The 144,179-nt window shown below is 27.2% G+C and overlaps 1 protein-coding gene across 1 annotated transcript; it reads left to right on the top strand.

Annotated features, from left to right (window-relative positions):
* Window positions 1-31,075: 31,075 nt before the first annotated feature.
* Window positions 31,076-104,250, top strand: AstA (allatostatin A). Its single transcript, XM_016075629.4, has 2 exons — window positions 31,076-31,258; window positions 102,024-104,250. The coding sequence occupies exons 1-2, from the start codon at window positions 31,248-31,250 to the stop codon at window positions 103,180-103,182; spliced, it is 1,170 nt and encodes a 389-aa protein (XP_015931115.1). The 5' UTR covers window positions 31,076-31,247; the 3' UTR covers window positions 103,183-104,250.
* Window positions 104,251-144,179: the final 39,929 nt, after the last annotated feature.

Genomic DNA, 144,179 nt, shown 5'->3' with positions numbered 1-144,179 from the left:
AATTTGTCCCTTTAAAACACATTATTTTTTTTCCAAAAAGTTCATTATATGCCATGAATTTTAAGAAACAAAAGAATAATTAGTTGATTGTGGTCATCAAAATCATTTAATCAATTAAGAAATAAAATAAATATGAAACTCTGAAGAGAGATTTTAATTTAATTTTATTTAAATACATTTATTTAAAACTGAGGCAAAAGGTCTCTTTCCTACTTGCTGCTGCTCGCCACCCCTTAAACTAACACTGCGACTTTATCAGAACTATATCATCATCACCTATTAAGTTTCCTTCATACCCTTCACTTTCATCTTGTTCTTTAGGAATCAAGTAAGACGTTTTCATATCATTGAAAAACCTGCTTGTTTAAATCAACGGGAACTTCACCTAATTTATGTTAAATCACATTTGCTGTCACTGAGGTTCGTTTACTTTTCAATTTCAAGTTTCTCGATTGGAAAGGGAGTCATATAAAATATAAATAAATTAGATCCTTAAAACAACTTTACTTTTACAAAAAAAAAATTATATGCTATGGATTTTAAGAAATAAGAGAATAATTAGTTTATCTTTCAATTTTGAAGTAAGGAAGAAATATATCTGGAAAATAAGTTATTGTAACAAGTCAACGAGAGTTATTGTAACCAATAACTCTGTAACTTATATTTAGAGAGTAAATAAGCAATATATGTTACATAGAGCCTTTAGTAGATACATATTATAATATGTAATTTCACTCAACCAATCCAAAAAAGTAACACAATGGTTGTAGACATCGAAATTTAAAAACTGAAATTGGGTTATTGGAAAATATTTGTGTAGGGCAAAACTAGTAGCTTACAAAAAAATATCTATTAAAAAATGAGCGATTTTCAGAAAAAAACACTATTATTCTTCCACATTAAAAAATTTCATTTAATGCACAAAATTTTTATAATGTTTGTTTAAGGGATTTATTGCACAAATTTTTTTCAAAAGATACATTGGTTAGTAACTAAAGGTTACAAGGTTAGTAACTAAAATTTTATAGATCAAATTTTTCTTCTTTATTCTTTTCTTTAAAGTTATTTATGTTACAGTTCTTTCCCTCGTAATCTTGAAAGAAGTTTTAAAGGAAAAATGTGTGTCTAATGCTCTTTGAAACTACCATTTTTTCATTTATGTAACTAGGCTTATACCTTAATACTTGTTTTGCATCAATACTTTTTCGACCTCTATGCTCGCCTCATTTAATTAATAAACATTTACCTAACATATATAACTATTTCTACGTTACAATTTCTAATCTGTTAAGCTAATAGTACTTACTAATCATGCTTTTATAGAGTTAATTGGTTGATTATTATTTTAATGAGTTTTAATAATTTAGATCCTTAAAATTGCTTACTAAAATTTTATTTCTATACCTGAAATAAAAAATAATGTTATTATTCGGAATAATTCAAGTAGCCCTTTTTTTAACGAAAGGGTACAAGAGATTTTTTTTTAATTTAGGAGAAAAGAAATTCAAAGTTTTGTTGAAAAAATTTGGGAACTAATAAACTTCTATCATAAAATTTCTTCCGAATCCAAAAAACTATCTTTTATAATGGATTTTTTGAGTTTATTAAATAAAAGAGAATAACAGTGGATTTCTTTCTAGAAACATTCTTATAATTTAAAACGATTAAATAAAATTTATGTTCAATGTCAAATAATTATATATAAATAAATAACTAAATAAAATAAAAAAATGAAAAAAAATTAAAAAAATAAAATTCTAGTTATCTTCTTATAGCTATAATTATTGCAGTGTTTTGTGTTTATTAGATAAATACTTCTATAAATATTGTTTTAATTTAACACTGTTAAAATTTGGTGTTCTTTCTATAAAGGTGTATATGTCATAAAAAATTTGACGCAAAAATGACTTTTACAATGGGCATAATAAGATTTAATAAATTAAAAATGATTCCTTAATTTAACACGTTTCTCAAATGTATATTCTTGGTTCAAAAAATAAATCATCCCATCTTCAAAGCTATAATAACGGTTTTCCATATTGCCTTTGCACCGTTTGCTATTTTCATAAAATTGTTTACGTAAAAAATAAGCATGAACTAGAAGGTTAAACATGAAACACTTTCACGATTTTCTTAATTATTTCTGTAATCATTGCATGCACGGAAGTTATTTTTAATCAAAATGATGTTGTAAGGGAACTTAGGTATCTGAATATGAAAGTTCTTAAGATAATGTAATATATAAAAAAACAAAATAAATAAATAAAATTAAGGTGAAAAATAAATAATTAAAATAAGTTTCCGAGAAAAATATTTATCTATTTTCTTATAAACTTGATTGTAGGTCAGTTGCTATTATTATTATAACATGTAGCAGTGATTTTAATATAATATAACATTTGTCATAAATAGTTACCTATTTTTAAAAACACAATTATATTTTTTTCAAAATTCAGTGAACTGCTTGCGGTGCGAAATACTTTAAGTGATAATTCGGAATACGGATCAAATTATTGATTGTTTAAAACGAAAGGAGGAATTATACTAATGGCCTGTTTAGAACAATTATTTTACTCTTCCTTAAGAATTTGAGTTTCTGCTATTGTGAAATGCATTTGTCTTTTTAGTAGTTTTTTCACTTGCATAAAAGACACGCAAATAAAAGACACTCTAAATTAATTTTTATTTGTGTGAAAAAAATAAATCAATAAGAATTTTGAATTGAAGTTGTTACATTTAAAAAAATACATGTACAGAGTTTAAGAAATACTCAACCAATGTTTTTTCTTAACCATTTTAGAATCTGAAATTATACTGTGTGAAAGTCATGTGCGTTGTCCTCCGAAAAGATACGAGTCACGAACCTCCGGGCTTGGGGTAGGATGCTTTAATTTCAGTAGTTGTAAAACTCAGGCAAAGGGGAGATCGAAATAAGCAAAAAGTTAAATTAAAATTACCGATCTCTATTGGGACTATAATTTCTAAATTGCAATTCTTTGTACCATTGAAATTGGAAATTGGCATACTGCAATGTGTCATAGGGATGGTCATCATATAAAGCTTAATAAATCTCTCTTCATTTGAATGCACAATTATAGTGGGTTAGAGCATCCTACTTTGAACCTGGAGGTCTTTTGTTCTAATCCTTCCGGCAGCCTACAAACATCTCTTTCACTCTACTCTACCTTTACTTCACTTTTGAGAATACACAATTTATTTAAAAATTAATGTGTGATGTTTTAATTTTGAACACATAGTGTTAAAATTCGACTTTTACTTGCTTTCAAGCTCTTTTGGCACATTTTTTCTCAATTTTCAGAAACACTTTTTTTACTGTGTAGAAAATTGTTTATTCAAGGAAATTAAGCAATATATTTATATATTGCAATATATAATTATATATATATATATATAATTATATATATATATATATATATATATATATATATATATATATATATATATATATATATATATATATATATATATATATATATATATATTCTCTCTCGATATTTTCAGATGCTTTGAAAGAATATTTTAAAAAAAAATTTTTTTTAAATTTTTTTTATGAATTCTCTCGTCACTATTAATAAAGAAGTGTTTAAAAGTTTCAACATTAAGAAAAATTTATTTCTGATGAAAGAAGAAGTGAGTAACTGTTATTTAATTAAATAAATTAATAATCATAATGTTAATCATAGAATTATATAAATAGCAAAGACGTACGTCTGGACCATCAAGCCTGATCTTTACAAAAACATTACACCGACCACCCAACAATTTTTGGAAATCGTACTCCATATTTACAACAGCTTTTCTGAAAGTGAACTCCATGCCAATCATGTATGATTCTGAAATTAATCCTCCTTTTTTAACCTAAAAATCTAGGATGGGATTCTTGTAGGCCTAAGACATAGACTTTCGCTCCCATTTTTTGTCACTGTATTTTTGCTTCGTTTGGTTTGGTTGCTAATATCACAATATAATCAATATCCTTAATGATCATCCACTGATAATACTAACAGTTCGTTTGGTTTGGTTGCTAATATCACAATATAATCAATATCCTTAATGATCATCCACTGATAATACTAACAGTTTAGTTGGTTGGTCACATCGTAGAAGTAATCACCCAGTCTCCGCACCACGGTGCACAACCATCAAGCAATATGCTGATTTTCTGGCACTGAAGCAACTGGGGATAGTACAACAGAGGGAACAACTACGGCACTATCATAGAATAAGCAAACAAACAGTATGCAGAAGGGGGTGGCTGATGACTTTTCCACCACACTAATTAGGTGTGTTGTATTTTTCTATTGTTCTCTGTTGCAAATATCGATGGGCTTTTTATTCTTCAATTTATTAATGTGGTATTAATAAAATTTTGTACATTATTGTTGTTGCGGAAAAAGAAATGTTAGAATTATCTGAAACTAATATTGACTCAAAAATCATTTCAAAAATGCCTTCAAATGTTTAAGCATTTATATTATAACAAAGCTATAAAGTCAAACTCTATTATCTATAAAGTTCATTATAAGTATATCATAATCCATAAAGTTTCCAATTATACAGAATACACATTTTTGCTACACATTCATTATAAAAAAATACATATTATTTTAAATCACAATATAGAATTATACAATTATTTTTATGATAGAGAAATGTTTATTCTTTAGTGTTAATTTATAACCCTGCATTTCTAAAATAATAAAATTGACTTATAATAATCAATAGTTGTTTACTTTCTAAATTGTAATTGCTTACTTATGTAAAGCTATATGAAAATTGGTATATAAAATTTACAAGTTGTTCTTACAAGTTTCTCTGCATTGACTTTTAGATCAATATGTCTATGTAATTAATATTAATCTCCAAGTGCAGAACTCAAAAAACTATAAAGCTAATATATTTCTTACTTCGTCAATTAAAGATAAAGAAATTACATTATCAGGAATTTGCTTAAATATTTTTGGTGAAATCGGGGCAAGCAGTAAGAGCAGGTGTACTGACTGCACAAAGCATTTCATTGGAAGCAATATTTGAGAAATATCAAATACACAAATAAATACATAAATAAAGTATCAATCAAGCAAAAACATTGATAAAAAAATAATTATTTTATCTTCAACAAAAAACAAATATTTATTTCTTCAAGACTAAGTTATTGATATATGTTAAGATCGTGTATAAATTAGAAGTTTTTTTTAAAAAAAAAAAATTGATTTATAAGGAGTTTCACCCATTTACCCTGCATCTGGTATTAACAAATACTATAAAACATCTCCCGCAAAAAATCGCAAATTCCATTTTCTTAAAACATTTATTGCTATGAATATCAACACCTACATTCTACTTTCATTAAAGAAAAAAAACGTTTTTTTAACAAGAATAAACAATTATTAAATAGCAATGGAAAATTTAAGTTTGCACAGTTTTATAGACTAAATTTATAATTTTTTCTTACTTTATTAGTCATATTTACTCATCAAATGCAAAAGAAAAGCTTCTAATATGAAAAAACCGATCATTTTATTATTTATTGTTTCCCTGAAATCGTGATACCAGAAAAGTACTGTAATAAGGAAATGATAGGATGAAAAATGACATTGCAGGTGAAGTATGAATAATAAACTAAGTTTCGATATCGAGATTTGTGATTGGTACTCCAACTTGTGCAACCTAATTCGGCGCTTAGAGTATATAGAATAAAGAGAAAACCGTACACAGAGAGAATTCACTTTATTTTCTCTTTGCCTTTCTATATTTGTTGTGCTTAGACAAAGGGTCAGAATCACAGAATAAGGAACTGAATTGAATTTCCTCAATAAAGGTGTATTCTATGGTATAGATTTACTGATTTGTAAATAAAAGTGGTTTCAATGAATTATTCATTTTACGTTTGTTTTTATAGCTGTATTATTTGAACTTATAAAAGTTGAAGAATTTAATAAATGATATTTTATAAATTTTATCAATTGTTTTAAAGTGCTGTAATTATCTATCTTTAAGTTCAGACCTATAAAATTCGCTATTGTTAAGGTTCTGACAAAGGAAACAAAATCCTTCTAAAGGTAATGTGGCCACATTTTTTTAAAGTCTTTGTTTACAAAATGGTTTCACAAGTTTTATTTGAAAGTTATTTTGCATTAATGCATGAGAAATAAATATATTAAACAAAACTTTAATTAGGAAAAAAAAATTTAAAAAAAAGTTATACTTCAGCTCTAATAGTATAGAAAGAAAAATTCGTACCCTCTTCTTATAAGAAAAATTTTGTCCAAAAATGTAAGCACAGAAAAAATTTGCATTTCCACTTAAAGACTTAAATACAAGAATAAGACAATCAAATAAAAAGTCACAGCTCAAATATAAATTGCACAGCACTATTTTAAATAAAATCTCCTGCAAAAAATTTATCACAATGTTATAATCTTTCAATATAAATCTGTAAAATTTTTCTTTTCCAAATGCTTCTTTTAAAATGCTAAAATTTAGTTAACTTTTCTGTCCAAAATACGCTCTACTCCAAAAAAGTCTGTTCAAAATTCGTTCTAGGTTTTCAGATGAAAATTTGCAATATTAGATATAACTTGATATTTTGACTAACATTTTAAAACCTAGTACTTTGCTAAATAATAAATTTTTAAATAACCTGGAGGGTTAGGCTACTGGTCCAAGCCACACAAGACCCTTCCGTCTTTGAACAAATTACAAATGCGAGTGACAAGTATATGTTGGAATAGTTTCAGCCAAGTAAAGCTAAGGAAGACATGAATTGGCTATTAATTGCTTTAATGTATTGCCATGGCACTCTTTTCTTAGCCTTACTCATTCTGGAAAAGAAAGGTGCTTGCAGAAAAGAAAGGGTGAGGAAAAAATCAAAACATTTAGCAAACATGTAACATTTTCGAATTCTATGTTAAACTAGGGCATATGTGGAGGGAAACTCTAAAAATAGATTTTATTCTGCACTCAATTCAAGATTGTGGTATAAAAAGATTATTGATTATTTAATGATTTTTACTTATTTAGAAAAGATGAGATGAGATAATAATTTAGTTTTTAAATATTAGGGAATATGTTACACATACTTTTGCAAAACAATTTCCAAAAACAGATTCTTAAATACGAGGATTGTTCTTTAAGTAAGAGCCGTTTGAAAATAAAAACGAAACGGAAAAAAATTTTATGAAGCAAATTTATTTTTTGATTCTACATACGTTTCTCTTTTTAAAAAAATAGTTACCAAGTTTTCTTAAACACTTATCATACCTTACAAATAGATTTAAAATACCCTCTTCATAGTAACTTTCCGCCAGCTCGGATAACCGCGACCATTTTCTCATCAAAAATTGCAAATTTCCAAATAAATAGTGATATAAATTTTTCAATAGTATTTTCAAAAATCGATAGACGAATAATTTCTTTTTACATCTGCAATAATATTTTAAATATTAGTCGAAAATGAAAATAGTTTAGTACATTTAATAAAATTCTGTCATAAAGATATTCGCATACTTTTTTTATTCCAAAATGATGCAATCTAAAATATAATTTAACTGAAGTACGGAACAATTTTTCAAAGATATTAGTTTTTCATCTCAAAAATAAGGTAACTATGAAATGTCCTAAAATATTTATTTACGTAATTTAATATTGAGATTTTTCTATTTGTTATTAGCTACGAAATTTGTAAACAACTGTATTGGCTCTAGGTACGGTTATTAGATACGATAAACTAATTTAACACAATTTATCATAAATATGAATATTTTAGGCAAGCATGTACCTTAATCACTCCTATTTTTAAGTGATATCGAATAGTAAAAATATATACGCTTGAAATTAAATTATACTTAGAAGTTATTTATATTCAACAGTAATTAATTGATGTAAAATTAATTTTAAAATTCATGGAATTGTTTTTTTTTCAAATGGAATTACATTTTACATACATAAATTTGTATTTTCATTCATAGGAACTTGCATTTTTTCTTATGGATTTGTATTTTATTCAATAAAAATTTAATTTAATTCACATGAGATTGTATTTACTCATATGAGCATGCATTTTAATTACATAAAAACTGTATTTTATACCGATAAAAAAGGCATTTAATTTCACGTAAACTCATATTTAATTCGTGTGTAATTGTATTTTAATCATATGAACATTTATTTTATTCATACGATCATGCATTTTATTCATACGAATTCGAGTTTTATTTATATAGATTAGTATTTTATTAGTATGAAATTGTATTTAATTCACGTTAAATTGATTTTATTTTATTTACATTAAATAATTTTTTCTACAAGAATTTTTTTGAAATACAGTTTTTGTAACTGTAGTTTTTAATCTGTAAGTTTGAATAATTTAATTAATGCGAAAAGATATGATCACCCTAGGACTAATTTAAATGTTTTTCTTCTAATTCAGACCTCTTCTATTCACGTGAAATTATAATTTAATGATATAAACTTTCATTTTGAGAGCTCGTTTTATGAACATCTGAACGTGCATTCCATTTATATGAATTTGTATTTTATTTAGATGAAATTATATTTAATGAACTTGAAGTTATTTTATTTTCATATGAGCCTGCATTTTATTCATATAAAAATTGCATTGAGATTGATTGTATCTTATTTACATGAAATTACTTTTTTTTTCAAGAATTTCCTTGAAATACAGTTTTCGTAAGTGTAGTTTTTATCCTGTACGTTTGAATAATTAATGTACAAAAATTATGACCGCACAAGGAACAATTTAAATGCTTTACTTCTAAAACCGTACTTTTATACCCAGTACCTTCCTTGCTACTAACTGATAAGAAAGTTATAAAACATATCTGATCAACTTATCACTACATGGAATCAGCCAACAATTGGAAGTGACACGTGCTCCCTAACAATTACCATCAGGAGTTGTAATTTCATTTATTTCCGTTTCTAAATCACGATATTTTGAGAACACGAAAGAGGTCGAGAAGCCGGAAGGTGGAACCTTCTATTGCTGAGGAGGGACTTCAGGCCTCCCATGGTATATCGTCACGAAGAACATAGCTGTCACGAAGACATATAGTAATCAAATGTTTGTTAGAGATTGTGCTAAGCTTGAATGGGAATATCGTCAGGTGTCGTCTTGGGTGGGACTTATTGTATATTTGATTTTCCTTTTAAACATGCTCATTTGTAAATTGAAACGTTCTTCCATGGTTAGGAAGTAATTGATGAAGAATTCCAAATGAATAAAGTGTTCCTATTTTATATCATGCTCTAAACTATTAAAAATAGAACTAAAATTATTTACAATGTTTAAAATAGAATATAATATTGCTTAGTGTTTTTTTTCAATTATTAGGCTTTTTTGTACATTGCAAAATATATTTTTATTTTCCATCTAAGTATGATACGTAATGACACGTAAATTAAAACTTAATGCAGTAGTTGAGATGTAAATGTTTCAGAACAACAGTGGAGTGAATTACTTTAAGGGCATATACCACTCTAATGTAGTAAAATAGAACTGAAAAATGGGTGCAATATTTGAAATAAAATATATAATACATGATTATCTAAAGAACTTATAGCACAATTTCCATACTTTCCGGTTTTAAATTTTTAACAAAACCATGGAACGTAATTAAAAGTTCAAAATTTTAACTTATATTGTTTTTTGTTGCTGACAGTTTTAATATTTGGTCCAAACATCAAGAGTTTTAGTTCCAAAAACGAACAAACAAATAAAACTAGTTCTTGTTTGCTAAAAGTTTTAATTTAGTTTAAACTAATCCTAAAAAATTGCATTTATAGAATTAAAAATATTTCCAATATCTAAAATAGAATAAAATATAATATACTAATTAAAATTTAATTAAAACAGTTAAATGCTAATTAATGCTTAATGCTAATTGAAACAGCTATTTATTGAATAGTTTATATTTGACTAAGCACGTCAAAAGAAGCAAATGTATTTAACTCTATGAAAAATATTCAATGTCTATAAATCAATGAATGATAATAAAGTTAAATAAAATTAAAGTTATAAATATAAATTAAATAAAAATAATTAAATAAGAATGTGTTGAATGAAAGAAAGGAAGATTCATTTCATAAATATTAATAAAATAAATTATTATTTTTTAAAATTTATTATAAATGTTCCTTAATATAGCGTTCATTATTTTATTATGTCCTTGTTCATTTAGCTTACCACTTTTAATATTAAAATATGTACAATGTAAATAATTTACCATGAATAAACATTTAGTCGCTTTTTGTAGATCGTAACCACTATTCAGCTATTAGGTTCCACAGAAGTTTAACTCTCTGTCAACTAAAAGTAACATATAATGACAATTATGATGTAATATATATATATGACAATTAATATCTAATGATAATTATGATGTAATATATATATTATGTAATATATAATGACAATTCCTAAACATCTGAACTAAAATCAGTTTTCTTATAATTATTGTCTGATTGGAAGTGTGATATGAAATGAAATGAAACTTATAAATCGTGAAAAAAATTATATATATTTAGAAGTTATATATCTAAAGAAATATTGAAAATGAATATCACAACATGTAATCAAAGTTTTCCAAGGTAGTTTAAACGTTTTAAGAAAATTACTTAGGCATATGAATTCTATTATGGCATTAAAATATAGTTACAGAAATTTTTTTCCTAATGTATCCATTTATATCTCTTCGTTTATCTAAAGAATCAATGAAATAACTGTTAATGTAATGGAAAATAAAATCGCTTTCTTTGAAAACTCACTAGTTTATTACTTTTAAACTTTATTTCTTTTAGTGACTTTCATTTTGCAATAAAAAAACACTCTAAAATCTTCAACAAAAATCGATCAATCAATCAATGAAATATGCATTACTTTCGATCGATAAATCAACTTATGAGCAATAGACAATATTTTAATTTTAGAACTTGCTTCGTCCAAAAATAGCTTTTGAAACATTAATGCCTGGAGTAAAAAGCTCACCGAATTTTTTTTTCAATAAGTTACATAAAGCAATTCTTAATACTACTTTATTTCAAATTTAATAAATGCAAGAACTTACCAGGCTTTCAACTGACAATATAGCTTTTGCAATATTTAATCGAAACATTATTTTTCCTATTGCAATGTTTGCACACTGTAAGAAATTCCTGATTAAATTTAGATAAAAAGTACCGGTACTTAAGGTGCTGCTACTTCTTACCACAAAATTCATTTCAACGATACATGCTACGGAACAAAAAAAATATGATTTACCGTAATTTTTACAGTAATAATTGCCGTAAGTCACTGAACCACTCTAATTAAATAAATATTACCGAAAGAATTACGGTATAATACATTACAATAAAATGGACTTCACGGTAATTTCAATTTTAAGGATGATGCAACTAAAGTGATGATATTTCATACCAAAATTTGATCCGGAAATTTTTGACAGTGTAGAAAGAGTTTTTATTTTAGAGTTTTTGTTTGGGATTTTCATAAAAATCTAAGGTTTTTCTTGTCTTTTGTTACTTTGTATTCCTTTTATATTTTTTTCTTTACATTTTTGGAATTATAATATTTTTTTATATTTCATTAAATAATTTCAAGTAATTGAACTAAGGCGACATGAGAATTTTTGTTTTAAAAATTATACATATTTGTTAAAGAATGACACTTCAACAAGTTTAAAAATCTGCTTGGTTTAGCAAATTTTTTGTAGTAAAAATTAAAATACGCTTTGCAAAAAAATAGTTTTAGAGCCTGAATTTAGCTGGTTTAAAATGAAACCTGTGGAATTAAATTTCTAATCTGTAAAGAAATCCAAAACTGAGAAAAAAATTATTTTACAAATCATTTATATCTGAGACAATTAATAGTTTGGGTCTTATTTCTGCTCCAATTTATTTAATTATATGTTTTATTTAAAAAATATGGAATTATGAGTTAAGGGCAAGTTAAAAAAAAGAACTTGAAAAAAAACCAAATATCACAATTTTACAGTTTCATTTTTTTCATTTTCATTTTTTTATTAAACAGCGCAATGTTTACACTTCTCTATTAGTTAACTAACCATATAATGCCTTTTTTAAAAGATAATCTTAATAGTTTAATCACAAAGATCATAGTCTTAAAAAAGGAAGGTTTGTTATAATTATTCCTTCTGATATGCCAAATATTATAATTTTTAATGCAAGATATCATATTTTTAATGCCAGATATTATATTTTTTTTATTCTAAATTGAAAGTTATTGAAATTATAATAATTTAAATGAATTAATAATTATACTAAACTATTTGAATATAGTGATATAGTTTGACTAAGGGAATTTTAATTCCTTCAACTGGCAGGAAATAAAAAGATAAGAAAATATTTATCGATGGCAAAATAAAAAGCAGAGCAATAATAAGTTTCTAAATAGTTTTTGTGATTTTTCTAAGTAATTTTTTGTTATTAAAATTATTCTATGCATACATTAAATAGTGGGTACGGAAACAAAATTTCTGGTACAATTACTTGAACGGTAATGATTTTTCTTGGAAAAAACAACGAAAATTTTAGTAATAAAAATTCAAATATACGGTATTTAAGCCATTCACTTGGTAATTTTTCCACACTTAGGGCAACGGATTACCTTAAATTCTGGTTTTTAAAATTTATAGTTCTTATTACTAGATAATAACTAAAATAAGAAAAATCTGAAAGTCAATTGAACGGTTTATATAATGCCATGCTCTAAGATATAATGATAAAATTACTATGTCTCACAACTTTTATTAAATTTTAACGCACATTATAACACCATATTTTATTGTTAATTTCAGTCTTTACCAAATTGCTTTGGTAAAATTTACTAAGAGTTATAATGTTTCCAAAGAACAAAAAACACAGTAAATTTTACCATATCCTGGTAGATTTGGCCATATTTTTTTTCACCATGTGTTAGTTAATTTTAGAGAGGTGAATGTTGAATTCAGAAAGCAATTTCTCATTTTAAAACGAATGATATTACATGCATCTTTAATATTTCTAATATTTTTTCAAACGAAAAATATGCATTCGCGGATAGGAATTTTATCAATTTTTGTCAAAGCATACACCGTGCACGTGTTTCAAGCTCGCAAAATCAGACGCTCATTCTCTAGACTGAGCAGATGTGCATGATAAAAACAAAAGTGATTTAAAGCAGAAAAAGTGAAACTTCCAACAAAGAATAGGAAATAAAACTGAAAAACAAAATTGAACTAACTTCAACAGCCAAGAGTGAGGGAAAATAATAAAGAATACATGAGAATACGATACATAATTTTATGGCTAATACAGTCAAAATCTTGGGCATAAATTCAATTTATATTACACCAAAATTTTTTCTACCCCTTGCACATCACCTTTTCTTAATGCTCTGAAATCTTATTTTATTCTCATTAATGAGTTCTTCACCACTTTCTCATAGTACAGGGAAATGCATTTAGCTCAGATTTGCTCCTTTCGGACATTGCTGTCTATTTCGCTTTTTTATCCTCCCACAATGGACTGATTGTAAGGATACGGCTCCCAGTATAACACCAAACTTACGCAAAAGAATGACCATTTTGAGTAACCTGGGAAGGGACTGATGGTGCACGGTATCAGTCCTCTTTAAACTGTTCGAACGTGAAGGCTACCAAGGCAGAGGAACCAAATCTTCTGCAAAGAATCAAAATTGTAATTGAATCCTCAGGAATGCTTACCAGACCGATTGTATACCTTTAGTGTGACGCTAATAAAATGGTATTACTACTACCGATTTATTTTTCATTCTCTATTTCACTCCCGACTATTGCGATTTCTCCAGTTTTGTTTCCTTTTTTTATTTTCCACTACTTTCTCTGGCACTTATATGTCTCCTGTTTAAATCACGTCTGTCTTACTCATTCACATAGCTACTTTATTTACGTCACCCTAGAGCTGCACAATGGGCTATTGGCGACGGTCTGGGCAACATCCCTGTGTATGATCCGAAGACAGGCTATAGCGAATTTGATCCTCTGCAGAGGGGATGGCTCCCCTGCTTTTGGTAACCTGATAACTTGCGCGTGGAGTCGAGAACTTTACGGTAGAATAGTTTAACGAGGACCGATACCGTACACCTTCGTTCCCTAAGCAGGCTGATCAAAGTACTCTCCTACCAAAGCGGTCATTTTACTGACAGCAACCAGTTATGCTTCGGTGTTCTACTGAAAACCGTGTCTTCACAATCCGCAACTGCGGGAGCATTAACATTTGGACAGTCTTGAGAATGGACGCTTATTCTTTAAAGTTGGAAATATGTTGACTTTCCATACCATCTTCCTATTTTTTGAAAATTTTATATCATCTCATCAAGTATATTTTTCTGTTAAGGTTTCTTGCACGGAGAGAAAAAAACGTGTAAAATTACCACTGTTATTCACTTTGTATTCTTTACGTTCACACGGTAACGGTCATACATGGCAACGTTACTTTTAAAAAGTAACGAGTAAAAGTACAAGTTATTTTAAAAAAAGTACCGAGTAAAAAGTAAAAAGTTCTTATTTTAAAAAGTAACGAGTAAAGAGTACAAGCAAAAGTACTAGTACTAAACAAAAAAGTAACGATTTGAAAGTGCATTTCTAGGAAATCGAAATTTCAAAGTAACCTATAATTTTATTGAATATTATTCTTATGCTCTTTAATGTTTTTGCAAAATTGTTGTTATTTATTTAATTATTTTTAATTTTGAAAGTTGTGGACATTAATTTATTTTTAAATTCGGACGAATATTATAATATAATTTTATAATATAATCGTATAGTATAATTTTAAAATCAAATATAATTTTAATATCAAATATTTTTGGATTTGCACGAAAAAGAAATTTTAACTATTGATTTTAATTTTTAGTTTATTATTTTTATTTATTCAAATTACCATTGATTTAAAATTGTTTTACTCTATAGAAACGCGTTTTAAAAGCACAAACATAAACAAAGCAAACACGGGGTTTCATATAGCTTTGTGATCCTTGAGCTAGTAAAAAATAATTGCATGTGCAGTATAAGTTGAAACAGAACAGTCTACAATTTTATTTGTAACAATGGCTAATGCTGAAGTTATGCGAGAAAATCATTTTCCGAAAATTTCTGAACGGAATAATTAAAATTTGTAAACGAATTTTAGTATCAGCGACTAAATTAATACCTTCGAGTTTTCAAGAGTTAAAATAGTAATTATAATAGTTTTCAATAGCACAAATAGTTCTGAAGTTCTTAGAGATTTGACTGGGCTTTGTTTGACAAGGTCGGGCATAAACATAATTTTAGTAAAAAATGTACTAGGTAAAAACGTATTTAGTAAAAAATACATTAAGACAAAAATGTATCATTAGTGAATTCAAACGAAAATTGAAAAACGTAATATCAAAATCCAACATTTTTTATTTAAAATGTATTAAATAAATGCATAAAACTCGAAAATGAATGAAAATGACTTGCTAATTAATATTTTTATTCATATTGCAAAATAATTGCATTTCGAAAGTGGTGTCACTGAGTCTACTGCGAGATTTTCTCAGAACGTGCTTAGCCACGTTGAATAAGCGCTCCACGGGAGCACTAGAAGGTACTGTAGTATTATATTTCACATGTAATTTTTTGCGATTGGATATTGATTCAAAATTGATATGCTTTCCGTTTCGACATTTGAGCTCATGTATGCCATAAATTCTTCTGTCGCTAGTGATTGGCATGATGTTTTCAGCTTTAGAAAATTTAAATTCCCTGGGTTTTTTTCTGTTACGTTATTAGTTATAGCAGGGTGTTCAGCTTGGACAATTCTTTCCAATTTTTTGTAGCCTCCTCCCTAGCTTATTCTTCCGACCAATTAAATTTGATGCGAGGTACCAGACCTGCAGCAAACACAAAATCGTACTGCGATTTCACATCGCGAAACCTTTCACAGTTCAAAAGAGCCGTCTTTTCCCTTTCAGGAGTGACAATTTTCAAAGGTCAAGGTATTTAAACAATAAGTTAGCAGTGAATACATATATATTGCACATTAATTTTATAAATTAAAAAAAAACATAAGCATTTTTTTTTTAATTTAATCTTTTTTTTTAGAAAGCTAACCGAGTTTTAGGAAAAAGTAACGATTTCATTTGACATTTCCGTTACATATACTTGTACTTATTCCCTAAAAAAGTACCGAAAGTACAAGTAAAAGTACTAAATTTAAAAAGTAACGAAGTACAAGTAAAAGTACGTACTTTTTAGTTGCACCGGCGGTACAAGTAACGAAAGTAAAAGTACTGCCATGTATGGTAACGGTTTACCGGAAATTCTGGTTTTGAAAGTTATAGTTCGCCACACATTTTGTAAAATAACAAAACTGAAGAGTAAATTTCTCCAAAAAATGGTTTTTATGCTATGTTCTAAGGTATCATGATAAAACTACCAAATTTTACCTCCTTTATCAAATTTTATCAAGTATTATAAAACCATAGTTTATGGTTAAGTTTATCAAAATCGTTACCAAAACAATTCGGTAAAAAATATCGAACTTTTCGGTGTTCCTTCAGATCCAGAGACACTATAAATTTTGTCATATTTTGGTAGTTTTGACAGTACTTTTTTCACGGAGTGGTACATTCATTTAAAATAAGTATTTATAGGAAGTAAATATTTGTGATGATACAACTTTTAAACAAATAAAATTAGAAAAAATAAATTTTAGTTCAATGGCTGTTGATATTAGGTACAACGTTTTTTAAAACAATTTTATTACAGGCATGAATTTTTTAACTGCATTAAAAAATAACGAAGGAAATCCTTTCGTTTAATTGTGTTCTGTGATCCTTTATAAAGGTTTAGTTTTTCTGTGTTTTAAATAAATATAAATTTTTATTTATTTTAGGGTTCTCAAGAGGTTACCATCAATTAGGAGTGATATATGTTAATATTAAATATGAAAAACTATGTTTCCACTATTGGAATTTTTTATTGCTCTAACTGCATTATTTAATAGTGCTTTTTAGACAAACAAAACTTTCTTACTTATTTCGAAATTTTAATTCATTATGTCTGTCCCAAGAGATTGTAGTGAAAGCCAGAGAATAAAATATATTTAATTGTTTGTGTCAAAAAACACTTTTTTTATCTTTATAATTAGTGTTGCTTTTATTTTGTACTTCTAAACTTTCCTGAAACAAACTATACTTTTTGTTAAATATACTTTGGCTGTGTATAAAATAATAAGTCTTTGCACGTAAAGATTATTTCTAATTTTCTATCGTAGTAGTTACTGATAAGATAGAGCTAATATTTACATTTTGGAAAAATAAAACATTTTTATAAGAATAAACAGAAGAAATTTTTTCTCTGATATTTATCCGAACAAAAAACTCCGAATAAATATTAATACATATAAGATAAATATATAATTTTCTTTTAATGAAAGCAATGGTGTTTTAGATAATCATTTATGTTTTTGATAATTCAAATATATTTAACAAAACAAAATGTAAATTGTTTGATATAACACATATGCATGATACAAGAGCATGATACACTTACAAAAAGTAAATGTATATCATTAAATATTTTGCTTATTCTGCATATAAAATTGACATAATATATTTTGAATACGCAATACTTTTTAATTACCATTATATAAAGTAATGCAAAAGAGTTTTTAAAAAAAATTGTTTTTGTTAAAAAATGCAACAATTCTAATAATTTCTGCATCATATCTTTAAAAAAGATTTCTTATTTTGCAACATAAAACAGTTTCAAATCATGTTTATTGCACGTTTGTAAACTAGTAAATTTAAAGACTATAAATTGTCCCCTTAATTTGAGTAGGTCGTGCATTCATTTGCTACATGTCACCTTACCTACTTTGTTTTGAGGTTACGCTATTATAAATATATTATCTATCATTTAATGTACATCAATTTTACAAACAATCGTTATTTTTCAGATTTGGTTCAATCAGTTATAGTGGAACATTTATTTAGGGCCTTAATTACGATTTAAGTATATTCCTCAGTTGGTGCAACATACCTAAAATCAGAAGTGTTAAAAGTGTCAATTTGCTTCTCATTCATTGCAATCCGGTCTTTAAAACTATGATATCGCTCCTTTAGAAAAAACGAAAAAATAAACCTTTTGCACAATTACTTAAAAAAGCTCCTGAAAGTTGTTTGGGTAGCTAGTTAATGCGCAACTTTTAAAAATATCAGATCTTGTCTATATTAAACGCTGCTATTAAAAAGTGTTGTTTTAATATTTCCTTTGAATCTCATCATTGCGTAACGTCTCAACTAGTTTCATTGACTGTATTTTCCTGAAAAAAATATTTATGTTTTAAAAACCAATTTTTAGTGCATTATCCTCCCTCAAAATATTAAACTGATACATGTTAAAGTTAGAAACAAGACTCCAGCACCAGCGTTGCTTTGTTTAAAATTATTTTTACTTTAAATTTCAAGAAAATGAAGAACCAGATCATTTTTTTCCACATTTTCATTTTATTCTTCATGAAAATGCAACACCTTTACAAATAAATATATAGCACCCATTTTTTATACATAAATACCTCTTATCAGTGAAATGCAAGGATAAAAAGCTAGTTAAAAATATTATTTTAGTCAAAAAAATGGAAAGAAAACTTTACATTTGCAACACTTTCTCAAGTCCTTAACAGATACGCGTTTTAATCTGCTCAGTAAGTTATCATCAAAAGCGAATTTTGAAGACGAAAAATGTCGACGAATAAAACAATATATCAAAAGTCGAAGTAGAAAACTTTTGCTTTCCCGTTATTTCGTACCATAAAAGATAAAAAACTCAAGTAGCTATTTTGTTCGAATTTCTTTTAGACATACAAATAGATGCATCAGTTAAGGAATTTAAGACTTTTTCAGAATATCTCATTATCTTATATCTTATATAAATAGTTAAAGCATTCTAATAAGCAAATGAACATAAATTTGACTTCTTTTAATTAATTGTGTATAGTAAGGATTTTACTTAAAAATTATACATAAATCTAAGTTATAAAGTGCAAGTTTTTCCATATCAAATCTAAGATTACATTTTTGGCACTTCATTTGAGGAAAAATATTAGCTTGCATCTTCCTTTGAGAATGTGGAAAATAAATTTGACACTTTTCCACAGCTTTATACATGAGGGCCATTTATTTTCCACCTTTCAATCGGAAACCTATTTTTATGCTTATAATGAAATTTTCAAGGTGAAGAGTATGATGACTATAAAAATACCGGTTGATAGTTCGGTTGGGAAAATAGACTTTTTCAGAATTTTTATACCTAAATTCAAATTTAATAAATTACGGAATTTTTTTGTTGCTACTCTAACAGTTTTAAATTCTATTGTAATGCAAAAATTTTATTGTAATATACACTTTTTACAAATGAAAATATTTGTATAGATTTAAACAAAAATGTAAAGTTAAGCATATTACAATTACGAAAGAATGGAATAAAAGTTTTAATTTAACATATTGAACAGTTTTTGTTGATATTTTTGATTAAAAAAACATAAATTTTTTGAATTTTAATTATCTCACAACACTTAAATTTAATGAACGTTCTAAATGAAAATTAAATTTGTAGTGAATTTTATTCTCTACAAGCTTTTTCAACAATTATTGGTATTTATTATTATTAGTATTTATTATTATTAGTATTTATTATTAGTAGTATTTATAATTATAATTGTTTATTATTATTAGGATTTTTTATTATTAGTACTTATTGTTACAATTATTTATTATTATCAGTATTTATTATTCCAATTGTTATAAGAGAGAGAATGCATATTTGTACCTTACATATTTATTTCAAAATTACTAAAAATGATCTATATATTTATTTGTTTTACGTCGCACTTAAGACCTGGGTATCTATCTCTCTAAATTAACAACACTATAATCATCTATTACAACTCATTTTGTTAAGTTGCCTTAAGTATTAACTTGAGTAGTACTGAATAATTAGTTATACTCTAAGTATTTATTTAGAATAATTTTATATTTTATTAGAAATAAAGACATAGTTATCAAATAATCATTTAGATTTATTTATGATTTGCTTCCGAAAATGACAGTATATATATATATATATATATATATATATATATATATATATATATATATAGCTAAGATAATTGTTAAGTTACGTATTCGTTGAGGGAATATTATCATATTGTTATTGATATCAATTATTAATTGGTAACATGTATTAATTGAAATAAAAAATAAGCTGCTAAAAAGCAAAGTTTGAGGTTTCAAAGGTTAATAGAAACTGTAGAAATTCGTCGTACGCAGATTGCGTTTTATTAAATTTGGTAGTATGCACTACTGGTACAATGGTAATTGGTGCAGTTTTAATAAGATACATGGGATTTTCCGTAGTTTAAATAAATATTCTTCCCGTAGTTGCGAAGATAGTGCGTTAGTATTTTACAATTAAAAAACATTTTCCATCACTACGTATAAGTATTTAAACAGTAAATATAGGTAAGATGAATGTATCATACTCCAAAGTCCTGATCAAAGTCTTCAAATAGTTATATTTGTTTTTAAAATTTCGGCTATTGCTTGCTGCCACTGCCTTGCTATATTTCGAATAAAACTCAAATGTTGAAGGGTTATGCAATAAACACCAAATATAATAATATAAAATACTATATTGATATATTTTGTGATTATAAAAGCAGCACCTATACTAAGCAGATTTAATACCGATACTGTTGAAACCAGTGTTTTATTTTCCCTTGGAAGGAATATGAACCGGAGAAAATTCTTTGATGGGATAAATTTTGACTATCACAAGTCTTCCGTGAGCGATATCATCACACCAAGTGATATTAAATGCAGTTAATCTCCATTCTGATGGGATAAAACACGAAATACATGTCTTGTTTAATATAATAACGCAAAGCCACAGAGAAGGGAAACAAATTATAATAAATAAATGATGAAAATGAATTTATATTAGCAATATTTATTGACGATTTTAGTGAAGAGACCAGGTAAGTGACATTTTCAGAGAGGGTGTAATCTGGTAAGAGAAAGAGGAAAAGAGAATGGTCTCCGAACTATTGATTACCCATTTCTTTAATAAACGGATTAATTCTTTTCATCTTATTTTAGTTACCACTACCACTGTCTAATTCGATAATAAAATCAGGCACATAGGTACATACTAAAAACTTACGTGTATTAGTTACATCAAAACTAAAGTGAAAGCAAAAACTATTTTGTTGCATTAAATGTACCTATAGTTATGCTACCATTTTCTGTGATTTTCACTAATTCATAAATAGCCCTTAAATCTCACTTACCTGGTTCTTCCACTAAACTCTTCAATTGCGTCGGCATCTGCTTTTCAGTTTTGTGTATAATTTTGTAGTGTTTGTCAGTATTGATTAATTGATTTTTTTTATTCACCCCGTATGAAGAATGGGTTATATATATTAGTTATGGCTTGATTGAGAGGTGCGCTAGGAGGCAGTAAAGTGCATAATGGATCATCGTTATGAGTTTCTACCTCATCTTGCGACAGACATGAAAATAATTTTGATACTTCTGCTGCCTACTATGCTGAATTGTCTCGAAATCTAACTTACGGTGGTTTGTGTAATTTAATGACTGCTGTAAAGACTTTATTACTAACTTATTACTAAGATTTAAAGCATAAAGAGCTTCGACAGAATCGCGAACATATCTTGAAAATAGTTAAAATTGAATTACTTTTGCCCAACCAATGCTTAGGGTAACAACTATTATCTCCTACTTAGAAACATAATTTGGCAGAACCTGCGTATGTTGATTTAATACGAATATTTATTTAGATAAACGCAAGCAACACTTAAATAAATTAAACTAATTTTAATGTTATTGTTCTTCTTCTTTTAAAATTACTAGAATTGGTATTCCTAGTAAGAATTCAACTGACCGACAAGATTCGATCATTTTGTTTATTTATTTAATCCTTTATTGCTACTACTAAGCCCATCCTTTATTGCGTTCTTTAAATTTTTATCAACTTAACTATAGAATTTTTTATTCCTCTACAACTTTTTTCTAAATTTTCTTAGAATTTTTGTCAACGTTTCCAATTTTTAAAAAAATAATGTATAGTCTTTCAAAAGCAACGAAGAGGGATAAATTGCTTTTACTCAAAGATATATCAAATAAATTGCGCTATCAGTTTTATTCTCAATTTGAAGTATTCCGTCGTTTAATGTTATAAGATTTGAAGATGCAAAATCATCGAAGCTTAGATTTCTTTCTTAAAGACTAGATTGAAGTTTTGGAAAGAAATCCATGCATTGTGGGTGGTGGTAAGAAAATGCTTTTAAAGAAGCTGTAATCCCACAAAACGATTTAGTAAGGAAAATGCATTTCTTTAAGAACAAATATTGATTTCATAAATCTAACATTTTGACAAATTGATAAATTTCAGCTGCTCATATTACTTAATGGTAAACATATTTTTAGCTTACTATTCCTTATTATGTCTCACTGTTTTTCGAAATTTTTTAAGTTTATATGTGACTTAAAAATATTTATTTATTAATTTTATAAAACATACGAAAATAACTTTGAATTAAATTCTTTTTTTTTTTGAATTTCCCATTTTTTATTATTTATTTTTTTCTCTAAAGAGAACATAATTTGAATATTCATTCGATTGTCAACATGTTTTCATTCGATTGTCAACATGTTCATGTTTTTCATTTTCTTTTTTTTATATTCTTGATTTATTTATATTTTAGCTTATTACTCTCCTTGTTAGTTATCAGTGCTAAAAAAATATTAAATCAACTCTGATTAAAAATATATATAATTTATTTCTGTAAAATCCACGCATATAGTATTTAAATTAATTTAAATGCTTTTCAAATTTAAAAATTACCTATATTCATGTTTTGTTCTAAAACCTTTATTCTCATTATAAACCATTGTGATTCTTGCTTTTTATTCTTATTTAAACATAATTATTCTATAAGTCTTTTGTTAATCATGTATGATAATAAGATGATTTTCGGTGTTAAAAATTAAATGTGACTTCTAGCTGTTTAAATGTTAGTTAAAATCGGTTTTCTATTTGAATAATAGCATTTTAATAAATTCACTGTAAATGTCTCCTAATAATAATTTGAATATTTCATTGTTGTTTACCTAAAATCTTATCTCTTTAAAATGCGGAATATTTTATTTTAATATGGACAAAATAAAACTTTAAAAAATGCATTTATTAAATTGATTTTACTTTGTTTTTTGTTTAAAACAAAATTACATAATTAATCGCTGTAAATTACTTAAATTGCTTTTTGTTAAATTACATGGTGAAATAAATTCTGATTTCTAGTAAAGGAAAAAGAGCAAACGAGCTCAATTTAAAATTTTCTTGCTTTGTAAATTACTGAATTTTAGTCATACAAATATTGATCCATACATATATATTTTTAATAAGCAAGAATTTAACAAGTATTGAAATACTAAAGTAAAAAATCAATAAATTAAAGTTAAGGGAAATCTCCCTCCCATTACTTTCAAATATTAAGTTTCAAATGAGAAGCCTATGTTTCTATTTATCATTTTAAATAAACTTGGTCTTCGTTAAATAAAAACTAATAAAAAAATATGTTTCTTGTAACCAAACTAAAATACTCTGTATTTAAATCCTTTATTTAGTTCATATTGTAATGGTTATTCAGAAATTCTGGTTTTAAAATTTTTAAATTCCTGATCTTATCACCACACATTTTGTAAGAAACGCAAAACTGAAAAGTAAATTAAACTAAGTTTTTTATGCCATGAGCTATGGTATCATGATACAAACACCAAATTTTACTACATTTACGAACTTTTATCACAAACTGTAAAATAATATTTTATTGCTGAATTTTCCAAATCTCTTACTTAAGTTCCTGAACAAAAACTACCGAAGAATTTTGTGTTCCATTAGCGTCGGAAACGCGACACAGTTTACCATATTCTCGTAGTTTTGACCATACATTTTTTTCTCAGTCTGAAAAAGGTAAAAGATATTTCATTTGGTAAATATCATTACTATTTCTATTATTATTGTGTATATTTAAAGTTATACTACGTGTAATCTCTCTATAACTGTATTTTAGAAAAAAAATAGTGGAAACCTTTGTCTCTCAAAGCATATTTTTTTCATTCGCCTACAAATGGACTTGCGTTTATTTACAGAAATACCCTTCAACCTAACAAAACAATGTGTTATAGTTAGATGTCAATAAAAAATCTGTTATTTTATTTTCAGTTAACCACAGTGTTGTAAATAAGTTAGTTAAATACTTAATTTAATTCCGAACTCTTACGTATTTGTTCAGAGAGAGCCAGAATTATATCGAATTGCATAAAATTAGCGTTAAAAATAAAATCTACCCTAATTTTAAGTTCAGTGTTTTAGTAAAATTCACACTAATCTTAAGCACATGAAAGTGCTGATGAATATATGGGATGGTAATTTAATATTTAACTAATAATGTTTAATACTCAAATTTAAACTTTAGACATAAGTTAAAACACATAAAAGAAGACAATTTTAAGAGACAGCGTAAAAAGTTTAGTACTTTTTTAACCCAAAAATAAGGGACAAAATAATATATATTCATTATTTAAGATTATTTTTTTTGAATTTTTAATTCTTTGTTATAATTATTTTCTGATTATGCGATGAAACCAACTTACCCACTTAAAAATTAATTTAAAAACTCTGAACTAAAAGAGTAATTTGAAAAACTATATTGACCTATAATAATTCATAAGTTGCCCATCAAGTGAAATGATTTTTTTGAGTAAAGTGTTACTTACATAAACATGAAATTTATATTTTTATCTGCTCATATCTTCAATGAGACATATATTTTAATGCTATATCTATTATTACATCTTAGAATTAAATTTAATTACCATTACCATCTTGGAATTCAATTACCATTAAATTAAATGCCTTTTGAGTTATCAACTCTTCACACGACTTATGCTTCATTCAAGAAGAAATAAAAAAATTCTGCTAAAAGTTTTTTCCGAAGAATTAACAAAAGTGAAAATGAATTAACAGTATTAAGACAGAAATAAACCGTAGCGAAAATTTTCTCAGCACTAAATTAAATCTCTATTTTGGTCTTGAGTTATTAATTAATTATTTATCTTCAAATAAAGACAATAATTTTAAATGTTGTTTGTAAGTCAATCTTCATTTGGTATAAGAGAATGAATTTAGTTAATAATTTATTCTTATTATGTAATTTTAAATAGCATTTGATCATGCATTAGAAATAAAAACTGTTTTATGTATTTTTAATCAAGCTTTTAGATTATGCTTGAAATTTACACTTACTCTATCAGAAAAAGAGGAAGTCCAGATTTATTTTTGTAATCACGTTTGAAGTAAAATATTATATATATTTGAGCATATAATAATACATATTCATTGTAATATTTAGTAATATATATTTGAATACGTAGTGTAATATGTGAATGCACATGAGTAACGAATATCAAACGATGCTAAATAGTTTTTTAATGGAACTGTTAAGGAAAACTGTGTTTGGGAGATTCAGTACAATTATGAATTAAACAGACAAAATTAAACATAATCTCAGTTATTAAATCCTATAAAACAAGATGTTTGAGTCATATCTATAAAAGGGATGATGGTGACCCAGTTAAGAAGCTGACTTTTGGAAAGTTTACAGGGAACCTAAAAAGGGGAAGATCAAATAACATATGGATTGATCCTGCGGAAAAAATATCTTAAAACCATGAGAATCAATAAATGGAGAAACATAGTGTCTGTTCGTGCCAGATGACACGACTAATCGGGCCAGCTCTGGCCTATACTAGGCCGTTATACTGATGAAAGAAGAAGAAATGTTTTTCAGAATAAGACTCTAAACATTTATAAAATACAACAGAAAACCATACAATTAAGAGTATTAACTATATTTAGTAACTTTTTGATTATTAAAGTTGTTGGTGGAAAAAATTATGTACTTATAGAACAACTGAGCAAGTATTGACACGATAATTAAATAGCTAAGATAACTAGAATTTTTATTTAATTTGTATTTAAGTTTCTTCTTCTTTTCAGTAATCACATCAAAATTTGTTGAAAACATATTTCAAGATGTTAAACAATTAAATAGAATATTTTAAATTTCATAAAATACTTAACATCTTGTTATTATATCAAACTTTGGTAAAGTAAATTGTTTCGAAAACTCGTGTTCTTACCCACAATTGTTTTTTTTTTTAATATTAAAAGTATTATTGGAAAAACCTGTTTATATGTTTACTGTATACAACAATTACTTAAAAGCTTTATAAGCTCAAACTCTTGAATTGGATAAAAAATCTTGTCGGCCCTAATAGCAATTCATTATAGCTTTAGAGAAATACTATAAATATTTTTTTTTTTATATTTTAGTCTATACATAGGATACAAAAAAGAATTGCTCAATGTGTTTGGTTCAGAAAATAATTATTTTTTCTGACAAAATATATTTATTCGAGGAAATTTTCACTTTCAAAAAAATTAATTACAGGGCTGCATTAGACATTTATAATTTTCTTTTCAGTCAAAAGACAACAAAAAAACTGGTCTCGAGTTTTGTTTTGACTAGGATTGTCGTTTTCACTGTTCCCATCTTTCACATTATATCTCCTTAAATTAAGATAAGATAGAAAGGTTAAACAAATTGTCTCTCCAATCGTATTTTGTTTATTTTTTTCTTTTTCTGCATAAAGAAGCAGGAGTAACACTCAGATTGATTCGATAATCTTCCCCATCAGATTTTCAATCTCAAACCGGAAAAAGGAACCTTTCTTATTACGTAAGCATTCTTTCAAAGTGTTGATGCGAGTTGGTTTGTGAAGCACTCCCATCAGCGAGAAGCTAAGTACGGAAAATATTTGTGCACCTTTATTATTATTTTTTTTATCTAGAGTAGGAAACGCTTTTAAATGAAGAGATTCGTGCATTATTTTTACAAAAACAACTTAGAGCCGTTAAATTGAGAAATCAAATGTGATTCTGTTTACGAAAATTGAATTTGTATGACGAGTTTAAAGTAACGTATAATGTCCTTAATTTGAAGGAAGGGACAGAAATTTATTTTAACTAAAGATAGACTTTAAAGTAGAGTATTTCTTAATCATTAGAATATAAAATACCTTAACAGAATAAAAAATGTGTTTAATAAAAATTGCGGTTATATAACATATAATAAAATGCTATTGATATGAAACACAATTTTTGAAATTAAAATTAGAACTTCACTATAATTATGATGTTAAATGCTACATGATAATTAAGGAAAGAAAAATATTATTGGTAATTAAGAAAAGCATTATTATATGAAAAAAATTAGAAAATATGCTTTTAAAAAAATGATCAAGGATAAGATAATTATAGTCATTAAAAAAAGCACTGTACTTGTAAAGTAAGTAACTATACACAGTAAGGTATATCTAAAAATTTTTTGCTCATTCATTTTATTTTATATTTATAAACTTGTTCATGGTATTTTTCATCCAGGCTTATATTTGATATTAATTTATAAAAACTGTGAGTTTAAAATGCAACAAAAAATATGTATAAAACTAATCTGACGAAGCTGTGACTATATATATATATGATAATATTCTTTATCCGAAATCCCAGAAGCTTAAGAGGAAACTTTATTTTTCAGTTTCGATTAATTTATGGCAAAAACAAGCCATAATCCCTTCTCTTATTTGGAAAAGTTGTGTTTCAATATTCTACTTTTGTTATATATTTTTTGAAGAAAATTTAGGAAAGTAAATGATCATATTCTCGCAAAGAAAGAACGGAGAGCAATAGTTTTGTTAAATAACCCAATAGCATGATAATGACTTTTCGGAAGAAAAAAAACATAATTTTGGTTAATAAAATCAAAATGTAAAGTATTTAAACCATTCATTTGGTAATTTTTCGGTTCCTTTGGTAACGGTTTATCGGAAATTCCAGTTCGCAAAATTGCAGCTTTCCTTACCACAGATTTGGTAAACAAATAATTAAATTTTGCCACATTTACTGAATTTTATCACATGTTATAAAATCAAATTTTACTATTTATTTTACCAAAATCATTACAATGATTCTAAAAGCTTACAGAGATTTTCGTTGCTCCCATACAAGCAGAAACGCTGCAAATTTTTCCCTAATCTGGTAGGTTTGACCATACTCTTTTTCTCAGTGAGTAAATTTATTAAAAGAAATTTTACCCACAGTGACTTAATCTGTTTAACAACTAAATTATTATTTTTACCTTGTAGTCTAGACAAATGTACTAAAAAAATTTATGATTTCCGTGAATGTAAATAGAAGTAAAATCTGTTCATTTCAGAATAAGTAAAAATTACTTGTTATATCGGTTTGCTAATAATACTTTTTACATAAATTCAATATTAGCTTAAAGAAGAGATTCAGTGAGTTTTTTTCTTGATGTTTTCGTCTATTTTAGTAACTAAGCCGCATTTTTGTTAATGTATTTAAGATTAAATAATAGTAATTAAGATTAATAATAGTAAGATTAAATAATCTAAAAAAAATCTAACAGAATGCTTAGTTTTAATTTTTTTTCCTAATTTTAGGGTAAAAAATATAATAATATTACCAAGAAATCAATGTAAATCTACAACCATTATTTATTTCTCTAATTGAATATATTAAGCTAATGTACGACTCTTTATTAATTATACAAAAAAGGACACTTCAATTATACATTATTCTCAATTTTACTGAAAAGCAAAAAGGAAAAATATGTATTTTTTTTTCCTTATTTTTTTGCATAATCTACCAGAAACTTTATTCTTCAACAGGCAAAATGTATTATATTTAATTTTTAAAAGCTTTCCTTTTTAATCAAATTAGTAAACGCCCTGTTCTAGATTTATAAGATTTATCAAAGAATTTAATAATATTTAAATTGCAAGTTACTTTTTTAGTTCATAATACTGTTATCTATGAAATATACGTAACTGGAATCAAGTTTATTGTTTTTTTTTTTTAAATAAATCTTAACGATCGAGACAGTGTTAGTTGCCAGGCCGGTAGCTGTTAATTTTTTTGTTTTTGTCTTGTTTTAATCATAAGTTGAAAATTTAATTTAATTAAAATGATAAACATTTGAAGAAGTAATGAAAATGCTTTGAGAAAGAGCATTTTATTACAGTTGCTGTTTAGATTATGTATTTTTAAGTAAATTACTATTTTAATCATTGAATCATACATGTTTTTAATCTTTAAATAGGATTTTCGTGGTACAATATGCAGGTGTAATAATTATTGTTCCATGTGTTTGAAATGTTATAATTTAAAAAAAAAACAAACATTTTATTTAGGTATTTTCAATCAGGCGTGACAATATTTCAAGAATATTTTAAAATAAAAAAAGAATTTATCAAAAATTATCACACTGTAAATAATTTTAAAACTCCGAAACAAAAAATATAAATGGTTTAATTACTTCTTAGCAATTCTATAATATTTCTATGTTCCTTTATTAAGGAATTTTCGTTTTTTTTTCAGTTAAAAAAAACTTGAATAAGTTAAAATTAAACCAGTGAAGTTATTTAGAAACGGAAAACAAATTTCTGAGTGAGTAAAAAAAAGATCATGATTCAAAATAGTGAGAGTTCCGCAGTGGACTGATCGTAACGACTCGGTTTTCAGGGGAACACCGATGTCAAGCATCACTGTCTGCTGTCAGTAAGCGGGTGGGTGATCAATTTGATCAGCCTGCATAGTGACTGAGTGTGTGTGGTATCGGTCCTTGTTAAACTGTTCTACCGTAAAATGCTAGACTTCGAGATCAGTTCGTCGGGCGGCCATGGCAGGGGAGCTATTCCCTCTGCAGAGAATCATAATTGTTATGACATGTCTTCGGATCATCCTCAGGGATGTTTCCTAGACCGTCGCCAATAGCCCATTGTGCAGCTCTAGTGCGACGTAAATAAAGTACCTAACAACCTACCTCAAAATAGTGAAAGAGTCAGAATGGGCAAAGAAAACTGTTACATAACCAAGTACTTCATTATTCTTTTCATTCACCTAAATTGTCAATGAGTCTAACAATCACTAAAGAATCAGATGTAGAAAAATAGCTCAATTAGAATAGAAATAGTAAATAATTAAAATATATATATATACTTAAAACAGCTAAGCCTGATTATTTTTATTGAATTTTACTTTTGTACAATAATTTAAGAAATATTTTGAAAAATGTGATGAATATTCAATGAAAATATTAACTATATGAAAGGTAATAGACATTTCAGAAAAATATTAAATATATGGAATCTAACGGACATTTCATAAAAATATCAAATATAGGAATGGTAATACACTTTTCTTAAAAATATTTAAAGCTATTGATATGTTTTGGATCATAGTTGCTATTACATAATTAATAGCTCAGTAGGGTAAATTTATTTCATTTAAATTTCATTTTCTGAAAATAAAAATTGTATGTTTTTATGCAATTTAGAAATATTTTGTTACTTTTTTGGGTGAAATCTAGATAGTTTGCATTAACGAGAAAAACAATTTGGAAACGAAACACTCTCGAAACAATAAAAAAAAATTATCTTGTCTTAAATGACAAATACATAAATTGTGAAAGCATAATAAATGTTCATCAATTTAAAATCCATTACTCTCCTAAAAAATCAACAAAAGCACGTAAAAGAAGAAGTGTAATCTAAGCTATCTGATTAACGATTTCTCGTACATTTCTGAAAACGCAAAACAAATAACATTGATAACGTTATATGATGGTTCGATCATACTCAAAAATGCTGTAGTAAAATGTTAGTCAATAAAAACACGAAAACGAATATTCTAAAAAATAAAAGAAACGTCACCCACGATGAGATTCTCAAATGGAAAACTTTCTCTCAATTGGTGGAAAAAGCCTTCTACGTCAGAGCCCAGCCACCTGATTCTGTCCAATCATTATAGGAAGTTAGGTTAAAAGTTGAGGCTTCTAGCTTTGGCGCTCACAACTCGTAATTTTCGAGCTTGGTCTAACACCGATCCCGTTTCTGAAGCAGAAATCTGACAAATTTATTTTTTTCTTGTTTTGAGCTCCAATTTAGCTTTTGGTGAAATATCTGCTTTTCAAGCATGGCCAACAGGTTGGATATTTTATCAGATATTCATTAATATAATACTTATAAAAATATCATTTATATTGCAATCTAAAAGAAAATGTTTTTTAAATTTGAGTTAAGTATAACAATTAAATAATTTTGGTGGAATTTTTAAAAAAAAATTAAAAATATGAAATACATTAATTATATGTCGTTTAAAATTATTGCCAATGAAACATTCTATTAAACTAAAAATATAAATCAAATACAAGATTTACTGTATTTACCATATGGAAGTATTTGTAACCAATTAATATTGTGGATTTTTAATGTTAGAAAAATGTTTTGTAGATTATTAATTTTAGAAAGAACATGAAAAAAGACTTTCTTAAGAATATTTATTTTTGCACTTGTTTTAGATATAAAATCGAATTTGATGGGAAAAATTATTGTTTATGAAGTAAAAATAGGCAAAAGTAATGCATGTCATTTGAGTAAATTAAATATTTGAAGATGAAAAGAAAAAAAAAAACCTTTTTCAAACTGCATATAAGATTCTGAAACAACTTCTTTTTTTGAGAATTCTCAAAACTTTGAAAAACTAATAGAAGGTTTTCGAAAAATGTGATGCTTTGTATAGTTTGTAATTTGAAACTAATGTCCTATTTATTTTTGGTCGAAAATCCGCGGACTTTGAAATGGTGCTATATACATTATAAATTATAGATTTAGATATAATTTACCATTTTAAATTACCATAAATTATTAAGATATTATATATTTGAAGATTAATAAGAACATTACTTAATTTTAAAAACGAGTTAGTTATATAACAAAGTAAATATGCATATAAAAACACTGGCATTTTCTTATGCCTCAAGTATTTTCTTCGATATGAAATAACTTTTATTTCTTTGTGGATACATTAGGATTTTAGGCATATTTCAAAGGTTTTGATGTACTTTAATTTATACAATACATATGATGCATCAGTTTCTTTAGAATTTTAAATAAAAAGGATAAAAATTAAGACTATTTGCGCTAGCTAGAAGAAATTTTACTTAAAATTAATTAGAAGCATGCAGCATTTTTATCAATATATTTAAAAGCAGAATAACATTCATCTTTATTAATCGCAAAGTTTATTAAATAAAATCTATCTGCATACTAATTTGATAATTTCGCGCTCTTATTATTTTAAATTCGCTAACGCAGTATTTTTTTCATTGAGTAAATGCTATAAATAAAATTAAATTTAAAAATAAAAATAAATTTAAAAATAAATGTTAAAAATAAATTTAAATTGAATAAATTATTGTTCAGTTCATTAGAGAAAAAATTTTGAGTTTACAGGATCAAGAAATTATCAGTTCTTAAATATGAAAATTGCTAGTTTTTAAAATAACTACAATTCCATAGAAGCGACAGGAGATTTGAATATTATAAAACCAAACAAAATTACTTTTTTCTGTTTTAATTATATAAAATAAATGGAAGTAATAAATTCGATAAAAATAATTCAATAATCATTTGATTCAAAAGCAACCTGTTTTCTAAATCGAACTATCTAATATCCAATTATTTCGAGTAGTAATCTAAGGAATAATTTAATATAATAAAATTATTCGAGTACTTTAATATAATTAGTGCCGTCAAATTTTAATAAGGTAATTGAAATTTCAAGTTCTTAGTAATCTTCAAGAACTTCATCGGAAAAACATAAACCTATAACTGTTTTGAATTTGATTAGGTGTTGTTTAGAAAATGATAAAAGTCATACTTTACTTAATATGTGATCCTTATTTTCAACGATAGAAAAAATTTGCAAGAGAGTAATCATGCATCCAATAAAGTAAGGTCAGTTAAATAAAATTATTAATAATTTCGCTGTACTTTTTCCAAAAAATTTTCTAAAAAGTAGAAACTAAAAAACTTTTCAATAAACTTAATTTAATAAACTTTTATTATAAAAATATTATTAATTATTCCATTTGATATCTTTATATATTTTAATTAATATTACATTTTTGTTCAAATTTAGAACTGTGTTTTATTATGAAAAAATATTAGTTTTTTCATATTAGAACAGAACCACTATTAGTTTACAATGATTAGTTAATATGCTTATAACTTTTTTTCTTGAAATACAAAAATAAAATCATTAATATGTACAATTATTGGTGATTGGATACTTCGCGCAAAATTTCCAAACATTGAAGTATTGAATGTGAAATTCAGTAAAAGAATTTGCCTATAACGTCATAAACCCTTTTCTAAATTAATGACAAGATCTTAAATTTTAGCGTAGAGATTTTTTTTCTTCAAATATTTAGAGATGACTGTTTAATAAAAAAAACTCAAACTTTAATTACACATCCAGAACAAGGAACAGTTAAAAACGCAAGGAAAAAGCGTTTCGTATGCTCAAAGAGTTAATAAAAAAATTTAATTAAAAATATTCTTAGTTTTTAATTAATTAATAATAATTATGACAACACTCCTGCGATTATTTTAACTAGGGGTAAAAGTAATCACCTTTATTTGTCGAGTATTAGTAGACATAAGAGTAATTATTAATTTATGTTAACAACTGTGTCAATGTGCTCTGAGAGAAAAAAGAGCTTAATCAAAATTATACGACTATGGCATAATTTAACTTTTGTCTCTCTCTATGGGAACACCAAAAAGATCCGTAATTTTTACCGAAATGATTTTTTAATGCTTTTCGTAAAATTAACAATAAAATACTGTTTTATAATGTGTGTTAAAATTTGGTAATTTTATCATGATATCTTAAAGCATGACATGAAAACCGTTTATTTTACTTTTCGATTTTGTATTTATCCCTTATTTTGTAGTGAATTTTAAAACCAGAATTTCCGGTAATCCATTAACATGCGAGGAAAAAAATTACCAAGTAAGTGGTTTAAATTTTGGTAAAATTAACAATAAAATAGGATTTTATAATATGTATTAAGATTAGGTTAACTTGGTAAAATTTGAAAATATAAGTTCTTAGTTAGTTTTCTTTCATAAAATTGAGAACTCGTAGCTTTTTTAACAGCTTTGTGCAACTTATTTAAAAATTCGAAATAAATAAATAATAATAATAATAATTTGAGCAGACGATTTCGATTTTCTAATCCTGAAATGATTCAGCCTATAATAGTTTTGAGCAATGTGTTAATAGCTGACAATTAAATGAATATCTAATATCAGTGAAACAGAGACAATGCAATTAGTTAAAAACCTAACAAAAAACATTACCAATGGATCTGTTCTGGTCATAGCGTAGGATGAAGAGTAGGCGATGTTAAAATACTTTTGACTTTTCCTTGGAAAAGAAAACACTTTAGTCAATTTTCAAAAAAAAAGTCCGAACGTTAAATCGATTAACTGAAATTAAAAAAATGGAACTTTAAAACAACAACACCCTCTTAAGATATTTACCGCTTAAGTTTTGCGCAGAAGCTGTATATCATACACTTTTTTAAAATTTCTCGGAAAAAATAGTCGAATAACAATATATTTAATTGTTACTTCCCTATAGTGAAAGAAAACTCATGAATAATACGGTAATCGAACTGTTAACTGTGAGAAAATCTTTTATAAGCTGCCTTCTCATAATACGGTTTAAAAACAAAACAAAATTTTATCTCACTAACTAAGCCCACCTAATGAATCCGCTTAGTTCCTTGCAACTGCGTTCATATTATATTCGCGAGGGCAAATCTGTCAGTCTGATGACAGACGGAACTGAAGTTCGAGTCACAGCGTTGACACCGCAATATATTCTCCATTTCCTACAACGCATGAAGAGTTTCCAGTATCCAGGACTCCTCAATTTGTGTTCCTCACTCTGCGATTCCTATTATCTAACGAACAGCCGTGATTCTACATCTAGTTAAATTTCTCTTTTACGGTTTTGAAACCATTCTAGTTCCAAATTGTTAAAAAAGCGTATAGTTTTCCATTCAAGGTCTTATAACCATATTAGTTGTGAAAAGTTTCACAACCATAAAAATAAAAAAGGTTCTCACCGTAAACTGTAAGGTTAATTGGATGGACATACTGCTCATGGTTATTTTACCATAATCTTGTGTATCTAATATTTTACTGTTATAAAATGTCAATGCGAAAAGCATTCCATCTCAGTCCAATCTAATGTATCAATATTTTCTGCCATTCTAACCTAATTAGGTCTATTTCGTGGATACCATGTATGGTACCCGCCCGTGGATACCATCATTTGAGATTTTTAAACCGAAACTCTGGTGATCAGTGCAATAACGCTTTATTTTACTCTAATGTCTTCCGAAAATAACACATGAAAATTTACAATTATTTTAGTCCAACATTTTGTAAAAATTTCTTTATAACTAAAATATATATGCACGAATATGAATGTACGAGTACGATTACGAATAAAAAGTATGTATAATACGAGTATAAAGTAGTTTTAGCCATTGTCATCTATTCACCTTAAGCTGTGTTACAAAATATAACAATTGATTGCCTCACCTGTAATGTGGAATTGTTCTACTTACAAATAACCTTAGCCTTCATAAGCACATTTATTTTGAAGAATTGTTAATAGAAAATTTTATGATTAAATGCAAAGATCACTGTATGTCTAAAACATATTTGAAAGATATATGAAAAGAAAATCATTTTATTTGCATTCACCTACAAACCTTAAGGTCTATTACGAAATATAATAATTAGTTGACCCGCATGTGATGTAGAATTGTTCTAGTTACAAATAACCTTAGCCTTCATTAGTCTTGAATAAGCATATTTTCTTTGTAGAATTGATCATAAATTTTTTTTACGAACCAATGCAAAGCCTATTTGCCTAAAATACATTTGTACAAATTACGAAAAGAAAATATTTTTAATTGTATTCATCTATAAATCTTATTCTGTGTTACAAAATATTAAAATTGATTGTCCTGCACGTGATGTGAAGTTATTTTACATACAAATAACCTTAGTCTTCGTAAGAATAGAATATTTTGTGTGAATAATTAATCACAGAAAATGTTTATGATAAAATAAATTTTAAATGCATTCATCAATATTTTACTCAATTTCTGTCTAAAAAAACTGCCCCGATTCTCGTGTTAAATTTTACAAATACTGTTAAAAAAAAACTTATAGTTAATTCTCCACCAAGGATATATCTTCAGCCAATTTAAGGAACTTTACCACTTTTATTAGATGCATTCTTTCAAGCGTTACGACTCTCGGCATAGTCTTTCTAATAAGCTCTATTTTCTCATGGAGTAATATAAGGAGAAAGCTGTTTAGTGTTCAAGAAAAGACGAAGTAAATTCTCTAACTGGCAGAAATACTACTTTCCAAAATCAATCAAATGGTTTTCATGTTTGAAGAAAATCATATTTTAATCTTTTTATTGTTTTGGCTAAACAATTTTATGTTCAAAATTGTTTTAGAAGTAACTATTGAAGGCCCCATACGTATGAGCTACAGTGAGCTAAATAAATGTTACATTTAGTCGGAGAGTTATAATTATTGATTTATAATACGAATTGAAAAAAATATGTTATGCTATGCAATTCTTTAAAATTTATTCCTTTCAATAAAAGAAAAATATTTGTTTAAATTAATTTACTATACACGATTGCTGCGAAATTAAAAGGATAAATCTAAAACGATTGTAAATGTAAATATGTCCCAGTTCCAAAATATGAGCATGTTTAAGTAATTTCTAGTTTTTTCATTATAAAAATACAGTTGGCTTACTGCATTTAAGAATAATGCTGTTTATTCAGAGTTTTGAAATGTGTTTTATATCCATTCTCTAAATATTACAATTAATAGAGATTTGATTTAAATTTATTTCAAAGAAGAGTAAAAGTGAGAAGTATTATTTAAAAGTTATTGTAAACTTGTCTTCATAGGAAAAATTTAAATTTCGAATTAAAAATCAGTTTAAGATTTCAAAATAAACATTTTACATCTAATATAGGAATAAAAACGTAAATTACATTAAGACGTAAAAATAGAAAAAGCTTAATAGTGTCATTTTAATGCAATTTACTCATGTTGTCTTAATAGCTCTTTTTAAAAATTTATCGTACATCTTTTACAAATTAAGCTTAAAGGTGATTCTTTCTTGTTTACTTTAATTAGCAGTCTATTTATTTAAATATTTATTAGCGTTATTTAAAGTATTATTTAGTTTTATATTTAGTTAATTAATGCGAATTACTTTAAAATTTGCTAAAGTTTGCGAGTTTAAAAAAATAGTTCTTTGAAATGTGATCTCATATAACCATTGCTAAATCTTCCAATTTGAGAAACGAAAATAATTTACACATGCAAGTGAACGGCATATTGTTGTTAGTTAACCTAGCACACGAAAATAATATAAGTTTAAATTAAAATAAAGCTATACTTTCCTCCAAAACTACTTGAATGCATATTATCTTCGACAATTGTTAGGTATCTCTTTTGCAGATTTCTGTTTATCAGATAATGTTACATGTTATATTATACATGAAATAAGAGAAATTATTAACATGAAAAATTATTGTGTTGTCTTAGATGAATAAATAATTCAAATGTAAATGTCTCTTTCATAAATTGAATTATAGAATTGCAGTTACATATATATACTTACATATTTTTTTTTAGCTTAGTTAGATTTTCTAGTTAATTTAAGTTTCAAAAATATTATATTTATAAAATTTCAGAGACAGTTAAATATGTATGCAATAAAAAAGTCACATTTATAGTCAATAAAGATTTTTAAATTCACAAAAAGGCAGTCTTGTGAAAGGTTGCAGGCGCGTGATTGTTTCTGTTTTTTTTTGTTAAAAATATAACGCAAAAAAAATATATAAAAGCACCGATAGCAAATATTTATATATATATATATATATATATACGATATATATATTCGTATATATATATAATTATATATATATATATATATATATATATATATATATATATATATATTCGTATATATATATAATTATATATATATATATATATATATATATATATATATATATATACACGAAAAGACATAGTCTCGTCTCCAGCTCACTTGGATATAGTCGCGTGAGCTGACAACGAGATTATATCTCTTCCTTATTTTGTTTCCCGGCTTTTTAATATATTTTTAAATTCTTAATATTCTTAAAACTTTTGTATTTATCAATAATTTTTCGTTTTCTCTTTAAAAAAATAATTTTCTTTGTATTTTAATCTAAAAAATATATGCTTGCAAAGCTGTACTTTTTACGCATTTTCAGTTTTTCTCTTATATAACTAAATTCCCGATTGTTTTTCAACAAAGCAGTTTAAAATTATTGTAACGATTTGTTTACGTTCTTTTTGCATAGATGCAAATGAAAGTCTATTTTTTGGTTATAGAAAATAGATTATTATTTTGTAAATGAAACCGTTTCCAGGAAATACAAACACGTTTTTGTACATTACGTTACTAATGTTAAACTATATTCTAAACCAGTTTTTGAGATAATTGGTATTAGTCCAGTAATTAATTTCTACTTTTTAACCAAAATACCTCAAAGAGTACTTTTACAAATAAAATTATCATATTTTTTCTATTTATATCAAATTAAATTAAATTTATTGCGCTTACAACATAATTAACTATCATAAAATATTTAATGCATAAATTATTATACATCATTTGAGTATCTATTAATCAAAATTTATCTAATATACGACAGAGTAAAACGCTTCTTTTCTGCTCAAATGTTTGAAAGTAATTTATCACATTTAACTTCGAATTTATAACACAGAAGTGATTTTAAAACTAGTAGGTTTGATGGCTGTTAAAAGGAAATTAACGATAGAACGTAAAACTCTAGTTCATTTCTATCTAGAGACTACCAAGTTTTTAAAAAAGATAACTATTGATTATAGATTATTTCTATTGATGTCATTTTTTTAAGTGCTACACGTTAATCAGTAAATTTGAAACAAATTTTTTTAAAACTGAACCTTAGAAATTATTCAATTTTTCAATTTAAAATATAATTAGAAGCTATGCTGTATAGTATGTTGGGCAATAAGTAGTATGAATGTATTATAAAACATAAGTGCTTCCTTGAATTTTAATGTAAATCAAACTGCTTGTTATGAGTTATTAAAGAGTTGTTATGTGCAATGCAGCACGCTATGCGAAATCTAAGACGCTGCGTGCTATTCATAAAGATGTTACTTACTTAAAAATGGTGTTGAAAAACAATTGAGATATTGCAACGAAACTTTTTTATTACAGAGAGAAGGGACCCTGGTTTTTCTGTTTTTTCAAGGAAAAAAAACATATTATTAATAATCGAAACCAAAATATAGACTATTTAAACCATTTCTTTCTTTCAGGTGGTAACAGTTTACCAGAAATTCTGCTTTTGAAAACTTTAGATCTTATTACTACATATTTAGTAAAAAATACAAAACTGAAAAGTAAAATTAAACCAAATTAATTGTTTTTATGACATGCTCTAAGGTAGCGTTTCCCAAATGGTGCTTCGCGGAACCCTAGGGTTCTGTAGAAAAGTTAAAGAGCTTCCGTGAATTAATACTCTTAATATCTGTGATGACTTTTGAAACCTCCAAATATGTTTACATCTAACCTATAAATCATTATTTATTTAATCTCTCAGTAGCATTTTCGAAATTCTTAAAGCAAAATGCCAATGAATTAGAAATGACATTTTTTAAAAGAGCATTTATTTCTAATAGAAATAACAATTACTGTAATTAGTAGCCATTTTCAGGAGTTTTTTCAAGTTTCTGAGTTTCCTTAAGTTTTCACCTCGAAGTAAACCGTATTTAGGCTTATTTTGTTCATTTTCAGCTTACTAAACGAAACTCATAACTAGACTAGTTATAACACAAAAACTGCCAATTTAACCGTCGCACATAAAACTTAATTTAAGATTTTTAATGATAGAACGATGAAAATTTTTCATTCCTCTAATTAAATCTTTTGAAGAAGAAGTTTTTTATGGGTTATAACGTCAAAAATCACCATAATAAACTTTTTTCTTTATAAATTCGGGATTTTCGCCGAAAGAAGATTATTTAGGGTTCCGTAGCCGACACAAAATTGTAAACTGATATTCTAAGGTATTTGTAAACTGATAATTTTAGCACATTTACCAATTTTTATCACACTTTATAAAACCATATTTTATTATGAATTTTACCAAAATCATTAGCAAATCACTTTGATAAAAATCACCGAGCTTTTTGATGCTTCCGTAGAGCCGTAGACAAGGTAAATTTTACCATATTCTGATAGTTTTGACTATACATTGTTCAAGAGTGTAAATTCTTCGCTCAACAACATTTGTGTTTAAAACCATAGTGTGAAAAAGCTGTTTAGTATTGAAATTGGGCTAAAAATAAACATAAAAATATAAAAGATGTCTCATATTTTGAAAACAGTCCTAACTTGATCTATGTTTTAAGCGAAAACTTTAATTGGTAAAGAAATGCAGTATAAAAATATATTAGTAAAACAAATAAAGTTTACAAAACTTAATGCATTTTCGAAATAAATCTTATTTTATTAAGTTTTACTTTTAAAAAAATAAAAATTTATGTTCTGTCTAAAACATTTAATTAATTTATGCAATTAAAGAAATAATTTATTTTTCCTTACTTTTGGATAAAACTGAAGCACGTTTAGAATATTCATGTGATTTGTTTAAGATTTGTACTATTTATTCAAAAAAAAGAAGCTTTTTCACCGCCAAAATATATTGAATTATTATTTAAAATTATAATGAAATTTGCAAGTGCTAAAATTAAGGCCTAATATTTTTATGTTTGAAATGTATTGCTTTTAATCGATCATGCAATTTTTGTAAGTAAAGAAAGAGATATTGGAACTACATGATTTAAATCATTTAGAATAAAAAATTAAATTAAAAAAGAAGACTCGCTGTAGCTTGAATGTTTTTATATAGTGAAGAATAATTAATACTTTTTATGTAATTATAATTGCAAACTATAAAAATTAAATCTTTATTAATGTTCTAAATTATTCTTTTTAACCAAAAAATAATATTTGCTTTCTGTTAAAAGCTGAAAACAAAATTGAAGAGAAATGAATATTTGATATATTAATGAATCCATATAGATTTAATGATTTAGAATTTAGCTTTGTTCTAATAATGTACATTATTTATGTCTTTTCATAATTAGTTTCATTAATTTAGAACATTCACAGTACTTTATATTATAAATTATATAATAGCTGGTCTAGGTAAAAATGCATAGGATATTAATTTTTGATAGTTAAGAAAATGAGTATTACTGAAAAGATAAATAATTTATTAAAGTTCTCTTAGATTCAGCTTGATATTTAAACAGTTATTGCTCTCTCTGGCATAGTAAACTTTTGCTCGGCGCTATTTTTGTTTTAATTTATGGTGATAACTGATTTTAGATTATTTAATAAGCAGATTATTATAAGATTTTATGTACAAATAACGTTGTGCGAGTGTTAAAATTTTATTCTAGAAATAAAATATAATTAATATCAGCAGTAAACTTCTGGTTTGAGCTTTGAGTGTTTTAATAACTACATAGTAGGCGATAAAAATATCTTTCTTAAAAAATGCAGTTTCATAAAAAGGTAAATAAATATGTATTAATCACTCGCTAACTTTCGAAATTTTTGTAGCGTTTTAGTATAAAACTAGTTAAAATAGTACCTTTTAATATAGTTTCTTTTATAAACGTAGCATCTCATGCAAGTTTATTTTATAAAATATCTTTCAATATCAATTAGTTAATATTCTGAATATTCTGCACAATTTTGAAATTTTTTTCATATTTTACGATTTTAAGTTCTGAAATTATTTAAAACTAACCAGTATTTAGTTAAAGGAAAGGCGAATTTTTGTTTCTTTTCCTTTCTTTTTGCCTCAATGTCAGTTGATATTCAATACTTTTAGTGAACGTATCATATCTGCGCCTAAGCAACTGCGTTTTATGGTAAAAAAGGTGCAAATTTTCCAAGGCAGTTGAAAAGTAATTGGTGAACAGACGCTGATTATAGGAACCCTTATAATATTACACAAAGAGAAATATTCTAGTGAAATTGCCGCACTAAATAAAATTTCACGAAATTGCAAAGGAGAACACAATTATGATTAACAAAATAATTTAAATATTTAAACTATTTATTTGGTAATTTTCTCGTTCATACATAAACGGATTTTCGAAAATTCTGGTAATTAATATTATAGTTCTTATTCCCAAACATTTCGCAAAATATACAAAACTGAAATGTAAATTTAACCGAATAAACGGTTTTTATGTCATGCTTTTAAGTACCATAATAAAATTACCAGATTTAACTACATTAACTAAATTTTAACACAAATTATAAAATTCGTTATTATTTTTAGTAAAATCATTACCAAAGCTCTTTGTTAAATATTACCGAGAACTTTTGTATGCCCATAGATTCAGAAACACTTTTATCATACTCACAAACAGTTTTACCATATTCTATAATAATATTTTATTCTACTATAAATTATCATAATATTTTTATTCTGCTATTTTTTGTCAATAAAAATTAAGAAATTATTGCTTTTTTAATATTTCCATAAGACAGTATCTTTTGCAATTTTTAAACAATATAACCTCGAGCAAACATAATATAAACCTTAAAGCCGACCCAGACTTTTAAGTAAAATAATCAAAAGGAAGTCAGCTGTAAATTCTTACATATTTCGAAACTATTATTAAAATAAATCATTTTAAAATTTATTATAGTGCATTATTTATTTGGTTTAATGCTTAAATTATGCTTTCTACAGTTATGCGTATTGTTTGAGCTTGAAACAACAAAGTACTAGTTGTTAGTCAAAAAATGTAAACTATCACATTATTTGTAAGTTTTGCATGGCTAAAATAAAAGTGTGTTAGTGAATTTTACAATTTCTTAATAATATGTTTATATTCAAATAATCTTACATAATAATATCATATAATAATTTCTCACATAGCTAATAATAATGTAGAGAAAAATGCAAACATTATATTTCAATTAAAAAAATGAATTGAATAGTAAGTTTACTATACCATAGTTAACAGACTTCTTTATAAGCATATATTTATCAAAATGTATTATTTCCAAGAAGATGATTATTATATTTATAAATAGGCATTATGGAGTATTCTTTACCCGGTTGAAAACAGGTATAATGGATAAAAAAAAATTATATTGTGTTTCAAGTCTATTCGTTTTAATATCTTACAGTATGATCAATACGATAATGTTAAATATAATAGCATAGAGTTATGTTGATGCATTTTAAGGTACAAACTGATATATAGCAACTAAGCACTTTACACCCATATAAACACTCAAGTCCCCTAATTAAAATACTATTCACATTGCTTCTAATACTATACAAATATTATTCACATCACCCTCGAAACATTTTAATTATTTATTTCAGGATATTTATTTAATACTGTAAAAATTTAAGCTTTCCGATCACTTTTTTACCCACAGGTTAACACACTGTAAGAAATTTCGTTATTAAATTATGAATAAATAACCGGTAGCAAACTGTCCATCTATGTAACCATAAAGTTTATGGTAAAGAATATTTTTTATCTTTGCGGTTTTGAAGAAAGTACAAAGTATTGTTAAGAAACCATGAATACAAAACTATGCGGGTTTTTGACCATTTACAGCTAACATGATTTCAAAACTGTTAACAGGAAAGTTACTGGACATTGGAGCTAGGCTTTTCATTAGGCACACTTTATGTGTTAAAGGAAATGAAGTATATATCGTGGTGTCAAAGCCGAGACTGGAACCTCCGTTCTGTTGGTCATAAGGTTAACAGATTAGCCCTCTTGGCTATAACATGAACATTTTTCACATCAAGTCTTCATTCAGTTGCTAGTAACTAAGTGGCCTCATTAAGTAGGTCTAGTTGGTGGGATGAAATTCAGGTTGCTTAACCGTCTTAGATAAAAGCAGTTAATAAACCGGTTTTTTTTTACAGTTGACAGTTTGTAACTATGATAAAGCATCGTATTTCCAGTTATTTAACTATGGTAAAAAAACGATTAAATAAATTGCTATTTAACCGTTTTTTCCAAGAAATTTCTAACAGTGCATGTAAGCTGATTCTCGTGTTATGTAATCGTCGCAATTTGAAAAATTTGATGTTCAGAATTATCGTTACATTTTCTTTCTTGTGTTTTTTTTTTATTGAGAGAACAATTAGAGCAATCATAAAATAAATGTTTTAACTAAAGGCTGAAAATATGTAAAATAGTTATTTTATTCCCACGAAAGATGAACGCAAAACTAAAAAGCATAGTTTAAATGATTTAAAAAACGAATACAATTGATCTTTTCTGCCATAAAGGTACTTGTATTTTTTAATACTTTCTTGAATAAGATTAATTTAAATTTGTTGGTGAAATTTGTTTTTTTGGATACAATTGCAAGAGAAATTATTTGCTTTATATAAATTATTTCAGAACAATTTGCTTTTTGCTTCGATGTCAGACTCATGCATTTGTAAGTCCTCCTTACACTTTTCTCAGAAAATAGTAGTTTTGTTTGTTTATAAACAACCATATCACATTAAAAACATGATTTCTTTGGACGGCTCTTGAGATTAAATGAACTGTCTTAGTGTATTTTATCAGTTTTAAACTGTAAATAACATTATTTGACTATACATGAAAATTTTATCGAATTGCTTTAATTGAGGTTTTTAGAAAACATTTCCTTTTAAAAATCAATCGTTTAAAATGTTTTTTGCCTCATTCATTACATTCGAGGAGCATTTCTGTTTCCTCATCATTCTTTTAATATTTTGATACATCGTCTAAAACTGGCTTAGCTAATATAGAAAAAAAGTTATTAGGTATACCTTTAAAGTTTTGAATATTTTGTAATTTTTATTTATTTGATGATTTCGTTTTATTTTCTGATGCATGAAACCATCTGAATTTAAGCTTCTTAAAGCTTAAACTAACCATAACTAATTTGTTTAATCATTACTTCAATCAAATAAACCTTTTTTTCAGAATTTATGTATGTGTTTTAACAATATTTCATCACATATTTACTCTTTCGTATATTTTAAAATGTAGGTCTAAAAAAATTATTTAAGGAGCGTTTTTATGCAGAAAGAAAAATCAGAATAAAGTTTAAAAAAATTTATATATTTAAATACGCATAACCGACAATGTGTGGAATAGTTTTTTTTTCTATATCCAAATTATCCAAATGTTTATCAAAGCTATTAAAGAAGAATATAAACGCACTTGTTCAGACGATAAAATCTCACTCACTTAAAGAAAACATTTTTTATTGTTATACTGTGATAAGTTCTCTTTTTCATTTTTTACAAGCTGAAAATATTAAATGCGAAAAATTGCAGTGATTTTTAATTGCAGTGTATTTTTAAATTATGAAGGCCAACGTTCATAATAATAATAATAATATATGCAGTTCCTTTTTCTTTAATCTCGAAATAAATTTAAAACAGTTAAACAGATGACTTAGGTAATCCTAAATTCGCTTACGGTTGATAATAAACTAGATCTTTTTAAAGCCATGGAGGATTTCTCCATGATCTTTTTTTACAATTTCTCCTCGATTTTCATCAAAAATAAAATTTTCAGTTTGTATATCATTTTTATAATCATGGTTTCTGTATCAACAGCGTAATGGAAAAAAGATCCCGAAAGTAAAAATTTAGTATCTAATTAATGAAGAACAATAAGATCAACAAAAATGTCCCACTTGCAACGAAATTTAATTATATATATGATGTTGTATTAGATTTCGAGTTTAATCAGACAAAAATTAAAAGAGTTATAGATATGAGAAAAAATGGTTAAGAAAATATTTCTGAAAAATTTTATTGTAGCAATTATTCAGACTTTATTCAACACAATTATAAGAAATATATTCTTAAGTATTAATTATTAATAACTGAGTTTTATCTTAAGTTAAAATGGTTAGAAAAGATTTAGTTTAGATAGATATATAACTTCAAAAAATGTGCATTGGGGGAAAAGGACATAAAGTTCCAATTTGAAAATAAAACTTTTTTCTCTCTGTTTATTATTTTTTTACTCAATACTCTCAGAGATTTGAGAATGCTTACCTAAACCATGATAATTAATTACTGTCTCACTGACAAATATGACGCAAAATATTATCTTTATAAAAATATTTTTTGGATTAATAAAATTTTTCATCGTTGTGAATAAGAGAATAGTCGCAATCTAGAATATATACCTTCAATATGGTATTGAAACAATCTTTTCTAGAAAGTAGCTATTGCTTTTAAATTTTTGTTATTATTGTTATCAGTGTGGAATATTAATGTGTGTGAAGGATTAATGTGTGTGAAGGATTAATGTGTGTGAAGGATTAATGTGTGTGAAGGACTATAATTTTGAAATTTGAATTTTCAGTAATCCATTAATATGTGAACGGAAAAATAATTAATTAATGCTATAAATAATGGTTGGTTGGTTGGTTCTAATGCCACTTGCCACACGGGCTAGCCTGCTTGGTGAAACCGAGCAAATTTAAGGCTGAGTGTGAGATTCTTGTTTTTCAGTGGCGCCATCTATGGCCAAGAATTCGACTTCTGCCACATCATACGTCACACCTATTTATAAGGCAGACCCATTCATACATCCATTCATTCATCCACAGATAGTAATTTTGACCTGAATCAGAGAACGATCGGTCTCCAATCCAGTACCCCCAGAGGTATTGATTTGTTATGGGATCATGGAGGACTTTGCGACTTGACAGAATTTTAACGTGCATCAGTCGCCAACTACACGGGGAGTCTTCGGCCGGCGGGGTTCGAACTCACGAACTCTCACAGCGCCCTACCGACCAGGCTATCCCGGCCTATGCTATAAATAATTTATATTTTAGTTCAGTATTTGTTTACCAGAATTTATGTGTTTTCTACCACAAATGTCATTACCATACTTACGGTAATTTAAGTTTTTTTTTTTTTGTCTGCGCAATCTGCTTTAAAAGACTCAATAAAATATACCGATACTGTTAATGAAGGGATTATGAACGTCTTTTATTTCCCTGATTTTATGCCCTTTCTTTCTAATTTTCAATTAATTATATTTTCTATAGAATTTCAGTTTATATAAATTCCCTCTCTATCTTTACCTGTTTTCATCTCTAATAATTTAAATATTCTAAAAATAGTGTAGTGATAGAATTGATAATAAACTTTGCTTGAAAAACCTTCAGCAAATTATATTGCAGGGAAGTTGGCATTTCAGGCATCATATCTCAAAATTAGCGCAACACAATGCAGGCAGGCAAACATTTTATAACACTGGAATTCATTTTCTATCAGCGATGAGGGATTTCAGTAGACGACATATTGATCAGATGCATTAGTAAGTCCCACAGAGAATTTCTGCCCTCTTTGTATTAAACAAACTTTAGTTTACGAAGAGTATTCAACATTTTATGAGACTTACAATCAGCTCTACCGAGAAATTTCATTTCGGATGAAAGGGAATTTGTTAAGGGTTCGCAAATCATGAGCTATTAATCACTTGAAAAATATTCTCGAATCACAACTATGTTAAGTTCATTACTTATTTGCGCAGTTTCTTAGATGTATTAGGTACAATAAATACATATTAGTGCATGTACACTAGTGACTTTACAACGCTGCAACGAAATATTTCCGATATTCTACGAAAATCGATTAATTGCTTAATTCTTTAAATGGCAAGGATATAAGAAATTAGTTCTTAATTCTCTAAGAAATATTAAAGAAGCAGAAGTTAAAAACTGGAAAAATTCCTGTAAAAATACATTTATCAATTAAAAAAAAAATTTAATTCTATGATTATTTTTCAACACGATATTGTACTATTATCGTCAAAGCAAAAGAATATTATGGACAGATAAGAAGAAGCGTGTCAATTACTTTTGCATCCAAAATAGGTCATTTGTAAAATAAAATATTGCCGAAAATATATATATATATATATATATATATATATATATATATATATATATATATATATATATATATATATATATATATATATATATATATATATATATATATATATATATATATATATATATATATATTGATTATTGTCTTATTGAAATCAATTCATAAAATAGGATAATTTTTTTCAATGCTAGATTTTTCTCACTTTTTAATTTATATGGAAAAAAAATTCCTAAGCCGAATGAATATAATTTTTTCAATTTTAAGCGAATGAATGAATATAATACAAAGTCTTTTTTATTTATTTCACTAAGGTTGAAGCAAATTTATACTGGTGGCGATTTTTTTATTTTTCTAAATTCCAGGTAACAAAAGTAAAAGTCCCTCTCCGTCCCTTGTTAAAAGTTTTTATTTATCTATAATAGTCGGTCTATTTGATAAGGAAAAAAATTTATGTAAGTGGGTTTGATATTGATTTTTTTCTTATATTTCACCAAAAAAGGTGAAAATGGAAAATTGATCAATATAACTTTATATGATATTATAAGTTTTCAATTAAAATAAAATGAGTGACAACTTATTTCCCTTTGGTTCACTTTAAGCATTGTAAATACATATTTTTATTAATTTACATTTATATTGCATAAAAATTTAATGATGTGTGTCTTGGATCACATTAAATATGAATAATTTCAAACCTCGTTTGAATTTTTCTAGTTATTTTCGTCTCTAAGTTAAAGCATTGTACAAAAATGCAAATAACTCATTAGTGCAAAATATTTTGCAAGCAATGTTTTAACTCTTTAATGTAATGGTAAAGGAGCGTAAATGACAGAAAAGTTTTCTTTAAATTATTACATTTATGAATCACATGAATTCTTATAGATCTTAATTGGCTTAATGATTTTAATATTTTTTCCACTGTTGTAACTGTTGTGTAGGACAAGTGTAACTACACGCATTATACCTCAAAACGTGTAGTACATTTTTATTCTGTTATGCATGTTACTTGGTTCATTCGGTTCCAGACGAAAAGAAATCCTGTAAAATATCATGAACTGGGAATCTTCAATCTTTTGTACTGTAAGAATTCCCGGATCATATACTTTGAAAAATACCTGATCTCAGGGTGTTGATACTCTTTGCCGTAAAATCCATAAAAACATTTTCCCGAGCATGTCACGAAGCAAAAAATTTGAGTTATTACGAATCAAAAATCTTTTTACAGTAAACAATTACCGTTTAAATATTACTGTAAAAATTGTAATATAATATTTTAAAGTAAAAATGGATTTTACTGTAAAACGGATTCTACGAATCATGCACCTAAAAAGCCAGTAATTCATACCGCCATTTGGTGAAGAATTTATTACTGTGTTCGCCAGAAGGATATATCAGTAAGTTCAAAAAATCCCCCTAATCACACATCTACGAAATATTGTAGTTTAATTAAATGAGATTATTAGCAGTCAATTTTAGCCTAGGTTACAGATTGTTTTGATTTCTAACGTGTGTATGTTTTATTATAAATTTAATTGCATTAAATTTGGTGTAGAATAAATTTGTTTTATGTATTTTTATTATTTTCTGTAATGGAGAGAATTATAAAAATAATGAAATTAAAAAAAATATATACATACATTGCCGAAAAGATGATTACTATTCAAAACAAAATCTATAATTTGACATTGTTTTTGAACTAAAATATAGATACTATATGATACATGTAAAAAAGTCGTAATTTTAAAAGTATCAATCAAATGCTAATCTGGAGAATGTGTTCTTGTTCTCAGTCTGTTCAGTACTGATATCTGTCTTAATAAAACACTAAACATACTTGTTTACCAATTACATCTAAGCATCAGCCACAGTTTGGTACATGAGTGCGAAAATAATAATTCTTCTAGGACTCTTTAAACTTTCTTATCAAATTATTGTTTTAAACGAAATTAAATAAATTGGTTGACCACTGAAATACAATCTGAATACCACTAGTGACTCACAGACCACTCGATGAAGACCTCTCTACCATAAACCATCTACTGCGGGCATCCGTTTCTACTGTTCGAAAATTAAATGGCATATATTAAAATGCTTATTTATGAAGAATTTGTTTTGCTGATTTTGAAAAAAAAAATATTTTTCGTGATTTAAAGTTACTTTGTTTAAAGTATGTAAAACATTTGTAATTTATGAAATAAGCATGAAAAATTATAATATTAAATAAGCATGAAATATTATTTTAAATAAAATTTTCCTTACATAAAGACGTTTAGCAAATCGATACTCTATCTCAGTATTGTTTGTCTTCAGATATAATTTTTCACTCAGTTAAATTGCTGAATATTTTCATAAGGGTGGGCCAATATAGTTTTAAACTTTTTTACACTAGAATATGATGTCAGCAATTAAGACTTTTAAAATAAAGGCAGTTTAATTGTTTTTTAAACGAAGCGCAAGAGCTGTTTAACTCACCTACTAATAGGGCGAGGGATTCATGCGAATTTTTGCTTTCGCACCGACTGCAACTCTGGCATAGTTATTTATAGATGTTTTTTAAATTCAAAATAATAAAGATTTCTTACAAAAATAACAGTACTTATCTGCTTAAAAAATAGGCGCCTGTTTCTAAATAACTATATTCTTCTGTGGAATAAACAGTTTTATACTGACACACATGCTGACAGTTTTTTTCTTCCAACTTAAACAGATTTTTTATAGTGTAAATGTGTGGCGAAGTGGTATAATAGTAGTAAAAAAACGTTAATTTGAAAAACCAGTTGTTAGAATACCGAGAGAATATAGTAACGTTGAACGAACGAGATAAGGAAAATAGGGTAAAAGAGAGCCAGATTAGGTAATCAGATTACTAAGTAAAAGAATTTGCTTTGAAATTAATCAACAATTTCTACTCTACATCAGACCATTCCAACATACTGGCAAAGGCGTTAGTTTTAACCAAAATCAGTTCCTGAACATTGTTGTAAATATTAAATTGACAATATTGCAATAAAGTTCTTTTTCTAATTTTTTATTCTTTGAGTCAATGAGTGCAATAATTTAACGAAACAAACTTCGAAACTCATTTCATTTGAATTTAGGAAAGAATAAAAAGCTTTACAAATCCAAAAGCAGCAAATTGCTACATCTGTATCTTAATTAATGATCTTAATACTTCCTTCTTAATACTAATAATAGCAATTCTAATAAAAGTTTTAAATTATTCGTTGTACTAGTTAATCAATCATTTCTTTATATATTTTCAAAACAGATTTTTTTGTAATTTTTTACATTTTAATGAAATTATTTTCAAACAATATTTCAATTGTCGATTCTTAAAGACCTTAATTTGGAGATCCATGATCAAGAGAACAGAAAAAACTGTTTACAATTTAAAGAAACATAGTTTCTCCATTTATTTATTTCATATAGATTTTTAGAATATATAAAAAACGAAGCGAAAAAATGCATGAAGTTTATAATAAATCCTTAAAAGTATTCATTAAAAAATTTAAAAAGGTGACATATTTATTTGCAAAATTAATTTCTGAATAAAATATTGGATGCGAAAAACTATCTTTAAAGATTTTTATGGCGTGTCCAATTAGTTAAATGATAATATTTTCTCAATGCTCATAGAATCCATTATTGCTCAATAAGAATGAGTCATTATTAATAAACATGAAATTGTCAAGCAGCATCGCTCATAAAAAGCAGGAATTTTCTCAAATTTAAAAACAACCGGCTGTTTTTTTATCTATAGCTTGCTCTTCTAGTTAAAGCATAAAAAAAGCATTAGAAGCGAGGCTATAATGCTATAGAAGACTCTAATTGAAGTCTTAAGTTCGTCTTTTAGCAAAAAAGAGGTTTCATGCTTTTCAAGATTAATTTTATAATCCACCGGGACGATGCAATTTAAGTTAAGTTAGGAATAGCCAAAAGTCATGCTTAATTGGGAAGTTTTCCATTATTTACGTTTCTTTGTTTTCCATTGTTGATCAAATTGCACTACTTATAGAATCTTTTGAGAAGAATTCACGAAAACTGAAAGGTTAAGCTATCATTTTATATATAAAAAAAAATTCTTCTTTAAAAATTAAAAAACTAGTAAAAAACTAATGTGATTAACTTTAAATTTCTTCTTATATTTTCAGCTTTGATTAAAATATAAATTGATAAAAGTAATAGAGTGCTGGTTAAATTTGATTATATTTGAATAAAAATATTTAAAAAAGATACTGTTTAGAAATAGTTTTTAAGTTCTTAAGTGATACTTAAATTTAGGTAATAGATGTGATCGACTAAATTTGTTTCAAAGATAATTTTTTATTTGTTTTTATAAAAATGCAACTATCGTTATTCAAATTGTTGCTAAACATTTGCAATTTCTTTTAATCATCCAACTGATGTTAATATTTTTTAACCAAATTTTTGAAAATGGGTTCTGATTTTGTTTCGCAAAAATTAAGTGTTGCATTATTATTCATTCCTTTTTACTGCCGTTATTTTTTAAAATCTAATATAAATTTAAAGAACCGTTTTTTAAACTATGAAATCACAGTAAGAATAAACATTAATTCTTTTTTCTGTACCTAGCATACCCATGCAGCAATGAAGTGTAGCAAGTTTCATCTCCTTCAAAAACTCACGAAAATCAATATAAACTGTAAATAGATAGTGGCTTTTATAATTAAATGAATGTAAATAGTTATATTAAGTTAGTTATTACACTACAGTGTACTAAAACCTTAATATTGTGACTTATTACTGTAATCTTATTATTGTGCCAGGTGAAAGCTGATCATTTCGCGAAATAAACCTGTTTAAATTTGCTCACATGTTACTATGGCTCATCTTGAACGAAAAGAATATTTAATTTATCACGTTATTTGGTTAGTGTACAATGGGCCCAAAAAAGGAAAAAAATGAACCACCTTGAATAACTTTTGATCTAATGATCGTATCTTTACTATTATAAAGTTTAGAATTGCAAAGAAGTCGTATATTTAAAATTCGATTTCTCAGGAACTATTCAATTGATTTCGCACAAATTTGCATTTTACCATGCAAAATTAAATACTTTAAAATGACGAGTAAAAAGTTGTATAGCTAACTATTCAAACTTTTTTGTACTGTTTTTAAATAAAATAATAAATAAATAATAAATAATCTCTAAAATTTATTTTTTCGCGTGGATTTATCTTTGGATAAATGATTTTCATAATTGTGCGTAGAAAACTTTAAATCCATTTAAAAAGTTCTAGAGACATGGCGAAATACGCATAAAATAAAATTAACGTTAAGAGGTTCAAGCTTTGCTTTTCGGAATTAACTATGTCGACCATACTACTACCCCTTTATATCAGGAGTCAGAAATCCGATTTCGCTGGAAAAAAGAAATGCTTATTCAGAGAAAGTACGTTTTTGTGTCCAATTTTGCAACTTGAAATATCGTCCCCATTAATTAATTAACAAATTTGCAGTCATCCGCTAAAACCATTAAGATTGCGTCATGGAATGTGAAAATCGGAGCATTAGCTAAAAAGTTATTCAGGATGGTTCGTTCTTTGGAGCACTGTACTTCAGCATTGATTGGAATTTCACAGGAATGCGAAATTCCAATCTAAATTTTAAAATAAATAAAACTTTAAAATAAATAAAACTTTAAAATAAATAAAACTTTAAAATAAATAAAACTTTAAAATAAATAAAACTTTAAAATAAATAAAACTTTAAAATAAATAAAACTTTAAAATAAATAAATTAGAAATAAATAAATAAATCTTTAACTTTTGAAATAAATAAATCTTAAACTTTTGAAATAAATAAATCCTTAACTTTGAAATAAATGAAATCTCGGGTTAATAAATAATAATTTCTCTCAATACTTGATCCAAGAGTTCCATTGTCTTCTGAATTGGGTTCAAAATTACAAGACTACGGAGTTGAATTTTATTAGTCGTAAACCCAGCAACTGGGTTGGCTGTTCAATAATTTTTATAAAATAAAGTATAATCTAATAAAATGAAATTATAAATGAAAATTATAATTTTATAAAATAAAATAAAATATAAAGTTAAATACACTCAAAAATGTCAGCGAAATATCTCTTTCCAAACAGGCAAAAACTATACATCGTTTAAACTTTAAGAAATATTTCTTTATAGCGTATAAAATCAAGTATCTTTTTTTGGATACCAGACTTGAGTTTATTGAAATCAATCTGATTAAGTAACTATCAGAATAAGTCGTTTGGGTAATAAATTAAAATTGAAGGCGATACATTCAATAACTATGCCCACTTACATAGAGAATTATATCATTTTTTTTATATCCTTCTTTTTAAAAAAATGTTTATATTCTTCTCCTATCAAAATACTACTTCTGTTTCTAAAAACAATATTGTATGAAAAATATTTGAATATCCTATATCCTAAAGAAATGTTATATCTGAATACATCATTAAAAAGTGTAATACCTGAGAAATCTGTAAAGGTAATGTTATTTTATGCATGCTTGTATCATTAAAAGCCACTTTAAGTTGAGCCTTAATTAATTTTGCTTTTGCGCCAATTTCAATAGAATGCTTTATATATTTCTCGAAAAGATATTCTCCACAACATCCCCTCTGGTCAAAAAATAAATCAAAAAAACCTCTCATCAAAAATAAGTTCCAAGTATTCTTATTTAAAATCCTTTTGTGAAGCGCTCCTCTGCACAAAAAAAAGGCAGGAGTATTTTCTCATATGATAGAAACAATAGTATTTCTTTATGGGATAATTAAAGTTATAAACAAAGATATCGAAAATACCAAACGAAGAACACCTTAAAGGCACAGATATTTTTACAAAATTTTTTTGCAGATTATAAGACAGTTTATTGTTTTTGAAAGCTAAAGAAGTTTTGGATTGTTTAAAAAAATATTTTTTGTGTATCCTTCTTTTTCTCTTTTTTTGTGAGATTTAGAAAAAAAACATTTTGAAGAACATTAAATTCTTGTTAAATCTTACCGATATAATATATTTTTAGGCAATGAAATATTTATGATAACTCTATTTTAATGCATTGTTTTAATGCATGCATGCATCTATTTAATTGTTCAAATGAAAAGTGGATTGTCCCCAATGACTTTTACTTAACCTAATATAGAAAAAAGTATGAAGCTGAGCAAAAAGTCGCCAAATACTGCTATGGCTGAATAGGCAAATTTTTTTTCTGCGTGTAAATGTAGATCCTAACTGCTTAGCATGACAATTTAAATTTTTATTCTACATAGTATTAAAACTATGGCAAAATTGATATAATCAGTTAAAAAATTTATTAAGTCGATACTAGTACGTGACTGTCAAAATATGCAAGAAAGCTGTTTGCTCGAGAAAAATAGCTAAATCTAAGTTGTATAAAAACAGATTTTGGTAGCTTGCATGCGTAATACGATGCTAAGATGAGCTCTTTAAACGGAAGGTGAACGAGGTAAAATTTCTGCTTTTAAGGAAATGGATCTGAGTGGTTTTCAGATTGCAAAAAAAATAGGTGGGTCCACATCTGTAGTGAATAGTTACCTCAGGAATCCTGAAAACTACAGCAGTAAACAGCGTATTGGAAGGAAAAAAGAAATTCATCAAGGCAAGAAAGACGAATGGGGAAGCTTGCTTGTCACGGTAAGATGTCATCTGTACAAATTAAAGATCAAATGCAGTAAAAGATGCAACAGCCTCACTGTTAAAATTATTTAAGTAACTATACGAACGTTCAATTTAAAAATATTTACTCAAAACATCCGCTTGCTAAACTACACTAGGATACTCGTTTAGCATTTGCCAAGAAACCTCTTAAGAAAGATACGAATTGGAGTGATGTAGGCTTTTCTGATGAAAATGAGTTTAATTCGGATGGACTAGATGGTAGTCGATACTAGTACGCTTTGCGAACTAAATCGCAAGTATTTTCCAAGCGCCATTTTGCTGGGGTTCGTTGTGGTTTGAGCCACTTCTGATTAAGGCGGAACAACTCCAATTATATTCATGCAAACTAAAATGAATTCAATTATGTATCGGGATATGTTGGGAGATACTTTTTTACTTGTTGCTTCTTCATAACATCTGGAGACTGGACCTTCCAACAGGACAGTGCGGCAGTCCCATACTTCATATTCATCTAAATCCAGGATGAAGGCGAATGAGGTTAAGTCCCTTGAGTGGCCATCTCGAAACCCAGATCTGAATCCGGTAGACAACCTTTGCAGCGTATTAGTAAGACACGCTTTTATATCTGATTTACAATTCAGAAGCAAGTCGGATTTGATTAATGTCTTGGAACAATGCATAGATCAGCACTTTACGAACTCCAGCTGGGTCCATGATTGCGAGATTGCTAAATGTAATCGAAAGCAAAGGATTTCACATTGCTTACTGATGTAATATTTCTACCGACTTTATACTTTTTTCAACTTACTTTGTGCTGAAATCGTACTATGACTAATAAAGAAATGTGTAATGCATTTTGCTTTTAATTTTATTATATCATAAACTATGACTATATTATAAAATAAAACGACATAAGTTCTTTCATCTCCGTTCAATTGCCAACATTATTATGGTAATTTCAAAATTGCATAATGATTAATTCCATTTCGTTATCTTAACTATAAGTACATTTTTCAATAAAAGTTAAAAATTAAAATTTCCTGAGTTTAAAATTTTAAGATAGCACTTTTGTGAGAAAGAATAAAGCAAAAATTTTACCACAATTATAGGAATAGCAAATAAACTCATAAAAATATAATTTTGAAATCAAAACAAAAATAGTCATCTAAAAAATTCTTACTAGATTGCATAATTCTTAAAAAATTTTTTTTACTAAAAGAAAACTAAGCGTTTTAATTGTAATAATTTTTAAAGTAAGAAAATGAAATTCATTTTTTTTTTGCCTATTTTAATTTTACATCATATTACTAGACAGAACATTCTTATTTTTCTTCGGCATATTTCACAAAAAACTAAAGAATCAATATTTTTTTTAATAAAAAATAATTAAGGGCGCACAATAAAACAACTTCTATCTCTATTCATTGTTTTAAAACATCTAAATTAATTAATATTAAACAATTCTAAAAGTCGAACTTTCCTACGCACTTGACGCGGTTTAAAGCAGTTTGGCATGAAAAAACGCAGACCTTTCAGCCTATCTTTTTAGCTGCCTCTAATTAACGATAAAAGCTCTATTACCTGTATTAGTGATGGGTTAAGGAACAGTGAAGAAATTTTTTACTTTTTTTTAAACATATTCTGTCATACTGCGTGTTTGTCTTCACGGCATCTCAAAAGATAAGTCCATACAGCAGTTTTTTACTGCTCTTAAAATTTCTTGAATATGTATTTTTTTATGAATACAATTGTTAAACTATTTATGATAAAGTTTAGCAGAAAAAAAAGAGCTCGGTGCTTATAGAAATATTATTAAATTAATTTTTACATTATGTATTCAACTAATGTTTAGTAACTTATGATAGTAACGAGGTGTTTAATTATATACAACGGAATTATTTCAAATCTAGCGTCTCTATAGCTCTAATATTTCACTATGAATAAGTAATAAATTACAAAATATATGTTTATTATAAGGTAATAAATTCTCATGTCCTTAAAATGGATTTCTAGTTATAAATGCATCGTGTGCTACACTGTGAAAAAGTCTGAAATAAATTGCGATATTAAGTACCGCACTTTGGGTGCATTATCTGTAAAATAGATTTTACAGTAATATCCACTTTTGCCATAAAATATTAAACCGTACTTTTTGCAATAATATTTAATTAGAGTGATTCAGTGATTTTATTGTGATTATTTTTGTAAAAATTTCAATACATCAGATTTTGAGTTTTGCAACATGAACCAGTAAAAATGGATTTGATGGTAAAAGTACCGACCTCTCAGTGACAGTACTTTTTACTGTAATTTGATTCAGAATTTTTAAAGCGTGCCATTCATAATTTTCAACATTGATTTTAGGTATTCGACTAATTTCGACACATTTCATTTTTAAATATTAATATAAAATTTAAATAAAACTTGTTTGTATGTTATATTAGGTGAAAAAGCTTATAAAATTAGCAGAAAAGTATTATTAATTATTTTTTTTAAATGTTCATTTTTAGGTAAAAATAAGGAATTTTTCATATGCGCTAAACACTGTAAAAAATTCTATCCCTTAAAAAAAAAATTACTTTGAGGATCTTATTTAGAAGGTAATCAACTATGTTTTGAACTATTATCTTAACAGGCAAGTGCATGCGCTACTGAGTTGGGGATCAATGTATTTAAAAAAACAAATTTGTAAACATTTACGCACGTGTCTTTGTGAAAACACATGCATAAAATATGAAATACTACTTTTTTTCTTAGTCTGTGGTTCAAAACATGTGTGCTATAATCATAAACACTCATGGAAGATTGTCGACAAATATTTTTTAAAAAAATATGAGATATCGTGTTTAAGATGGTGTGAAATGGAAAGAAAAACTGCTTTCGAGATAAACGAATTTAAAGACTTAAAATCACTAGTCTATCCACTGTTATCACCTTGCACAAAAACTCCTATAACTTCGGAAATAATTAAAGTACTGACAAAAGTAAAGAGTTTTTAGAAAGCTACGACTACAAGGGTTCGAATTATATAATTAACTCAATTTCAAAAATTTTGTTAAAAATCATGTTTTTGTACTAGTTAGATAGATACCTTAATGTACAAACATATTTTCTATTTGTAATATGCTTCGCAGTTTATTCGAATGATCGAGTTAATATTGTTTGCTTACGTTGTAATGTAGAATACTTTTTAAAGGCAAAATGAATGAAAATGAATGAATTAAGAGAAAGGAAAAAACAGATTATTCCATTTAGAAATTTTTTTTGTTGATATTTCGCTTTTATTTACTACGTTTATATATTTTATTTTGTAACTGAATTCCTTCTGCATCCATTAATTTGTTTCATATACAACAGTAAATGAAGAATTAAAGTTGTGCTTCACGGATAACTATTTATTGCTTCATACTTGTAGCAATAAATAGATTGAGTAATAGATGGCGGGAAGATTTTATTTTCAAGCTTTTCTCAGGTAATGAAAATCTGGGACTTTATGAAATTTTAACAGAATATGTCTAACAATTAAAGAAAAATAGATAGTTTTATACAACTGTTTAACGTCTAGACGAAAAATTGTTGCTATTAAAATCTTTTCTCTTAACATCTTAATATTGAAACCCAGTTGTTAAGACCTTAAAGATCTAAGTCTAAAATGTATGTACTCAAGTATAAAATGAATGTATCTATTACATAAATTTTATTAAAAAAAATTAAGTAAAATTTATGTATCTATTTGGGCATCCATTCGCTGATAGTGCTCAACTTCTCAACTTCTGTTTATTAGTATTAAGAATTATGTACGGTGACTTCTTTTTCGAGTTGTCGCCCACACAAACATTAACGCCCAAGATTAATAAGTACAAATTTTGGCTTGATCCTAGAATTAGGCGAATTTATATGGGAGGGCGATAGACGCAATATATTTGGGTGATGTTGGCGATATTTGGGACTGTGGCAAAGTTTGCAATTTGAAGTTGCAGCTTTAGCGCAATTCAGATTCAGTGAATTATTGCTTTTTATCCAATTTGCGTCTGCATTTTAGAATTCATGATGTGTATTCTATGTGTTTACCTACGCCAATTCTTGATGACGACTGCAAAAACGTCATTTCGGTGTTTGAAACAGTTCGGCAACTAGCGTCAATATGTCCTTTCGGCGTAGATAATGTTTCTCAAAATCACGCTAAGCCTGCAGCACATTCTAGAATTTTACTTAATTTTAATATCGCGATGCATTGTTAAAAATAAATCACGATATGTCCTCAATGAGCCGAATTTCTATACAAGTGTCAATATTTTTGCTACCCAAATTAAATTTAGCAACATACACAATAATAATGTATTCAATAAATATAGGTTTGTATAATATTCGCAATAATGTCATATTCAATGCATCTGAATGCGTTATTGGTAGCCAATGACTATTAAGCCATATATTGTACCATTAATCGATAGTACTTGTTTTTATAAAGTTTATGATATTTTCCTGTAACGGATAATAATGCAAAGTTTGAGAATTTAAAATTTGTGATCATAAAAGATGGTGACAATTAATTCCTACTGTTTTCCTATTGTTAATAGTTAACATTATAAATTTTAAGTATTGGAGTTTCAGTTTGGACGAATAAGATTAAGCAAATTTATGTTTAAAATTAACACTGACGGTTAAATATAATATTTCTTCAATTTTCAATAACTTATGTTAGCCTATATATTTATTTAGCCCGCTTTTCTTCTACTATGACTACTTAAATTTTTCTAGTGGTATCGCCCACCAATATTTTTTTCGAAAAAAATATTTGTAAAAATGCTATTTTTACGATAGCGCATCTTTTAAAATTTAACAGTGGTTTTCCTCAATTAAATTTCGTATTTTTGATATTGCACCCAAACCCCATGGCGTCCTTAAAATTTAATTCCACCCCTTTAAGAATTTGCAAATTGCTGAAAAAAATACGATACCATGACAAAAAACATGACATCGTGTCCAAGTTATTAGCGAACATACAACCAACAAACTTTCGCTTTTATATAAAACAAAATGAAAGGTAATGATCGAATAGAAAGTTGGTTGCCACTAGGAGAACTATAAAAATAGAGCTACTACACAACTGTAAAAGTTTGTTTTATCTGAATACCAGCAAGTGTTTCTTATTTCACACCTACTCATCCGGATATTTATTTGAATTTGATAAATTACTATTACTTGAAGATTGTTATGGGTATACTGCTTCAATATCTGATAAATATGATATGATAATCAGTAAAGTTTATCAGGTTTCAAAAGACAACCTAACATTAAATTAAATTTATTATCTTGAGTGCATCTGCAAGCAGTTTTTCTGTACTAACGTTAAGAGCGTTGCGCTGATTCTGCTCTTTTTTCTTGCGTCAGTACTGTAAAAAATGCGTCATGCGATAATTTTTGGATATTAAGACCCAAAAATAATTAACAGTGACGGATTATTTTACCAACATTATTGTTTTCTTCATCCTTGGCGATCAACAGATAGTTTCATTAAATTTTAATGTAAAAATCTCTATATAATTTATTGTATTAACGAAGTATTTGTTTTCGATTCCATTCCTGTTAAAGTTGAAATAATTTTGCTCGATCACCATTTTGAATTCAACTAAAGTTTTGTTTTTTAAATTCCGATTTAGTTTTTGGTTACAATAAAATCTCTTTCAAGGATTAAATGAAAGCTACTTATTTACTACTCATTAACGGTTAATAAATTAGAAACTGTTTAACATATATCTATCAATATAATAGTGAAAATATCCTTTGTAGTTCAATACTGAGGTGTAGATTTATGATGTTTCAGAGGTGTTTTTTTTATAAGGAGTCGAGGCCATTCACTGAAGGACAAACATGAACCGGCATGTTTATTTCAGTTCTCAGAATGACCATGTGTTGTCTTTCACTATCCCTTTTTTTGATAAGTATATTCTTAATAACAGTAACTTTCATTGTTATAACAGCAAATTTCATTGGACAGAAAGAGTGTGTAAGTGATTTTAGGAAAGCTTACACACCATATTCATTTCTGTTGGCTTGCTAAATCACCTGACTTTAACCACATAGAAATTCTAGGGGATATTTGAGAACGTCTGTTAGAACTATTAAATCCCTATCTCCAAAATTTAGTGGATTTCCGCAATCAAATTCTAAGCGAGTGGCTTGAAATGGTAATAAATTGTCTATTATGATTGTTGGGAAACATTTAACTAATTGCAGTGAGGCTATAATCTAACATATTTCACTAAATCTTCACCGAAAAACAGAATAGGAAGCATCAACCAGTCAGCATAATGAATTTCATTAAAGATTTTAGTACATCAATATTGTATTACACCAGAATGCTTCTTAATGCTCCCAACCAGTAAAAATATGCTACTTATTTTTTTACGAACAAGGTAATACAATTTTTCAATAAAAATTTTAAATCAGTATTGTTATGTAGTATATAGTAGTTTTTTTTAAAAGAAAAACAGCAAACTATATAGGCCATGCATTTTCATCAATTAGAATAAAAAGTTTTTTATTACATCTCTTATTATCATAATTTTTCAATTATGCTATTTAAAAAAAATTTTAAATTATCATCATCATAATTATGCTCTATATTGATAGGTAGTTAAAAACTTTAGTTACAATTTAATATTGCACATAATAAACACATTAAATAGTGTAAAATATTTCTCCTAGTGTAGTTTAATGCGTAGTATCATAATCTTCCTTAAAACATATTTCTTTTAATCTTTTTCTTTGAATCTTCCTTTTAAAAGTAAATATTTGTTGCAAAAGTAAACTTTCCTTAAAATGAAAAGATTTTACATATATTCTAGCATTATATTGAGCACTTAAAATATGAAACACAATATCGCAAATTATATGAAGATAAAAAATATTGTAGAAGAAAAAATATTGATAGAAGATAAAAATAGTTTTTCGGATAAATTTCGACACGAGCATTTTAAAATTTTGTGAAAAAAATTTAAATAATAATACAAAAGTCCTGTAAATTTAAACAAAACATGATATTATATTACCTTTTAAAAATATATTGAAGGAATACATCTAAAGTTTCATTAAAGCTGGTAGCGCTACACGCTTTAGTGTTTGCTATATGCGTAAATATGTTATTTGCAATAGTCATCCATAAATATTGTCATCAAATTTTAAGTGTTAAAATTGTTTGTTTTAAAGTGTATTTTCCAATGTTTCGGCAAAATTCCCATGAAATGATACAAAGTAAATATTTATCATCATTTAAAAGGATCAAGTCTTATAATAAATTGACTTTCATAATTAATTTATTTCTCTTTCAATATGCAATAGGATAAATATTTAATCAAGAAACTCAGAAAAATAGAGAAATGCTCGTTTAATCCACTAGCTTGATAATTCGTAATTCCATAAGTCTGTAATACGAATTTAAAAAAATCTATACAAATAATCTCATTTATTAGATTTTATCGTGAATCACGATTTTACATTTTTTTTCTATCTCTGTCCAGGTTCTCGAAAGCAACATTTGTTGAAAACGTAATGTTTAGGCCCATCTTCACATTTAAAGTATTAAAGAGAGTATAATAAAGCCTGCGCAAACAAACCTTGTTCCAGTGATGGAATTTCGAATAAATCGTGTGAAGGTGTATTTATCCTCGGTTTGAGAACGGCTTTCTACTCTTGATTTGCGAATGATGATTCATCCCCGCTTTTAGAAGACTTTTCAAGCCATGTTTTATGAAGTTGCAGATTCAAACTTGTTATAAATCTTGTATATCAAACTTGCTACTGAAGTTGCAGATTCAAACTTATATATGTTGCAGATTCAAACTTGACTTAAAAAGATTGTTTATGCAAGCTTATTGCGAACTTCATAGTGCGTACGCTAGAACAGTTAAATTTAACATTTTCCTGGTTTAATTGCTAACCATTTATAAACCTTGCTGAGCATTGTGATAAAAGTTGTTACTGACATTAAAATCAGCCTCTCGTTGCTATCTGGTGTATGTCACGGCAGTATTGGATACCAATACTTAAAGAAAATATTTGTCTTCTGCTTTTTACTTGTTATGTTTTATGTTTTTTTTTCATTCATTTTAATACCATCCCATGTATCCAAAATTAATTTCATCTTTAAATCCAATACTTAAAGAAAATATTTGTCTTCTGCTTTTTACTTGTTATGTTTTATGTTTTTTTTCATTCATTTTAATACCATCGCATGTATCCAAAATTAATTTCATCTTTAAATCCTAAAAACCGAGAGAAAATTGCTCACTAAAGGATTTTATTACTTTACAGAGCATTTAAATAAATAAATAAATAAAATAAAATAAGAAATAAATACAATAAAATAAAATAAGAATAACGCTCCATTTTTCTCGTTAAAACTGCACTCTCGTTAAATGGGGGCTTGTCGTAAGGAGGTCTGCTGTAAGAATCTTTGTTCGAATTCTATGTAAAGTTCGTAAACATTTAGAAGGCTATTAAAATGGCAAAAAAAAAAAAATGCTAAGCTGAAATTTTTTTAAAAACTTTTACGCACGTTTTTGATGATTATAATCTTTTTTATCAGATCGACTACTCTCTATCTGATTGTAATTTTAGTGACCATGAACTGAAAAAGTTAACGAAATTTTGAAATGAATATTTTCTACTGATTATGGTTTGATGATCGATATCTAAACATGTACTCCAAATATGAAGTTTGAGTACAAACTGGATGAATGTGTATGAAATATTTTTAAAATAAAACTACCAGATCAAATAAGAAACAGATTACAAGGAATGTAATGCAAATTATTAATAATTTTCATTAATAATGCAAAGTAAGAACAATAAAAGCATAGTAAAGTTTAAGAAACAACCTGATCTTAATTTTCGTTTTTAAAAAAATGCTTGTATTTGGTATTAAATTAATTGAAACAACTTGATCTTAATTTTCTTTTTTAAAAAAATGCTTGTATTTGGCATTAAATTAATGAACATTTTACATACTTTTTTCTTTTCTTTTTGATAAAATGTTCTTGTGATTATAAAAAAAAACTTAATATAATTTTAGTTATTACTAAACATAAAATTAACATATTCAATTCATTTAGAACCTAATTTTAATATTCATACTGTACAGAATTTATCGCTAAATTCATTTTTAGTAATGTCTTTACTTTTTCGTATTTTAGGTTTGATTTACACATATTTTTTTCAATTATAACCTTTACAATGAAAAGGTTCAATTTTGATGTTTACTATTATTAGCCTAATAACTGAATGTCTACTTTCAATTTCAGTTACCTCTCATTGAAGGGTAACTTGCAAAAACCTACATCGTTTCGAAAACTTCCATACATCGAAACATTAAATGCATAAATGCAATTGTGGGCCAAGTTAAATAATTAATCGCTACTTTATAAGCTCTTGAATTTCCTGATATCTCGAATTGAAAAGAGTCTTAACTAACCCTGATTGTCTTTACTAAAATGTGAAATGAACTTAGATTATTTTATTTCTCACTAAAAAACAAATGTTCACAGAATACACCTGAGACCCAAGTATTACAATAAAAAATAATTAATTGCCACTGTATAGACTCTTAAATTGACTGGAATCTCAAACTGAAAAATGTCCTAATCGACCAAATATCATTACTAAAATATGGAATTAAAAGAAAGTATTTTTTTTCTTACTAAAAATTATTTATAGTTATAAGAACGGTTATTTATTCAATTAATAGTTTAAATCAATAACTTCTGTTTTAACTTTTAACTATTACATTGAAGATGCGTGGCTATACAGTGAATATGCGGGGCTATAAATAGAAAAATTCATTTTATCCTACAAAATTTACCTCGTTTGTCACTGTATGGCAATGAAATTATAATGTATCATCTAAACTCCAACGCCACGTTTTGTTAGAAAACATTATATGGTAAACAAATTGTATGAAAAAATAGCTATGGAATTCTTCTACCAATAATTATAATAAAAATCTGTAAAATTTGCAAAATATGCTTTGTTTTTTTATTATTCGCAAAAATCATTTTTTACGGTTCTTATTATTTTCTTTACGATTCTTAAATATATTTTGTAAAATATATTATATATTTTTCCATAAAGCAGTTAGAAAATTCATTTACAGAATCGTGTTTACTCTTAGATATATAAACATGGAACTACATTTAAGTTGTCAACCATCCGCATATTTTCAAATTTAGACATTTAGTTCAGAGATAGAGAAATAAGTGAATCAATAATATTAGATGTTGCTATTTGAAAGTTAAAATATTTATATTTTGCCTGAAAAATTGATACATTTATTGATTTTCTTTATGAAAAAACCTGTCATAAAATAATGCAAAGTAAAATTCATAAAATACTGAGATTCAAAATTACTAACTTTTTACGTGTTGAAATTCAGGTAAAATGATCGTACTGTATAATGGCATTTCTAGTAAAAAATCATTATTTCTGATCAATAAAACCAAACTATACTGTATTTAAAACATTCATTTGGCAGTTTTTCAGCTCATAGGATAACGGTTTGCTGGAAATTCTGGTTTTCAAAAGTTTCGTTCTTATTACCACACATTTAATAAAAAATACGAAACTGAAAAAGCAAATTATTTTATACCATGCTCTGAGGTATTATGTAAAAATTACCAAAATATATCACATTTATCAAATTTTATCACATATTAGAAAACCATATTTTTTTTTTATTAATTTTTTTTCAACCAAAGCCATTACCAAAGCACTGTGGGGAAAATTACCAAACTTTTTGGTTTTCCCATAAAGACAGAAGTACGGTATTTTTATCATATTTTCGTAGTTTGGATCTTTAATTTTTTTTCTCAGTGTATAAATCAAAATAATCTTGTAGCCATTAGACACTTTGAAAAAGTTTGTTTAGATTATTCTACTTTAAAAATATATTCCAGAAATGTGAAAATAAATTTCTATCGCAATAATTAGTTTATTCGGAAATAAATATTGCTATACACTCTGGAAAATTTTAATTAGGTATCACCGTTATATTATATTTTATAACTGGTAATGAATAATGTACTGCTGTTAGGGATCTGCTATCATTGTTCAACCCAGATGCCGCATACTCTTGACTCCAATCTAAAAGATGTGGAAACTCCTAAATTTCACTGTTAGCCAAACTTATCTACGGGGTAACTAATGGAACTCATTCGCGTAACATGAAAACAAAACAATGAAAACCTCCTATGGTTTACCCGACGGCAAGGACATTATCCGGCACCCACTGGAGACGTCAGCAGTATAGCCAGTGAAAAATGGGAGGAAAATTCGAATCAACAAGGAATTGCCAGAATTCAGACCTTCTCTGTCTTACTAAAGAGAAGAGCAAGCGCATTACTCACTAAGCAATGCGGGTCCAATTATCAACATTTTTAACCTAATTGAAATGGGTAAATTAAGTCACTGCGAAAATGTAACTTTAGATAGACAAACAAACAAATAAATGCGTGCATCAAGAAAATATTTCGAAAGAAATAAAGACACGTATTATTTTGATAAAAGCACTTGCACTATTTTAATATTATACAGTGTATTTAATGAAGATAGTTTGGGTGTATTTATCAATTTCTATAAAATCGTGTTTTATTGCCTCTTTTGTCTCTTGCAAATGCTATTCAAATTTCTTATCTTAGTGCAAACTGTTCTGGGATTAGAAGTGCGACACAGAAACTCTTAATTTTATTATTATAGATTACACATAATCATTTAAAACAGTCAATAATTAAGGGAAAATTTAGCGCATGCCTTATAATAAAATGTTTTTATTGCAAACTGCATAAGAAAACTGATATTGGTATATTATTATTAAAATTATTGTGGCCCTGTGCATATCAATTTCAACAAAATCGTGTTTTATTGCACCTTTATATCGTTCAACTGCTATTTAAATTTCGAATCGTAGTGCAAATGATTCTGGAATCAGAAGTGCGACTCAGAATCTCTTGCTTTTATTATTATAGATTATTCATTATCATTTATTTCAGTTAAACATAAAGGGAAAAATTCAGCGCAATCTCAATAATAAAACGTTTTCAGTGAGAACTGAATAAAAAAAAACAACACTGTCATTGGCACAATATTATTCAAATTATTGTGGCTCTGCGCTATATTTCCTTTCATGTCACTGAACCTGAAAATATGTTGCAATCAATGCGGGAGCTATTCCAAATACGGGCAATACCTCTCATTCCTACCAAGGTCAAAACCATGTAATTTCGCCTGACACTATCATTTTTATTTTGTTGTCTTATCAGTTGAAGCTGTGGGGTGATTTTGTCTGATTTGATTATGTGGTAATGTGTTATCTTTTTAACAGTTGAATACGAAACATTGAATGATTAGAATGCGTCTTATCTGATGATCCAGTATTGGATAAACATATTGCTTTAAGAAGTTAAGATAATGATTTTTTAAAGAAGCATTTCGTTTTCTTTTCCCTATATCTTGATAAACATCATTGGGTGTTTTGTTGGTTCTTCAAATTGCGTTTGTGTGAACTCACACTTTTTTTTTTCTTTTTAAATGGGTCAAAAGAGTTCCGATTGATACCGTAACGCCATGTGTTTCTTGTTAAATCTGATAATGAAATCTACATTTTAAATCTTTATCAGCTTTTTTTCCAGAATATTTCTTTTTATTATTTTTGTAACTTAATATCTGATAAAAAGTTGTCTTTCTCACATTCAATTTAATTGCTTTATTTTCTCTTGATATGACAGTTTAATATCTTGCAGATGAAATAGAAACTTTTAGTTTTCTATGCAGGTTTTTTAATATTTCTGTTAAAAATTAAAATTATCAAACTCGTTGCTGGTTTAAGCGTTCGTTGAGATGTTAACATTTCTTATAGGTGTAAGCATTCAGTAGTACTTTTCACCTTTTCCCATACATTGTAGGAAAATGTAGTTTACGTTTGCGAAAGAACACAGTATCTATCTTTTCCTCTTTTAAGTCTTCACGATAGTTGTGTTTCGTTTTTCTTATTTTACATTTAGCAACCGATAATCTATGAGCCAAAATGCCATAAGCATTAATGTGCTCAGTTTTGGGATATACAAATTAGGGTCGAATCCTACCAATGGGATTCGATTATGTCTATGCATCATACTGAGCCATGGTGGCTCAGACGATAAAGCGTTCAACTCCCAATGAGATCACCCTGGTTCGAATCCCTGCTGTGGCTGGTTAATACGAATTCTACTCCAGGCTTGCACCAACAACAGTGCTGACGTAAAATATCCTCCCTGGTTGACGTATCATGGCTGAAAATCCTCTCCATCGAGCTAATCGAAGGAGGTTTTCGTGTTTTTCGTCTTCATGCAAATCAAATTGAGTAAGTCCTCCACGAAGGCTAGTTTGTCCCAATGCTTAATATTAGAGTTCCCTTGTCTTCTGGATTGGGTTAAAAATTACAAAATTACAAGCTGAACTTTGAAAGTCATAAACTCAGAATTGGGTTGGCAGTTCAACGCCGGTTTTACAATATAATGAATATCATACTTCACTGTTTTAAAATATAACGAACATCATGACTTCAGTCTGCAGCGAAAACTGAACTGTCAAAGGACAGTCAGTTACAAATTTTAAAAGTTTGGTTTCCATTTCAGTAACTATAGAAAAATTATTTTGAAATCTTACAATTAAGGGTAGTAATGTTCTTGAAAATTCTTTTTAACAAGTGCTACTATTTTTACCCTCAGTGCTTAGGTGTTTTCAAAAACTAAAATACTTTTGATATTAAGTGCAAAAGTAACTTGATTTTTTTCTTTTCGAAGATTTATTTCAAATGTTTCCTAATTATTAATTAGAATGTATACGCTCTAATTAATAATTAGGCACGTTCTAAATGTCTAGAAATGGTAGAATACTTTGAGGCTATGTGAGGGCTCAGTGATTAAGGAGCTGGACTGTCATTGTGGTGGACAGAGGTTGATCCCCAGTAGCGGCTTGACCCCCACACAGCTTCAGATCAATGAGTACCAGCATATTTGGGATATAAAGATGGCCTTTGCAAAATACTGACCACATCGTCACAAGCATGCTGTTGATCATAAAATTGTGGAGCCTTAACTCAACTGGCTGTAGCAGAAATGAATTGCTTTTGAGACAGTAAAAAAATGCAGAAACTATTATATTAAACTGTTTCAAACTAAACTAATCACGTAGATTGCACGTTGAAAGAAACTACTTTCGGTTATTCAACCAAAAAACTATTTTAAGTTAATAAAATTTTTTTCAGACATGCTGTCTGGATGTTTGAATGTCTTGCAATAAGTTTGCCGAAACCTATTTGAAATAATTCGTAATACTTTTAGCTTGATGTTAATCTAATGAATATTGTAAGTGAATACATAGTCCTGAAATCAATATAATTTTTATTAAAATGAAATAAAAGTTATTTGCTTAATGGCGGAGTAAAAATTGTGGTTGTTTTTGTTGCATGTATTAAGTATAGTTAAAAATTTTAACTATGACAAAATATTAATTTTTCATAATAAATATACACAGTTTATTGTTTGAGCAGAACCCCAACTGTTTTAGAGTAAATATTTTTAAGAATGCATAAAATATATTAAATGTTTGCAATATAAAAATCAAAGCGTTTTGTGTACTCTTTCAGATGTTAGCCCTTTGTACTCTGAGTAATTTAAAGAACAATTTAAAGTAATACAAGCGCTATATAATTTACAGTGCATAATATATTATTTTTGAATAATAACTAACAACCATAAAATAACAACCATAACTAACAACCATAATAACTAACAACCATGAACTAAGAACCATTTCTTAGTACTATTAAGACATGATAAACTTCATATCTGATCATTCGGAGTGATGAGTTTTGGGGTCCCATCTGAGGGGACATCAGAGGGCAACTGGTTTCAATTTATCCGCTTTCATACAACTCTTATTGAAGTCTTTAATAATAAATTATAAATTCTTCAGTTCTCTTAAGCTGAACTAATTAAGGTAATTACGAAATTTTAAATACTTGACTTAACTTTAGAAGATTTGAAACATTTCCTTCCATATGGATAACGTTTACGAATAACTTCATTTAAAACGCAAGCTTCGATTCAAACTTTAATAATTTATATAATTTTACACGTAACTATAAAGGAATTCAAAAATAATAGCATGTATAGCTTTGACCTCATCATTTTTTTCAAATAAAAAAAACATGACCAACTAAGAAACATAATTCTAGATTTTTTCATAAATGTAATTTATTACACTTAATTTTCATTATTATAAATAATATAATCGAATAAACTAATAACTCAATAATTTCCAAACTTAGTAATTCATAAACTTAAAGCTGCTAAAATCTTTAGTTTTTAATTGCAAGAAATCGTTACTACTTTTGTGATGTCACAATAGGCATTGCTCTTTTCCTAGCTTTTAAAATTTCTTCAACTTATTTTTAAAATCATTCTTTATATAATTTTAATTAAGTTAAACCAATTATTAAATTTTTATTACATTTTATAAAAAGCGATAATTAATATATTTTATTCTTTTCTTTACAATCAATGTAATGGCTAACTTTTTATTTCAATGGTAATGTAAGACACATTAATTCACTGTCGTGAGTGAATCGAAAATAAAAATCTATTTACAACTCTGTAATCTTTATTTCTTACCACAAATGTTTCAGTTACATGGTTATACTAATTCACCCAGTCTTTTCGGTGACTCGCTTTCGCCAAATTATTTTCCGATTTAATATTGATTTTGGGAGGTTGACTTTATTTTTGGCTTTGTTATCTTTCGATAAAGCTCCAATCATTGATCTCTTCCCATGCTCCTAACTGTCCGCTGGGAACAATTCATTTCCCAACCGTTCAATAGTTATATTGACATAATATTCTTGATGTAAAGAGAATAATTTTCTTGATCCTTTTGAAGGACTTTTTTCTTTATTTTTATAATTTTTGAATGTGGCCATGTTCTATTTAATACTTTCTTAATAAATCAATTTTTCCTATGCAATTTTATCCATTTTCTGAGATAAATATCCCTACATCATATCCAAATTAAGATCTGAAACTGCTTAATACTACAATGCTTAATAATAATGCTTAATACTACAATGATGCTACCTCAACTAACCACTAAATTGAACTTTAAGTGTGTGTGACCACCATCATAACCACATTACAACATCGGATCAAAAATTTTAAAACTAAATAAGAATACACATTACAACAAGTACATGAAACCCCAAAATGCTTTATTTTCGCGAGGTTTTAGCTTGATTCCAAACATGTAATTAGAGAACAGAAAAATACTAAATGGTATTTATGCGCTACAATGTAATTTTTTTTTGAAATACACTTCACAAAATATCGTAATACAACTTTATTCCACCCATTCTAAATTCAGGTATTGTAATAATTACACGACATCATAGAAAAAAAGGTAAAAATATTATGCTCTTATTCAAAATAAGTACCGCAATATTTGAGCGGCACCATAATATCATGGAAATTTTATCCTTTCACTTAAGATATAGTTAAATAAGACTTTAAAGATACCATAATAACGTGTAACGTTTAATCCTCTTATTCAAAATATAGGTACCATAATATTTTAATAGAACCTTAATATAATAAAATTTAATCTTCCTATTTAAAATGTAAGAAAAGAGTGTGTTGCATGTGGAAAAGTCTTTTTTTCGTTTGTTCTGGTAAAAATTCGAAATAACTGGAAGTAATATAAACTAAAATTAAAATTGCGTAATGCTAAAAAAAAGACTAACATAACGCGCATCTGATGGAATGTTAAAAAATAAATACATTTCATTTTATGTTTAACAAAATGTAAGAAATTTCTTTGTTTCTTCCAAATTAAACAAAGTAATTTTTAATTTTTATTTTATTTTATTAATGCTAATAATTTAATCAGTAATCAGGATATTATTGCATTATGATTCATAAGATACACCATTTTTTTTTCGTTTGAAGCGGGAAAGCATTGTTAATTTTATTGTGAAAAAGTGTTAATTGTATGGTAATTACTACTGTCAAAACAATGAATTTGTTGAAATACGTAAAAGTGAAACATTATTATTTTTAAGTTTATATTGAGTTTAAAATAAGTGAAAAATTGCATAAATAAGTAATCACTGAATAACTTTTACTTAGAAAATAGAATACATATATGTAGGTTTGTTTGAATAATAGATAAATAATACACAATAAAATAAGGTAATGTAATTTTATTAAGTTTAGCTAAGCATAAGAAAATTAAAGCAAAAATATATTTTCCACCCAAATACATCTCAAATTTTTCTTCAAACATAAAATTTGAAAAGCATAATCTATAAATTGCGCTCGTTTCTGATCAGATAAGAATACATTTACTTTAACTCTGTTAACCTGCTTTTTTTTAAATGATAAGCACTATTACTAACTGCGCCTACTAGGAAAAAAAATAACTTGTTTTGATATACAAATTTTTTTTAAACTTTTTCTTATTTCAATACTCTTGCTGTAGTTTGTTTTCCTCTCATAATGTAAGTTGAGAAAAAAAAGTTACAGTTAGAGTATTTAAAAATAATTTAAACGAAACTCTTATCAAAAAGAGAAACATGATTAACTTTAAGCTAATTCATTAAAACTACTGCACTCTTCATAAACATTTTTTTTACATTTTTCTTAAAAAAATCAATACAACAATTTGTTTCGTGATAACAAACATTAGCGAATTGCTCTCCTGGCATTAAACTTAAACTTACGTAAATTGACAACTGTTTGTTTTGAAAAAAAACAGGCAATTCCTAAACTTAAAAATTATTCCCTATTGAAAACTGTTTTTAAATAATTTTAAAACATAAGATAATAGAAAACTCGTTAAAATAACGTTTAATGTTTGAGAAAAATTTTCATTTTCTGTCTTTAAAACTTTGAAACAGTTTAGTTAAAGAAGAATATATGTATTTATTTTTCTTATTTTAAAATATTATGTTAATACAAATTTTTGAACTTTTTGCTTGTATTAAGAGCTATTTCAATTTGAACAATGGAGTTATGTAAATTAAAAATTAAGTTTCACTAATTTATAATTTTCTTTATTGACTTGACAATCCTTGTAATAGTAATTATGATTAAAACATTTTGTGTTATTTGTTTAATTATTAGTTAGTTATACAATTAAGCAAATTTCTGTCACAGAAAGAAAAATTAAATTAAATGTTTCATTTTACTGAGTAAATCTACATTGTTCAAAAATATGTTCGACGTTTTTATTGATTTCACATTCTTTGAAATTTGAATAAATTTTCAAAAACAACAAAAAGATGCAACAATAAAAACATATAAAAATAAATATATATAGCAATAAAAATATAAAACAATAAAAAGATATCACAATAATATTATCTTCAGATGTTGCGACTAGCTTTAGCGACTAGTTGTAACCTGATGCATATTATAGTTTCAGTTTCTATAATTCAATTTTGTTTTTTAATATTGTTTCGATTGCTTTAAATAATATCTCAAAATTATTTAATCTCATATAATTAATTAACTTCAATTTATAGAAAGAAAATATATTCATCTAAAAATCTCTCATTGTGTACTTTAAAGTGGGAGGAAATTTCCTATAACAACTTCAATTTCTCAAATGTGTTATCAACTTTTTTTTAATATTAAAATATCTTAACAAATTTCGGTTAAAATTTTATATAGCTTTCTAAATAATTCTAGTTAAATATAGAAATATCTTTAAAATCAAATTTATACTATATTGTTATGACAATGTGTTGCCTATTAAGTCAAACAGTTAATAAATTTTCTGATTTTTGAATAAAATTTAATATTTCAGATGAAAATTAATAAGTTATTTAAAAGAAACATATCAATATAACATTTTTAAAAGCATAAAAGAGAGTATTAATAACTGTCTAAAAGTAGGTATTAATATTTTTCTCAGAGTAATACAGTACATTTAATACCGAAATATAACTAATATTTCATAATAAAATTAGTATGTACGCAAAATTCAAAATATTTTTTTAAAAAAGCTGAAATATTTAGTATTTTATTTTAACTAATATTTCACTATACGTATATCGAAGTTCAAAAAATTACATTCGGAACTAATTTAAGCAATTTTAAAAGAAATGATAAAATGCTACATACATTTTGCATTTCATTGAATACAGCATTGTACACAGAGTAAAAAACTCTGATCAAAAATATTAGAATATAGTAAAATTTACCATGTTTCTAACTTTATGAGAACACCGAGACATTTTGGTAATGATTCTGGTAAAATGAACAAGAAAATATTGTTTCACAATGTGTCTTAAAATTCGGAAATCTGTTAAAATTTATTATTTTTCTCATGATAACTTTGGAGAAGGGCATAAAAACCATTTATTTTGTTACATTTATTTTTCAGGTTTGTATTTTTACAATATGTGAGATAATAAGAGCTGTAATTTTTAAATCCAGAATTTTTGGTAAGCTGTAACTATGGGAACGGAAAAGTTACCAAATGAATAGTTTAAATACCGTATATTTCGGTTAATATTAACAGAAATATCATATTATTACCAGAAATGCCATTACCATACGGCGCAATAAACTTACGAGTTTTTTTTCTCCGTGTTCAATTTTTAAGATCATAATGAAAAATGTGTGCTTAAATCTTTGACATATGAAATAACTAGTACAAAATAAACTCTTTAGTAATGTGTGAATATATTTAATTGAATAAAATACCTCTGTGCACTATTTTTGATTTTATTTTGATACAAGATTAAATTTCATAATTTATTAAATAACTGAAAAAAGACTCCATGTTTTTAATATTTTAGCTACTTAAACTATCTATGACAATTTTCTTTAGCAATTACTTGTTTGAAGAAACTGAACTGGAATGAAAAAAATTCTACTAAAATAGCTAGACACAAATCAATATTCTAGTAGCACATATAACTGCTATACAAGCAAACGAAATCTCTGCGGAGAATTCAATATCATCAGAAAATATAGAAAATACTAAAACTACATTGGGAGGATTGAAAAACTGCTGTAGTATTTTTTCAAGTTGTGACTTGTGGAAGCTAAAAAATAATTTTGTTTACTTAGAGACATTGCAAGACTTTTTTTTACTTATATTTAAAAAAACTCTCGTTGTTTTCTTGAATTTTACTTTATTACACAGGAATATTAAATAATAGATTTTTTAATACTATGCAAATTAACTAGAATGTTTTTTTATAAACAATAAATAGCTATGAAGCTGTAAATAATATTAAAATACTGAAAGATTTCTTAAATATTTTGCTCAGCACAAAATTCTTTTTAGTGAAATCTAATATACATATGCTTTTCCAAAACACAAATTTTCGTTTAAACTGAGTTTGCCATTTTTAAATATTATTTTAGTTTTAACATAGAAATTTATTATGGGATGATAAAAAAGTGTAGAAAAAAGCTGTCTTAACTAAATATCTATTTATATGCATGTGTCCTATTTTCTTCGAGATATTTAGCATTTTAATTACAACGGGTTTGTTTTAAAAAACAAACAATACGCTATTTTTTTAAATTAGTTTTCCCTTGATTACTGTTACATATTTTGTTCATAAATGGAAGTTAATTTTGAAATTTTAGCTCTACTTTTTTGAGTACTTTTTTAGTCATATGATGCAAAACAAAATAAAATATATTTATAATTTACAAACGAACCATTCAGTATTTAAAAACAATATAAAAAATACTCCACTAAAAGATTAAATCTCGTTTTGATGTAGATATATTATATAGGATTTTATTTTTCGTGATTTTAGAGCTTGAAATTGGTATGTTTAGAGAAAAAAAGCTTTAAAAGATCGGTTTTTTGAACTGTAATGGTAGAGATGGCTGTTAGTTTCACTTTCGGGACAATATTTTATGTATGATAAACAAAATTAACAAACAGTGCTATCAGTATTTGCATTTGTGATGATTTTATTCTCTTTTTACTAAAGTATCAAAAAGTATCTTTAGTTTTTAATTAATTATAGTAAATAAAATTCAAGAAATTATTTTAAATAATAAATAAATATAGGTTTATAAAAACGGAATTATTTAATAAGAATATACAAAATATACCTTCATAAATATAGTTATATTCAAGTTAAAAAGTATTCTAATTTTTTTTTTAATTTTTATACCTATTAATTTCTATTATTTTATAACATTTTTTTCAAAAAAATTCCCAAAATATGATTATAGATGAATTGCACGTAAAAGTTCAAGTCTTGCATTGGTGACTTTGGCTTAATCTTTTATACGATTGACAAACCTTCTCTATTCTTAAGCTCTATTTTCTTTGGATAAAACTAAGCAGAAATAACAAGATTGAAGTACTCTTGTCGTCTTTGGTAAAAACAGGGATGAAAAGTAAATGCTTTTCTAGCTTTTTATAATCAATACTCTAATCAAGTTGGTGAAATTAACTTGATAGTTTATTTTTACAGTATCATATACATAAATATTTATATTTGAAAAATAAGACTCGGTTTGATGACATGGTATAAATATGATATTTATTGCAATATTAATAATAAGTATTTCGTGTTAACGAAGAAATATTTCTTTAGCATACTCCCATTTTGATTATACATGGAATATTCATTTATTCAGTGAACAAAAACGTACTTTTGTCCAACTAAAATCTAACCAAAAATGTACGGAGAAAAAAAATTCTAGTAAAATTACCGTACTGTATGGTAAGGTTATTTCTGGTGAAATTTATAATTTCTGATAATAAAAACAAACGGTATTTAAACCATTCATTTGGAACTTTTTCCATTCATAAATTAACGAGTTTTTCGGAAATTCTAGTTCATAAAATTATAGTTCTAATCACCACATATTTATAAAAAAATACAAAACTGAAAAGCAAATTTTACCGAATAAATGTTGTTATGCTATGCTCTAAGATATCATGATAAAATTACCAATTATACTAAAAGAAAAAAATCTGGCAAAATTACCGTACGGCATAGTAATGAAATTCCTGGGAATAATTTTTTTTTAATTTTCGGTATTTAAAACATTTTTTTTTGGAAATTTTTTTAATCATACGGTAAGTTTTACCGAAAATTCTAGTTTTTAAAGTTATAGTTCTTATTACCTCAAATTTGGTAAAAAATAAAAAACTGAAAAGTAAATTTAACCGAATAAATAGATTTTATGCCATGCTGAAATGTATCATGATAAAATTACCAAAGTTTATCCCACATTATTAAACCATATTGTATTGCTAATTTTACTAAAATCTTAACCAAACAGCTTCAGTAAAATTATTACCGAGCTTTTCGGTGTTATCATAGAGCCAGAAACACGAGATATTTTGCAATATTCATGTAGTTTGACCATCCATTTTTTTTAATCATCCCTAAATTTTTGAAAAGATAGTATTTTTTTATTCTCTTGGTATCTCTTAAGCATAATTTTTGTTTCCTAGAAGTAATATTTTGACGGTTATGCTGTTCCGTACGCTCTACAAAGTATTGAAACGTCTTAAAAAGCTATTTTTAGTGTTTCCTTGGAGCCAGAAGTACTGTAAAATTTACGATGTTCTAGTAGTTTCGACCAGACTTTTTCTCAATGTAATGATTTCATACAAAATCCACATTAAGCATGCCTTAGAATATCAAAATTTAACAAGTTAAATTAATTAAATTAGCAAACTATTTATATAAAATACAGATTGTATTTAAAGAGAGTCAGTACAGCATTTAACAATAATTCTAAAACTAACCTTTTTAGATGTACCTTTTCTAAGAAACTACTCATGATACAGGGGGATATTTGGGGGATATTTCAGATAATATCAGTTGCATGCTCCGATAATGTTTGAATTTTAACAGGAGTACTTTTTTCGTGATGAATGATTTTGATCAAAAAATATAAAAAATTCAAAGTTCTCAGTTCATAATTTGTTTTTAAAAAAATCTGTCAAAGATATGCATTAATAGTTTTCACAGTGTAAACATGTATATGTACATATTCAGTGAAAAAAAGTGAAGTAGTATCCGCTTTGATGCTCAGACAAGGTACATCGAAAAATGACAGTTTTAACATTATTGGTATATGCCCTACCGACTCCCCTTAAAAAGGCGAAATTGATACATAGTAATTATTCTGGCATTAAAAAAACTATTCAGTTATCTTAATCTTCAAAATTTGCTAATTTGAATTGCGCAACAGATCTAGCTAGTAAATTTTACCCATCTAAGTTACATTACTAGTTAGGTAGAACAGTGACAAAGTTCGTATGACTGATTTTGATACATTTACGGATTACTAGTTTTGTGCAGGTAAAGTTACGTAACCTATCCTGCATTATGTAATTGTTTCCCAAGTCATATCCGATTGTTTAACGAATCGTATTTACTGTCATTCTTTATTAGGTTATTGCCGCTTTCTTAGAAATATATTCGTAACCTTAGTGAGTCCAATTATAATCAATAAATGTTATTTAAATGTTACTATATGTACTTTGGAAATGACGTTTTGGTTTTAATAACCGCTACACTATCTTTCTTTAAAAAAATTCTAGGGTAATTAAAAAAAATCTAGGTTTATTTAAGTTTTGTTTAATAACCCTATAGCAAGATAATGACTTTGCTGCAAAAACCATAATTCTGGTTAATAAATACGAAATATAAGGCATTTAAACCACTGAGTTGGTAGTTTTTTCGTTCATATATAAACGTTTTATCGAAAATTCTAGCTCGTAAAATTAAAGCTTTTTTTACCACACATTTAGTAAAATATACGACACTGAAAAGAAAATTTTCACAATAAATAGTTTTTATGCCGTTCTCTAAGGTATCAAGATAAAAATACTAAATTTTACCACATTTACCAAATTTTATCGCATATTATAAAACCATATTTTAATAGTAAAGCCAGTAATACTGTAAGCTATGCCATATTCTCGTTTTTTCTACAATACTTATTTTCAATGTTTATATTTTTAATTATATTAACGATATTACTTTATTTACGCTTTTATATAAGCCTAAAACCTTTGTAAAATACTTTCCTGAGAATTTCTTTTATATGACTAAGTTATAAACTATGAATTATCAGTCTCATTAAATTAAAAACTAAAGCTTGAAAAGCAGTAAAGAATTTAAAATTGCCAATTGTAAAGTTATATCTTAATGCTTTGGTTAAAATAATGGTTTAAAAAAGTAAAAATGATGACTCTCCAAGCAATTATTAACATCTGTTGCGTCATAAATCGCTATTCATGTATAGTTTTGCTTTATTAGAAATCCATTTATAACGTAGATACTCGCATTTGCAGTAATTCTAAAAATTAATGTCTCAGCATTTAAAATGGCGTTCTTCAGCACAAAGAGCATTTTTTTAAAAATTATAAATGAATTAAAGGGTAAAACATGGGAAAAATTTACATTCATTTAAAATATATTTTGAAAACTATTATGAAGTTTCAGAAAATGTTGCATTTTGTATATAACTCATATTTCTTCTGGTAAGTGCTAATTTTATCAAAACAAAGTGTCAAATAAAATTTTTATTTAGTATTCGTCCATATATGCAATATTGTATCATTTTTGAAGATTGAAAATTAATCACCAATTCCTGACGAACTAGAAAATTTTAAGAAATAAAATTATAAAATTTATTAGTGGAAATAAAATTTTTTAATATGCTTTATCTTATTTTTTTGAAAAATCATCTGAAATGATTTAAACATAAGTAATTGTCGTATTAAAACTTTTAAAGTCACATTACCTGAAGCAATTTTTTAAAAGATGTTGATCTTCCTTAAATTAAAAAATCTTTTGATATAATCAGTGGTTATGTCATAATTATTGTATGAGTTTTAATTAGAGTTTAAAGAGTATTTATTAGTTATTTATTATTTACAATTTCAACGCAAATCATAAATCTTTATCTAAAAACTGCAAGTAAGACATTGCCTCTTTAAGGGAAATAAAAAAAATATATATGCAGGAGTTCTTTCTTTGCATTATCATCAACTAAATTAAACTCACATCAAATTAATCATTAAACAATCGAAAAATCAATCACCCTCTATCAATTTATAATGTAAAAATTTAAAAAGTTAAAATGTTTTTTATGCTCCATAAAAAAAACATTTCTTTTACTATGCAAATCCCCTTTCCCTTTATGATGAGCTTAACGGAAAGGCTAGACATTTTTAAAAAAAATTCAAACTTTGACTCAAATTTTTGTTCTAGATTAGGGTTTTAGATTACTGGATCTAATCTTTCTTCCTTATTAACAATATCATATTAGAAAAAATACACATAATAACCAATGTATAGTAGACTTAAATATTGAACTTTTTACTTTTATGTTTATTTTAGTTCTTTATTTTAACTAATTTAACGGGGGTTTCTCTAAAAAAAACATTATTTGGTTTTTTAGATTCTTCCATTGTATCTGGGAAAAATAATGAAACTGAATACTATAATATTATTTTGCTATAATTATTTTTTCAACATTTATTTAAAAAAAAAAACATTTATCATTTATTTAAAAAATTTTGCACACTTAAAAAATAAAATAATCACCCAGAATTTAGTTTTAATGATGTTTTTTTTTTGTAAAATACAACTCAATTGGTAAAATATGAGTAATAATTTATGAGGATATATAGAATTTTACCAAATTCCACAATAAAGAATTTTACCAAAATGAGGGTTTCTAGAATTTTACCATTTTTTTTCACTAAACTTTTACAGTTTTTAACATAATTGGCCATCGCTTTAGGTGTTAAAAACTTATTGAAGAAACCTAAAGTAATAGTTCTAAAAATACAAAAATATATCCCACATTAAATTTATTTCATGCGAAATTCGTGAAAAGTGCTATTAAACATCCATACAAAATTCACTGGAACTGTAAACGTTAGCAGATATTTTAAATTTTCTGTCTTTTAATGAAGAATTCCAACCAGGTATACAAAGATTTAACGTAATTAAAGTCTATTTGAAGTCACATAATTGTATATTAATTGTTTATAAAAAGAATGCTCTTGTAAGCACCCAAAAAATATGACATCAAACTTACGAACTTACGAAACTTCTACCCTACCTGATACAGATTTGTATTGCAGTTCAAATACATTTCTAGATTGCTTATTCTCTTAAATAGGCATACATGACAAAAAATTACTTACTTCTAGAGTCTTCCTCATAATTACCTTAAAGTTACTTCAAGAAACTAATTAGACCCATCTTTCAATACAGTGTTATTGTGCCTATTTACTTGTGCTATGGATATTTTGCTTTACAGGTATCGGATTTTATAATTCAATTTAGTGCTTATTTTAAGCCAGTTTATCAATTTTAAACAAGTTATTTTAACTTCGGACAAGTTGCACAGTTTTAACTTGTTTTTTTTATTTTTATATTCACCAAGTTGCACATATTTCAGCCAAGTTTTAGTCGCGGTATAGCAAAGTCATGGTTCATCATGACATCGAAATCGTCAAAACTTTATGTCACTCACTCGCTTGGTAGTGCTGTGTATCCAATATGTTTTGCAATTGCGTTAGATCCATATTAAGCCATTCACTTAGATTTGATTGCGAATAGATAGACAACATCTGTTCAAATCCAAATTGAAATGATATAGATTATGGTCTTCTATGGAGTTCAAGTTAGTTGATCATGCTGGCCAAGCGAGATGATGAATCGATTTGAGATACTAAAATGTGAGCATAGTAATTTTTGTGTTTATCCACTGTTCTATCATAGCATATTTCTTACAGGTGACTTTCCCAGACAAAGCCAATTAATACATATTAGAGTGCGTGAGTGTCCATTAAACCAGTCGTACATTCTTCCTAAATGTATTTTGATAATCTTGAAAAATGAGGGTATCAGAAACATACACATTATAAAGGTATATTGAAAAGCGACACCTGGTTCTTTTAGTCGTAACTTAAAATTTTTACATTAAAAAGCAACCTTATACTATAGTTAAACTATTACATTCCAACTTTGGCTCTACACACCATGCCATTTGGTACATAAGAATCCAGGTAATTCTTCAAGATTCCTTGTTTTAATCGCTTCCTCTCTTTAACTCTTTAAATCCACTAACACGTGTCTTTTTAAAATTATTGCTGGGTTTCTTGTTTTCTTTTGTCATTAAGATCGCAGTACAGAGAAACGTGTGTCAATTTCTCTTTGTCATTGTTAGTTCATGATTTGTCCAGTTATCCCTTCTTTTCATGATTTCTTCCTTCAAACTAAACAATCAATTAACCTATAAATTTAGTTATATGTTTAGTAGTTTTTATATTTCATGCATATGTAGGGGGAGAGTGTGGTAAAACATTGTACCTTGATTGGATGATAATTTGTTCTGTTTTCTACCAGACCGTCCCTGAAATATACGTAACTAGTCACGAGAAAGAACCTACCATAGTGGCGTATAGTTGCTGATTATTTCAGGGTGTTTGTGTAGATAAATTTATTTTATAATGGCATTTCTCTAATGTTTTCTCGATTTTAAACTATCCTTATTGATTGACCATTAAAGTTATAAAAATTCTTTCTGAACCAGTTTATTATACGTTTTATAAATTCATACCCTAACAGACAATAAGGATTCGTCCAATCGTAGCCCTGTACCGGATTTGTTCATTAATAAGCACTATATTGTCTGAAAGGAATTACAGCCGGCCCTCAGCTGTCCCAGGCCTCAGGGCAATTGTCCCACTTTCTCCCCTCTTTGAGTACGTCCTTAATTATATCACATGTAAATTACTTGAATAGATTTCTTAAATTGTCAAGTAAAATAGAAATGCCAGCTACTTTTTCACTGAAATTCTAGTATTTATTAATTTCCCATGAAGTTAAAATGTGTACCTGGTTTTACACACATAGTGAGGTAAGATTGGGTGACTTAACTTTTTCTTGAAATAATTATTTATAAAGAAAGTATTACACCAAAGACTATTAAGAGTTATTGTACACAAATAAACAATGTGAATTCCCTAATTAAATAAGCCAATATCTAAGTTGAACAGTTTAGAACCAACAGGCCTTCGAATCTTAGGTCTCCGGTATTACCTAAAAATTCTCCTATTATTTTTAAAAATTTGAATTTCGGTACTTCGTTGAAGTTATATATTTAACATTTGATACAAATTGATACATTTGATTAGATTTGATAATTTTTCTTCTCAAGAAATACTAGTTCGTGAATTCGGAATTCTTCCTAAAACTTCATTATATTCTAGCAGTCTTTCAAAATAAATCATTTAATAACGATCTTTTTTATAGCCCTTAACCTTGCGATAAAGGAAGAAAACACAAAAGTTTGGATAGCTATTTTTCATCAAACTCCAAACTATTTTCTTTCGCTATAAATATTTGGTTCCTTGGAAATATGTTTCTTTTTTATAATTCTCGTAATGATGCGGAATAGTTCTAAAAGCTCGATACAACCAATTTTTTTGTGGTACAAAGTTCCATAAACTGGAATGAGTTTTCTTAACTAAAATTCAATACTAACAAGATATACGCCAGTGATAAAAAAATAAATTTTTAAACTTAAAAGCTTGTTAATTTAAAATTAACACTGATTGTTCAAAACATACCAAAGAGGATATTGAATTTTTTATTGAATTTCAACAGGAGTTTTCTTGGCAGAATTTGATAGTGCAATAGATAAAAACAATATGCATAGAAACCAGGAAAAATACATTGAAATACTTAAAATATTTAATAAATTTGCTTAAGAAAGTCTAATTTTAATAATTTATAACTCTGAACAAAATATGAAATATTAATCTAAATTTTAGTTTTTCTTTCTCTGCTTGCTCCATGAGTTATGTACAGCGTGCAAACTGAAACGAACCACCCTTATTAACTTTAGATTTAATGACTCAATGATTCGAAGGGGTAACCTCAAATATGCTAAATAATAAGCATAGAAGATATTTTAAGTTGCGAAATCAGATATGACCACGTACTTTCTCTAAAAAAACATATCTTTCTTACTTCAGATTTGGGTTTTTGATCTCTATAATGTTGGAGGTAGCCGCAGTTTGGGAAATACGGTTCCAATAGTTTGGTCATTAGAACGGTCCAAAGTTAGGACCCCTTAATGTTATATTTTCATTATAATGTCTACATTTTGCATTACTCGAGAAATTTTAAAGTGAATTTAAATTTAAGCAAAATGAATTTTTTGATACAATTATAATTAGCAAACAATTATAATTTATATTTTGCAAACAATCATTTATCCATAGATAATACAGGGCAAAAAATAACTTTTAATAAATATTTATCACTTTTTATTATTTTATTTATGATTATTCGAGCAAATTTTGAATTGTAGGGAATGCAATCTTTAAAAATATTTTAAAAAGCATAAATTTCTATTGGAAAAATACATAACTTGAAGTTAAATAGGTCAAATAGTTCCTGCGAAATTGAATTTTTAAAATACGACTTTTTTACAATAAAAATTGAAAACACTCCAATAAATATTATATCTTTGACCATGAAATAAATGATTTAAAATGCTACTTTATTCCTAAACTAGTTTAATTGTTACTTTTGTTAGCCCTTTTTATCTCCATTTAGTTTTAATGTTAATTTTAAAATACATAAAAAATCTACTTTGATTGTTAAAATGGTGTGCCATAGAAAATCACATCTTACAAACGGAAGAATATCCAATTTAATAAAGCTTATAAATATTTTTGTAGCAATAACTACAAATTTTTTTCGTAGCATTTAAGAAACATTAAAAAAATATTCTCATACCATTAAAGGTTTGAAAAAGGTCTCGAAATACTTGCATTTACAATTATGCATTTAAAGTCAGCACATCGAACATATTTAAAGTATGTATTGTTTGATATGCTGGTATTTTGATACCTAACATGAAATTGTAATTCTATGCTATAGTGGTAATTAAAGCACTAGAAAGATAGTTTGATCGAGATTTATCTTATAACCTGTATCCTAGAAACAACTCTATTAAACATTAACAGACGGTTATGTGTTTTCTGTAATTTGAACTGACGGATTGCGATTACACTTTGTTCGCTCACTTGTTAACTAATTACATGAGAGTTTCAGTGGGTTTCACAGACATAAGTAAGTGATTCACAGTTTTAAGGAATGGAAATTGGTGTGAATTATAAGAAAAATAGGATATTGGTATATTTAAGTGAAAATATCCATTTTTTTAAAGTAGTATATTGAATTTATTTTAAAATTAGTTTTCTAAAACACGAAATGTCTTCTAATTAATTGAATAATTTGCAATTATTCATTAAACAATACAGCAAGAGGAAGCTCTAATATCATGAAATGTTTCAACTGAAATTGAAATATTTTACTCCAAACAACTCTTATGTTTCGTTATTTAAATGTGTATCTCACTTGATAATTACACAGAGAGAAAAAATTGGTAAAATTACTGTGCTGCATGATAATGCGATTTCCGAATGAAAATTATGTGTAATTTTGGCTAATAAAATCAAATTATTCATTACTTAAACCCTTCTTTGATATTAAATGAATATTCCTAAAAAACTGAAGCGGTAAGATATTACTTCATTAAGGACTTCATTCTCATCAAAAATATATAAACAGGAGTTGACATTTTTCAAGCGTTCAAAAACAGGCGGCCATTTTCAAGACTTACCAACTGTAAATAAGACGAAGCAAAAGTGATTTGAAATATAGAACGTTAAGTTGCCAACAAATAATAAAGATGTGAAAAATGCATTTTCACGTGGCCACTGCGGCATTTACTCGTGGTGTTTTACACTGATTTGCCCCTCTCAACCACAGTGAATTTTCTTAATCTGTTTCACATCTTTTTTTTTTCTCCTCCGGCAATTGTGGTATTTCTAGTTATGTTTCTCTCTTTAACTTTATCCATTTTTCGTTGGCAACTTCATACTTCAAATCACTATCACCTCTTCTCAGTTACGTCTGGTAAGTCTTGAAAATGGGCGTTCGATTTTGAGCGCTTGAAACAGGTCGATTGTCGTTTCTTATTCACATACTTTTGAGGCGAATGAAGTTTTTAATCAAATAATATTCATTTGATGTTTTTTCCGTTCATTTAGTGAAAGTGAATGGAAAATTTCGGTTTTCAAAATTTTTTGCTCTTATTACCACACGTATTAAAAAAAACTACAAATATGAAAAGTAAATTTAACCGAATAAAAAAATTTCATGTCACGCTATATGGTATCATGATTAAATAACCAGATTTTATCACATTTATCAAAGTTTATTGTGCATTATTAGGGATATATTATTGTAATCCTTTTCAAAATCATTACCAAAGCACTTCGGTAAAAAATGCAAAGGTTTTGGCGTTCCCATACAACCTGAAACACTGTCAATTTTACCATATTCTCGTAGTTTTGACCATACTTTTTGTTATCAGTGTACGATCAGTGACGAACCTCTGAAATATTTTCCTCTGCTTTGATTTTAAAAAAATTGGCACCTGTGCGCAAAGTATTATTATACTTTACTATGATTGCCTAAGAAAAGAATGGTCTGAAATAATTTTTGTTTTTAAGATAGCAAAAATTTTGAAATGAATCTGCTTTACGGTATCGATTTAGAACGAAACTCTGAATTTTGTATTCCTCATACGAACTTCCATCTCCTTGCGCCAATGTTTTACAAACAGCTACACACTTTTTGGAAAATGTAAATATGACATAAAATTCTACTATAAGATATAAATGCATACACTATATACAGCAAGAGAAAATCTATATTAAAATCTAAAAATATTTTTATACAACATATGTGGTGGGAAAATAAATGAATGTAAAATAAAATTTGGCAAAAATAAATAAATAAAAAACAATTAAAGAAAATTAGGAAGCCGAAATCAATGAGAAAAAAATTAAAGCCTGATTTGGAACTTCGAATTTACTTAATTTTGAAATAGATCTGATCATCTTAAATTCCCATGTTCTACTCGGAGAAAAAATCCTGGCAAAATTAACGAACTGTTTAGTAATAACACTATGATTAAAAGAAAATTATGGTAACAAAACTCAAATATGCTGTATTTCAACCATTCACTTGTTTTCCAAACTATAGTTCTCATTTCCACTAATTCAATAAAAATTACAAATTAAAAGAGTAAATTTGATCGCAAAAATGATATTTTTTTCTATTCTCCAAGACTACCATGATAAAATTACCAAATTTCACCGATTTCGCTACATATTATAATATTATGATTTTATTATAATATGTGAAAATTTCCACATATGTTAATGTGAGTGGTGTTTATATAACCAATATATAGTTTATACATAGTTTACCAAATATTATAATTTACTTTACGTGGTAAATCATAACAAATTCATCACATAATATAAACCATTTTTTTACTGTTAAATTTTCAAAGTCATTCCTACGCCCTTTGGTAAAAAATAACAGAGCTTATTTGTTTTTCCATGGAGACATACAAACCGCAAATTTTACCATATTCTGATAATTTGACCATACTTTTTTTTCCAGTGTATTTTGTCAATGTTGAAAATATATGTTTAGAAAGTTATCTAATTTATCATGTTACTAAGTTGACACTTAAAGGTAACAATTTAACTTTAAGATTTGATTTCCAGGAGTATTATGAATCCAAGTAAAAATTTCATGCCCTCCAAGTAAATATGTCATGCTATGAAACCTACGAAATTCGTCAATGAACTAATTAAGATATTTAAGATAATCATCAGAGTATGCTCTCATTTGAGATTTGAACAGAAATTAAAAATACACATCAATATATGAAATTAACATTATAAATGAAGAATAATTTTCGAATTTACTTAGTTGTATTATTGTAATTTAAGCTGTATTTTACGAAAAGTCTTAAGGGGTGTAACCAAATTATATATTAGATACTGCTAGCTTTTTCGCTTTTAAAGAGAGATGCTCTAATAAATTCTTAATAGAGCCATGATCTGACATCTCTTTTAGAAACTCACAATTCTAAACAATATGTATGTTAACATTTCAAATTGACAGTCTAATTGACAAGTATAGTAATGAAGAGTTTAAGAAAAAATAAAGTATAATGAAATAGAACATCATGAAAAACATATTTATGTGAAAAGTGATTGGTTTCTCAAACCCAAACAAAGATATGATTCACATTCTCCGTTTGAAACGCGATTCTATACAGCCATGCAATTCTAAACGATCTATATGTTAATATTTCAAATTTACAGTCTAATTAAAATGTGCAGTATTAAGCTATTTAGAAGCGTTGCTAAAATAACTTTTTAAAGGGCTTTTGTAGGATTTACGATACAACATAACTGTCAAAATAGTATTTGTAAGAAACAAAAATTATGCCCAAAAGAATACTAAGAAAACAAAAGAATATGGAATTTTGTTTAAATACTTAGATAAACGAGGGAAGTGACTAACAGAGCGTGGTAAAATTTACCATGTTTCTGGTTCTATAGAAACACCAAAAGGTTTGACAATTTTTTATCGAAATGCTTTTTAATGATTTTGGTAAAATTAAAAATAGAATATAATTTTATAATTTGTGATAAATTTGGTAAATTTCGTAAAATTTAAAAATTTGATCATGATACCTTAGAGCATGACATAAAAATCATTTACTAGGTAATTTTTTTTTCGTTTTGTATTTTTAACTAAGGGTTGTTAATTAAATTTCTAGTTTTTAAAACCAGAATTTCTCGTAATTTGTTTCCATATGAAAGGAAAAATTCATATTGAATTATTTAAATACCATATATTTTTATTTTATTATCCAGAAGTATGCTATTTCTTTTTACCAGAAATGATATAATCATATATGGCAGTACTTTTACTTTCGTTACTTGTACCGCCGGTACAAGTAAAAAGTACGTACTTTTACTTGTACTTCGTTACTTTTTAAATTTGGTACTTTTACTTGTACTTTCGTTACTTTTTTAGGGAAAAAGTACAAGTATTTGTAACGGAAATGTCGAATGAAATCGTTACTTTTTTCTAAAACTCCTCGGTAAGCTTTCTAAAAAAAACAAGTTTTGCATTTTTGGGGGTGTTAAATTGCAAAGAATTGTCCAAGCTGAACACCCTGCTATAAATAATTACGTAAACAGAAAAAAACCAGGGATTTTAAATTTTCTAAAGCTGAAAACATCTTGCCAATCACCAGCTACAGAAGAATTTATGGCATACATGTGCTCAAATGTCGAAACGGAAAGCATATCAATTTTGAATCGATATCCAATCGTAAAAAAACTATATTTGAAATATAATACTGCAGTACCTTCTAGTGCTCCCGTGGAGCGCTTATTCAGCGTGGCTAAGCACGTTCTGAGAAATTCTCGCAGCAGACTCAGTGATACCACTTTCGAAAGGCAATTATTTTGCAAAATGAATAAAAATATTAATTAGCAAGTTATTTTCATTCATTTTCGAGTTTTATGCTTTTATTTAACACATTTTAAACAAAAAATGTTGGATTTTGTTATTACGTTTTTCAATTTTCTTTTTGAACTCACTAAAAATACATTTTTGTATTAAAACATTTTTTACAAATACATTTTTAGTTAGTACATTTTTTACTAAAATTATGTTTTTGCCCGACCTTGTCAAACAACGCCCAGTCAAATCTCTAAGAACTTCAGAACTATTTGTGCCATTGACAACTATTATAATTACTATTTTAACTCTTGAAAACTCGAAGGTATTAATTTAGCCGCTGATACTAAAATTCGTTTACAAATTTTAACTATCCCGTTTGGCAGAAATGTTCGGAAAATGATTTTCTCGCATGACTTCAGCATTAGCCATTGTTACAAATAAAACTGTAGACTGTTCTGTTTCAACTTATACTGCACATTCAATTATTTTTTACTAGCTCAAAGATCACAAAGCTATCTGAAACCCCGTGTTTGCTTTGTTTATGTTTGTGCTTTTAAAGCGCGTTTCTATAGAGTAAAATAATTTTAAATCAATGGTAATTTAAATAAATAAAAATAATAAACTAAAAATTAAAATCAATTGATAAAATCTCTTTTTCGTGCAAATCCATAAAAAGTTTGATATTAAAATTATATTTGATTTTAAAATTACATTATACGATTATATTATAAAATTATATTATAATATTCTTCCGAATTTAAAAATAAATTAATGTCCATAACTTTCAAAATTAAAAATAATTAAATAAATAACAACAGTTTTGAAAAAACATTAAAGAACATAAGAATATTATTCAATAAAATTTTAGGTTACTTTGAATTTTCGATTTCCTAGAAATGTACTTTTAAATCGTTGCTTTTTTGTTTAGTACTTGTACTTTTACTTGTACTTTTTACTCGTTACTTTTTAAAATAAGAACTTTTTACTTTTTACTCGTTACTTTTTTAAAAAATACTTGTACTTTTACTCGTTACTGTTTAAAAGTAACGTTGCCATATATGGATATAATACAGTATAGTAATTTTTAAAGAATTTTTTCACCGTGTTGTTATTGCCTTGTTATGTTATAGAAATCAAAAGAGAAATACTGATGGATATAATTTAAACTGTCCATTGTTCAGATTTCCATCATTGCATTTTCTGAAAGGAACAGATATGATGGAAGTGCTGTTTTATTTCAATCAAATTACAGATTAAGTAAAACCTAAAATTTTTATCCATTTTCTACGTTGCTAAATTTGTACAAAATGCCCTTTTCAAATAAAAATGAAGAATTTTTCCAAAATGTTAAATAGAACACGCTGAAAAGAGGATAATTCCTCAAGAAGGGCATCTTAATTGGAAATAGGTCACCAAGGACAAACTTTACTTTGCATGCAAATAAAAAAAAATCCGACCTAATTGTAGGACTACGTACGAAATCTTAAATAAAATAAAAGAATTTTCTGTATCCTGTTTAGCTATAAAGACTTAAAATTCGTGAATAATAAAACAAGCACAATTAAAGGGTTAAAAAATTTAAAACATTTAGATTCAAAACTATAATGAAGTAATGTAGTGAAAGGGAAAAACTAACATAAAAAAAACTCTTCAAACTGAACAACACTGGCAGAGTGAGTTAAAAAATTTTGAATGAATAAAAGAGTTGTTGATTTTGCTCAGCCACTTATTTTCAATTCTTTTCAGTTCTTTAAAAATTGCAATATTCTTTAAAAGAATGGAACATCAGTTTAAATAAAGCACACTTAACGGAAAACAATTGGCTGATGTTTAAATTCCAAAATATTAGACAGTAAAAAAATGCTGAAAGGAAGGAAAAAATTATTAGCTAAAATCTTCTCAACTTTTCTTAAAATCCATTTAAAATCTGGTAAAAAATACTTCAAGATCAAGTATTTTTTCCCTTAAAGTAAAGCAGCGGAGAAAATTAAAATATTTTACTTGCATATTTTGAAGTTCTGTGTAAATATTGTACAAGGAGAAATAACTTTTTCAAGTATCACTTACGCTATCCAATTTGCCATTAATAAGCATGGATTATTGACTTGTTTACCATTACTCTTAATTTTTATTTTATTTCTTTCAAAATGAACATAATTTTAGCTGTTCATGCTCAACTAATCAAATAATTTTTTTGATTGAGTTAAAAAAAAATGACATTAATTTAAAACTTGTATCGTTTTCGACATTGAATAAATATATCATAAAGTTGTTCTCGTTTAAAAAGTTTTCTTTTTTCGGTTAAAAAAATTATATCCATTTTTTGGGGGGGGGGGGGGTAACAAAATTAGAATTATTTTCTTTTATATAATATAAAAGTATATAATTTGAAAAATTTATTTCAAAAATGTTATAGTAAAAATATTGATCTCAATGCGTCTAAGTGTTTATGTTGAGTAAGATGTCAGTATATCATATTTTAATTTCTAAGCTATCTCCATACATTTGTTTCTTTAACGGAGTAAATTTTTTATTTTTCTATACTTGCTAATTCATTTATTTGCTTTATTTAAAAAAGTACCATGACGAAATATTTTTTTAAAATTTTGACGAAACTTGGTTTACTGATAAAGTGCTGACAGTTATTCGGTAACTTTGATGAAGCATTTGCTTGGAGTACAAACCAGGAAACGGTTTCGTCAAAAACGAAGAAAGTTTCGGGAAATTTGAGTATCTATATTTTAAGGTGCATTTCGTTTAGCAAAATATAAGTACGATTGAATCGGTTTTCTCTTTTTTATAAATTAGAGAAAGCGTAGCTACTTTATAAATTAAAGAGACTAAATTTCTTTGCAAAGCGTTTTTTTTCTCTTCAAATAAAGATTAAAGAAGTATGAAAAAAATAATGAAAATACAGGCATTTACTAATCCAGATATTATCGTAATCGTTTGAAATACATTGTGTTAAATTAAATACTGTCAAATTACGTAAAGTTTAATTCACATAAAAAGTTTCTTTTTTTATAGATTCATCAATAAAATATAATAAAATATATTTAAATTTATCTACTTTAAAAATGTATTTTGGAAAAGGAATTTATGTGAAAGTTTAATATATGCGAGAAATATAGTTTTCTCTTATCCTAAGGCAAATATTTAATTTGATGCAACCATTTCCACCACAGCATTACAATAAACAGACATTGAATATTTTAATGCCTTTGGTCGGTTACGTTTATCCACAAGCAATGCGCCGGAAGCATATTAGCCGTCCTAGTTCTTATTAAATCATTCGTTAGTATAAATTAGAGATTATAATTTAAATTCAGGACATCATAATTAGGATGTAAATGGAAAAGTTAGCTTACAGAAATATAAAACAATTCATCATTGAAAAAACCTGATTTAATCTTTCTTCAAAAAACACGTATTTTTTCAATTCCTACTATTAGTCGCACTCTCCTATATTTATATGTCTTGTTCAAATTTTCAATCGTTAATAAAATACTTTTTTTTCATCCACTCAAGTTCAAATACTTTTTATTAAAGTTGTGGTGGATGACACTTAATGTTAATACAGTTTTAATATATATGTATAAATATATGTATATACCTATATTCATAATATTATAATAAAAAGTAAATAAAATAAAATTATTCTTTGTTGACCGGAGTAGTACTTTGTTGACCTTTTTTCTCATATTTCTTGTTTCGTACTTGAAAAAGCCTAGTTAAATAATTAAAAAAATATCATTTTTAGCTTACAAGCTTCGATACGTTTGTTTCATCGATTTCAATAGTTTCTTCAGATCATTCAAATTGCTAGAAATAGGTAGGGGAGAGTGGGGTCAATTGTAACAGGGTACGATTGTAACAGAGCAAAAATTTCGAGTGTCGGGTTCTAGATTTGGTTCCTAAGTGGCGCACAAGGTGTATTTAATAAATCTACATGTACACCCCTGATGGCAATCATTTTTATGTACTTTTGAAAGAGTTAGATCACAAAAGATATTTTCACGCCACGCAAGTACTTTTCTGGTATTAGAATATTATATTGTAACAAAGTAATTTTGTTTAAACAAATAAAAATTAGTAACCGAATATGTAAGTGGACACCTTAATTAACATTTCAATAAAAAAAAAGATTAGTTTTGTTGATCAACTAGCATTGTTTTTAACAAATGAAACTGAAATGGCGTCTTGGGGACAATTGTAACAATAAGTAAAGGGACGATTGTAACAGCTGAAAATAAATAATCTTATGTTTACAAACCATTACTTAAGTCTTTAAGAACCACCAATAGTTTCCTATATCATTTATATTATGTTGCATACGCATTATTTTATTTGTCACCTTTCACAGCATAAATTAAAATTTTTAACCCTTTAAAGTTAAAAGCTTAACCCTTTAGGTCTCTGCTCATTATTATTTTTACTCCTAAAATATCACTACTATTTTGATCAATAAAAAAATATATCACAACTATGATAATATGCATAATTAACTATGTTTTAGTTGAATTTATGAACTGGACAATTGTAACAAGTGCTCGACTGTCAAAAATAGTTAATAAGTAATATAATAACATTTAAAATTAGGTATTTATTTTTTTTCTAGTAGAGGATAGTCTACTTTACTCGTCTGTCAATTAATACTAATAATATATTGGATTTTTTGTTAGTTAAAAATAGTTAAGTAAAAAATGTTACAATTGACCCCACTCTCCCCTACTCATTACTATATTTTCTTTCAGTATTAAAAAAAAACTAATTCTCAGATCTTAGGATATTTAATTGCAAAAACATAATCACTGGCACAGTTTCACAATTCTAGAATTTAACTTTCAAAACACTTCTATATGATTTCAATTAAGCCTCAAAATTCAAGATTAGTTTGTTTTTCTCTAATGAGGTCATCTGTAGCTATTTTCGGGTACTCTTAATGTAGGTGGTATTTTTATATGATTTTAATTTAGCAGTGCTTTTAATTTAATATGCATTTATTTTTAATTATCTCTCATTATAATTAACTTTCCAATTTTCTGTTAAAATGCATATGTAGAAAAATTTGTTCTGGTACGACTGTAATTTTGTTAGAATTTTTATTTTAATTCTTAGCAGTGTCTATTAAAATTATTGTAGATTGTTATAGAAAATTAAAATAGGCATAATCAAATATTGTTTTCATTTCTTCTTTAATTGCTTAACAATAGGTCTTGATACGCGTTCAGTAGACTTTTAATTTAATATTTATTTATTTTTAAATTTATTGCATAAGTATTAGCTTTTTAATTCTATGTTAAATTTATGTACATAGAAAGTTTTGTTCTCATAAGGCTATAATTTTATAATTTTTTAAATTTTTTCGTAACATTTTCTATTAAGCTTTTGGTAGGTTATTGCAGAAAATGAAAATTTGCGTACTCAAACATAGTTCATTTTTCTTTTTCAATTGCTTAACAAGAGGTTTTGATATGTTTTTAGTAGATATTTTTATATGATTTTAATTTAGTCTTTTTAATTTAATATATATAGGACATTTTGCTGTCATAAGACTGCAATTTTGAGGAAATATATATATTTTTGTTGTTAACACTGACTATTCTGATTATTGTAGAAAATTAAAATTTGCATACTGAAGCAGCTCTTTTTTTTTCTTTTTAATTGCTTGACAACAAAGTTCGATATGAGGCATTTTTATATATTCTTTTAATTTCTCCATATTTAATTTAATAAGTATTTACTTTTAAAAATATTTTATAATTATTAACTTTTAAATTTTGTATTAAAATTACGTATGTAGGAAATTTCGTTCTCATAAGGCTGTAATTTTGTGGAAATTTAGATTTTCAATATTATCATTGTCTATAAAAATATCGTAGAAAATGAACTATTTGCGCTATCAAACACCACTTGTTTCTCAATCAACTGCTAAATAACATATTTTGATCAATAAAAAAATACTATCTTTGAAATATTTCAATTTGAAAGTTAGTTTTTTCTCCAGATTTGAACTTCAAATGTACTATTACGATTTAGTAAAGATTCCATATCCTTAAGACATAGAAACTCTTTATCTATACATCTACCTTCAGAAAATTTCGCTCGAAACGGCATATTTAGCTTAAACACTGTCTGCGATAAATGGTATATTCTTATTGCCATAAAACTGACTTAATAACCTCTTCTTTATATGGTCGTTATGCATAATAAAGACACTGATGTAGAACGTTGCTTATTAAAAGGAACGATGATAACACCTCAGTTAATTGCTTTTCAAATAAGTGCATTCAATTCCCTAGGTAATAATAAAATATGTCTAAAGAATTTCTTCAACCAGAACAAAGATGGCCAAGATTAAAGAGTTTCATGAGTTAAAGTAATCGTTTTCTGTCGCAAAAGAGCTTCCTCTATTCGACTCCATTTTAGGAAATAAAAGAAAAGTAACTTAAATCTTCTCACTTCAGAATAGATTATTAACACTCTGTGACTTTTTATGTTCTTATTATAATTAGAAGTGCAAAGGTAATGATTGTATAAAAATGCCTTTTTGGTAGAGTTTCTTGATTTTGCAAAATAATACAAATTCAATGTTTACTTGTTGCATCGAATTGAAACTAAACCAGTTATGGTAAATTAGTGACATAATATGTATTTCTCATAGACGAGTTTTTATTTGGAAATAATCAATACTTACTGAGTTATATTCTGAAAATAAACGTTCCAAATGTCAACAAATTAAATTAAAAGTGAAAATAAAAAAAATAAAATACGGATTTAAATTGACTAACTCTAAGGAATTTTTTTATTTTCTGAATTGAAGAAATCGTTTTCTGTCGCACAAGAGTTTCCTCTATTCACTTTATTTCAGGATTAAATTCTTCTTACTCCAAAATATATTATCAACACTGTAAGATTTTTTATGATCTTATTATAATTAGAAGTGCAAAAGGTAATAATTGTATAAAAATGCTTTATTTTGGTTCAGTTCCTTGATTTTCAAAATAATACAAATTCAATGTTTACTTGTTGCATCGAATTGAAACTAAACCAGTTATGGTAAATTAGTGACATAAGATGTATTTCTTATAGACGAGTTTTTATTTGGAAATAATCAATACTTACCGAGTTACATTCTGAAAATAGACGTGAAGAATGTCAACAAATTAAATTGAAAGAGAAAAGAGAAAAATAAAATACGGATTTAAATTGACTAACTCTAAGGAATTTCTTACTTTCTGAACTAAAGTAATCGTTTTCTGTCGCAAAAGGGTTTTCTCAATTCACTTCATTTCGGGAATAAATTCTTCTTACTTCAGAATATATTATCAACACTCTAAGATTTTTTATGTTCTTATCGTAATTAGAAGTGCACAAAGATAATAACTGTTTTTGTTTAAAAATGCTTTATTTTGGCTGAGTGTTTTTGACTTTAAACTTTAGCGAATTCATTGTTTACTTTTTTTTATCGAATTGAAACTGATATCAACTACGGTGAATTAATAACGTAACAAGTATTTCTCCCAGACGACTCAAAATATTTCTTCGCTAATAATCAATACTTACCGAGTTGTATTCGGAATAGAGACGTTCGAACTATCAAGATATTGAAATGGAAGCGAAAGCTGAAAAAAAAGCGGCCTAGAAAATAAACTAACTCTAAAGAGTATTTTGTTTTTGGTTAAAATAAATATAAGAAAGGCAAGTAAAATTGGAAATTTAAGGTTAATTCGGAAAATTACTATGTGGAAAACAGAAAGAGACTCACTATTAACCATTATCAGATTTTTACTTTCTTTCTAATTTTTCTACAATATTCGAAATCATTTCTCTCTCCATATCTCTACTTTTTTATGGGACTTATAATAATATAAAAATAGAACTTGCAAGATATAACAAAGTAATCATAATAATTAGGAACGAAATAATATTTTTTTTCAATATTTGTAATTACATGGAGCAATGCTCTTATCTAAATATAGTTCAATCAATTAATATTGGAACCTTAATATTAAAACTTAAAATAAAACTATATTTAAATTATAATACTATTTCTTTCATAAATTTATAGAATAGAAAAAAAACTTCAAAATATATTAATAAGAGTATTCCATAGTATTAGTTTGATTTTATCCCATTTGATAAAAATAACATTAATTGATATAAAATTTCCTTTCGTATTTTTTAAGCAACTGTTTAATCAAATATTAGAAACTAATATTAGAAACTAAAAACTTCAAGTGAACAAGTAATAAAAAATTTCCAAGAAAAGAAAAAATAGTTTCAGTAGCAATTAATTCAAAAAATAGACAGATAGAAAAAATGCAAAAGCCTCTAAAATTAAAAAATAGTCAAAAACTGACAATAGCTGATGATAAATGGCAGTATTTTTACAACTAAACACACGATCGTAAAAACGCGATGTGTGTGGGGAGAGTAGTTACAGACCATGTCAACTTTCATCTATGAAAAGGTACCCCGACATAGAGTCGAGCTAACATGTCTTATATACTAGTGAATTGTAGTTGTAATTTTGTAGTGGTAGATACGCTACAGTACTCCCCACCCAGAATTATATTTGTGATAGAATTCGATGAATGGATACCACAAGTTGAATCATTGCAGTTTTTGTGCGAAGCCGGGAGAGCTGTATTAAGATCACCGTACTTTTTGAGTGCTGAATGTGAGAGGTGTATTAAGTTCACGGTCGTAGTCGCTCCTGTGTTGCCTTTAACAGTCGAGTGTATGCAGGCCGACGATGTGTGCTCGAGACTGAGTAGCAACAGTGCAAGGAGGTGGATAATGTCGCAGTCACAAGTAGCAAGTCAACTTATTCAATATGGACAATCAATTGAAGTAGGCGTTACTGTTAAGATAGGCTTGTTCATTTCAAAGTGGGAGTTTCTTCCAACATAGGCGTGTTCGCATCACGTCCGAAGGTAACCAATGTGGGGAGAGTAGTTACAGACCATGTCAACTTTCATCTATGATAAGGTACCCCGACATAGAGTCGAGTTAACATGTCTTATATACTAGTGAATTGTAGTTGTAATTTTGTAGTGGTAGATACGTTATATGTGAAATTCTCACAAAAGGTTTTTCAATGATTTGTAAATAACAGCAATAATAGTGAGTGGTTTAATTTTAGCCGAATTTTTATCGATTATAGTTCAGGTGTCCTGCAGTGTTAAGACCCCAAACACATTGAAATGTATTTAGGGTCTTAACACTGTATGTAATAATAAAAAAATGCTTTAAAATGAGACAATTTGGAGTAAAATTAATTACAAAACATTTCTTAGAAACTCTTTTTCTTTTAATGAAAAGTAAATAGATTACAATTATTAGAGTTTGTGAACTTTTCAACCAATTTGAAAAGCGTGTTTTTCATAAAGTAGATAATATTCGCAAAAATAACGCGGCTTAAATGTTTCCTAACCTTACACTTCCTTTGGTGTTCTGCTTTTACATCCATCATTTTTCACATGTGCATGCACATTGATTATAAAGAGTAAATTAAAAAAAGCATTGATGATGATTATATAAAAAATGACACTACCAAGGCAAAAATAAACTGCAGATAATTTATTTTAAAAAAATGGAGTTTGAAGACTGTAGTGAATTTGACAATTCTGCTACAGAATTTTTGGGGTCGAAATACTGCAAAATTACTACAGTAATTTTGAAGTAGTACCAACTTCAAAAACTTTACAGTAAATATACAGGGCTAGTAGATTGTTTAGTAGTGCCATCTATCATGAGCGATGGGAAATACCAAATTTTTATCTAAAAAAAAAAGTTTCCTTACTTTGAATCTATTTTAATAAACAAGGACATCAATTTGGGAGTGCAGGCCACTGTAAGCTTTTCACATGTTGAAGGAATGAAAGAAACATTAAGACGTCGTCTCTGGAATTTGAAATCCCATTCTGTCAGTGGCGAAATTGCACAATTAGCCCTCTCGGCTACAGCTTGGTTACGCCACTTATGCTACGAAATGTATGGTTTTAAAAGGTGGGCTTAGTTAGCGTGGATACTATTCTTGTCTGTTTAATCATAATGGTGAAAGTAACTAATAAATGATTTCACTCCATTTCGTTTTCGTCATAACTTTGTGTAAAAGCAACTTTTTTCTTTAAAAATAAGGAAATAATAAATTAATAAAAATAAAATTAGTAATAAAATTACTAAGATGCAAAAATACTTAAATAGCTAAATTTAAGCAGATTTTAAGGCAATTAAATTGTGCAAAAATCTTAGTTCAAAACTTTCAAAGCTTCTAAATTGTAAAATAATTGCAATTATTTAAATTATGTTTTAATGAATTTGTTATATGTAAATGTAGACAGTGTATGTTATCTCCATCCTTAATATATGCTTAAAATCTTTACCTAAACAAGAGAAATTAAGAGTGAGAAATGAATATATATCGAAGAAAATACAAACAAAAATGTTAGGAAAATTTGAAGATTTGTTAAGGAGGAAAGAAAGATTGAAGACAATCTATTCGACTCTCAGACTTTTAATTTTACAACAATACAGACCAACTGCAGTTTTTCTGTAGATACACCAGGAAAAATACTTCTTAAACAATGTAAAATTACTTCAAATTTACCACAGTATAACTACGGATTTAAAGTTTCGTTATTTTTTTTAATTTATGACTTTAAAGTAACTTCGCATTAACTAAAGTAATTTTGTAGAAAACAGCTGGACTTTTTTTTTAAATAAATTACTTAGAAATTACTTCACATTATCTGCAAAATAACTTTTCTACAGAAAGTCTGTTGCTGACTGCAGAATAATTTCAAAACTACTTCAATTCTGCAGTAAAACTGCAGTTTGTTTTTCCTGGGAGTTTTCCTAAATCTTCCATATTTATATAGAAATTATAATTGTAATAGATCAAATCCAAGCAAGGAAGCATTGAAATAAGCAAGCAAAAATGCTTATTAGTGTCTATTATTACTATTAAAATGTAAACTAATTTCGATGCAACTGTGTCGAGTAAAATTACTACTACTACTTCACTGCTAGTCTCGATGTTCAAATACTTTCTTCGGCATCGCATTTCTTCAGTTAAGTAAAGGTATTTTCTGCAAAAAAGTGACATTATTATATCGATAATTTTTTAAGAGCTACTAAATCCTATTTGAAAACTATATGTTATGTATTAAGTTTTTTTTTCAAACTCTAAGGGGGCTCCTCAAGAGAACCCTTAATATGAATTTTTAGATACCTTATCAAAAATGAAAACAAACTTATCAAAATGTATGCACATCGGGGGCCGACAACAAAAGCACTTTCAAAACGTGACAAATTACGGTACAGTAAGGCAGAAGTATAAAACAAGAAAAATTTATCGCTTGGGGAAACAGAAAGGAGTGGATAGACATACAATTAAACCTGTTTTGTTGCTTATAACAGCAGCATTTCTCTGTTGTAATTGCACAAACATCAACAGCATTTTCTCCGTCAGCAAAATATTTATTTTCGATTCACATTAAGTATACTTTTTTGTTTTCAATTTTGAAATGGATTCTAAAAATAAATATTAAGACCGCTTTTTCAAAACACACTGCAGGTATCGATGTCATTGAATTTCAAAAAAGTCAGTTTAACATTTCTCTTTTAATAAAATACATTTCTTTTCTTTCCAGGCGTTTTGCATGCCGTTTTAAAAGACTTTTCCACTCCCTTCTGCTTTTGTGGTTACTGCAAGTAGTCTCTTCTTCAAAGGAAATTCCCGCTCCAAGTAACAACAGAAATGAAGAACCAATTCAAAGGGTTTTTCAAGATTCTCAACCAGATTCTAAAAGAGCTGCACAAAGTTACAGTTTCGGTTTGGGTAAGAAAAACGCAGATTCCTTAAGCCAAGAAAGTGAGTCTATAGAAACAAATGATGTTAATTCCTCTTATCAAGCAGAAGATGACCTTGACGAATCGAAACGTGACACGCATAACTTTGAAAGGTTTGGATTTGGCTTAGGTAAGAGATCAGCCCCCAGTCAGTATGCGTTTGGTCTAGGTAAAAAAGACACTCCATTTCATGAAGATTATGAGAAAAGATATGATGACGGCGAACGATTTGCATTTGGACTTGGTAAGAGAGGGCCACAAGATGAACGTTTTTCATTTGGTTTAGGTAAAAGAGGCCCGGAGGACAGATTTGCATTTGGTTTAGGAAAGCGAGGACCTGAAGATAGATATGCTTTTGGTTTAGGAAAAAGGGGACATGAAGACAGATTTTCATTTGGCTTAGGCAAACGAGCACCTCATGAAGATCGATTTGCATTTGGATTAGGCAAACGAGCACCACATGAGGATCGCTTTGCCTTCGGACTCGGTAAAAGAGGCCCTGAAGACAGATATGCTTTTGGGCTGGGGAAGCGATCAGCTGAAGATAATAGGTTTGCGTTTGGTTTAGGAAAACGTGGTTCTGAAGAGAATCGTTTTGCATTTGGCTTAGGTAAAAGAGGTGAGGGTGAAAACAGATTTGCATTTGGATTAGGAAAAAGAGGCGAGGATGATAATCGATTTGCATTTGGATTAGGAAAACGAGATGATGATCACAATCGGTTTGCATTTGGCCTCGGTAAGAAGAGTGATCGATTTGCCTTTGGACTTGGTAAAAAGAGTGATGAGCATAACCGGTTTGCTTTTGGTCTTGGTAAACGAGATAAAACCGAATCCACCCAAGGGATCGACAAGAGAGAAACCTTTAACGACGACATTGACGAGTATATAAAGAGAAGATTCTCATTCGGTTTAGGCAAGAGATCAGTCGATCCTGCTATGGAGTTCAAAAAAATACCTTAATTTATTTGGGAATCAAAACTAACCAGAAATTTGAAAATTGGCGGTGTACTTTCAGTAGGCTATCGAAAGTGAATGATTGTTCCAAATTTTTAAATGTTTGCATGACGAATATAAGTATTTATAGGGTAAATATAAAATCTGATTATTTGTTAATAAGTGATGCTCTTCTTCAAAAGCTGTGCTCAAACATAAAAATTGCGTATAGTTTGTTGATGAATTCGGTAAAAATTATGAAACAAATTCATGTAATATCGACATATAAGTATTTATATATATATGTCTAACATGCACGTGGAAATATTATATTAACTCTTACATTAAATATTTTACTGAAAATTTTTACATGAAATGAAAAATCGAAAAGAACAGTTTGTAAACATAACTCTTGCGTATTTTACGTATTTTTATCATAACTTCTATGTTCCATTCATTAATAATTTCTTTATTATTTTTTGAAAGTATTGTTATTGAATTCGAGGTATATGTTGAGTTTTAAGCATACCTCTGAATTTGTGATATTTTTTGTATTATTGATTTGGTATTTTATATGTAATATATTTTTGAGATATTTTTATTTGTAGTTTCTGTTTTAATTTTTTTATTTAATTATTCTTGTTAATTGCATATGACTGTATTAAAATATTATATGCAAAAACGACTTATGCACTTTAGCATTTTCATTTTTGTATATTATTTCCATTTATTCATATTTTTGTCTACTATTTTAATGATGTATTATTATTATGATAAATGTGTACATAATATCTCTAGTGCAATTTTTTTTGTTTCATTAAAAACATACATACTGAAAAATGTTATCTTTGTTATCACATACTTGAATGTTTGATTATTTATTTATTTGAATGATGTTTAGTGAATGTTATCATTTTCATCATTTTCATTTAGAAAACTGAAGAAAATTGTACAAAGTATACAAATTAAAATCTATTAGCAGTAAATTTTTGTAATCAAAATCAATAAATATTTATTTAATAACATATGTACTTGTTATGAAGTAAACTCTGAAAAGTCATCATTTATTATCAATAAAATATTGATTCAATGCGAGACACTTTTTAGATATCCTTTCTGAGGAAACTTTGAAATATTCTAGATTTATTTTGATTATTACTACAATATTAATATAAATGATCTTTACTATAAATGATTATTACTACGATAATTTGCTTAGTATCAGTAGTATGGTATTGGAAATGCTAGAGCTTGGGATTCCGTCAAAACATTATGTTTGCTATTTGTCAATTTCAAAAATGAATGCTACACTAAAAATGATTAACTACGAATTACAAGAAATGATTGTAACTAAAAAGGATCATTACTACTATAGATTATTTGTAACAGTAGTATGGCATTGGGAATACTAAAGCTTATGTTTGTTTGTTTGTTGTCGAATCCGAAATTGATTGATACTCTACATCTACTTAACTACAAAATACTACACATGAATATTACTATGAAATTACTACAAATGATTATTATCAAAAATTATTATTTCTAGCATAGATTGCTAAGCAACAGTGGTATGGCATTGGGAATACTACATCTTAAGTACTACATCTACATTACGTTCGGATATAATATTACGTTTGTTTATTGACGAATCCAAAATTTAATGATACAACACAAATGCTTGACTACAAATTACTAGAAATGATTAACACTGCAATATTACTACACATAATTATCACTATATCAATTGTGTACTATCAATGTTATGGAATTAGATATACCAAAACTTAAGTGAACTTAATGTGAAATGAAATCTCAGCAAATGAAAGAAAAAATACTAGCTACATTTTAAATAATGCAAGTATTAGCTGTCCCGCAGTGGACTGATCGTTAAGACATGGTTCCCAGCAGATCACCGAAGTCAAGCATCACTGGCTACGGTCAGTGTGCGGGTGAGTGACCAATTGAATCAGTCCGTGTAGGGACCGAGGGTGTGCGGCATTGGTCCTCGTTAAACTGTTCTACCGTAAAGTGCTCGACTTCGCGTGCAGGTCGTCGGGCTACCGAAGCGGGGTCGCCATCCCCTCTGCAGAAGATCAAAATTGTGATGGCATGTCTTCGGATCATCCTCAGGGGTGTTTCCCAGATCGTCGCCAGTAGCTCATCGTGCAGCTCTAGTGCAACGTAAATTAACTACAACAACAACAACAGCAAATATTAGCTATGCTAAGCATACTATAAAGTTATTACTCATAGTTATGAAAAAACAATGCTTATTGCATGAAAATAGCAATTATTGATAGATATTAAAGTAAATAATAGTCATAATAAGAGTCATAAGTTTGTACAGGATTAGGCCATTAGTTTCAAAAGGGGTGGCTTAGGTCCGAATCTGAGTTGCTGCTGCTTGATACGAATTCTGCTCCTATCTAGTACCGATCACATGCAGACGTAAAATATTTCTAATGGTAGAGCATGGGTTATTCCTAATGGAGCATGGGTTTGAAACAAATTACCGTTTGGCTAACCATGGAAGGTTTCCAGGGTATTCCTCTTCATGTAATGCAAATGCGAGTTAGTTCCATCAAAAAGTCTTCTATTAAGGCTAGTTTGTCTTACTGCATGTACCAGAATTTTCCTCGTCTTTTTGGTCGGGTACAAAATTACGAGGCAGCAGATTTGAACTTTAATAGTGGTTAACTCAGAATTGGGTCTGCTGTTCAACGCCGATTATAAAATAAAATAGTCATAAATATCATTAAATTAAATAATTTTTAAAGTGTCTTAAAGAATTTCAGTGTTAAATCAATAAAATCTTTATTCCCTCAAATCTTTAAAACTGCCACTTTAATTTTTTAAATGTTCATTTTAGAAGGAAAGTTTTTCGTTTACTGCAAAAGAAACTTCAGTCCTCCAGTACATATTTTTTTCAGCTTCAGCAAAAATTTATTTACATTTGACAATATTTTGAATCGAATACAATCGGAAAAATAAATCCAAACCAGTACGGAAAGTTAAGCACATTTATTAAGGTACTTCAAGCATACAAGGAACAAGGCAACTGGCATTTCCGCTTGACACGCATGAGCTTATATGGAACTAAATATGGAATAAGAAAAGAGGTAATGGAACGCTCTAGAAATTTTAAATAACACAAATACATTTTCTTTGAGCAGTGGGGATCAATCTCGGTGTCTAGATATAAACAGCATCTAGAAGTAGACAACGTTTACATTTATTGAGAAAAGGATTAAATGATAGAATATAAATTTAATGAAATTAAAAAGCTAAGAAATATCCGATACTTGTATTGGCATGCAGCATGACTGTATCTCATACCACGTCTCAAAGCAATGCTCTTTCTAAGACTGTAGAAAGATAAAACGCGAATGACCATTCAGAAATGGTCGAACTTTCAAGATTTCTAAACTTTGCTTTGAAAACATAATAAAGTCGTTTGCTTCGCTCTTTCTACTCTAAGAAAGTTTGATCGATTCCGGAACTATCTCAGCTATTGTATGGTTCATTTTTGAGTAATAAGATCCTGCTCCCAACAGTATTGGTTTTCTCTTTACAAATAAGAAAAATCAGAAAACACTTCCGAATTCGGCCTTTCTTTTACGTTTTCCAGACGAAAAAGTTAGACTTATGTAATATTTATGGAATTTATTGATTATATTTTAGAGAGTCATAAGTCTGAAATATGTTAGACCAGTGCGAAACAACTGTTTATTATATTTCTCACAACAAATAGTTCGAAATTTAAAACAAAAAAATATTGTAATTTCAATTTTTATTTTCATCGCAATTTTTTTAAATGCCTTATAGTAAAACTTAGTATGTAAAGAACTATTTTATTTCCGAATGAGATATTATTTTCCAAGGTGCAAAAAAAAAAAAACTGTAACCAAAATTAATTTAGATAAAATTTTCACGACAGGGTCTACTGTAAAGATTTCCAGATTAAATTACGGTATAAAATAAGGTCACTTTATTTGCTTTGACCGAAAAATCCTTTTTATCATAAAATTCACTTTTAACGTAAAATATTATACCGTAATTTTTACGATAACATTTATTTAATTACAGTGATTCCGTGATTTTACGGTAATTAATGCAGTAATAATTACGGTTTATCAGATTTTTTTATGTAATATGTTCCGGCAATATGGATTTCAGGGTAAAATGTGCCGGTAGTTTAAATTGTGATTCTTTATGGTGTAATATTATACATACAAAAAATATCATATTAAATAACTCAAGATCTAATGACCAGAACTTTGTAGTCTAAGAAGAACTTTCAATTGCTTCATAGATAGCTTATAAGTTTTTGAAAAAAATTATAATATTTAAATATGCTAAAATTAGCTCCATTGAAGAAATTAATGATAAAACTAAACATAGAAAATTATTTTATACCTCTTTTGTAAAAAAAAACTAATTATTATAATAATTATCTATATTTTTTATTACGAAAGTGCTTTGAAATTATTGCTTCAAATTATTTGAAATAACAACTAAAGGTAAGACATTTACTCTAATAACTAATTATAAATTTAACAGGATGTAAAATACACAATACTTGCAAATGTACATAAGGAGATAAGGTTTCTTGGAATGGAATTTGACAAAATGAGCAAATTTTTGCCAACTCAGATGTAATCAAGTTGGAAAAAATTAGCAAAGTGTGGAATACATTTATAATATTCTCTTAAGCCTTTGAGGTCCATTTTTTGAACTACGATATTTTCGACTAGTTTAATTATTTTTGAAACTAAAATGGTACACTTTAAGTAAAGCAGAAATAAACTAATTTCACGTAACAAATTAATAACTTGGACTGATTTCAGACTTAGTCCGACGTAGAACAGCAAAGGGTTACTTAGTTCTGATGGAAATCACAAGACACAAAAATTTTACTTCTTTGAATTAAAATACCTATTTCCAATGGATTTAAGGTTTTGACAACCGAGATAAGAATGTATTGGGGTAGCTAAAATTTAGGACATGTGGACGATGATATTTCATAAAATCAATCAAGAAGACGCGTCGCTAAAAGTTAGTTTTACATTCACCATTTTTTTTTAACCTGGAACTCATTGCCCGAATAAAAGCGCCTTGAAAATTTAAAAATTACACCTGAGCAAAGTTAATAACTACCAAACATTACAATAGAGAAAAATTGGAATTGCAGGAAAAAATAATATTATTTAAATTTTTCTTTCTTTTTTGTTTCTTATTAATCTACGTTGTTAGAATTTTCATTTTAAAATTATGGTAAAATAAACAGCAGCAGTGTCTGTCTATCCAATTAACCGTAAAGTTCAGGGTAAAATAATATTTTTTACCATTACTTTTCTGAAACCGTTTATAGCTAGTATAGTTAAAAAAAGAGCGTGAATACAGAACTGTAAGGTTTTTTTTACCATTTACAACTAGTATGATTTGAAAACCGCAAAAAGGAAATTTAAAATTAACTAGACATTGAAGATAGTTAAGCAGCTATAAGGTGCTACTATCTATGCATGAATGAAAGCGTCATATTTTAATAGCCAAAGGTTTCGGGGGGTAGGGGAGTGCAGGATACTGGAAACTGTACATGTGTTGAGAGAAATGGAGGAAATATTGTGGTGTCGATGCTGAGACTTGAATGCCAGTTCTTCCGGTCATGAGATTGACAGATATGTACCCATGTGCAAGGAACTAAGTGATTTTATTAGGTGGGTCTAGTTGGTGCGATAGAAGTCTGGTTGTTTAACTGTTTTGGGTCTCACGGTTAACAGTTTTAATACCATTTTATTTATGGCTACTTAACTGTTTTGTTTGATTGTGGAAAAATAACAATTGAATGTTATTTAACCATTTTTTCCTAGAAATTTCTAACAATTAATGTTAGAAAACGTCAGTGATGCTGTTTATTTCGATATAGATCAAAATGCGTGTTTATAAAACGGATACAGCTCAAAATGTGCTTTTAAAAATTAATACAATTAAAAAAGAAAATTTAAGAAAATGGGAAAAGCTCAAAATGTGTATTTAAGAAAATTGACGTAGCTCAAAATTCATTTTTAACAAAAAGGACAAAGCCAAATAACTCTGTATTGTAATGCCATCAATTTAAATGAATCATTTTTCACATTTTTTAAAAAAATTAGTTTTTTTTTTCAAAATACTTCATAAATTTGCAGTTTCTTTTTATTTTTCCCACAGGACATACTTTTAATAGTGGTAGTGAATATACATTAACACTTGTAGGAATTTTTTTTTATTTATTTAAGTGCCGCTTTATTACTTTGAGATCAGATTACAATAGATCATCTGAAAAGTTACATTTTAATCCACTCAGTCACTACGACTCCGAAATCAAGGACTTAGCTCCGTAACTATCTCTAAACAATTTCTTGCATAATGCTTACGATAGAAAGTGAAATCCTTGATTCAGTTGTAAAAATTTGGGTTTAAAATCGAAATTGATCATTTTGCGTTGTTCTCATTTCCTCGGATTCACCACTTAAGCCTTGTCCATTTTTGCAAGCCCGCATTTCAAGCTGCATCCTATTTTTTTTAAATGCAATTTTAGAGCTGTGTCTATTCGCTCGAATAGACATTTTAAGCTATGTTTATTTTCCTAAACAAGCATTTTAAACTATGTCCATTTACCTAAATACGCATTTTAAACTGCGTCCATTTTCTTAATTTATTTATTCGTTATTCATTAAAAACTTATTCTGAGCTATATTCTGAGCTGCTATTCTGAACTGCAAAATAAAAAGCTCGCCCTCAAGATGTTTTGATCTGTAAAGCATAAAACATTTTCAGTTATGTCATTTTAAATTAGAAAATCTAAAGTTTAGACGAAAACAATAAAAAAATCTATCAATTAAAATTATTTGTATAAAGTAAAGTATTTGCAGCTCAGGAATCTATATTTTTTTAATAGTTGTAATTTTATGTGTTTAATAAAATAAATCGATATTTAAACCCAAAATTCAGTTTATTACTAAATTTACGGAAAAGCTCTGAATATGAAACCACCCAAGGCATATAAAATTGAATCAATTCAATGAATGGTACTATTGTTTGAGGAAAACACTGAATTGAAATTAAGTTCCATTCAGTTTTAAGGATAAGATATCTACTCTAAAATATAAATTGAGGTTAACAAATCAAAAGACTGTTGTTCCGCTAAGTGATATGTTCATGATTAATCGAAAGATCAACAATTATTAGTTTATCATAAATAATTGTATTTTACAATAGACAATGATTTGACAATGGATATGAAATTTAGTTTCGAAATCATAATAGCTTTCAGATCAAACCTTGTGACTTTATAGTGAATTGGAATTACTTGTTATAAATAAAAGTAACATTAACACATTTTTTTATAAACCGTTATTATTAAAAATTTCAATTATTTAAATCTTCGATAAAAATTGTTGATAGACCAAAGAACCTTTTTTTTTACATTGATATCAAAAGAAAAAATCTTAAACGATAAAGATTAAACTAATATTTTTTAAACTTAATTTTTCTGTTTAAGCCGTCAGTTCTGAAAATAAAAATAATTTTAATTTTACGTTTGTCAAACAACTTTTAGGATACGTAGGTTTTTTTTCTAAAAAAAGATACGCAAAGAGTTTTTCATTAAAGCAGTTTTAGTAATATTTAATAATGTCTAAATTTACATCTCGGTTTAAATGAAGAAAATATGCTTGGTGGCAACCATTCTAATTGTTTTTGTGGTGGTAAACAGTAATTTATTTGCTTTATCTCAGAGTTCTTTAAATCCTAACACAATATACTTTGTGAGCAATACTGTTTGGATGTTTAAATACTGTAACCTTAAAAAATGAAAGGAAATTTCCAAGTTTCATAATTTTCTTCTAACTTTCTAATGTTTTCATTAAATAGGGAAAAAATTACTTAAATACCAGAAATTTAATACCTACAACTTTTCCGTATTATAACGGAAAGAAGTAAATAAAAATTATCAAAATTATCAACTTATCCTAAAAAAATATTTAAAGCACTTCTAAATGGCAGATAAAAGGCTGTTATTATATGACATTATGAGTGTGAATAAGTATTTGAGTTTGCGTGTTGAGTGTGATTATAAACCACTAAAACAATATATAAAAAATGTTTTGGATGTCTAATAAAAGAGTAAGAAGTTCCCTTGAGAAAATATGATGTCATGTCGTGAAACTTAATAAAATAAACTTCATTTACTGTTTATCACCGTTAATATTTTGTACCGTTATTTTTTAATAACAAAAAAACATACCTTAATATTTTGTTAATAATTATATAAAACAATACACTTGCTATACATTTCTTCTTCTTCAGCACTACAGCCTAGAAGAGGCAAATGCCACCCCATTCAGTTTCCACCCTTGGGATCTATCTAAAACCACTATTATTCAATTTCTGACATTTAACATGTAAATTTTTTTTTCTACATCTGCCACATCATAGTTGGGTGACCTCTATTCTTGGTGCCAGAGATTTGTCAAAAGTCAGTTTCCTTGGATTAAGGTCTTCTGATCTTTGCAAGTGTTCAAGCTATGTTAGACGAGGATTTCGATGATGTTGTAGAGCTCACCATTGTAATGTATTAGCTTATGTTACTTTTTTTTATTCATAGGTCCATAAATTTTTCTCAAAATCTTTTTTTTAAGATCATCAGTTTATCTTCTCTAACTTTAGTAAGTGTCCAAACCTTGCAACCATACAGGACTGGAGGTTAAATTAGGGTTTTATAAATATTGGTTTTCGTTGCTCGTTTGAGGAATTTTGATGTTAGTATCCCTTTTTTTCTTCCTTTTTTTGCTATGAAAACATCTGTTTGCCATCAAAATGTGATAATTGATTTCTGCTGTTGTGTCATTATTTTCGTTAATTAATTTTCCAAGGTATTTAAATTCTGTATCCCAACTAAACTTGCAGTTATTTATTTCAAGAAATTTAATTTTGTTTTTCTCTTCACTGATTTCCAAATGTTTGGTTTTTTGTTTCATTGATTTTTAAACCCGTATTATTAGCAGCTCTCTCAAGAACAAATGTTTCAATCATATTCTGTTTTGCTCTACCAATGATATTAATTTCATTGGAATATGCCACCTTTCAAACACTAGTGAAAAGTCTTCCCAGATGTAAGTAAGTTATCATAGATATAAATAGGTGATCAACTTCATATGATTTTTCCAGTCAATATCATTCGGTTTTCAAACAACTTTGGCCAGATAGTGTAGTTACAGATAGTGTTAGTAGTGTAGATGGTCAAATTTTATTTTGTCATCTCACCCGTATGTCATTGAATGCAAACTCATTATAAAAAGTTTGCAATTTTCATGGAACTTAAATTTTTAACTCCATTAGAAAAACTGTGTATTTCATAAGATTGTAAAAGAACCTATTTTTTACATCAATGAAAGCATAAGCTTTTATGCTCATGGCCTAAAGTAATGATTTTGTAAATATTGTTAGGAGTAAATATTTTACTGTCTCTGACTATTTATATTTGCAATTTAAGGTTATGATATCTTATCTAATCAGAAAATGGGGCCTAATGTGCATGAATGAATTAAGTAGTTTAGCTCTACGAAATATGGCTTTCAATAAAGCTAATAGAAAACGTCATCCCAAATAAAACTTAAAACATTCTGTCTTATTGGTTTTCAACGAAGACATTAAGTAAGAAGGTAGACACATGATTGGACTTCACACTCTACCTGCATAATCCTGACATATATAAAGGTAAGAAAGTAACTAGGTTTCCAAATTTAATGTAGATATTTGTAACAGTGAACTAAAACGCAAGAGAATATCTTCAAAAGTTAAATTGGTTTCCATTAGCAAGTTAATAAAGTAGTTAAAATACATTGCATTCTAATAAATCAATTCCATCGGTTGATATCTTCATTTTCTAGTAGAACAAATTGCACGAATTAAATTTTCAGCAGATCAAAAGATTAATAAATATTTTTTAAGTAAAATTTTAGTTGCTTCAAGATTTTTTTGCGTTACGTACTAAGCAGTATTATTTGATTAATTGAAACATAGAATTATGCTCGATAAATCAAACTTGTTTAATTGATTGAATATAAGATGCACAATGAGTAAAGTAAAAAAAAAAGACCATCCTGAATAACTTTTGATCTAATAATCGGATATTCAAGCTCTAGGACTCAATTTTATGTGAGCATATACTAATGAGCATATTTGAGAGGTGATCTCTAATATGCTCATTAATTAGTGCAGACGATACTTTAAATTACGAAATCAGCCATAAAAACGTACTTTCTGCGAAAAAACATATCTTTATTTCGACGGATTCAGATTTCTGACCCCCAATATATAGAGGGTAGCCACAATCTGAGAAATATAGTTTGGTCAGGACAGCGATCCAAAGTTTGGATCATTTAATGCTAATTTTACGTTTGCGTATAATATATATATATATATACAGGTGATTATCAAAATAATGGAAACACTTGTGAATAAAAGGGACATTTAAGAATTCGCTTCATAAGCATTAAAATATAATCTTAGCTACCAGTTTTTTTTTAATATAAAAAGAACAAATATTAGGTGGCATGTGAGAGCTTTAGCAGAGTTGTCTACGTTTTGATTTTTTGTCAGAAGCGTAAAATGTCAGACCTCACAGATTTTCAGAGAGACCAATTTGTAGGAGCCCGACTATTTGGAGCAACAGTGACCAAAACATCCCAGCTTTTAGGCGTTTCTAGAGCTACGGTGCCTGAAGTCAAGACAGCATACACACAGCACGCAAAGACAAGCTCAGCAAAGCAAAATAGTGGACGTAAGGAGAAGCTGAGTGAAAGAGACCGACGGGTACTGAAGCGGATTGTAATGTCTAAAAAGAAAACAACTGCAGCCAAAGTGACCGCAGAGCTCAATCAGCATCTGAATTCTCCAGTGTCAACAATTACAGTTAGGAAATACCGTCATAAAGAGAACATTTACGGCCATATTAATAATGGATTCCTTCAAAATCTAGGATGTTTCCATTATTTTGATAACCACCTGTATATATATACCATACTAAAATATACAAATCCAATGGTATCTATCTAAATAATATCGTGCTCCTTAGCCAAACAATGATACAGGGAAAGTGTTAATAAGCTTAGACAATCAATCGAAGTCTTACCTATCCCGGAAGGATACAATCATAACAAAAATGCATTTTCCTGTCGCAGTAAAAGGAAAACAATGTTGTAACAGATTTTCCCTGATCATTGAATATCTTTGATTTATTGGCTCGTTTGTTGCTACGACACTGACATATTTGTCATAAGAGTTTGCCACTGGCATATTTGTCAAGTCTTGTTAGTTCAATATATGCAAATTTAAAATTATGTATTTCTCGAAACGCTTTTTACCGATATAATTTTTCCTGGAACTATACACATCAAAAAATGATCGATTTATATACTATTTCAATGCTATGCATCTCGTTATGTTATTTTTTAATTTTCAAAAAAAATATTTATTAAATTAAAACCTGAAAAATCTGTTTTTGTTTCAAGAAAATTATCACGCATGCATATCATGTTAACTTGTTAGGAATACTTCAATAGAAAACATTTTTGAATGCAGCTTCTTATAGATTAGTTTTTCAAATATCTACACATATTAATGGAAACTAAGTAACTGCAAAAAGATTTTACTAGACAAAGAGATTTTACTTTAAGAGATTTTAGATATTTTACTTACTTCACTGCAAAAATATACAGATTAGAAAAAACAGTTGACTTGTTTCAAGCGCACAAAATAGGTAACCATTTTCAAGACTAGTATGGCGTAAATTATTTATTCACGTCTGGGGAGTCTTGGAAATTGGTGCCTATTTTCAGTGTATGAAATATATCGACTGTTATTTTCAATGTATGTATTTTTGAAGCGAATAAATTTTTTGATCAAGTAATAACTTACCACTTCAGTACCTTGGGATTATTTATTTAAATACTAAGATATTTGTTATGAATTTATTTATTTGTTATTTTAATGTAGATAGCTTCTATTTTAAAATATAATTAATTCTTTTTTAACGATAAATGTTTACCTTTTGATTGCTTTCTATGTTATTCCAAACATACAACTACACTGAAAAAAAAATCAAAAATTTCCATAATATGATAAAATTTGCCGAGTTTCTGACTCCGTGGGGCGCCAAAAGGTTCGGTAATTTTTACCGAAGCTCTTTGGTATTGATTTTGGTTAAATTAAAATTAAATATGGTTAAAATATGTGATAAAATTTAGTAAATGTGATAAAATTTGGTAATTTTATAATTTTATCCTAGAGCTATTAAAATCATTTATACGGTAAAATTTACTTTTCCGTTTTGTACTTTTTACTAAATGTGTGGAAATAAGAACTACAATTTTGAAACAGAAATTTCTTGCAAACCGTTACCGTAGCAACGGAAAAGTTACCAAAGTGAATGTTTTAAATGCTGAATATTTTGGCTTTATTTACCACAATTATGGAGTTCTTTAATAGAAATGTCATGACTATAGAGTACAGTAATTTTAGCAGAGCTTTTTCTCCGTGTATGCAAATCTTTAGACCATTTATAGATAAGTAAAAACACTTTTTAATTAAGCTTAATTGTTAATTTCATTTAATTATGATTAAACCAACTTTCTATACGATGCCGATCACTGTTCTAGTGGTTACTATACTGGACAACAGGGGCAGTGGTTGTGGGTTCGAATCCCACCGTGGGCCTGGATGTAGGTTTCTCTTTGATCTATGTCCTTTCTTCTGTGTGATTTTTCGCTTTCAAAAATCTAACCAAAATTAATTCGCATTTGACTGACTTTTTAAAAAGGTGCTATACCACGGAAGCAACTTTTATGGAAAATTCTGTTTCTACCTTATTGGTATTTTAAATTGTAAGTTTATAGAAAAATTATTTCAGGTATATCCACTCTGAGAATATTAGTATGCTCAAAAGTAGCAGAAAGTGGTAAAATGTATCGTGTTCCACGCTGTATGGCAACACCGAAAATCTCGGTAATTTTTGCAGAGTTGCTTTGGTAATGATTTTGATGGAATTTACAGTATAATATCCCACCCTTGCGAGAAAAGTGACACAAGTAAAAAAGCAGCAAACTTGAGGTTATGTCAATAAAAAATATGTATGAAGCTCAAAAAGTGTCACATCTCAAACTCGTAACTTATCCAGCTGAGAGCAGTTGTGTCAGTTTTAAATCTAAATCAGAATAAGGGTTATCGTATTCGTTAAGTTGACTTTTCTCAAATGCTGCATTTTAGAGTTATGACACTTTTTTTGCCTGGGTGCAATATGCTTCCATAGGATGTAGTAAAATGTGATAAATGAGTTAAAATTTGTCAACTTTATCATGACAACTTAGATCATGGTATAAAAACCATTCATTTCTTCTGTTAAATTTGATTTGAAGTTTAGTATCTTTTACTAAATGTGAAGTAATAAAATCTATAATTTCGAAAGCCGGAATTTTCGTTCCAAATGAATGGTTTGAAAAGCGAATATTTTTTTAAGCCAAAATTATGTTTTTTTTTCACTAAAAAATATCATTACCATATATTACACTAATTTTATCCAGAACTTTTCTTTCGTGCAGAATAAAACTATGAAGTTGAAAGAAATGTTTTGTGAATAAATAAATCTCAAACAAATTATTTCAGAATTATTACTTCACCACTGCCTACTTCCGATTAATCTTGCCATAATTTGTTCACCTTTCAATATTTTGACATAAAAATCGTTGTTTGAAACTTTACTCTAGGACTACGGGAACTCACTTTTTCTACACTTTCAACTTTAAATTTCTTTTATAGGTAAAAGAGAATTGGCAATGAAGGATTTCTGTCTTGACATAGCATCCTGCTAATGAAAATTGAAAAATTTGCGTGCTAATATTGCATCACTTATTAAATCAATAAATATATCTGAACTGTTAGTTTCTTAAGGCAGTGATAAATAACCGACTAACGTACCTTATTTTGTGGTTGTAACAGAAACAATTTAAATAAACGGTTTAATAATAATCTGCACAAACCACGAGCAGGAATCTAAATTTAAAATCGCAAATGATAAATGTATGTGTTACTTAAGGTTTATCGAACAAAAGAGCATCAGTGAAAAGCATATGTTACTGGCAGAATTGGAAATTGAACATTTCATTATAAAAATTATTTTAATTTATACTAGAATTTATTATGATTCCGAAAATTAGTTGGTGATGTATGGCACTATTAGATACTTCACACGTTGCTTAAAGACTCGACAGAATGCAAAATAACATGTCAGCAAAGTTGAAATAAATTTCTGATTTATGATAGATATCACACGAGATATTAGCCATTCTATAGATAGTTGAATATTTTGGCATTTTTAATGAATATACATTTTTCAAAAAGTTTAAATTAATTACAAAATACATTTTACTTGAAGAATATTTACCATTCTGCAGATTCACTATGGATTATATACCATGCCTTAATCCTTTAAAGCAGAATTTTCATTAAACATATTTTCATACTTTTTTCAATATTTTGTATAAATGGAGCCAAAATAAGCGAAAAATATAATATTTATCAATTTAGTAATGTATGGTTATAAAATATAGCATGAAATATCGGTGCCTTTTCTGTGTCAAAGGTAAAATCTTCCGAAAATGGCTCTCTTTCAAGCAAAAAAATTTTCAAATTCGCATTTGTTTGCAGATATTTGTATCTAAGTGAAACAATTATTCATCATTCAAATTACTTTAATGTACAAAAATAAATTATTTCAAAATTTTTGAATAAAACTGGTGAACAAAAATTCGAACTCCTTTTTTTCTTTCGGATTTTATATCTGCATTAAAATGTAATTCCAATATTTGTTAGATTATCAGAATTACATTTTAGTACAGAAATAATTCGGATAATCTAACAGGTTTATTTTTTAGCAACTATTAGGCTGTTTTTCATGATTAAAAAAATCAAAATATATTTCTGCTCGTAGTTAGAGCATCATAAAAAAACATATAAAAATGACACCTATGCCTTATTTGCGTCAAAAGGCTAAAACGCTGAATTGTCATTGCGAAGAACTAGGGATTTACCTCTTGTAAAAGCCTAAAAACAAGACAGCTTTAGATTGATGGATGCCGGAAAAATAAAGGCAGCCTGTGCTCAGTGCTAACAACATTACCAAATACATGACGCTGGTCACGGAATTGTAGAGACTTAACCTCCATGACCACCTGTGAAAATGCTTTACTCTACTATATACAATATACAACGCCCAGGTCTTATTATATATATATATATATATATATATATATATATATATATATATATATATATATATATATATATATATATATATATATATATATATATATATATATATATATATATATATATATATATATAGCAGTTCTCCTTTTGCATGCCTTGTTCTAAAAAACTAGACAATTTATACGATACTTAAGTATTCTATAGAGTTCGGGCTTTTCATGCATTTCCGGTAAAATAAATAATTTCAATTCATAACGCATTTATAAATAGTATAAATAAAACAATAATAAAAGTGATGCATATAAATTAACAATACATTTAAAAATACCGACATTTAAAATAAAACAAAACACAGAGATAAAAAAAAGGATCAAAGATGAAGATCTTTTTCTTAAATTATTATTCATCTTACAAAGAAATATTTCTATGCGAAATGCTCCTAAAGTAAGAGATTTTAATGAGAAACTAAAACAACAAAATATCTAACAATAATTTTCAAACAAGGAAAAAATTTTTTGTTTTCAAAAGTCTTTCTTTTGAACTTCCCAAAGGAATAACCTTTATTATTTGAATCAAAATCATATGAGTAAACTTTAAATGCTAGTCGTCTGATAAACATGGCCATCCCGAGGTATTCTAACTTTAAATTATTGTAGGGTTTCCTATTTAAATGAGTAACAAAAGACATGCCGGATTTCGATCGTAATGCCAAATCTCTAATTTCCGCTTAAGACTGAACTGTTTTCCTTTAAAAAGAAATTCATTTCTATTTTTAAGGCACCATGTTACATGCTTAATGAGCTGAAAATATATGTATAAATACAATGCAGTCGAAATGATGCAATTTTATAAGTAGTTGAATACTGAGTTTATAATATATTTTTAAGTAAAAAAGTTTTGCATGGAAATTTAATATTAAAGATATTTTATTTTGGAAATATTTTCTATGGTAGAAAACATTTCCATAATAAAATATCGTTATTGAGTCATGTTTTTCAATTTCTACTATTAGTTCATTCTCGCCCTATATCGTGCTCAAATTTTCAATCGTTAATAAAATACTTTAAATCATCAGCTCAAGCTATATTTTTTAATTTGTGGTGTATGACACTTGATGTAAATAAAGTTTTTTTTTAAATAGTAATTCTTTAATAAAATAGGGATGAACGAAAAGCGAAATGGAATTTTTGGATTGGTTAGTAATTGTTTTAAAATTTACTATAAGCTATTTAGTTTTCCATATATTTTAAGGATAACATCAGTGATAATTTCTAACTTATAGCTCTATTTGAACAAAAAAATAGTTTATTGCACGCATTTCAATATTTAATAACTTATATTCGCTCTGCCAGGTAAATTCAATAAAGAACATTACGCAGTGGCACGTGTTTTCTACGTCACAAAATTTATACTTTTATAGTTGTCTGAGGCCACGCACCTTTTTCTCCAATTCCTGTTATTAGTTCACACTCTCCCTGTATATATTTATATATCTTGTTCAAATTTTCAATTATTAATAAAATACTTTTTATTTATCCACTCAAGTTCAAATACATTTCTTAAGCTTCCAGTGGATGATACTTGATGTTAAAACAGTTTTTATTTCAAATATAAATTTATTAATTAAATTTAATAAATCAATTTTAGTTTTATAGGGGATAAAGAATTTTAATTATTAAAAAAAAGTAACTAAAAAAATTTCGTTGTTGACCTAAGTAGGAATAGATTTAAAAAAATTGCATTACCTGATTATACCAAGATGATTGCACAAAAGTTTTAAAACTTTTCAACTATAATAGGATCAAATTTTGTAAAGCAGAAATTGAAATTCGGATAAGGGGTAGTACTTTATTTATGTCGCACTAGAGCTGCATATTAATTTATTAATTAAATTTAATAAATTAATTTTAGTTTTATAGGGGATAAGGAATTTTAATTATTAAAAAAAAGTAACTAAAATAAAAAATTTCTTTGCTGACCTAAGTAGGAATTGATTTTAAAAAAATTGCATTACCTGATTATACCAAGATGATTGCACAAAAGTTTTAAAACTTTTCAACTATAATAGGATCAAATTTTGTAAAGCAGAAATTGAAATTTGGATAAGTGGTAGTACTTTATTTATGTCGCACAAGAGCTGCATATTAATTTATTAATTAAATTTAATAAATTAATTTTAGTTTTATAGGGGATAAAGAATTTTAATTATTAAAAAAAAGTAACTAAAATAAAAAATTTCTTTGTTGACCTAAGTAGGAATTGATTTAAAAAAATTGCATTACCTGATTATACCAAGATGATTGCACAAAAGTTTTAAAACTTTTCAACTATAATAGGATCAAATTTTGCAAAACAGAAATTGAAATTCGGATAAGTGGTAGTACTTTATTTATGTCGCACTAGAGCTGCATATTAATTTATTAATTAAATTTAATAAATTAATTTTAGTTTTATAGGGGATAAAGAATTTTAATTATTAAAAAAAAGTAACTAAAATAAAAAATTTCTTTGCTGACCTAAGTAGGAATTGATTTTAAAAAAATTGCATTACCTGATTATACCAAGATGATTGCACAAAAGTTTTAAAACTTTTCAACTATAATAGGATCAAATTTTGTAAAGCAGAAATTGAAATTCGGATAAGTGGTAGTACTTTATTTATGTCGCACTAGAGCTGCATATTAATTTATTAATTAAATTTAATAAATTAATTTTAGTTTTATAGGGGATAAAGAATTTTAATTATTAAAAAAAAGTAACTAAAATAAAAAATTTCCTTGTTGACCTAAGTAGGAATTGATTTAAAAAAATTGCATTACCTGATTATACCAAGATGATTGCACAAAAGTTTTAAAACTTTTCAACTATAATAGGATCAAATTTTGCAAAGCAGAAATTGAAATTCGGATAAGTGGTAGTACTTTATTTATGTCGCACTAGAGCTGCATATTAATTTATTAATTAAATTTAATAAATTAATTTTAGTTTTATAGGGGATAAAGAATTTTAATTATTAAAAAAAAGTAACTGAAATAAAAAATTTCTTTGTTGACCTAAGTAGGAATTGATTTAAAAAAAATTGCATTACCTGATTATGCCAAGATGATTGCACAAAAGTTTTAAAACTTTTCAACTATAATATGATCAAATTTTGTAAAGCAGAAATTGAAATTCGGATAAGTGGTAGTACTTTATTTACGTCGCACTAGAGATGCATATTGCCTAAGACGCCATGTCACATGCTTAATGAACTAAAAATGTACCTATAAATACAATGCAATCGAAAGGAATCAATTATATAAATTGTTAAATAATACGCCACACGTGTAAAAAATTTTGAAGTTAATAAGTTTTCGATAGAAAATTAAGATTAAACATATTTAATTCTGTAAATATTTCTAAATTCGAAAATATTTCTCTATCAAAATGACTTTATTTTCTCCGGTCTCTTGCATAATCTAAATGGCATAATAGAACTTTCAAAAGACTCACCACTGACTAGAACACTGAACTTAACTAGACTAAAAAAATTAAGTAGAAACATCATCAAAGATTGTATTAAAAATGTTTATAGATATTTTAACTTAAAAATTCGAATTTGAGTTTAAAAATTGTGATCTAAAACATTATTAAAACATGTGCAACCCTCCTGATATAAAATTCTGCAATTAAATTCTAATTGGTGATTCTAAACTTAGCGTCCAAATTTCAGTCTAAAAATAGCCTTTGTTGCTACGGTGGTTTAAATTAACTTAAATGACAGAATTTTCGAATTATAGAATTTTCGAAAGATTTAACACTGTTGTATTTATGTTGCACCAAATTAAATATATATTTTTTTTAATTTTGATCAAAATTTCGTTCTTTTATCAATTTAATTTAACTTAAACACACACATTACTCTAAAATAACTCAAAGTAATTTACTGTAAAAGAATTTGAATTAACACATATATTCTTTGATTTAATTCAGAAATTAACAACTCGTTCTGAATCGCAAGTATTGCTTAATTACGAAAATAATTTCTTGAAGCACCATGAAACCATGAAATGCTTGACGTCAATTATATTAACGCCATAATTTTTCTCACTCAAATGAATTACAAATTCTTGAACTTCCTGAATATTTTGAATAATTTTGATTTGATTTCAACGTAGGAAAAGTTCTCGAATTCAGAAAATGCAAGTCGTTTATTTAAGTTGATCGTAAGTATGTGAATTTGTTTTTTGACGCAGCTTTACGAATTATTCAAGCATTTGGTAATTTGATTTTCTTTATATTTTATGCTAATGTTATCAAACAAGATTTACGTAATGTTGTGCCTGCAAGAAAATCTTTTATTGTACTTAAGATCTAAATGCAGTTTATTTAAAAATGCTTTCTATTAAATAGAAGCTGATATTAGAATGGAATGGCAATTTTCTGAGTGACAACTAGATTAAGTTGCTCAAGAGTTTAAGTTGCTTATTGCTTTAGAAAAGTCGTGACATTTAAGCATTTAATTACATATTTATTTTATTTCGTTCTTGAACAAAACTAGTTAGCGTTATTGATTGACTAATATTATTTATTTATTAATTTTTATTTTTCCTATTAAAAAACTAACTAAAGCTAACAAGCAATATTATAAGCTTCAATTTTATTCCATTTTATTTATTTATTTTAGTTTTCCCTAAAATTACATAGAATTCTAATTAAGTGAGAGGCATAAATTTCAGCTCATTTATTTCGGTGGCATTGAAAATGTGGGAAAATATGTGCAGGAAATTTATCTCCAAAATTCGAAATGCAAAACCCATTTACGTATTACATAGAGACATCATAGTTAACTTTAATATAATAGATAAAATTAAATAAATTTTGAAAAAAATCTCTGAAATTGCTTAAAACATTGTGATTTTTTCAACATTTTATATTATTTCACTGTCACTTATTGGTTACTGACATGGACATCCAATCACCGGTGACTGATGCGACCTAAACGTTATATAGATATGGGTGATTCTCACGAAGCATGACAATTCGGACCAAAACATTTCTTCAAATTTAAAGTCTTTCAATTAAAGTAAACTTAAATTTTTCTGTATACTTCTTTAGCTACACTTATTAATATCTTACAGACAGCAGTGTAGTTTATTGACATTTGCTTGAGAAAAAAAAATGAAATAGAAATTCACCAAATCTTGAATGCCAGGAAAAGGACTTATTACCTTAGAACTTTAAAAAACAGTCATCTTAAGTTAATAGTAAGTAACTCAACTTAAGCCTTTATGTTAGATGGACCATAAATTGCTTAAATTAATTATTTTTATCCACTGTAGAAAGAAACAAAAAATTATTTGTTGCTGATATGCACAGAATAAAATTGTGTATAATAATCAGTCATTAAATAAATAAATAACTTTGATTACATCCAATCAGGACACGAAAAAACTCAGAAATTTTACCTGTCCTCGAGGACGGCTTGTCCAACAATGTACCCGTCCTCCTTTGAAACTAACCCGTATCTTCTAAATAAATAAAAATATAATTTTGTCTTATTTATTACAAACATTTATGTAAATTGCACAATGAATTAGTAGTTACTAGGATTACATTATACAGTAATAAAGGAAATACTAGGTTACTAGTAGTAACCTAGTATTTCTTTCATGAAATAATTTCTTTCTTTTATGAAATAATTTAAATGAATTATCTGGAATGTCAATTTATCCGAGGGTACTGCGTTTCTTATATAAATCAAATATGACGTTTGCCAGTTCCACAATCAAGCCAATGATTTACAGAGGTCCATTTAGGTAGAAGTTCGCAATTCCGTTTAACGCTTCCCGTTTAAGACCAGTAAATAATGTTTTTTTTTTTTTTTTTTGTAATTTCATTGCTGAAAAGCCCCTTTCAAGCGCTGCAGTACTCCCAGACAAAGAAAACATCAATTCTAATACAAAAAATTGAAAATGTATCACGAACATTAACGGGAAAATGGCCGTCCGCGGGAAATTTTTGACCGCCGAGGACGGGCGGACGGGCTGTTTTTCGAGCCCTGATTACAATCATGCATAAACTTGGTATTAGGTTAATATTTGCTTTCCCTCTTTACAGTATTAGCAGTTAAAAAGAATTTCTGGTAACGCCTCAATGTCCTGGCATTCATAAGCCAGGAAAATGACATCCAGGATAATGACAAATTAGCCACTTTATAGCATTTAACTTTACTTTAATTTAATATTTTGGCCGAAGACGTTTATATTCTGCAGAAAACAACAGTATTTCTTAAAATAACTCAGATAAATCTATGTAGTTTTTGTTATTATTGATTTCAAGAAGCCAGGAAAATGACAGCATAAAAACCTACTCACCTTGAAAAAATTTTTGAAATAGATTTTGAGCCAGAAAATTGGTTCTTTATTCATGCAACAAGACATGTTCAGATAGAAGGGTATCTAATCAATCTATTAACATAAGATATTGATTCCTGAAGCTATCTATTTTGGTTATAAGTCACTAAATAAAAGTAGCCAGGAAAATGACAGATTTTCATGGGACAAACAAATTATTGACAGAAAAAATTATTTTAAACGAAGTTTTAGTATACAATACCCTTTGCGTATATTCTAGAAATGCTTACATAGGATAAGATAAAAAAAATTAGATTTTGAAAAATGTTGGGGAAGTTTTGAAGCTAGTTATTATTGGAAATATTGTTTGGGATATGCCTGGAAAATGATATTTTGATATTCAATTAAATTTTTTAAGTATACAAAACAGTCAATGCCAGTGCAAAGTCATTTTGAAATCTAACAACAGTGCTATTTATAATTTTTTTTTTGAAAAAAAGTTCTTTTGGTATTATAGTATTAGATCTTGGAGCAAGGGCTTGAGCTCTTTCATTTTGATTTTTTCAAAAATCATTTTGTTAGCATTTGTAGATTAAAGCTAAATAGTACATTAGATTTTTGAGTGACAAATTATATTTTGCTTCTATGACACTAATGTTTCATAAGGAAATATAAGCGAAATTATGCAAAATATTAATTATTCTGTCAAGAGTTTGAAACGAACTGTTGAACTTGAATTTAAACCTATGTATTTTGCAGCGCGCCGCATTCATTATTTTTCTTTTTTGTGTACAGATATAATTTTGGTTGAAATGTGTCTTCGCTAATTATATATTTATGTCATTAAAGTATCAAGTTCAAACCCAAATGTAAAAACAGCTTTCCAGGTTATTAACATTAAAATTTTGTTTCCGGTGAAAATAAGCTTTGAAAATTATTAGCTTCATAACGTAAATGACGAATGGTTACGGAAAAAATAATAATTGCTCTTACATTGATTTAGTTGCAATGACGGGATTAGCGAAGTCAAAAGTGGGGATCAAGGAGTATAACTTTTTATAATGTTAAAGTTCATATACATAAATTAAAATGACGAAATTTCAAAATTGGACTGCTTTTAATATCTGGCCGTGTCTCTTTATTGCTTCAGTTTTATTTGTTTAGCTATAGTTGAAAAGTAGTTTTTGCTTTGTGTTATTTTTTCCTTAAGTTTTAGATACTATTTGGTGATACCCGCTCATTTTATGGGATGGAAAAAAAAACTAATCAATAAATCATTGCTGAACAAAATCATGCTCAAAGTTTGAAGTTTTGACACTTATCAATAAAACTGAAAGAATTACTTTTTTTATTTATTATTATATTTTGTCCTCCAGGAGTCTTTACGTTTTCAGATTAAGCTAAATACGTTTTTAGAAGTTCATCACATCGAAATAAATATAAATTATGTTCATTATTATTTAGCATGAGCCTGTTGCTACAGCCTAACTCATGATAATCAAAATTTTCCACAATCAACCAAATTTCTTCCTTACACATCCTTTTAAAGGGAGATTTAAAATCTGTTTCTAACTCCAATTTCCATATTAAAACTGCACGATACATATGTAGTTTTATTAAGTACCAAATGTACTTAAATAATACTTTCACCTGTATTTAGTACATATAGAAACTTCATCAATTACCATAAAACTTGTTGTACCTATAATAAAACTTAATTGAATCCTTAACGTAACAAATATCTCGGGATGAGTTATATGTACCCGAGTTATCTGAAACTTTCTTGTTAAAGGGTTAGGAATCATTGGCAACAATGATGGATGATTTTTTTCGTTTCTCATAAACAAATTTGAACATATTCCTTAGTAATTTTCTTTTTTAATTCAAAGGTATCTTTTTATTTCATTTAGTTCCTATTATAACATTTAATAAAGCAACATTGGAGTCAAAAATAGTAGTTTTCTTGCATTTATCCTAAACGAATTAGTACTATATCTCCATTCATTTTACATCATGAACATAGTTTTTTTATTTTTATTTTAATCAGTACCTATTACCAAGATCAATTGAGCATCCTCGGCGTCAAAAATATCACGGCATTTTTTTTTACTTTTCCCCTAAGTGAATTAGTATTATTTCTGTATTAATTTACCTCATCATTCAATAACTTTTCGTAATTATTGTTGATTTCAAACTATTTAGTTTTAGAGAAATACGTTTTAGCACAATTATAAAAATCTAATCAGGTGGTTTTTAAACACTTAAATTATTGGTGATGCAACAAATTATAATACTTACAAATTTGGTGACATAAATCGCTTATGCTGCCTCTTTTGCGTTGATCATTGAATTTATTTGCCATAATGAATTAAAAATAATTAAGTAAGAACACCGTGAAAAAACTCCTCTTTTGATTAAAGAGAGCCATATATCCAAGCAAACATCACTGGTTACGGATATTTGAAGAAACAGAATCGTCTGCAGTTCAGTTTTTATCAATTGTGATAGCTCTAAGCCAATGTGAAAATTCCATTTTTCAAACACCTCTCCCGAATTATCTAGTTGAAATACTTGAATGATATTTAGGATTGAGAGCTAAAATTCCCCTTTTTCTCCCCCTGTCCAAATTTCAGGAAATGACTCTGGAGTTATACGAGTCTGAGAACACAAACAGTACGATGAACCATAAAATAGAATACAAAACTTCAAACAGTTACATTTATTAATGAGTATTATGATATATTAATGTTCTTTTAATATATTGATTTGATTCGATTACTACTGATGAACATTACATTTCCCTTTTGGATGTGTGCAAAAAGCTTTCATTTCTGTATCCTGTAATTTTGAACCCAACACAGGATGACACCAGAGTCAAATTCACTTGTTGATGGTTTCTTATAAAACATAAAAAGTAAACCGTAAGAAGCATTTGACAGAGTAAAAACACTTGACATTAGCACAAAATAGGAAAATATTCCATCTACAAGTAGGGATATTTATGCCAGCATAATAAAAATGAGAATTGTTTTCATTCACTATATTCTTATTTAGTATGATTACGAGTTGTTTGCAGTAATTATGTTACGTAATTTTTTGGTGCAAGAAGTAAGTTCATATTTAATTTTGTTTTCTCTAAAAAGAAAGGAATGATTTTCTAGTAATCATCATATCTTACTAATTATAATTGATTTAACAAATATATCATAACCCTACAGGAATGTGTGGGCCACTTACAGATACACACTTACCCGATTTTCATCATTAAGTTGGTTTTACTTTTTAACTATTGGTGACTTGCTGGTTTTATTTATGCTGATGTAATTCATGATGTTAGCTAAATAAGCTGGTAAAACTAAAGTTTGTACTTGAATAAAATGATTGTTCATTGAATAACTAAATTTTCTTTTCCTCAATTCAATAGTATATATTTTTTTAAAAAAATGTAAGGAAAATTAAGGTACTGTTTCGTAGTCCGTAATTTTGTACTTTGGAAAAAGAGCATTTGTCATTCTATATAATGTTTATGTATAGCACATAGTAATTATAATATTTCATTGCTGTCTTAAAACGCTTGGCATCAAATACAATGCCTAGACATTGTGCACATTGCCATCATTTCCCCTTATTCCCCTTTTTACATATTAAAAGATTTTTTAAAGATCTCAAAACATCTTACACGAATTGGAGAACAATATACTCTTGACGTAATTTTATTTATTATCAGCATATATTTTTGTTTTATTATACAAAATGGTTAACTATATCTTATCTTTTTATCAAACTTGACGGCATTTGACCAGTAATTCTATCCTTATAGTCAATTTTTCTCATGTTTTATCCTGCCTAAACCCAAATAATGCCATAATGTTTGAGCATTTCTATTCATTTTGTGTCTCCCGACTAATAATAGAACTTGTTAACTACTTGAAAATAAATGCAAAGATCTTATCTTTTGATCAACCATGATGACATTTGTTCAATTTCGCTCAAGTCCCTATAGCCAATTTTTCTCGTATTTTTTCCTGCCTAAACTCAAATAATGTCATAATAATTTGTGAGCATTTATAATAATTTTAAGCTACCCGACTAATGATAGTACTCAGTCACTTGAAAAATAACTGCTAAGATCTTATCTTTTAACTAAAGATCTATATCTTGAAGGCATTTATCTAATATTGTCCATGTCCCTATTGTCAATTTTTCTAATAGTTTTACTGAACTCAAATAATGTCATAATATATCAGCATTCTTTTTGTGCCTCCTGACTAATGGTAGTACTTATTGAGAATACTAAACAATTGCTTACTTTTGTTTATTTTTTCATACGAGCTCTTTTATTCGTATACCTTAAATCATCAGTTGCCAATTTTTTCCGTCTGTTTCACCCTAAATAATGCACTTTATTTTAACGAAACCCCGAATATTGGTGAATAAATCTTGTTAACAATTTTGAACAGATTAGTTAACGAAAGGCTATTAATTATTTTGAAAATATGTAGATAATATATTTTTCATTAATTATTTTGGAAATATTTAGTAAATGAATAAAAAATGAAATATTTTTATCATCTTTTTTCGTAATATTAGTTGATCAAAAACGTAATATATTGAATTTTGTGTCCGACAGTTGAATTCAAAGGTGTAAAGTTCAAAGGTGTAGAGTCAAGGTAGTTGAATTCAAAAGTGCGGCATCTAAGTGGTTAGTTTGATTTTAGTGCAGGCATAAATTTAAAATAAATGAACTGTATGCTTTCAATAAAACAAAAAACAAAAAATAAATAAATAAAATAAATGAAATGTTGAAAATGGTTATTAGAGAAACATACTTCTTCATGATTGAATTTCGTTATTTTCATCTAACTTTTTCATAACTGTATTGTGAATATTGTTCTCAGAAAAAACCGTTGCTTTGAAACTTCTTTTTTCACACGAATTTTAATTAAATAATTTCATAAAAATAACGGAAAAGTTAACTGAATAGCAAATTACTAATTGGAAATAATGCAACTATGTATGTTTTAAAATTCATAACCAGTTTAAAGAGATCATAAATCTCTGAACTTTCTTTATCCTTCCATGGAACCCTAGGGTTCCTCGGAACACCATTTAAGAACCACTGTCTTACACTATTCTGTAAAATGTAGCATTATTTCTCTTTCGAGCATAGTAAAAGTCCAGTTTAAAATATTTTAAACTAAAAGCTTGGCATCTACCTTTTCAGAAAGAAAGCCAAATGCAAAAGATCAAGAATTACATTAGAATTGAATGAGATATGGAAATAAAATATGATAGAATAATAGAAATTTCACAGCGATTGAGTTGAAGAACTGCTTTCGATTGAATATAAACAAGAAAGCGTCACTTTGAACCGACAAAATCTTCTAAAATATAATATAATTCACCAGTTCCCGACACTTTGAATATAAAAAAAATATCCGTGAGGAGTATGGATATATTATTGAAAGAAATAACTGAGAAAAATAACTACAAAAGAATGTAGTTTGAAGACTTATTTTAAATTTTAAAATAAATCTTATTAAACAAAAGTTTATTTAGATCAAACTATAAATTCGAAACACCACCTTAAAAGGAACGATACGCGAAAAGACAAAAATTTTAAAAATAAAACTATGCCTTTAGTAGTAATAAAATTAATCCAAAACTAAACTTAATCTCAATTCTTTTAAAATATTATAAACGTGCTTACCTGAAATATGTTTGTAGTCTACGATGCAACAAAAATTATCCAAGGAAATATTTAATAAGTAACTTTTGTATTATCAGATTTATACATAAGAGATTTTAAATTTATGTTTTAAAATCTAGATATGTACACTTTTTGTAAAAATATTTAAAAACTTTAACTTATTTTATTTTTATAAAAGTAGGTTATGCAAACATCGCCGTTATATTTTACACATTTCATTTAACTTTTGCAAGCAGCAAATATATCAGAGAACAAAACTAATAACGAGTAAAAAAACTCAAATCTAAATTTAAAAGATCACTAAAAAGTCCCTAAACAAAAGATTTCATTACAGATCATTTACGTGACCTTCACCTCCAACGGGAATCGAACCTCGAGCTTTTACAACCAAAATGCCCGAGATACGATCTCAAAATTTTTCTTTTTTAAATACTATGTTAATTATTTGTTAATATAAAAATAAATAAATGACTCGAATACCAAAATACATTCATGTGTTGTTAAGTACAAATTACATATTTTTGGAATGACGATTTTGATAGAATTTAATAGTTATATCAGCACATTGCGTGATGAAAATCCTTTTTGAAACAATAACGCTAACTACATTAAAGAACAGATATTAAGTGACTTAAACCAAATATTCTGCGTATTTATAATTGCAAGAAATAATACAATATTAATACTAATGTTTTAATCTCGATATTGCTAATAAAATTTTGCTGCTTTAAACTGATTCCAACTGATCATGAAGTCAGATTCTGAGGCAAATACTCTAAGGCATCAGTTCCCATAATCAGCGGAACCCTAGATTTCTGTGGAAGGATAACAGAGGTTAGGAAAGTTAGAATTACTCAACCAGTAATAATATTTATATACAATCAATAATTCATAATTTTGTTTAATGTATTTCGATTGTTTTATGAATTATGTGAAATGCCAATAAAACAAGTAGCAAAATTTAGAAGAAAAAAAACTTCAACTGCAATCTAGTGAATAAATTATAAAAAGGATATGCATTTAAAAAAAACAATAGTATTTATTATAGAGTTTTTCATTTCGAAATAAATAAAAAAATTATTTCACGAAAAAAAAAATTAAGTTTCTCTAATAACTATTCTTTAAGTTTATAATACTTTTTTTCGAAATCATAATTCAGTTGATTTTATACATTTTCAACAGATGCATGCATCAATAACAATTTTATATTATTAAATATTTCATATCATTAATTTTATAATATTAAATATTTTTTTAAATAATTAGTGGAAAATTCTTTTCCATATTCACAGCTACTAATGAACCTTTTTCTAAAGTCAGGTTCCGTCAGGAAAAGGCTCTATCAGTTAGGATTATAGAACTAGCTAGCTTATCAGGATTAGAATTAAGATTAGCTGGAAAAAATTGGACCACTGCTCTAAACTCAGGGAATTTTTGAATTTGAATCCAATTGAATCCATTTTAAATCCAATTATGTGAAGAAACTTTAAGCAGCAAGTAATGTTTCTATAGATAACCACCGTTTTGAGTACTTAGCCTTAAATTTTTATTAGAATTTTTTGGATAGTTTTTCATTTAAAGCTCCGAAAATATTAGTTGTTTTAAGTATTTATTTTGTTTTAAGTTAAGAATATTTTTAATTAAATCCATTTTTTCACCGAACCATTTTAAGGTTGTCATAGGTTAGATTATCCTCTCTGAGGTACAGGTCTGAAAATGAATAATGATTATCTGACACTTGAGACCTGTCTCGCGTAGTTTTGGCGTCAAAAAGACATTTTATGTTAGAATATTTGCAATAAGTGATAATCTATTTATTATCCTCTGATGTATGATGGAAAATAAATTCCGTTATTGTCATCTTAAGTTATTCATCATTCTAAATTACTTAAAATGCCATAAAATTGCAGTATTCTAAAAGCTGTGAAGCATTTATCTATTAAAAAGTGTTACTTATTAGAATATTTTAAACTCTCTAAAAGGTAGAAAAAAATAGTTAATCTTTATGAAAACAAAAGAAAATATAAGAAGAAATTATGAATCTAATGCGTTCTAAGTTATTCGTTTAAAGTATATAGAATATTTTCAGTAAACAAAATGCCAAGAAGGTCAAATAATAAATTAAGTGAAAACAAAAATTTTAAAATAATTTGATTATACAATGAATAATCAATAAATATTGTTTTATTGAAGAATATAATCTTTAAATTATGTTTCTTAATTATGCTATATTTCCTAATTTATGATGGTTATGTGCTTATGTTTCTTAATTTATGATGTTATGCGCTTATGTTTCTTATTTATGTTTCTAAATTATGTTTATCATGTTATGTGCTCATGTTTCTTAATTATGTTTCTAAATAATGTTTATGTAAACTTTAAACATTGTTTTATTGGAGAATATAATATAGAAATATGTGATATGCTATAGAAATATGTGATATGGTATATTTATTAGCATTTCTCAAACATAATAGTTTGTTAGATTACGTATGAAAAAGAACTAAAACAAATTTCTCCTTACTCATCATTCATTGTATTGTTTATTATAACAATATTCTGATCTATTTCATTCATGCATTATATACAGTAACGTAAAATATTCAGGACTATCATAAATTACTGAATAGATATCTAAAAAAATAAGCTTTGAAATAATTATTTTTATCCTTATAAGCTTTCATATAGTACCAGAAACACTAACCACAGTATTTATAATAAATGTAAAAAATATGTTTTTCTTTTTTTAAGAATCAAAGCTAAATTCTTTCGAGATTATTGTAATAAACACATTTCAATATAACGAAAAAAATTTATCATCTATTATTAGAATAATCAATTTTTTGAACATCAATTCTTTGAATATCAATTGTTAAAGAAAACAACCTTATTTAAACACTCTTGTAAATATGCCCAAGTTTCATTTTTAGAAACTATTTACGCATTTTGAAAATAAATGATTTTTTTTATGCAAGGGAAGGTGATTTAAGTTATTTTTTCATAAAGTCGATAAATTCCAGACTAAAAGGCACTTTTAATCTAGATATAACATATCTTCGGATAAATAATTTAAATCACTTTATTTATATATTTTAAAATTAACAAACTAATGTTTAAACACTAAGTATACGGAAAATAAATGCATGTTTGAAAAACTTATTTCTTATTACTATATTTTGATGTTTATATCTTTTTAATAACAGCGTAAGCAAAATATTTAAAGCTACATGTTTTGTCTTCTAAAATCTGGAAATAAAATAACTTAAAATTAAAACTTCTTAAATAAGCCTTTCTTAGAAGCTCATAAGATGGTTTATACGATCTTTCAAAACTTTAAAATGTAATAATTTACAATGTAATACAAGTAATAAGTTAATTTGTTTTTATCATATTCTCACCACAATATTTTAATAACACCGAGTAAATGCATTTAAACCTAAAATCTTTGATTTTAATCTTGTGCCCTAAAAGAAAGTTAATTTTATCCCCCCAAACAACCTTATTAAAATAAATCAGGTTTTCTCAAGCCAACTTTTCAAGATTCCCAATATAAAATTTGTATAAAAACATACTTTTTTTAATGTACAACAGTTATGGTTTCAGCTTATTGCAATATTTTTGTATTTAACGTTAATAAAAATATTTTTTTCCTCCAATGGCAGGCACTGAATTTGAATCTTGCCTATACTATGCCAGAATTGTTGCTCATTTCGCGTTACCCAGTGGGCACCTGTGAACCAAAGTCACGGAGGCGAGCAACATTGCCCACGCCACACTGCCACAAACCCGTTTATAGGGTGGACCACATTCACACATCATACACACACACAACAGAGGACAGCACAAAGAGAGAGAGAAACATCCATGCCCAGAGCGGGATTCGAACCCGCAGCCTATGGCTCCGCAGTCAGGCACGCTAACCGCTCGGCCACCAGCCCGGCGTTAATAAAAATATAATTATAGATTGAATTGGTTGTTGAACCTATACTTTATTTCCTTAATGCGCTATAGTTTAGATAAAAATGAATAAATTCAATAAATTTCCCAAATGGAATGGAATATACTCTCTTGGACATTGCGCCAAATTTGGTGAAGTATAAAACACAGAAAATTTGCAATCCCTGAATGGGTGTAATAAGCAAGCAGCGCTTCAACACACATTTAATTTAAAATAATTTATAAGGCGATTTATTATTAAGTATTTACATAAAATTTTTGGGAAATGCCTTTTAAAAATTTAAATTATGTATTTGCTTGACACAAAAAGATACTTTTGTGGTTTTAGAAAATAGATTTATTCAACACAATCCATAGAGCAAATTGCAGTTCATTTGTGTGTTTTTCGCAGAACTCTAGTGGCATCACAAAAATCCACATGGCTTGTCTAAATTTCTGTAGATACTGATATATCCTAAAACCAAACGAATAACAATAACTAGAATAGCTGGACTAATCCAGTGACAGATGCTATTTTTTTTTATTTTATTGTTTTTAGGTTCAAGTCTTCAGAACACAATTGAAGAAATATTTTAAATTAAAAAAAAGTATGAAACCATGCATGAAAATGGAAAACTTCAAATTTCATTTAAAATTGTGGAATCAATTGTTTTTTTTTAAATTGATTTTCGAGGAATGATAATCATGTGATGCAAAATTTTTGGATTTTCTTCTTCTTCTCATTGTCACGACAGCCCAGGATGGGCCCTGGCCTTCTCAGCAAGCCTATGCCAAGACATTCTTCCCTTAGCCAAGGTTCTGCAGTTTATTATCTTTAAAACTTGTAGGTTTTTCTTCATGCAGTCTAAAAATCTTAGGTTTGATCGTCCTCTTTTTCTTGTGCCTGTTGGCCTGGCACTGAAAACTTTTTTGGTTGTCCTGCTATCCTCCACTCTCACAACGTGGCCTGCACATTTAATCCTTTGACTTTTGATAAATTTAATGACATCAAGTTCTTTATATGCTTCGTAAAACACCGTGAATATATAGTTCCGTGAATTTTATAGCATCTCTTTTACAATTTTCCGTCACAATTTTAAGCAGCCACTATATAAAATTACTCATAAACTCTAAATATTACACTCATTCTACCTTTATTAGAATCCCTTTATAGAATGCTTTAACATTTTATAGATAAAACGAATAGTAAAATGCAGTACTACTGATTAGCTAATTAAAGTTATATAATCATTTTTGAGATAGCAAATATTGATTAAATGCTGTTATATTTACGATTCAAAATCTACATCATTTATTTTATCCATTAGTTATTGGAAACTTATCAAAACGTGTTTTAAGAGCTATTGTTTTATTTAGCCTCAAACAATCCGAAAAGTACTTTAAAAGTAATTAAACTTAAAAAAACACTTAAAAAGTATGTTTTATGTTATTTTAAATGTTTGCGTTTATCAATCCCTTATTGCATCTCTCAGCTATACTTTAATCTTATCTTTTATCTGTGCTTGTGGTCGTATTTTCAAGGACTTCGTGAAGAGAATTTACCTCATGACAGTACATGACTTTCTTTTTAAAATACGAACAATGTTTTTTTTAAATTTTAATATTATTGTTAGGTGGAAAAGGAAGGGAGCCTGAGAGTTTATATAGATTCTATATGAGAAATTTTAAAAAAATAAATAAAAGTATTAATATTTTAAAGGAAATAAAAATAATATATTGATATATTGATCAATTGACAGTTCTCCTATTATGATTTATTAAAAAGGAGATAATACAGATAGAATATGCATTAGGATAAGTTTGTTTTTATACATTTTAAATAAATATCTTACATTTATAAAAATGCGTTTGTAAATGTCTTATTGTTTAGAGTAACAAATATAAATATATTCAATAATATTAAATCTGCATGCAAATTTATTCTTTAGTGAGAATAAAGGCAAATAAAGCATTAAAATCTCAAAAACATATGTTTCAATTTATTTATTTACATAATTTCACAAACTACAGTATTATCGATTTCAAAGCTGTTCTTAACTATAGTCCAATTTAATTCAAATAAAAATTGTGAGCTTTGGGAATGAATTCAGACATCGTAATGCATGATATGTTTAATAAAAGAATATATACTGCTCTGTTCAGAATATATTAGTTATGAACTCGAATTCTATAAATAACAATTATTATGATATTGATTTTCACTCGTTACTTGTAAATATTCAAATTAACTTTTCGGGTTTTTTTTTTCTTTTTTTGAAAAGATAAAATACTGCATTTGCTATTAAACTTGTTCATACAAAACTCTCGATTACCATTTTAAAATGAGACAATTATACTAAAATTGAGCTTGAAAGGTGAGTCTATAAAAGGAACACAATTTAAAACAATTTAATTAAAAGCTTATGTTAAAATATTAATGTATTCTTGAATAAACTTGCCCACCGGAATACCAGGACTTATATCGGTGCACTTTCTCAAGTGGCACTTTACGGCTCGGTTACTTCCTGATGAAAACTCTGTGTGTGTATGTATATATATTTATATATATATATATATATATATATATATATATATATATATATATATATATATATATATATATATATATATATATATATATATATATATATATATATATATATATATATATATATATATATATATATATATATATATATATATATATATATATATATATATATATATATATATATATATATATATATATATATATATATATATATATATGTTACGGTGAAACACCGAAATCTGGAGAATGTCGACATTCACATAGTCGCTTGGTGTATGTCCGAAATATTTGCTAAATATCCTTTTTTCTGACTTTCACCGGTGAATGTCAACAGTCACATAGTCGCCTTGGTGAAAGTCCGAAATATTTGCTATATCCAATTTTATATTAATTTATTCGTTAATATTATTATATTTATTTGATATATTTATATTTATTCTATATTTTAATACTTACTGACGATAGATTAGAAGAAACATCAGTGTTTGGAGTATCGGGAAATATATACCGGGAAATGGCACTTGACCTTAAAAAAACATCAGTGTAGGGTATACCGGGCAAATGTTTACCGGGCAGTGGCACTTAACCTTAAAAAACACCAGTGTAGGGTTAAAATATCGAATAAATGTAATTATATCCACGAATAAATTCATATAAAATCGAATGTAATAAATATTTCGGACATTCACCAAAGCATATCTGTGATTGTCGACATACTCCGGTGAGGGTCCGAACGTACAAGAATGTAATGAAATATTCGATATTTCACCGACGTATTTGGTGTTTGTCGACATTCACTGGTGAAAGACAACAACCACTGATTTCGGTCTTTCGCACATTTACTAAACATTTATTAAAACATTTACTAAAGGGTGAAATTAATAGAGAAATGATATTAATTTGCATCGAAAAAAAAGTAATAGATCACCTTGGCACAAATTGAAATAAAAATACGCTATTAAGCTTAAAACCGAATCAAAGGAGAAATAGTACTAATTTATTTGGGAGAAACGTAAAAAATCGTAGTATTATGTTTGACACAAATAATGTTTAAATATTTTTTTAAATAAGTGCTAATTGAAACAAAAAAAGTATGCTGCGTGTTGAAAAGTAAAATTGAAGACGAAAGGGTACTAACCCGTTTAAAAGAAGCATAAAATCCCATACTACTATTGATGCCAATGATGCTTAATTATTCTTAGTAATATGCAGTTCTGGTATATGGTAATCAGTGCGACTTTAATAGGTACCAAATATACTAATATACGTATAAGGTATTTTATAAATAATATTTGTTAATACTAAAACTGAACTGGTACTGCTGATGATACTGAATACAGTTTACGTTTTAGTGTAATGGGATAACGTGTACTAAAACGTGTCTCTAAATGTAAAATCTAAAAAAAAAGCACTCTAATTATTTTAGTTTTATTAATTATGTCAGTATTTGTTTTCCAACTTTGTGCATGATTTCAAAGTGTTTTTCAGTACTGAATTCATTTGTGTATTATTTGTCCTTACCCCATATGAGGAGTGAGTATTCAACTAATAATTTTATAAAAAGAAGGGTATTCAAAATTCCAACTTCTGCTGAATGCATACATGTTTTCCATACAGATATTTAAAAAAAATTAACAAATTTCAAATTATATTACATAAAAGTTCCATATTGTTATAATAGATGATATAAGTGAAAATAAAACAGTTTATTTAGAAAAAGAAAATATGCTCTGGATTTTTCTACTTCATTCTTAGTGGGTAAAATGGTTTTTGTAACATATTTATAAAAAAAAACTTTAAAAAAACGAGATCAAAAGTGATCGAATTTTTTTATAACAACTCAAAGCATAAAAGCGTGTTAAAATTTTTAAATATTTTTTATTGACAGCCTCAAAGTACTTGCTTAGCCGAATTCTAGACATAATCGATTTTAATTTTCCGCTCAACAGTGATGTCATTTTAGTGACTGCTATCAACTCAATGTCTTTTTAATAATGAAATATCAAACTTCTAGAATGTCTGAGTAGGCTGAGATTATAAAATCTTTGAGTGAAAATTAAGATTATTAAAATATTTCAGAAAATTATTTTAGTGATTTTCATAAGAACTGCTTTTGTCTGAGAAAAAAAAATGTTCAAACAAGTAGTACTTTTATTTCTAAATATTTTTAAGCAAACATTGTTTTTAAGAAATTCTTTTTCGTCAGACGATAAAAAAAAAATTTTAAACACAATTTATTTAAAATTAACTGTCGTAAATCGCTACTTCTTTTGTAGAATATGAATTAGAATTTTATTTTTATAAACGACAATTAGGGAAAAAATTTCTTTTAAAGAAATTGAACTTATTCCAGTACAGTACTCAGTTTTCTTTCTAAAATCACGGTAAAAAAAAAAAACAAAGCAGAAAGCAGTCAATTAATCCATTCAACGGTAATATTTTCAGCTATGAGCATTTTTTTTTTTACCTTTAGGAGTTTAATACCATTTACAACTGGTATAGTTAAAAAACCATGAATCCAAACTATACGGTTTTATAACCATTCACAACTAGCAATATTTCAAAACAGTAAAAACTGAATTTCATTGAACATTGGAATTAGGCTCTTTGTTCGGTAATGGACAATAAAACTATTTTGCGATTGAGTTGTGTTTCGTCATTTCTGTATTATGAAACGAGGCTCGATTAGCTTATCTAGTGGTGACATCCAACTTGAGAAATGGGAAATACTAGACTTTTTTGCGTTAAACAGCTCCTTAATGCTGCCATCTATCCATAAATGAGAGTTTCATCCAGGGTCATCAATTAAGCTGATCAGAACACTAGAAACTCCTTAACTATTGAAGAAAGGGTGGAAATGACGTAGTGTCAACGCTAGGATTCGAACCCCCGTTCAGCCGGTCTTAAGAATGACAGATGAGCCCCCTTTTTTGAAGTAAGTAAGTAACTCTACGTAAGTAATTATAATGAAGCCGTAAAGATCCAAGGAACTAAACAGCTTCATAAGGTTTTCACCAAACATCAATTAATATAATATTATAAAGCATATGCAGTTATTTCTTGTATGGAAAGTAAAAATATGAATTCGTAATCCTTATCACATGACTTTGCTTCTAGCTTTCGAAGAACGTGCACTCGATTCTCGTTGACCTAGTTGGTGTGGTAAAAATTCTGGTTTTGTAATTTATTAAGTGAAAACAGTCAATAGAGGTTCTCACAGTTTTCTCATATGTAAAAATTTTAAAGCCATCTTTTTATGGTTACTTGACTGATTCGGTTAAATGTCATAAAACAAAAATTAAATAAATTGCAAAAAAACTGAATAAATTATTTTATAAAAACAACTATTTAAGAATCAGATAAAACACGTTTTCAAAATGAAGAAAGAACAACAAACGCCGCATTACGTTGTAAGAAATTTGTCAACAAAAAAAAATGGTTCAATGACAATTTTGTTTAACTGTAATTTTACCATATTCAAGCAAAATTTTTAAATTATCCTAGAAAATATAGTATTTGAACTGTTAGCTCGGAGGCAAATTGTTTATTGATTGTTTTCACCTGATACGGTTAAGCAACAGGAATTTTATGCGAGACAAACTCATGAAAGTTAAAATTTATCACAAACAAGCAATTTTTCCGGTTCCTTGAAGCAGGATACATACTAAAACTAATTGGGTTAACCTGTCAATCTCATGGCTAGCTAAAAGGAGGTTGGACTCTCAGTTTTGACATCTTAATAGACAAGGTTAGTCACCCTTTGTGGTTTCCAAATATTGTTAAGAACAGAACCCTTGACATGGGGTTTTCCCGTTGAACCTGAGTGCCCTTTGTTATTTGACAAATTTTGATGACAAAATACTTTATTTAATTAAATTAAGTGACTGATCTGGATAGAAAATAATCTACATGATCCGATAGTATCTTTGATTATCAATTTAAGTTTAATTTTAAATTCTATAAAAGGGGAAAAAGTGTTTATGCGTTTCGCTTTTTCGTGTGTTCAGGTTTTCAAAAATGGTATGGTTTTTATGAAATTTACTATTAATCTTATAAGATTTAACTTTTCACTTTTCGTCTAATTTATTATTTTACTATTGAACATTCTAGAAAAAATATTATTAAGATATCTTACTTTGCTAATTATTATCTTTTTTCGTTCTGATGAATCAAAGATAATCAAGATTAGAAGAAATGTTGTTGAATCTATTCATGTACGTAGCACAGAAAAAATTAAGATTGCAAACACAAAATAAAATACAAATTTGAATTGTGAAACAAAAATTATATTATGTTTATAAAAAAATAGTAATCGTAAAAATAGTAAAATTTGTACGCCTTTTGTGCGGAAGCTAAAATTAATATAAAATAGATTTTTTAAAATTTTTTTATTAAATATTTTTCAATTTTTATTTTTTTTTCAATTGCGTGATCTGATGTTCACGCAATTTAATTTTAATTTTACATTTTGCACAATAAGATAAGCGAACGCAAAAAATGGAATTGTAAAACATTGTTTCACAAAATTTAGTAACATTATGTCGAAATAGCTCCGAAATAAATATAGTCGAATTTAAAAACCACGTGTATTCATTGTTGAATGTAATGACATGCTCAAAATGCTCAATTATTCTCATTAATTAATGCATGGTGATAAAGACATGCTAAGGTTTTCAAACTCGACTATACTTGCTTGGGTGCTATTTTGACATATTTTTGTTAAATTTCTTACAATAGAAATTGCCAATATATCGTGCAACAGAGTCTCACGAAATATATGTAACTTTTTCTCGATTGCCTTGAAGATCCTGGAAACTATATAAGTATTAACAATCTTATATTTTTATAATCTTATAGTGAAAATTTTTTTAAATTTTTGATAGATTCTAATTATGAATTTTTATTACTTGATGTTTCTCAATTAGGATTTCAAATTAGTATTAGGATATTGAGCTAATGTATTAGTTTAATGCATTATGTTTTTTTAACACAAATTCATTCACTTTTATTGTGTGTTAGACTATTCCAGGACAATTTTCGTAAAATAAAATTCTCAATGAGAAAAAAAAAGATTAACAAGAAGTTATTTACACATAATTCTAATAATAATAATAATAAAATAAACAGTAATAATAATAATACTAAAAGTAATTATAATGTATTGTTTTTACTTTAAGAATAATATAATTTATGCAACGTAAAAATACAAAATATTTTAGAAACAGTTTCGTTTGTTGTCCAGTTACGAACTAAATTCGACACATGCATGAATTAAAAGACTTATACAAATCTACAAGACTTATTTAAAGTTGCATAATGCAGTATTCAATAGTAGCATAACAACACGTGTTCTAGTTTCCTCCTTTTAGCTCAAATAAGTAAAATATTTCGCAATAAATAGATAAATAAAATACATATTTTAATGTATGATAAAAATTATTAACAATTCTAACGCTTCTCTACATTGTCTGGTTTTTGTTAAATACCATACAATCGAATCAAAATATATTTAGAAATTGACAAAAATATTGTTATCAACAAATGTATTCAGTACATGGATGTGTCTAATTAAGAAAGAAATATAACTTTGTTTTTTTATCATATGCCTTTTTCCTGCCATTTTAAAATGTCATAATTTTTTTTGGCAAATGTTTATATGTTTATACACCACTAACCCTGTCTATATTTTCTTCATTCCTTCAACATATGAAAAGTTTCCAGGGTCCTTGACTTCCCAATTGGTGACCTTGGACTATTAGAATAGGAAATGTAGGAAACGACTAGGAATAGGAAATGTCTCATTCAGATATAGATGGCAGCACCACACAGTTGCTTAAGGCAAACAAATCTAGTACTCCCTATTTCTTAGGATTAAAGGCACCACAAAAATTAGTTATTCCACATTCCTCGGTTAATTTGACAACATAAATCCGATCTACTGAAAAGCCTAACATAACCTAACTCTAAAATCCAGTTAAATTTCATTTTGACGATTTAGAAACCATATTGTATAACGATTTCAAAACCGTAAAAGTAAAAAAAATTTCTAATCGCAAACTTTAAGGATAATTAGATGAACCGAGCGATGACGGTATTTTATCGTAATTTTAGCAATTGTAATTTTAAATACTAATTTTATTAAAAATCATTAATCAAAACATTATTAATCAAAATATTATTAATTAAATATTGTTAAGTATTGGACCGTATTAAATGTGGCAGATTTAGTCATTCAGTTCTATTTCAATTAAGAGATATTTTATTTTTTAAAGATCAATAACACGCTTTTACTAAAAGTAAGTTTGTTTGTGTGAAATTTTATTAAAATCTCAGCAATTTTCTTATTTACTTGTTCATTTTAAGCTTTTTCAACGTGTTACTTCTAACGAGTATTCAAATGATTCAAATTCAAAATAAAATACGCATTTTTCAAGTCGCAGACAGAACATGCATTGCCATTTGACATTTTTGTAACAAGCCAATTTTCAAAATTAATGGCTACCTCGATCACCTCGTTGCGTGAAAAAAATCATTTTTAAATTTCATGTAATATATCCTATTTTTTATTTGTAAATTCATCTCGCTACCATGCATCCGTTCGAAATGAAATAAAAGAAGGTGACTTTGTTGATTTTTTTTTTATCAATTTCTGCTTAATAAACAACATGATTTGTTATTTCACAAATATTCCATAGCTTTTCACGGTATTTACTAAACTAATCGAACCTTATATCATAAACAACGATTCAGACATTTTAGATAAGAGACAGTTCTTTTTTTTTCCCTTCATTTTTAGCTTTAAAACACTATTATTACCTTCTTATTGATATATTAATCCATGTCACTCTTTAGTTTCAAAACGAAAGTACATAGATCTTGCTAAGTTTATAAGAATATTGATGCAGTTCTGCAAGTTATTTACAATCGATATTCAAAATGTCAGTTTTAAAAGTGCTTAAACATGAAAAAACATTTCCGCATAGATCTAACTCGTAAGAGGTATTGTAAATTCAGCATGAGGAAATAGCTCTTTAAAAAAAACGCACGTATTTTGGATATATTTTTCAGAATTGTGGCATGCAACTTTTTGCATTTCACTTATTCAATTTTCAAGCTTTTTGCATGAATTTTTATTCGCTACATTTCTGCTCATATTTGCAATGTATTAGATATTTGTCTTAGCATACCC

This window comes from Parasteatoda tepidariorum, chromosome 2, assembly GCF_982258835.1.
Source record: "Parasteatoda tepidariorum strain Cologne lab strain chromosome 2, Ptep-v5.0, whole genome shotgun sequence".
NCBI classification, from domain to species: Eukaryota; Metazoa; Arthropoda; class Arachnida; order Araneae; family Theridiidae; genus Parasteatoda; species Parasteatoda tepidariorum.
Note: the sequence above shows the minus strand (reverse complement) of the source record. Positions and strands in the feature narration are given on the sequence as shown.